General features: G+C 50.8%; 12 protein-coding genes, 3 non-coding genes and 1 pseudogene across 21 annotated transcripts; 8 read left to right on the plus strand and 8 right to left on the minus strand.

The window, feature by feature from the left end:
* Positions 1–12,366: 12,366 nt before the first annotated feature.
* On the minus strand, positions 12,367–18,066 carry Hs3st6 (heparan sulfate-glucosamine 3-sulfotransferase 6). Of its 2 annotated transcripts, none has more exons than XM_052195591.1 (2): positions 17,939–18,066; positions 12,367–13,081 (listed from the first exon to the last, which is right to left on the minus strand). In XM_052195591.1, the coding sequence occupies exons 1-2, from the start codon at positions 17,995–17,997 to the stop codon at positions 12,466–12,468; spliced, it is 675 nt and encodes a 224-aa protein (XP_052051551.1). In that variant the 5' UTR covers positions 17,998–18,066; the 3' UTR covers positions 12,367–12,465. The 2 variants fall into 2 exon arrangements, with proteins under 2 accessions (XP_052051551.1, XP_052051550.1); XM_052195590.1 differs by having other exon boundaries at positions 17,533–18,023.
* Positions 18,067–27,875: 9,809 nt separating this feature from the next.
* Msrb1 (methionine sulfoxide reductase B1) lies at positions 27,876–32,932 on the minus strand. Its single transcript, XM_052196683.1, has 5 exons — positions 32,803–32,932; positions 30,799–30,947; positions 30,230–30,344; positions 28,697–28,728; positions 27,876–28,305 (listed from the first exon to the last, which is right to left on the minus strand). The coding sequence occupies exons 1-4, from the start codon at positions 32,855–32,857 to the stop codon at positions 28,697–28,699; spliced, it is 351 nt and encodes a 116-aa protein (XP_052052643.1). The 5' UTR covers positions 32,858–32,932; the 3' UTR covers positions 27,876–28,305.
* Positions 32,933–33,422: 490 nt separating this feature from the next.
* Rpl3l (ribosomal protein L3 like) lies at positions 33,423–44,173 on the minus strand. The gene is made up of 10 exons (XM_052195986.1): positions 44,087–44,173; positions 43,557–43,749; positions 38,329–38,497; positions 37,235–37,370; positions 35,841–36,027; positions 35,591–35,751; positions 35,317–35,418; positions 34,027–34,122; positions 33,702–33,821; positions 33,423–33,545 (listed from the first exon to the last, which is right to left on the minus strand). Exons 1-10 carry the CDS (start codon positions 44,171–44,173, stop codon positions 33,489–33,491), a joined length of 1,308 nt encoding a protein of 435 aa, XP_052051946.1. The 3' UTR covers positions 33,423–33,488.
* A 1,375-nt stretch (positions 44,174–45,548) lies between these two features.
* On the plus strand, positions 45,549–46,126 carry LOC127694488 (proteasome subunit beta type-2-like; annotated as a pseudogene).
* A 2,998-nt stretch (positions 46,127–49,124) lies between these two features.
* Positions 49,125–51,305, plus strand: Ndufb10 (NADH:ubiquinone oxidoreductase subunit B10). Its single transcript, XM_052195431.1, has 4 exons — positions 49,125–49,373; positions 50,606–50,744; positions 50,872–51,011; positions 51,138–51,305. The coding sequence occupies exons 1-4, from the start codon at positions 49,226–49,228 to the stop codon at positions 51,239–51,241; spliced, it is 531 nt and encodes a 176-aa protein (XP_052051391.1). The 5' UTR covers positions 49,125–49,225; the 3' UTR covers positions 51,242–51,305.
* An 88-nt stretch (positions 51,306–51,393) lies between these two features.
* On the minus strand, positions 51,394–53,260 carry Rps2 (ribosomal protein S2). The gene is made up of 6 exons (XM_052195430.1): positions 52,950–53,260; positions 52,780–52,869; positions 52,511–52,618; positions 51,917–52,250; positions 51,610–51,701; positions 51,394–51,516 (listed from the first exon to the last, which is right to left on the minus strand). Exons 1-6 carry the CDS (start codon positions 53,124–53,126, stop codon positions 51,436–51,438), a joined length of 882 nt encoding a protein of 293 aa, XP_052051390.1. The 5' UTR covers positions 53,127–53,260; the 3' UTR covers positions 51,394–51,435.
* On the minus strand, positions 51,764–51,896 carry LOC127695675 (small nucleolar RNA SNORA64/SNORA10 family). Its single transcript, XR_007980045.1, has one exon. It is a non-coding gene; the product is annotated as a small nucleolar RNA SNORA64/SNORA10 family (small nucleolar RNA).
* Positions 52,313–52,446, minus strand: LOC127695676 (small nucleolar RNA SNORA64/SNORA10 family). The gene has a single exon (XR_007980046.1). It is a non-coding gene; the product is annotated as a small nucleolar RNA SNORA64/SNORA10 family (small nucleolar RNA).
* Positions 53,210–57,845, plus strand: Rnf151 (ring finger protein 151). The gene is made up of 5 exons (XM_052195987.1): positions 53,210–53,540; positions 53,804–53,853; positions 56,457–56,602; positions 56,837–56,933; positions 57,331–57,845. Exons 1-5 carry the CDS (start codon positions 53,210–53,212, stop codon positions 57,799–57,801), a joined length of 1,095 nt encoding a protein of 364 aa, XP_052051947.1. The 3' UTR covers positions 57,802–57,845.
* On the plus strand, positions 53,597–53,724 carry LOC127695737 (small nucleolar RNA ACA64). Its single transcript, XR_007980095.1, has one exon. It is a non-coding gene; the product is annotated as a small nucleolar RNA ACA64 (small nucleolar RNA).
* Positions 57,846–62,116: 4,271 nt separating the features above from the next.
* On the plus strand, positions 62,117–68,463 carry Tbl3 (transducin beta like 3). The gene is made up of 22 exons (XM_052196577.1): positions 62,117–62,237; positions 63,596–63,647; positions 63,728–63,823; positions 63,910–63,957; positions 64,062–64,203; positions 64,285–64,369; positions 64,462–64,632; positions 64,710–64,785; positions 64,863–64,956; positions 65,038–65,219; positions 65,309–65,450; positions 65,548–65,606; positions 65,853–65,956; positions 66,560–66,707; positions 66,804–67,034; positions 67,120–67,190; positions 67,270–67,426; positions 67,503–67,561; positions 67,736–67,839; positions 67,929–68,000; positions 68,079–68,237; positions 68,325–68,463. Exons 1-22 carry the CDS (start codon positions 62,197–62,199, stop codon positions 68,435–68,437), a joined length of 2,406 nt encoding a protein of 801 aa, XP_052052537.1. The 5' UTR covers positions 62,117–62,196; the 3' UTR covers positions 68,438–68,463.
* A 359-nt stretch (positions 68,464–68,822) lies between these two features.
* On the minus strand, positions 68,823–73,384 carry Noxo1 (NADPH oxidase organizer 1). Of its 2 annotated transcripts, none has more exons than XM_052197248.1 (9): positions 73,011–73,384; positions 71,044–71,155; positions 70,855–70,935; positions 70,592–70,667; positions 70,331–70,508; positions 70,015–70,196; positions 69,808–69,921; positions 69,457–69,574; positions 68,823–69,353 (listed from the first exon to the last, which is right to left on the minus strand). In XM_052197248.1, the coding sequence occupies exons 2-9, from the start codon at positions 71,107–71,109 to the stop codon at positions 69,119–69,121; spliced, it is 1,050 nt and encodes a 349-aa protein (XP_052053208.1). In that variant the 5' UTR covers positions 71,110–71,155; positions 73,011–73,384; the 3' UTR covers positions 68,823–69,118. The 2 variants fall into 2 exon arrangements, with proteins under 2 accessions (XP_052053208.1, XP_052053207.1); XM_052197247.1 differs by having other exon boundaries at positions 70,592–70,694.
* A 143-nt stretch (positions 73,385–73,527) lies between these two features.
* On the plus strand, positions 73,528–75,918 carry Gfer (growth factor, augmenter of liver regeneration). Of its 2 annotated transcripts, none has more exons than XM_052196962.1 (3): positions 73,528–73,841; positions 74,212–74,408; positions 75,208–75,274. In XM_052196962.1, exons 1-3 carry the CDS (start codon positions 73,605–73,607, stop codon positions 75,272–75,274), a joined length of 501 nt encoding a protein of 166 aa, XP_052052922.1. In that variant the 5' UTR covers positions 73,528–73,604. The 2 variants fall into 2 exon arrangements, with proteins under 2 accessions (XP_052052922.1, XP_052052921.1); XM_052196961.1 differs by having other exon boundaries at positions 73,538–73,841; positions 75,203–75,918.
* Positions 75,919–79,150: 3,232 nt separating this feature from the next.
* On the plus strand, positions 79,151–82,747 carry Syngr3 (synaptogyrin 3). The gene is made up of 4 exons (XM_052197059.1): positions 79,151–79,249; positions 81,540–81,777; positions 82,317–82,459; positions 82,538–82,747. Exons 1-4 carry the CDS (start codon positions 79,151–79,153, stop codon positions 82,745–82,747), a joined length of 690 nt encoding a protein of 229 aa, XP_052053019.1.
* Positions 82,748–89,059: 6,312 nt separating this feature from the next.
* Positions 89,060–101,339, minus strand: Znf598 (zinc finger protein 598, E3 ubiquitin ligase). Of its 4 annotated transcripts, none has more exons than XM_052195601.1 (12): positions 101,047–101,339; positions 94,336–94,448; positions 93,812–93,941; positions 93,397–93,608; positions 93,015–93,232; positions 92,367–92,475; positions 91,838–92,025; positions 91,631–91,715; positions 90,765–91,531; positions 90,294–90,456; positions 90,057–90,207; positions 89,060–89,973 (listed from the first exon to the last, which is right to left on the minus strand). In XM_052195601.1, the coding sequence occupies exons 1-12, from the start codon at positions 101,266–101,268 to the stop codon at positions 89,620–89,622; spliced, it is 2,712 nt and encodes a 903-aa protein (XP_052051561.1). In that variant the 5' UTR covers positions 101,269–101,339; the 3' UTR covers positions 89,060–89,619. The 4 variants fall into 4 exon arrangements, with proteins under 4 accessions (XP_052051561.1, XP_052051559.1, XP_052051560.1 ...); XM_052195599.1 differs by having other exon boundaries at positions 90,765–91,552; XM_052195600.1 differs by having other exon boundaries at positions 92,358–92,475.
* Positions 101,267–120,861, plus strand: Npw (neuropeptide W). Its single transcript, XM_052195988.1, has 3 exons — positions 101,267–101,411; positions 119,646–120,186; positions 120,677–120,861. The coding sequence occupies exons 1-3, from the start codon at positions 101,267–101,269 to the stop codon at positions 120,768–120,770; spliced, it is 780 nt and encodes a 259-aa protein (XP_052051948.1). The 3' UTR covers positions 120,771–120,861.
* The last annotated feature ends 1,035 nt before the right edge of the window (positions 120,862–121,896 follow it).

Below are 121,896 nucleotides of genomic sequence, written 5' to 3' on the forward strand. Positions count from 1 at the left end.
TGGGTGGGGGGAGGGGCAGGATAGGTGGGGGGAGGGGCGGGGTGGCGGGGGTGGCGGGGTGGGAGTCCTGTGTCAAACACAAGGTGGATGGGGGGAGGGGGAGGAGGCCAGGAAAAAGTCTCAGCAACTAAAGGTGCTGTCACCAAGCTTGGTGACCAGAGTTCTATTCCCAGAACCCACATGGAGGAGGGAGGGGATCAAAAGTTGCCCTCTGACCTCTGTGGATGTAGCCCCCCCCCTCCACACACACACAAATATACACACACCACAAAAGAAGTAAATGTAATTTTTAAAATTTAAAAAGAGCCAGGCGGTGGTGGTGCACGCCTGTAATCCCAGCACTCTGGGAGGCAGAGGCAGGTGGAATTCTGAGAGAGTGAGTTCCAGTTACAGCCAGGGCTATACAGAGAAACCCTGTCTCAAAAAAAAAAAAAAAAAAAAAAAATCCAAAAAACCAAAAAAAAAAAAAAACTTAAAAAGATAATAAGTTAGAGCAATCAGAAAACATACTTAATGTCCACTGTGACCTCGGCATGCACATATGGGCTTGTTCACCTGACATACATGTGCACTCTCAAAGAATTCCCCCCTCCCCCTAGGAACTAGAGATCAAGCCTTTTGCTTGCTTCCAACCAGTATCTTGGGAAGTCACCATAGCTTTCTTTGCTGCCCTTATTGGAACCCAAGCGGGAGCAGCAGATGCGCAGCGTCACAGACTGAACAAAAGACTGTGCAGCAAGTGACAGGCTGGCCGGGGTACTCCACGGCGCTGGGCTGATAAATGCAGATCTTTCCGTGGCCAACCGTGAAACGTACCTTCCAGTTGTGAATTTCCATCTCTACACAGGACATTGCATATCCTTTATTACTCTTAAAATAAAGCTTGTGTGTGTGCGCGCGCGCGCGTGTGCGTGTGCATGTGTGTGTGTGTCTGTGTGTGTGTGTGTGCGCGCGTGTGCATGTGTGTGTGTGTCTACGCGAGCACTCTCATAAGTGAGCACAGAGCCTGTGCTGGGTGGGAGGGAGAGGAAACACACTGAGCAAGTAGGTAAGGCACACTCTTCCAAATCGCTGCTCTCCAGCTGCTGCTGCAGCAGCTGTAAGCCCCAGGGCACCGGGCGGCATATATAATATTTGCACAGGTGAGCTCCATTTAAAAAAGGCAGTCAGCTGCCTCAGTGAAGTAAAAGGGAAAAGAGGAGCAAGCCCGCCTAGCTCCGAGCTCTGGAGAGGCCACGACAGGAAGCAGGCTGTGGCTGTCTACTTCAGCTTCCGGCCCAGATCTCCTGCCAGGGAAGGCTCAGCTCTACTGGACAGCTCTTACGGAGCTGCCCTGGCCTTGTAGGACCTACGATCATATATCCCGTGGATATCCCAAACCAAAAAGGGCCCAGAATGGCCTCACTCCCACCAACCCTCCCTAATCTGTCTCTGAGCAGCAGCAGCCAGGCAACCTTGTAGATCCAACGGGGCACGGTTCCTTCTTGTTTCTGAGCAAGGCTTCCAAAGCACTGGAACAAAGCCCTCTGGGTCCCCCTGAAATACGCAGCGGCACCTCCATGCCCGTTCGAGCCCTCTGGTCCGCAGAGAGCCACACCCCTTGGCTCTCTATGCCCTGCAGTGTCTTCTCTGGGTCAGGAGTCATGTAACTAGCAACCCTGTATACCTCGTCACCAGCACATGAACGAGAGGTGCCCGGGATGACTCTCCATGCTGCTAAATCCATCTGATAGCCAGCGGTGATTTTGTTGCTCCCTCCCGCCATGGGATATTTTGCTATGTCCGGAGGCATCTCTGGTTGTCATTTGGGGGAATTCTGCTGGTCTCTGTATGAGGAAGCTGTTAAACATCCTTCACCGCACAGGCATAGTCCCAAACATCCACGGTGCCGAGGGTGAGGCGCCCAGTGGTGCCAGCTCCCACCTTCTCCCCAGACCTTTCCCTTGGAGGCCACGCAGCAGTCCGTGTGAGTCTGTGGCTGGCTGCCCTACTCCATATCCGACTCTCAGTGAGCCCGTGGATGCTGCGTTCTCCCTTCTCCCTCTGCTCTGCACCTTCTCTCCCTTGGTTAGTGATAATAGTTCCGTGCTTTGTGGGGCTCCCAGGATTAAACGTCCAGGAAGACTTATCTCTCCTCAGTGTTCAAGGTTTGTGTGCTCCGCTCTGACTGGACACTATCTCAGATGGCTGACCAGGCTCAGTTTAACACCTGAGAATCAGCGCTGGTTCCTTCGGCCATCGTGCCCCACTTCCCTCCCCCCACCCACCCTGTCACCCTCAAAAGCACTCCCTCCTAACTCCCATCCCCAGTCCGCCCCATCTGCAGCTACCCTAATGTGGCCAACAAAGTCCTCACTTCCCAAGAAGTGCAGTGGAGACTCACATTATTTTAAACTAAGGTCGTTTATTTTATTCAGTGCTGACCTGGTTGGTTCTAAGTCCAGTTGACACAACCTCGAATCATTTGCAAAGAAGGCCTATCAACTGAAAAGATTTCCCCCACAAGATCTGCCTGTAGGCAAGTCTGTAGTGCAATTTCTTGATTAATAATGAATGGCAGAGCCGGGCAGTGGTGGCGTACGCCTGTAATCCCAGCACTCTGGGAGGCAGAGGCAGGCGGATTTCTGAGTTCGAGGCCAGCCTGGTCTACAGAGTGAGTTCCAGGACAGCCAGGGCTATACAGAGAAACCCTGTCTCGAAAAAAAAAAAAAAAAAACACAAATAATAATAATAATAATAATAAATGGCAGGGGAGGGCCCAACCCATTGTAGACAGTGCCACTCCTCGGCAGGTGACCCGGGTTGAATAAGCAGGCTCAGTAAGCCACAAAGAGCAAACCTAGACCGCACTCCTCCATGGCTTCAGCATTGGTTCCTGACTCCAGATTCCTGCTTGAGTTCCAGCTCTCAGTAAAGGTCTATGAGCTGTGAGGTGTAATAAACCTCTTCCATTGTAAGTCACTTTTGACCAGATGTTTCACAGAAAGCAAACCAGAACCTGCTTAGCGTATTCAAGGCCCTTGGCCCCTTCACCAGCAACACACGAGAAAAAGAGTGTGATGTCATACCAGGTATGTCACAGGAGTAGAAAAGTCCCCAGATTTGCAATGGTGGCATATACTTTATGCCACCCTCCAAGGATACAGCCACGCCCTCTGCCAGCCCATGGGGACATCACACCTGATCGGGTGTGCTGTCTGTGGGTTGGTTTGGTTGGTTATTTGTTGAGATAACTCAGACTAGCCTTCAACTTTACTTTTTTCTTGTGCTGGTGTCGAGGTCAGGGCCTTGCCCAGTCTAGACAAGCAGCTCTGCTATGGAGCTGCGTCCTCCGGCCCTGACCTTGGGCTCGTGACCACCAGCCTCAGCTTACGAGCACTGACATTACAAGCCTGCGCCTTCAAATCCTGCTTGGCTTCTTATCTGGAGCACTGCTTCACATCAACACCCTACCTTCCAGCAGGAGGCTTCCTGTGTGTGTGTGTGTGTGTGTGTGTGTGTGTGCCAGGGGGCCTCTGAAAGACCCTTCAGGTCTCTTTCCAGTCCACCAACCCTCATCTTAAATACTTCATGTTTACAATAGGACAGAGAAGAGACACTGGCTTCCAGCAGGAAGAAATAGTGAGCCTGTGATAATTAATAAAACCATCTTGCCCAGTCGAACGCTAGCTTTCCCAGTGTTGTGGGAGGCATTCGGGGCCCAGTGATCTGAGAGAGCTGTCCATTATTATACAGGCAAAAGCTACCGTTATGAAAGGATTCACCACCCAAGACTTTCTGGATCCCTCTCCACACCTCATTACTAAACACTTGCTTCTTTTCCCAGAACATCCTTCCTGGTTGGCTTCTCCTGTTATTTTAGTTTTCTGTGCTGCTTAACGAATGACCAGAATTTCAGCAGTTCAATACGGCACCCGTTCACTCTCCCAGGTTGCTGGGGGTCAGGAGTTCTGGATGGCTAAGCAAAGTTCTCTGCCTCAGGTTTCACAAGGCTGCAATCCAAGGTTCGGCCAGGCCTGTGACTCTGAGGCTTGCGGCTCTCTTCAAAACTCCTGCAGTGGAGGAAAAAATTTGATCCCTTGAATTATAAGCCCCGAGTCCCTTTGTATTTGATAACTGATAGTCCTGAGCCTCTTTCAGCTCTTGGGAGCTGCCTGGTGCCCCTCCCCCAGCCCTCAATCAGCTGATTGCTTCCTGCTGGGCCAGCAGATCTCTACCACCCTCTGCTCCTTTTTATTTACTTTTATACCAACAATAGTCACATTGCATAAAATTAACCACTTCGAATGGAACAACTCTGAGGCATTTAGTACAGTCACGCAAGCACTGAAGTGTGGCTACTGCATGTCCCAGAACGGAGACTCCCTCCCTCTGAAGAACACACCTCAGCATCGAGGCCTGCCCGGGAGCTGCTCCCTTATGAGGAAAGAAACTCCGAATCTGTAGGTCAACAATCAAATCGCATGAGTGACAGCCAGGAAAGGCACAACCCCCTACATCTGGAGCACAGTATTTTACAGAGGTCCTCGCAATTTTACCTCCTACTGCTGTGTCACCGAGAGCTTGGCCCAGGGGTGCTCCCTCCTGTACGTGTGCACACCGTGGGTGTATATAACCGCTTCTGGTGACATGATCCTTTCTCTCCCTCCATCTGCTCGCTGCCAACACCACCATCATCACCATCACGATTACCAACCATCACCATTATCACCACCAACATCACCATCATCACTATCTTCACCGATAAACGCCATCGCCCGCCTCCCCATAGGTTTGTCCCTTCCTCTCCTGGCTGACCCAGGGCATTCATGTCTGCTCATACCGCGAGGATCTAGTAAACTCCTTAAGATCAGAGTCTGACTTTATGTCCTTGTCCCATGTCTTCTTGCCCACCATAGTCCTAGGCCCATGGGTCCCCTCTCGGTTACCCCCAAACAGGACTAGCCAGCTATTAAAACAAGTGGGCCTCTTCTGTCACTCCTGCAGAAGCCCACCCCCCCCCTTTCCAATTCGAACCCAGACAGTGAGACCAAGGGGCCAGACAGTCTCCGGATGCTTCTCCCCCAGAACCGTTGTGGTTGGCAGAATCCCCCCCTGCTGTGCAGCCACGAGGCTCCTCAGTGAGGGACAGGCTTTCCCCGGGGCAGTCAAAGCCTTTGTCTCAGGATCAGCTTCCCATCAGATATCCTGTCCTCCCTCATAGAAGACGGAAGAGGGATGATAGGATCTGACCGAGCGAGGCTGTCAAGTCAGACCAGACCTCTCTTCCAACGAGGGGCCCTGCACAGAGCTCTGGAAGCAGAAAGACAGCGAGAACAAGATCTCTGATTGTTCTCAATCGCCTGACTGGAGGTCTCGTTTTTCCCCTTAATCAGAAGGCTCGTGTATGAGATGCTTCTGGCAACAGTTTTGCATTAACTGTTTTGGTTGACTGACTGTTTATGCACAGCTCTTCCAGCCAAAAGCACGCGCAATGTGGCTCAGATTAGGCAGTATGAAAGGAATTCTCGGCCTCGAAGCCAGGAGTTTTGGCTTTAAAGTGGAGATGGGTCCTTCCTTGCCTTATTGTCCCAGAAGCCTCTACAAGAGCCTGTGGCTGAGCCTCTCATTTAGACAGGTCTCATCGGCTCTGAAAAGCCAGTACCAAATGTCCGGTGGCAGCCGGCTCTGGAGCAGGGATGTCACCTGAGGTTTGATGCTACGTGTATCTGAGGGTCTTCACAGCCTGCTGGGCTATCACTCACAGAACCTCCCTGGTGGGTGAAATAATCCAAACTCCCCAAAGCCAGGCCTTTAGCTGTGTTCCTGGTCAGGTTCTGCCCACAGCTCATCTGGAGATGCACCGTGTGGCCAGACTCTACAGAAGGGTGGTGTCTTGTGTCTGAACTGTACAGACTGGCCAGTCTTCAGAGCCATCAAGAGCTCTGTCTCACCTTCCATCCTCAATGCACCAGGACTTTGAGCAAACCTTTTTATCCAGGCCAGCTTGTCCTGTGTCGCTGGCTCATGGATTCACTGCTGAAGGAGGCCAGACAGTTTCAGAGGTGGGGTGTGTCTGAAATAAGCCACTGCCCTTGGGGGTACCAGAGCACCCATCAGTGAAGCTAGCACCATGCTAACACAGAGCTACAACAGGCTGGGACCGGAATGAACCAGAACACAATTTGCACCTGAGACAAGTCCCCAAAACTGGGCTGTTGTCACACAGCTTCTGGAGGTGGGTCTGAGCATCAATAGGAAGGGCCTCAAGCCTCAGAAGAAAAAAAGCCTGTGCTTTGGTTCTCATGGGTTCTGTTCTTGTCTTGTTTTGGGGTTCATTTGTTCACCTGTCAAGACTGGGTCTCAAGTAGCAAAGCAAGCATCAAACTATTTACGTAGCTGAGAATGTCTTTGAACTCTTGATCTTCCTGCATACATATCCCATAGGTGAGTGCCACCATGCCTGTCCCTACATGCAAAAGCACACACACACTCACATGCACACAGGAGGACACGCACATACACCATACATAGTCATTTATCTCTCTCACATTCCTTTCTACTCTGGTCAAGATGGAATGATAAGGGTTGGAGCGATGGCTCAGCACTTAGGAGCACTGGCTGCTCTTCCAGAGGTCCTGAGTTTAATTCCCAGCAACCACATGGTGGCTCCTAACCATCTATAATGTGATCTGATGCCCTCTTCTGGCATGCAGGTGTATGGGCAGATAGAGTACTCATTCATAAAAAATAAATATGTATTTTTTAAAGATAGACTGGATCTTTCTGCTTAAAGCAAGCCAAGAGCAAAGTGAGCAAAATGGTGGAAATATCTTCCTCCTTCCTTCTCAAAAGTCTGAGTGGCGCTGGGCACGGTGGCACATGCCTTAAATCCCAGCACACAGGAGGAAGAAACAGACAGATCTCTGTGAGTTTGAGGCCAGCGAGGTGGACCTATTGAGTTCCAGGACAGCCAGGGCTATCTATGTACAGAGACCTTGTCTCATAAAAATGATATAAAAAATTCTGGAGCTGAAGATGTTTGCAATCCCATAGGAGGAACAATAATATGTACCAACCAGTACCCCCAGAGCTCCCAGGTACTAAACCACCAATCAAAGAGTACACATGGAGAGGGACCCATGGCTCCAGCTGCATATGCAGCAGAGGATGGCCTTTTCAGACATCAGTGAGAGGAGAATCCATTGGTCCTGCGAAGGTTCGATGCCCCAGTGTAGCGGAATGCCAGGTCAGGAAAGTGGGAGGGGGTTTGGTAAGCAGGGGAGGAGGATGGGATAGGGGCTTTCTGAGGGGTAAGGAGGAAAGGGAATACCATTTGAAATGTCAATAAAGCAAATATCTAATAAAATTGAAAAAAATTTTTAAAAAATTCTGAGCTGCTATCAGAAGATGTTGCCCATATCTGGGTAGATCTTTCCACATCAATTAAGGAGTGGTCCTTCCTAATGCTGCAACTCTTTAATACAGTTCCTCAAGTTGTGGTGACCCCCCAACCATAAAATCATTTTTGCTACCACTTCATAATCATAAGTTCGCTGCTATTATGAACTGTAATACAAACACCTGTGTTTTCCAATGGTCTTAGGTGACTCCTGTAACAGGGTCTTTTGACCCCCCAAAGGGGTCACGACCCATAGGTTGGGGACCACACAGAACTAAGGCAATCAGAACAGGTCTTCAGGTGAGGCTCTTTACTCCAGCGATTCTGATTTATGGAAAGTTGACATTAAAACCAACATCACAGGCCGGAGAGATGGCTCAGCAGTTAAAAGCATCAACTACTCCTCCCAGAGGTCCTGAGTTCAATTCCCAGCAACCACATGGTGGCTCACAACCATTTGTAATGGGATCTGATGCCCTCTTCTGGTGTGACTGAAGAGAGCAATGGTGTAGTCACATACATAAAATAAATAAATAAATCTTTAAAAACAAAACAAACACCACAAGTCATAGTAGTGGTGCAAACCTTTGATCCCATCACTCAGGAGGCAGAGACAGGCAGATCTCTGAGTTCAAGGCCAGCCTGAACTAGATCCAGGACAGCCAGGACTACACAGAGAAACCCTATCTCAAAACACAAACAAAACAAAACAAAACAACCCACGTATCACACTGCCCAAAGCTACACCAGGACAGTCCCTTTATCTCAACCACTAGCACTCACTTGATGTCCAATTTGTGAGGAATCTTCTAGAAATGGAGAGTCCTGTTGGTTCACTGCAGTGGCTAAGAAAAACTCCATTGTGTGCTAGGCATCCATTCTAAATTCCTAACAGGTAACTCCCTGAAACCCTTACTCCGCGCTCCCTCCCGGAACTGTAAAACTGCCTGCTCTCACCGGTAACAGGGGTTGAGAGAGACAGCTCCTCACTAGCTGAGGGAAATGAAGATGTTTCTCAGCTGCATATTCCAGAAAAACAAGCTAATTGTGGTCTCTACCTTAAAACCCTTCCTCCAGCACTTCTTTGTGCCACACTTCCAGTTTGGCTTTAAGGCTGTTGTCCTGCTCTGAGTGATAATAAATTAATTTACCTATAATTTGGATGAGCCTGTGGTCTTTCACCAGTGGTTTCAAACCCCGTAACATTCACGATGGCAGCATAGTCCCCTTACCTCCCAAGGGAGATTCAGCAACCGCACTGAAAACTTTAAGGCTGTACAAACTAAACCATGGAAGGTTTCCATGCTGCCCTGGCCCATCTGCAGCTGTACTGCAGTACTACAAAGACTCCGTGGAAACCAAAGTCGGCAGTTCCCTAAACAGAATCCAGGGCAGGCAGAGCCAGGCTTAGGGATCTTGCACAGGTAAGGAGCCACTCAGGTCCCCTGAGGATGACCTCTAGACTCAGACCTGTGGCCACTTGGAGATCAGCTGTGAGGACCACTTACAGGGCCTGTGCCCAAAGCAGAGACGCATAGGTGTCCCAGTGTAGAAGGGTTCTGCACCCACTCCCCCTTCCTTCTCCTAGCGCTGCCCTGCCCAGCGCACCCTTGCAAGAAAGCAAGCCAGAAGCTGCCTCCCTCTGATCCTCTAACTATGCCCTGACCACAGAGGCTAGCCCAACCCTATGAAGAGAGACCACCCACAACCAGAGACCTCAGGCTCATCCCACTGACAGGAAGGAGGAGGGGTCAGCAAGCAGAGCCCTGCAGAACTCAGAGAACTAACAGATGCTGTCTTGACCTTATCATCAAGACCTGGCAGACCTCTGGAATAGGTGGGATGATAGTGGCCTTTATGGGCAACTGACAGTGAGAAGAAGGGTAGGCAAGGTGTATCCTAGGATAAGTCTTCATATAAGGAAAGTATTTGCAGGCAACGGAGAGGGTAGTCCTGGGCACTGCCTTTTCTAGCCTCCCCTTGGCCTTGGGCACTCAGGCCAGAGTCTGCTCAGAGTCTCAGTACCTGCTGTAAACAAAACCACAAAGACAGGAGCAAGAACACTGACCTCACCTAGTGACCCCTGCCTAGGCCAGGTATGACCAGGAGCCTGGGGCAGGATGAGATCCTACCGGTAAAAGCAGCCTTGTCCTAGGGCTTCTCCAAGTCACCTTCCCAGACCCAGGGTGATAAGGAGGTTTGTCTGCTCCTGATCCATCCCTGTCTGAGAGCTAGAGAAAGACCCCAGGCCACTTCTCCACTGGTCAAGACAGGAAGAAGGTAATTGAATCAGCACTTCTTACTCCCTCTGGAACATTCCAACATGGGAAACCCACAGAGCAGCTGGGGAAGCAATTTAGGACTTTAATTAAAGGCTGATGACTCCCCCAAGGAGCTCCACCCCCACACAGCCTGTAAGACCCACCACATCTGCCCGCAACGTGTTCTGGGGCACAGCTGGGCACCTCGCACTGGGCGTTGGCCCTCAGGCTAAGTTTCCACTGGGCGGGTGTGAGCAGAACACACCAGTGCAGCTTTCTTCTTGCTACATACATCTAAAAGCTGCCCTTAGAGTCTGGGCCCAGGCAAACACTTGCCCTCACAGCACTACACCCAAAAAAGCTCCATGAGGGGGAAAGTACTCACCTTAAAAGGCCTCAGACAAAGAGTTCTAAACACAGGGACAGAAGCAAGGACACCAGAGCAGAGGCCCAGCTGCCCAGCTCAAGGGTGTGCCGCCTCTCATGTCCCTCTGCTTCTATCTGATCCATCTGTAGAGAAAGGCATCTTGGCAGAGAGAAAAGTATATGCAAAGCTTGTGAAGGCAGAAAAAGGCAGGGCAGATGATGGAGATGCCAAGGGTTAGGGGAGCAGAAACTTAGAGCCGAGGGGAGCGGGTCAAACTGGAGCGGTGAGCTTTTAAGGCTTCTAAGAGCTGCAGGGAGGCATCTAGTCTTCACCCTAGAAGCAATGGGGTTGGGGCTGGAAATGAGAACAGTTTGAAATAATGGCATCAGCTGGGCATGGTGGTGCATGCCTTTAATCCCAGCATTAGGGAGGCAGTGGCAGGCTGACCTCTCTGAGTTCGAGGCCAGCATGGTCTTCATCATAAATTCTGAGACAGCCAAAGCTGTAACACAAAGAAACCCTGTCTCGGCAGGGGGCGGGGGAGAGCAAAAACAAACAAAATACACTAATGGGGTCTGCTGAAGACCCCATAATTCCAGTAGAGGACAGTATCGGGGCAGGATGATATTGAAGCCCGGATACTCTCCAGGGAGAAACGAGACGTGTGTTCACTGGGCTGGTAACTGACCCAGGGGCCAAGGGCTCTCCTTCCCTCCTTCCCACCTCTGGCCCAGGGAATAAAGATAGTTACTATTAGGTACCTGACAGAGCCAGGTGTGGACTATGTCTCCCTCACCCATGTCAGAGCCTGAGGCCGGAAGAGGCTATGAATGCCTCTCATCTGCATCTGGACCAACATCTGTCTAGCACATTGCCGTAGTTGTTGTTCTGTGGGTGCTGGAAGTAAAGTGCCAGCCCGTAACCTCAGTGGCCTGGTCCAGGGCAACTCATCCTGGAGACAGCATCGGTCCCTCAGGGCAGCCCCAGATGGGAGTGTGAGCCAGAAGCCGCCCCTGGGTAAAGACAAGGTCCTGGGGCCTGTCCACATCCTTCTTCCTCTCCTGAGCCTCTTCTCCGTACAGACATGAATTGGCCCCATGTTAACACTGCTAATGGACTCAAAATGAAGCTAAGGTGACCTGTGAGACCTTTGACTCACAGCGAACCTTGACAACTAGGTGAGGTAGGTGTTGAGAGACTATCTTCCTTTACTCCCAGGATGAGGAGTAGCTCTAAGCGTCTTACAGGGGAAAAAAACACGTCACAGCCAAGGAATCCTGGATGCAAAGGCCACACATAGCCAGGTCCTTATGCAGACCTGGACACTGCAGACATGACAAGGCTTAAGTGGCCTCAGAGGTCATTATCAGGACAGCTGGAGCAGGGGAGAGTGCCTAGCCTGCCCACATCTGGCCTCTCCTGACTATGAATGGGCAGGTGGGCTGCTGATAGGCACGGGTTCCTGCTCTGTCCTGGTGGAGCTGTACAGGAGGATAGGCATGGCATTGTGAGAGCGATGCCTGGTGGGCAGGGCCAGAGGGCTGGAACCACACGGTGGCTGTTGGAAGTACCCACTTCCTGCTACCCACTGCCCACCTGCTACCTGCTGCCCACCTGCTGCCCGCTGCCCACCTGCTGCCCACTGTCCACCCGCTGCCCACTGCCCACCTGCTGCCCACCCGCTGCCCGCTGCCCACCCACTGCCCACTGCCCAGCTGCTGCCCACTGCCCACCCGCTGCCCACTGCCCACCCACTACCCGCTGCCCATGCCCACGTGCTGCCCACTGCCCAGCTGCTGCCCACTGCCCACCCACTGCCCACTGCCCACCCACTGCCCACTACCCACCCACTGCCCACTGCCCACCTGCTGCCTACTGCCCACCCACTACCCGCTGCCCATGCCCACGCGCTGCCCACTGCCCAGCTGCTGCCCACTGCCCACCCGCTGCCCACTGCCCACTCACTCACTGCCCACTGCCCACCTGCTGCCCACCGCCCACCCAGCCATTCCATTAGGCTTCCAGGTGGGACGAAGGATAAAATGAAGTGGTGGATATAACATACACAGTCGGCCAAGCCAGCTCTGTCTTGCTCCACCACTCAGGAGCATGGAGCCTGTTTTCATCCTAGACATAGGGACAACCCTGCTCAGCCTCCTAAGGCTGAAAAGACTGGACAGCCTCCGGGGACACCTGTATGTCACTGGGCTCAACCTCTCTAAGCCTTTCGTGTTCACCTGTGACATATGACCAAGGACACTGATTACCTCCCAGGACACACCTGTGTACAGTCAGTGTCTGACAGAGAGGTTTTATGATGCCACTCCTGCCCCCACCTCAAGTCAAAGTAGAAGAAGACAGATCCAGGCTTTATTTCCTACATACTGCAGTGACCAGGCAGACAGACATAAATTAAGGGTACTGGGTATCCAGGGAAAGGCTGAGCCGGGCCTTGATCAGTCCCAGCCAAAGTCCTGGCCAGTCATCTGGTAGAACTTGCGGTTGAATGGTCGGTAGAAAGCCTGCAGGCGCTGAACCACAGCCTCCGGCACTCGGGGGTGAGGCCGGCCCTTGGATTTACCTAAGCAGCGGGGGCGCCCACTCCCTTGGGCCTTTTTGAGGCAGGGGAAGCCCTTGGTGGCATTGAAGTAGAAGTGTTTGTCAGTGACAACCCGTTTGAGACCCAGAAAGTCCTGCACACGGCCCACTTCGCCAGCTGGATCACTGACCAGGCGCTCGCCGCTTACGAACAGGAAGTGGGACAGGGGGAAGTAGCGCAGCCAGTTGTCCAAGTGCTGAGCGTAGAGGCCGATGCGCACAGCGCTCCAGGCTGTGTCCACGGGACCCAGGCCATGGCGGAAGGCCAGGGCACGGAAGCTAGGCAAGCCTGGGGTCTTGGAGAGTGTCTGTGCATAATCAGAGATGGCCCGGGTCACAGGGTTCCGCACCACCACAATCAGCTTGGTATCTGGGGACATGCCATGGATTCGGCGGGGAGCCTCCTGAGTCACAAAGTAGCTGGGCGTCTTCTCCATGGTGATCTGCCCCTCCAGCGTCCGTGGCATCAGGCTCCTGTGAATGCCGGAAGGAGTAACTGAGGGATCCCAGCATACATCTCTTCCAAAGCCTTCCCAGCTAGATCAGCCCTCCGGACCAGCAACCAACCCCTCCTCCTCTGAGAAAAGTCCAGATCAAGGAAGGCTATCCTCCTCCTCTCTTAGGCTCACCCTCCTAATGGGCAGGGTGTCCAGCGTGGTGCTGCAGTTTATCCCAAAACCAAAGCCATCAGTCTGGCGCCAGGATAAAGAAAGTGACAGCCTTGAAGGACCACCTCCGTGGAGTCCTGGCAACAGCGCACCACAGACCAACCCCTTCCAAAGCTGCTACACCCAGCCTTGAGTAGGCACTCCAGCTGAGGCTGGCCAGCAGAGCCCCTGCAGCCTCTTTGCTGTAATCACTGACCATGAATTAGGTCAATTATTACTGACAAACTTAACTCCCTTCCCTAAATGTAATTACACCCCCTTTGACCTTCAGTTGTCTCTCTGGGTGCAGCTCAGAACGTCAGTCACTAGCAGAGCCCAGCACCCTTTTAAAAAAGTTAGCAATGTGGTTCTGATCTACCTAGGGCCTGTCCCGAGGTCTCTAGTAGCCCTAGGGAACCAGAAACCAGCATTTCTGAAACTACCTTCATTCTGGAGAAGAGTGCTGGCCTAATCCAAATGTTCAGAGAAAGTCAGCTGACAACAGCCAGGCCCAGAACTGAGGGGAACACACACGGACAGAGCACCTAGCCCAAGCAGGCCCAGGCACCCTGAGGTGTCCTCAGGCTGCACTTGACAGCTTGTTAGTTCACAGTGAGGCAGGGCAGGGTGGGGCCGCTCAGCTGAGCAAACAACTCCAAAGAAAAGCTAGGAACTAGGTCAACAGAGGCCTAGGCAATGGGGCTCTGAGAGAGACACCTGCCCCGCCCTTACTCCCAGGGACTCTCAGGGACACTGCTCAGCCCTTTCCGACCTACAGACCTTCATTCTCGTCTCTGTTCAGGCTCCCAAGAAAATATGGTAAATGCACAGGGACCATGCTGGAGTGCTTGTTTTGGGGTGCTGATGATGGACAGGGGATATGTGCATGCATCTCCATTAGATCAGGCAAGAGTGACATCAAGTCCAGGTGTGGTGGTTCATGTCTATAATCTCAGGACTCTGAGCACTGAGGCAGATATGATGGAGAGCTTGAAAACAGGCTAAACTACACAAGATCTTGTTGTCTCAGATGAGGGAGAAAGGGGAGAGAGAGACAGAGAGAGGGAGAGAAAGAGAAAGAGAAAGGGAGGGAGGGGGAGAGAGAGAGAGAGAGAGAGAACCCCAGCAGAATGAATGTAGAAAATTGTAGAGCAAGGCCAAGGATCCAGGCAAAACTGGTCAAAGCCCTCCTCCATCTCAGTGACACAGTGCTCCAGTTACTCCTCCCCCACTTGATAAGCAGGCATCTTAAGACTGAGAAGGAATAGGAAGTACTGAGGGGAACTGATAGGCCTCAGGCCTCCCCCTGTCCCACCTGGAAGAGGGGATTCCCCGGAGCTTGTGTTCCCAGAGCTCCTGTCCCCAATACTTTATCTTGTACAGTCAGGAAACACGTTGGAATGCCACCCAGCCATTGCCAGGGAAAGTTCACTAAAGTATAACTCCAAGGTCTGCGAACCAGACCCAGGGCCTTTGGCATCCATTGCCCTCCCTGAGCCTCGGAAGCCTTGCCCGGTGAGCTTGCGGAGAGGAGAGCTGTGCATCTGGAGGGTGTGAACAAGCAGAGCTGAGCTCTGTCAAGTAGCTCCACACGAAAGACAACAACCGTGCCTCCTGTTGCGCTCACCCCATCTGGTCTGCATTTCTCCATGGCTCCCAGCCAGCCCGAGACCACACCCCTGCTTTCCCAGCCCCTCCAGCGCACCACCACAACCTCAGTATCCTACACCTCATTTGGCCCAGATCCAGGGAGCCCAGGGGAAACTGGTTACAGATCCTATCCCAGTGTCTGAGAGTGCTAGGGAACCAAGTCCCCGGCCACAGGAGCAAAGAATATTGCCCAGCCCCTCCCCACACACACACCCTGCACACCATGACAGCCCCTCATACCGGCCAACCCATTAAACACCAGGAGCTACAGGGATTCTCCTACCTGTGCGCCTTCTTACCTCTTCTTGCTTTTCCAAAAAATACAACCTGACAGACACCCCAAACCTTAAGTGGGAAAGGTGAGTGGGCTAGTAAGTGCTGTAGGATTTTGAGAGTGGTCAGGGCCATGGCCCCCAACATGGAAGACCCTTAAAAGCCTAAAAAGCTGAGGATGCAATTCAGTTGGCATAGGATATGCCCAGCATGCCCAGGGCCTGAGTTCAAGTCCTAGGCCTGCATGAAAGCAGCCATGGACTGGGTGTGGTAGCTCACACCTCCATCTCTTTGAGTTTGAGGCTGGCCTGGTCTGCACTGCAAGTTTCAGGCCAGCTACAAAGGCAGAACTGGGAACCTGAATCAAAAAACAAAAAACAAAGTCCCTTTGGGCGGGTGGCATGGCTCAGCAAGTAAAAGCATTTGCTGTGCAAATCTGTTGACTGCGTTCAATCTCTAGACCTCACAACAGGGAGAGAGAAGACTTCTAAGAGTTAGCCTCTGAGCTCCATGCTCATGTGAGCATGTTTTCCTCCTTTCCGTCTCTGTCTCTGTCTGTCTGTCTCTCTAAATATATGTATATGAAACATATATATATATATATATATATATATATATATATGGTGTATAGGGAACATATGTGTGTATGTGTGTGTGTGTGTGTATAAAGAGAGAGACAGACAGACAGGTAGACAGACAGACAGGCAGACATAGTAGTACCTGTAATAAAGATATCTATAATCCCCTGCACTCGTGAGGCATAGCCAAGGGGATGAGAGTCCTTGGCCACATTGAAATTTTGAGGCCAACCTGAGCTACAAGAGACCCCGTCCCAAAAGCAGCAGGAACAAAGCCAAAGAAATGATGTAATGGAGAACCAGGGAGGAGAACAGTTGCACCAAGAGCAACCCAGAACCCCTCTGCTGAGTCCAGCAGACACACGGGTCACTGCCTGACCGAGACAGATCACAGCCCAATACAAGCAGTACCTCCCCGGTGGCTGCTCCTCTCCCACCCATCTCCCTCAGCCCAGGTCCTGCAACTGGAGCTATCAAGTCATAGGTGGTAGCTCTCAGAGGCTCAGTGCACGCATGTGATGTGTTGAAGGAACATTACCTGAGGCACCGTCACCAGAGAGCACAGTGACCCTCGCAGCTATAGCCAAGTGAAGACACTGGGCTGCACAGCCCAGAAGCCCAGCCAGGCCACTTAGGTTCCTCCGCACTTCTGAGCAAATCCAAAGTGGCAAGTCACAGAGGATAACCCTGAGTGATGGGGTGGAGCCAGTGGGTTTCTCCCTCCCCAGCATCCTCTGCACTACTTCCAGATGGATTCTGAAACTTGTCCTGAGCACCCCTCCTCCCATGCTGGGAACATCAGTGTTTCCAAGAACCTCCCCTCGGGTAGTGCTGACCCTTCAGAGGTCAGGAGCGTGTTCTCTCCCCAAAACCATCAGTCTTAATGCAAGGAGCAGGGTGCCCTCAGTGCCTGTGTAGCAGCAGGGGGCAGTGGGCAGGGCCTGTGTCTAGTCACACCAGCAGGGAGGGACAGGACATACTGCTATACCTGGGGTGGTGCTCCCCACATTCCACTGCTGCACCCCGAGTCTCTCCTGTATGTAGAAAGGACAGCTGCAGGAGAGTGTATTTCAGTCCCCACCCTTGGGCTGTACCAAAGAGCAGAGTCTCCCTGGTCAAAGCCCAGACCCAACTTTCTCCAGACTCCAGCAGCTATAAAGGGCTCCCCTGATGCAGGGTGGGGGAGAGATTCTTAGGGGTGGAAAGGCGCTTTCTAGAAGACTTCTGGAAACCTGGAAGCCCTTCCTAAATTACTTGATTAGTGGTCGGATAATTACCTGTACTTACCCAGAGTTATAGCAGGGAATGGACAGACACGAAGGGGTGATAAAGTGTCTGAGCCCCAAGTATCTCTAAGGCTCCCAAGTAGTTCCACCGGTATTATATTAATATAAACCATAATAATATATGGGTATATATTAGTAGCTTAGGTGGATGCTTGTTTTGTACATACGAGGTTTCAGGTTCAATCACCAGTACCTGACCCTCTGAAAAGGAAAGTTATCTCACTGGCTTGAAACTACTTTCAAGATAGGATTACACCTCGCTGAGTCCCTAGGCCACCCAACAGGAGAACAGAGTTTTCCCTGAGATTTTCTAATTCCTGTGACTCTTGGCTATAAATGACTTATCCTTCCAGTGCCGCTGTGCCCAGGAGATCAAGTCTATTTCCCTAACAGGCTTGTTTCAGACCCAGTGCCCAGGATTCTACCCTACTCGTCCTGGGTGTCCAAAGCATACACCGACGCCGAAGGCGCGGACCAGCAGGGGCGCTCACCGGTACCAGGCGAGGCCGCGATCATAGCACCTGTCGAAGAAGTGGGATTCAGAGCCAAGTGCTCGGACGTCGGGGTGCAACCGCAGGAACTCCAGCAACGCGCGCGTGCCGCCTTTCTTCACGCCCACGATGAGCGCCTGCGGGAAGCGCCGGCGCCCCGGGCCGCTGGCCACCGGCAGGCCGGGCGCTTCCAGACGGCGGGAGACGTGGGGCGGCTCGGCGGGTGCGGGAACCGGAGCAGGGGCGCGGGCTGCGGGTGGACAGCGGCCGGGGAGGGCAAAGAGGCAGTAGGCGCTTAGCAACAGAACTACTAGCGCCAGCGGAGCACGGGAAACACGCAGTGCAGTCCCCTGGCCCGTCCCCACGCCCTGGAAGTCCCCGGCCCCGCCGCCCAGGCCACCGCTACCTGCCATGGGGACGCTTAACGCCCAGGCCCGGGAGCGGGAACCGCAGACAGGCGCGCATCCCGGCTACAGCTAGTCGCACGCTCAGCCCCAGGACGCCGGGCTTCTGGGTTGAGCTCCACAGCTTTGCAACCCGGGAGCCCGAAAGGGGCGGGAGGTTGGGCGGGGCCGAGACGCCACTCCCTGCCCGGAGCCCAGACTTCGCTTGGGACTCGCGACTCCCGTTAACTTCGACCAAGAGCGATCCCAGCTACCCCAACACTCCTCCTGAGCTGGTCTCCAGCTCGCTTGGCTCCCAAGTCTTCGCTCTTACACTATGGGAATGCGGTGGCACTCAGGGACACAAGACTGCGCGAGTGCCCCTACTCTGTCCATCTATGTATGTCTATGTCTATCTATGCCTCTTTGGGACAGGTGTGCGTCCTCAGCCCTTGATTCCCAGAGCCAGAGCCTCATCACTGGGGGACTCAGCAGACACCGGATCCAGGAATCCGCCTGTGCAGGAAGAATGAAACCAGGCACGCATGCCGCGCAGACGGGGGTCCCCGTGTATCTTTGAGCCTGAGACAGGAGTGCTCATTGCATCCCTTGCCAACAGTCCACCGAGTCATTCACTAGGGTGGGAGCCATGCATGCTCCGTGGAGAGAGCTTGTCCGATGGTCGGGCCACCATTTTAGAGTCCGTGTATTAATACGGCTGGCCTCCCCAAGATGTCAGTGACCCCTTCAGGAAATTGCAAAGCGGTTCTCCCAGAGGAGTGGAGAGCCCTGTGTTAGGAGGCAGGGTAAGCAGGTTGTCTGTGGAACTTCCTCTGAGCATAGTGAGGTTCCCAGGGCCCTCGCATGTGTGAAACCTGCCACACACGGCAAAAACTTCTCACCCACCCACCCTCTGCCTCCGTGTCCTGGTCCAGGCTCACCATGTCCACAGAACTGCTTGCTAGGAAGGTAGAGGAGGAAAAACTCTAGGATGATGAATAAGCTGCCCAGACCCAGGGAAAGGTAACTGTGCCTAGGTCTTCTGTCTGCCTGGGTCTGATTTTCCTGGCTGCCCAGTCCAGTCGCTGCCCCAGGACAGTTGCTTAGCCTCTGCCCTCGGGTCTGTTTATTAATCGGCAGTTCGTGAGTCTCACAGCATCTGAACAAGTCTCAGACTGCAGGCTGCCTCTGAGGGACACCAATGACCCACAGACACTAGTTCCCACCCCAAGGGCAGCTAGGTCCAAGGAGGACATGCACCACCCAAAATCAGTCCCAGACACCAGAGCTACATTTGCTTGTCAGGGCAAGCTGGTGCCAGCAGCCCTGTGGGCGGGTTTTTAGCCCAGCACTGTCTGGGAAGCATGCTAGTACATGCAGGGATCCAGGAAGTTCTTCTTCAGATCTAGCTGTAAATGGGATTTGTTGAAGACATGCTGGTTCTCCTCTGAGCACTACCAGGGAGGCCCCACCCTATCCTATTGAACCTTCAGAGTCTGAGGTGTCACCACTTGAGACTCCAAATCCCTCCACTTAGTCCCAAATACATTCCCTAGTAACTCTCTGGCTCCTCAGCCCTGGTTAAGTCCCACCTCCCTCCCTCTGCAGGGTGCCTTTTCCACCGGACTGAAGACTCTCTGGGAGACACTGGCCCAGAACAGCAAGGTGAGCAGAGAGTCTGGAAGCTGACTCTCTGCCTCTACCTTCCTTCTGGCCCTCTTGGTGGAAAAGGGAGATCCAGGAATATCTAAGATAACATGCATTCCCAAGGTCTCCCAAGCACCTAACACAGTAGCATGTGGTGTGCTCAGTACATACTGATTAGAGATTAGGGAAGGCTTTCTGGAGGTGATGGCCAGACAAGAAGGGAGGGGCAATAGCTGTTCTGCAGAACCCAACAGCCAGGGAGATTGAAATGGGGATGCCAGTTCATCTTGCAAGGAGATAGGATAGGAGAGGGGCTTATTAAAGTCCCTTTCTCTGGCCCATGGCCACAGGCTCTGGCCACCACCAAGTCTTTGGAGGTAACAGCTTGCTTGAGGTACAGCTCACATACTATCCAACGCTAGACGTCATTGACTTCCAGAATATTCAACAGGCTGTGCAATTATGGCTAGCATCGACTTAAATCTTTATTTTAGATTTTATTTCATTATTTATGTGTAGGACTGTTTTGCCTGCCACGTATGTATACATACCCACAAATGCCTGGTGTGTGAGGATGTCAGAAGAGCGTGTCTGGTCCTCTGGGACTGGAGTTAAGGACAGTTGTGAGATTCCATGTGAGTGCCAGGAATTGAATTCAAGTCCTCTGGGAAAGCAGCCAGTGCTCTAACCACTGATACATGCGGCTCCGTGCTCCCTGCTAGATTCCTGTCCTGGGAAAGGTGCCACACTTCCCACTTAGGAAACTTAACCTGTGGTCAAGTAGCTACCATCTCAGGTTGGTGCCTGCGTGCCGGGGACTCTGAACCTGCTCAACCGTACCAAGTTTCCTGGCATGATCCACTGTCCCACAAATTTCCACTTCCCGGTTATAATTACTAGTGCTACAAGGAACCTCTATGTACATGGTTTTGTGTGGTTGTGTTTCACTGTTCTTGGGATTGTTCTTAGAAGGGGAATGTCTGGGTCTTAAGGCAGCTCCGTTTAATACTTTAGGAAGAGTCTCTTACAGAGGCATTGTACTCCTCTGGAGCTGAAGTTAAAGGCTGTTGTGAGCCACCTGACATGGGTGTTAGGACCTGAATTCAGGTCCTAATCTGCAAAAACAGTTATACACTCTAAGCCAATGAGTCATCTCTCCAGCCCTAAAGAGCCTCTTTTTTGAAAAACTTTATTTATGCCAGTGTCCCGACCCACAGGACAGTCAATGGGGTTCCCTGGACCACCTAGGGGAGAATGGGGGACAAGAGATGCAAGAGACAGACAACAAAACAGTATTCTGATCAAGGTGTCAAATTTTATTATTTTACACACGGCAATATAAAGGAAAGCAAGCAAGGTATAGGGAGGGGGTAAAGGGGGCAAGACATTGCCTTTAGGGAACAATCTCCAGGGGCAAGCATTGTCTCTAAACAGTGTCTCTAGGGAGTAGTCTCTCAGAATTGTCTCTCAGAATGTCATGGGAAAGCTGGCTGGATTTCAAGGAAGCTGGCTAGCTAAAATGATCATGAGGAGGTGAAGTGGAAAGAGATTGCTATAGTAACCTAACTGCAGGTGAGCTCTGTATGTTCTGACCACCTTGCTACTTGGCTAACCTGAGAGCTAGTATTTTTCCTTCTAAAAGCAGGCTTGAGCATGTCAGATGGCTGAAAGGAGGAGGTTTTTGAGATCTATGTGAGAATGGTTCCTGGCATGTCAGGGGGTGATGGCACACACATTCAATTCCAGCACTTAGGAAGCAGAAGCAGGCAGATCTCTGAGTTCAAAGCCAGTCTGATCTACAGAGTTCCAAGACAGCCAGGGCTACACAGAGAAACCCTGTCTCAAAGAAGAAGAAAGAAGAAGGAGAAGGAAAAGGAGAAGAGGAGAAGAAGAAGAAGAAGAAGAAGAAGAAGAAGAAGAAGAAGAAGAAGAAGAAGAAGAAGAAGAAGAGGAAGAGGAAGAGGAAGAGGAAGAGGAAGAGGAAGAGGAAGAGGAGGAGGAAGAGGAGGAGGAGGAGGAGGAAGAAGAAGAAGAAAGAAGAAAGGAGGAAAGAGAAAGGAAAGGAGGAAAGAGAAAAAGGAAGAAAGAAAGAAAGAAAGAAAGAAAGAAAGAAAGAAAGAAAGAAAGAAAGAAAGAAAGAAAGAAAGAGAAAGGAAGGAAGGAAGGAAGGAAGGAAGGAAGGAAGGAAGGAAGGAAGGAAGGAAGGAAGGGAGGGAGGGAGGGAGAGAGGGAGAGCTTTATTATTGTTGTGTGTGTGTGCCTGTTGGATTGTGTGGGCACACATACCACTGTGCACACACGGAAGCCAAAGGACAAAGACATCATTTCTCTCAGCCTTGAGGGTCCCTGGGATTGAACTCAGGCCATTAGGCTTGCACAGCAAGCAGCTTCACCCCCTGAGCCACCTTGCCAGCCAGAAATGCCTCTTCAAAGGTAAATTTTGATGCTAAATAATAAATGTCCTCTGTATGTCTCAAAAACCCAACTCCCTCTTCCTTGGGATGTCCAGGCTGCTCTCTACCTGGGTCCTGGGTCCTGGGTCCTGGCCGGCTCGTCTGGCAGAACCCAGCTTCAGGCCCTGCCAGCTTTTTCCTGTGTGACCTAGGGATGGTGGATCCCCATCTCTGAGCCCTAGAGTCCTGGGAAGGTCACTTGCTTCCTGCTGCCTGGTTCTGCTTCTCCTGCTCAGAAACAAACATGGGATGGGATCCTCATCTTAAGTGTCTCACACAAAAATCTCAGCACTTAGGAGACAGGTATAGCAGGATCAAGAGTCCCAGGCCTACCTCCAGAAAACAAGGAGGGAGCGGGTGTGCAGCTAAGTTGGTTAACTAGCGTGCCCAAAGCCCTGGGTTCTATCCCAGTACACACAGATGGGACATAGTTGTGCATACCTATACAAATAAAGTAAAAAACGGGCATTGGCAGTCAAGGTCATCCTCAGGCACATAACAAATTTGAAGCTAGCCTGAGACCGTCTCAAAAATAGATAGATAGATAGATAGATAGATAGATAGATAGATAGATAGATAGATAAACAAATATGAAACAAAAGGCTCAAGGAGTGGGGTGGATAAGGGGTAGAGATCCTAGACAGCCCAAGCTGGACTGAATCCATGTTTCGCTGGATTTGTCTAGGCAAGACAGCCAGGCACATGGTAGGTAATCTCTGAGACAGGGGCCTGCCAGCTTGTGTGTAGTTAAGCTTGGTGTAGTGGATGGAGGGGAGAACCCCAGGGTGCAGAAGCGTGGACATGCCCCTTGGGAAGAAAGCCGAGCAGCGCAGGCATGGACGGATGGAAATACCAGCCACCTAGCTCTGCCTAAGTCCCCAGCAGAGACTAACTAGTTCTTCCTGTGTGACATGTTTTCCAGAGCTAGGCATGGGCTTTGCCCAGTTAACTGTGTTCACTGAACTACTGCGATCATGGTGACCCCGTTTTCATAGGTAATTTTGACCTCACCATCTAAAGAAGCAAGAATGAGGTTAATATGGACTCCTTTGGGGACTCCATACCTAAAAATGGTGAACACTAGTGAGTTCACTAGTTAGTGTGACAGTGTGGATCTGTCTGTCCGAGTCTGGTTTTTCTGTCTCTTTTTCAGTCTGTCTGTTCTTCACAGCGGGTTACCCCCAGCCCGGGCCTCCACAGCGGCAGAGCAGGCATACACAGGGCTGTCCCTCTCTGGAAGATGATTAATAACACTGTTCCGTTCCTCCCTCTGTGGGGGATTAAACATATGTGAGAGCCCTAAGAACCCCTCCCCCAAAGCCACGCCCTTCACCCCCAGACCCACTCCTGCAGCCTGCAGAACCCAAGCCTGGGAAGGGAATGATGGAGTGGGGCTATGGCCACAGGGTGGGCCCAGATGTCCTTGATTTGTATGGGGTTTTTCCACTTTGGAGGCCGGATATAGCTCCATCCCGGGGAGGGGCTCTTAGGAGAGACCTGCTCCATCCACCCAGCCCCAGAAAGTTCTGTTGAGTTCACCGTGACAGGAAAGAATGCCAGACAAGAGCCCACTCTGGAGGCAGAGTGGGACAATGCTGTTAGCTAAAGGGCTTCCCCTGCCCCTTCCCTACCCTTGACAGCATCCAGCTCCCTGAACCTCTCTACTTTATTAAAAGAGATCCCGGGCTGGAGAGATGGCTCAGCGGTCAAGAGCACTGACTGCTCTTTCAGAGGTCCTGAGTTCAAATCCCAGCAACCATATGGTTGCTCACAACCATCTGTAATGGGACCTGATGCCCTCTTCTGGTGTGTCTGAAGACAGTGACAATATACTTACATATAACAATAAATAAATCTTTAAGAGAGAGAGAGAGAGAAGCCACTTGGCTTCTGGCAATAAGAGGACAGATGACGGCAGTGACAAGCATCTACCATGGACTTCACATTCACAAAGGTGAATGGCTTCTGTATCCCCAACAGCCAGAGACTGGGGTCTCATTCCTGGTGCCTGGGGGACACTGCACTGTAATAAAGACAGGTCATGGGGCAGATCAAGTCAGGATAGGAGACAAGCGAAAGTTCTCTTGGGTAGAAATAGTTACAAGCATGGTCCCAGGACAGTCAGTACGGAGCCTGCCTGTGCCTGCAAGGATTGCCAGGGCATCCAAACCCTGTCGTGAAGTGATACCTTCCAGCCACCCCCAGTTTTCTCCTGCAGCTTCCTGAAGGACTAGCCCAGAAGGCCGTTGGCTACTGTGTCTGCTTCATCAAGGCCTGGAGCCAGGTTCCCAGGATCCGTAACTGGGAACGTCATTGCTTCCTACAAAGTGTCCCAGATCATCTTGGCTTTGTGGCTGCTGTTGTTTTTGAGACAAGGTCTCACTGTGCAGCCCTGGGTGGTCTGGAATGCCCCGAACTCAGAGATCTGCCTGCTTCCCAAGTGTTGGGATTAGAGGTCTGTGCTACCACATCTGGCCCAGTTCAACTCCTAACTGTGTAGCTCGGCTTCCAGGCTTGCAGCAGCAGCTCAGAGAGGAAATACTAGCGATCTCTAGATCGCTAGGTTAGGGTTAAAGTGGGCAGATGCGAAGAAGATCCCACAAAAAAGGCTTCTCCTTGCCTTCTCCAGTTTCTTAGCTCCAACATGTCTGTAGGCATGGATATCCTTCTGCACCATGGGGGGGAGGGGGGGGGGGAGACTGAGCATATCCAAAGGGCTACACAGCAGACCACTCTGTGGCCCCGTCTACCCAGCTATTCCCCCAACGACATCCTCAAAGAGTGGCAGATGACAGCCAAGAACAGGAACAAAAGATCTAGATTCAGGCTCAGGCAACCATGCTCTAAGGACGACGTGATGTTTCCAATTCACTGGCTTGAGTACTTTTGCTCTAAGGGTATAGAAATGGACAGAAATTATGAGAAATCAGCCAGCCAGCTCTCCAGGGGCGGAGCTGTTGTCACTCAGCAGTTGACAGCTGTATAGTGTGAACTCGTAGCGCCATCTAGTGTTACCTTGTGGTTAGGCCTCGGGAAGCTGTGATTCCTAGTCCAGGGCTCCTCTGCCCTTGACTGTAATCAGCGTTACAGCCCGTAAGCCTGGGGGTCTGAAATCCACGGCCTCAGGCTTAGCTTTCTCCAACTCCTCCTTCAGTTTCTTTTGTCTAGCTCTTTACAACCTCTATCCTTCAGCCTTCAAGTATTGCCCTATCATGTGGTACAGAAATCCCCACTCCAGCCCCGTATAGTTCCTGAATAAAAGACACAGAAACTTTTTTTATTATTTTATGTATGTATGTATTATTATATATGTTAATACATACATAAATGTGTGTGTGTGTGTGTGTGTGTGTGTGTTAACAAGCTGCAAGCCTAAATTGGGCTACTTGCTCCTCCTCCCTCTCTTTACTCTCCGCTCTCCCACCTATTCTCACCTCTCTGCCCCTTGGGCTCTCCTCCCTCCCCCTCTCCACGTGGTCATGGCCAGCCTCCACTCCACTTCTCTACTCTCTCTCTCTCTCTCTCTGCCTCTCTCTACCACTAACTCCCATCCCCTGCTCTGAATAAACTCTACTCTATACCATGCCTGTGTGTGTGTGTGGTCCCTCAGGGAGAAGAGGTGCCTGGACAGGGGCCTAGCCTGGGCACCCCCCTCCCCCATGCCGCCGTGCCACACTCCCTTAACCCCCAATCCTCTCCTTTTTAAGCCCCCTCACCCCTCCCTCCTGCTGTCAGCAGCCTTGGCCCCTCTGCTTCTACAGCTTGGGCTGCCACTCTGCCCTCTGCCTTTGCGCCACTATTGTGGCCACTTGGTCTTCCTGTGGCCAGCTCGGTCTGCACTGCTGAGCAAGACAAAGGACAGCCTTTTCTTGGGCCGGATGTAGCCAGGCTTAGGCAACCCACACAGGGAGTGTAAATGTTCGTACCAATCACGGCATACCATGCAAATGACAATGGTTTCTGCACCAATCACAGCCTGTTTTTCTCTTTTTAAATTTTTGTTTTGTTTTGTTTTGTTTTTGGGATTTGGGATTTGGTTTTTTCGAGACAGGGTTTCTCTGTGTAGCCCTGGCTGTCCTGGAACTCACTCTGTAGACCAGGCTGGCCTCGAACTCAGAAATAGAGTGCTGGGATTACAGGCTTGCGCTACCACCGCCCGGCTACAGCCTGTTTTTCTCTTGTTTTGTTTCGAGACTTGGTTTCTCTATATAGCCCTGGCTGTCATGGAACTCACTCTGTAGACCAGGCTGGCCTCAAATTCAAGAGATCTGCCGGCCTCTGTGTTCTGGGTGCTGGGATTAAAGACCTGGCTACCACCTGATTTTTGTTGTTGTTGTTTTGTTTTGTTTTGTTTTGTTTTTAACAGCCAGTAGATCAGTTCTTCTGCTAGGCCAATAAAAATGTGCTCCTTCTCTGGCATGGGTAAAGATGGTTGCAGGATCATCTAGAATTCAGAAAAAAAAAAATCTGATATTAACTGTTTCAAACCGCCTCCACTGAAGCTGTGCCTTCTGGAGCCTGGAGCAGTCTGCTCCTATCGTCCGTCGTGTAGTTTGCTCCAACATCCACAGAATGTTCAAGCCAGCGTTCAGGGTAGTCTGGCTGGCTATTCATCTGGCCTCTTCCTCAAGGCAGCCAGGGTGACAAGCAAGAGTCCAACAGCTGCCCTTCAGGGAGTCGTTTAGGACCCTCATGGGAGCATGAACACTACGTGCTTAGAATAAGGACTCGTTGTTAACACTAATGGTGATTTTTTTTAAAAAACAGATTTTAACAGTACTTGACACCTGCCCGGTGTCCAGGAGAGGAGCATCTGTGTATGTAGTCAGTTTGCTGGTGGTTAAAGAGGGGTCCAGGGGGGTTCTGCAGCCAAGGTTCGCTTACTTTTCCCTCAACATAGAAATCCCAGAGCATGAATCCCCCCCCCCCCCACACACACACACACAATCAAGACTGGGACCACTGAGGTCATCCGGAGTGGCAGCCCCTGTGGGGTTCAGCCTGTTGCTATGTATTGTAATGCTAAACACTGGCCCCAAGGTCTAACTGCCCCAGGGGCTAGAGAATCCTCACTTACTCCAAGTAGTGCTATGTGACCTTGCTCCTTAATTTAAAATTATTGGTTGGAATAAAGATGACTACAGCCTATAGCTGGGCAGAAGAGAGGTAGGTTGGGTTTCAGTTCCTGAGCACTGGGTGTGAAGCAGAGACCGCAAGGAAGGAAGAGAGGAGGAGGCACTGTGGCTAGCTACCCCATGAACCGTGAAAAAAAGGCCGGCCGTGAGGGCTGGCCAATTGGAATGGGAGTGGTCCAAGCAGAACATGGCAAATTGTAATTTGAGGTTATTGACAGGGAAGAAAACATAATAGCATAGAGGGCTGATATCTATCCAGCTTTGGTGCTATTAAGGCTTATGTCTTTTATCGGGAAACTGAATGATCAAAGGTGGGGTAGTAACCCCCTATTAGTATTAATTTATTACCACACCAAGCCCCAGCTGATCAGCAGGCAGTATCGCCAGAGAAGGCCCCACCTCCCTTCCTTCCTGAGGGACGACTCACCAGTGGGACAGGTACAGCCAGTCTTATTCACAAGAAGGCCTTGAGCCTAGAGAGTCTCCAGGCAGATGTTTCAAACTCCTGCAGTCCCGGCCCCTGCCTGGCTCTTCCAAGCTTCAAGACTGTCAAACCTACACCCTCTTCCTCCTGGCTTTGAGCCGGTTGAAGGGAGACAAACCTCCCCCTAGGGCTCTAGCAGATGCTGGGCATTGTTTAAACACTGTTAAAATCAAGTCAAATATGGTGGCGCTTAGAAACCTAGTTCAGTCCCTAGTACTGAAACAAACAGACAGCAACTGGCTCAGGCTTGCTGTTTATTGATGCCTACCTGATCACGCCAGTGAGGAATCAAGGGGGGTGGGTCTCAACGCCACCCACTCTCCCTGATGTCAAGAGCTGCCAAGCACACACAATAAGGGACAGTGGCTTTCTCTTGGGAGGGACACGGAGTGGTGAGAGCAGGGTCCCCACCACGCCCCTGGCCAGCTCATGGGCAACAGTCGCTTCCCCAAGCCAGAGTGAGGCCAGAGAAGCCTGCAGACTGTGAAATGGAGTTTGTTTCCTCTGCCAGAAGACAAGGATCCAAGAGACCCCTGCATCAGCCCGCTCCCCTCCTCGAAGGTCACAGGTTATCACCACCCTGGCTGGCATGGAAGGATTTAACCAGAGCAGATCATACGGTGACTGAGGCTGGAACGGCTGGCCAGGGCAGTTCATCCACAGTCCATCTCCTGCAGAGCCCAGAGGAGACAGGCACAAGCTTTAGTGAGGGCCAGGGCACATCCCCAGAACGGAGCGCCACGGGGGTAAGTGTGACAGCAAAGGAGATTGGGGGCAGAGTGAGGGTCGTTCGGAGACGACCTGAACCGAGTCTCCTACAGGCTCAAAACAGTCCATGTCTTAGCCCTGTCTCCAGGCTCATCACGGTGGAACAGTGGAGACTTAACAAAAATTGTCTCCTCTAAATTGGTTCCGTCTAGAGACAAGGAAGCGACGGGAGCCTTTCTGGTGCTTCAAACGCTTCCTCCCAGCCCCCCAGGACTGAATGCCCAGGGTTCTGACAGTATCGCGGGGCTGCCGGATGGGCAGTAGCATGCTCATCTGGCAGAGAAAACCGCTCACCTAGTGGCCCTGGGAGGCAGGAGCTTCTTTGCCTGGAAAAGGAGGGGAGAGAGAACACATCAAGGTTAAGTCATGCTTCCGCTGGGCGCGACGGCTTGTATCTGTGAGCCCAGCTGAGGCTGAGGCAGGGGATTCGAGAGGAGTGGTCAGAAAGTGCTATATAAGGTCCAGGCCACTCTGAGCTAGAGAAGAGACCCAATCTCAAAAGTACTAAAGCCTATTAGGAGGCAGAGGCAGGTAAATCTCCTTGAGTTCAAGGACAGCCAGGGCTATATAGGAAGACCTTGCACTCTGGAGACAGAGGCAGGAGGAATCTCTGAGTTGGAGGCCAGCCTGGTCTACAGAACTAGTTCCAGGACAGCCAGGGCTACACAGAGAAACCCTGTCTCAAAAACAAAAACAAAATGGAAAAACAAACAGATGAACAAACAAAAAAAACCTAAAAAGCTAAACGCAGGAATTGCAAGATGTCTCTGCGAGTAAAAGGCTCACGGCAGCCACGCCTAGCGACCTGAGTCTGGTCCCTGGGACTTGCAGTGGAGGCCAAGAACCGATTCCCACACACGGTCCTCCGACTTTCACCACAGGCAGCACCGTGCACGCACTCACACATACACTAAGTAAACTAAAATGCACTCTGGGGGGTGGGGGGCTGGGAAGTCAGTCGGGCTGCTCTTCCACACGGCCAGTGTCATCCCCAGCACCCACATGGTGGCTCACAACCATCTGTAACTCCAGTACTGATGCCTTCTTCTGGCTCTGTGGACACTGCATGCACCCATGTGGTGCACAAGAAACACACGCAGTCAAAACACCCACATACAGTGAACAAAAATAAAGAGTGGGAAAAAAGGAATGTTTCTGAAAAAGTGTTAAAAGAGAACAAATATCATGATTCAGACTCCAGGCCACCAGAAAGACCCAGGGACCCAGGTCAAAGCCCTCTGCCTCCTGCTCATTTCATGACATCTACAGGGGAACCCGGTCTCTCCTCCACCAGCCACAGAGAAAATCCCAGGCCATTCCAGACTGTTTATCCACCCCACCTAAGGCAACTGGCAGCAGCTGTTTCTTGAAGGCTCTATTTTGCAGATCCTAGGGCCACAGCCCTTGGCCACTACTAAAAACATTGATTAAAACGTTTTATTGAGTTGTTACTTTGTGCTAGGCCCCAGGGGCCCACATTCAGTTGTCCTCTGCCACTGTGTGATAGAAAATAGGCTGCCATACCCACTATAACAAGGAATGACAGGTGCTCGGGGTCATGGCAGATCCTCAGCCTTGACTTACCCTACATCCCACCGATTCCAGCCACACAGAAAGGCCAGGCCTACAGAGAAAACCCCTCACATGCCCTCCCCGAGACGTTCCCCTATGAGACACCCCCTGGTCCTATCCTTCAGCTGGCTTTTCCGGTGCCACTGCCAGGTGGGTTTATCTTGCGCTGGCCGGCAGACAAGCATACACAGCCTGCCTGCTTGTTCCACCTTCCCTGGTTACAACAGGCTGGCTCCAGCTGCTACAGGTGCTCACCTTTAGGGATGAACTTCAGGGAGCTGCTGAATATTCAGAACCGCGATTGTCCCCGTTTGGGGCCGTCATTCAGGAACTCGTGGCCCAAACCATTGCCACACTTGCCACAGGACACCTGGGAAATCGCACACACGGTCAGTCTCCTGCCTGCCGCAGATAGAACGTGCTCCCACCACCTGCCCATTTCCCACGGGGTGGGGCCTGTGCAGGGAAGCTGTCCGGCAGCTCATGATCCCTCAGAATACCAGCACTCTCACACTCTCGGGTGCAGCTGGGTGTGGTAATCCATGTCTTTAATCCCAGCACTCGGGAGGCAGAGCCAGGAGGATCTCAGAATTAAAGTCCAGCCTGCCCTACAAAATGAATTCCAGGACAGCCTGGGCTACACAGAGAAAACAACAACAACAACAACATGGAGTGCCACCGCCCCAGCTGAAGATGGAGATCTGGGGTAACCTCAGAAGGGAGCAAAGGAAGAAAGGTGTGACTAGCTCCAAGAACCCCCCACCCCCGCCACCCCCACCCTCACCCTCACCCCCGCCAGCACTCACCAGGGCTACCACACCCACCTTTAAAGCTTCCGGCCGGTTCTTCTCGGGGCACTTGGCCACACTGTCTGCGTGGATGGTCTCGGTGAATGCTGGCCACGGGGAGGAATGTGCGTACTTCGAGCGACTGGAGAACAACTCGTAGCCGCACTTGGCGCACACGTAGACACCTGTAGCCGAGGATGAGCCAAAGCAGAGAGGCACTGACCCGCTCTGTCTAGAGTAAGCTTCCTTGACCTCGGACCCGGAAATGGCACTGCCAGCACGGAGCCCACTGTGGTGGGAGACCATTCACCACCCACGCATCCCGCCCCGCCCCCCAGCCCATCGATTGGCTCTGGCGTAGACGGCCCCCAGCAAGGCCTGGCTGAGTTACCAGAGACCAAAAGTCACTCTTTCGGCCCATTTCAGCTGCTCTCAGTGGCCCCCGGGGCATTTTCTTGGTTAATGATTGATGTGGGAGGACCCAGCTCACTGAGGCGGTGCCACCCTGAGCAAGTGATCTAGGCTGTAAAAAAAAGGTAGCCAAGCGAGCCAGTAAACGGTCTCTGTTGAGTCCCCGCCGCCTCCAGGTTCCCACCTTGCTTTCCCTCAGTGGTGGACAGTGACTTGAAAACTGAAACGAACCCCTTCCTCCTCAGATGGTTTTTGATCAGTGTTTTATCACAACAGAGAAGCAAACTAGGCCAAGTCTTCCAGCGTAGCCCAGGCTAGCCTGAAACTATGTAATCCAGGCTGACCTCAAATTTAAGGCGATCCTTCTGCCTGAGCCTCCTATATCCTGGGATTACAAGTGTGGACCACCACACGCGGCTAACATTTCCACTTACAGACGGTGGAAAGTTTGGTGCTGCAGTTTGTGGCCAAGAGAAAACCCTAGAAATCTGACTATAGCCTCCTTTTACCCCTGGACAAGCTCCACACAGCAGGGCCCCTGACTGCCAGAGTAACCATTTGGTCCTCTCTCTCAAGTGGGCATCTCTGCTAGTCAACGGTCTTGGATCCCCATGGATCCTCAGTCGTGGGCCTGCGCTCTGAGCAGGCATAGACTGGCCCTAGGGAACAGTGTCCCAAGCCAAATAGGGAACCCCAGAAAAACAACGGCTAGGAAGAAAGGTTTCAATCTGTCCCCAGAAGATCACATGAGTGGAAGGTGTAAGTATGCTTGCAAAACTGAATTACATAACTGCTTGAAAGACTTCAAAAATGGGAACCTGTGGGGTACTGAATCATCCTGTCACCCACCACCTGAGGACAGACACCCTGGAGTGTGACCTGTTCATTCAGCCTGTGTCGGGAACTGGAGAGGAAGCAAAACCGAGTGGAGTGTCTCACTTTCCAGGGCTGCCTGAAGGCAACTGGAGTGCTACAGCCAAGAGGAAATCAAAGGAGGCCCCTTCCCAGCAGCCCCATATCACAACTGGCTTACACAGGTGCCCAGTGTCACAGCCCAGTCCTCTAGAGGACTGACATCCAACAGATCCCGCCCCAAGGACGCCAGTGCCATACTTTTTACCAAATTAGTCCAGATCAGCACAACCCAGCAAGAAGGGGACCAAGCATCGTCTCTCACAGTACTGGCCAAACTTCATTTATGCTGGCAAGAACCCACTGACAACCACCCCAGAGGGCGGAGAGACACCTGGGACAGCACATTCAGGGGCTGAACGGAAAGTGCAGAGCTTGCCCGCTCCCAACGCTGACCTTGGACCACACACCACCATCATTCCGCTCCAAAGCTCCGACCACTCTGAAACCACCCGCTGGCACCATCCCCAAGCATCTGGCCCAGAGAATCCCCCCCCCCCGAGAGATCTGCAATGAAGTTCAAGCCCTGTCCCCCTCGAGAACAAAGACTACGGAATGTCCCTTCTCCTCTCAAGTCCTCCGGCTCCAGGATGCCCTGGCCAGCCAGCTGTCTTTCCCAAGCTCGCTTCTCCGCGGCAACCGCTCTAGCCCAGTTCTGGTTCCGGAACTCCACAGCCCCTCAGGAGGCGATGTCTGCTTTAAAGACACAGGGTGTACCTGGCTCGAAGTGATTCTGGAAAACCTCGCCACCGAAGAAGCTGCAGAACGACATGGTTGCGACGGGACAGGCAAAGGCTCCCCCGCCAGGACCCGTATTGCCCTGAGATCTAGACTCAAACCTCAATCACCAATCGCTTTCCGGTTCGCCATAAGCCCCGCCCCTAGAGAAGACCAGTCACTCCAGGATTCCCCATAGCCGCCTCTTGGCAGTCCCGCCCTCAACAAGTCTCTCCTCCCCTAGGCCCTAAACTCCACCCATCCAGCCAAGCTTACCCAGGGACCAGGTCCTCACTTCCGCCTCCGGAAGGTCCGGGAGAGCCACTCCCAGGAAGCTTAGCTCTTCAGATGGAGGCTAGACCTATGCGAAGCTCCCGTAGAGCGGCTAGGCTGCGAGCACAGTGGTACTATCCCAATGGTCATAGCTACTGCTAATGCCCTTGTGCAACTGGAGTGGAGGCACATCCACCCAACTCTCTCTCTAGTCCTCTCTAATCCAGCGCTAAACCTTGCGCCCGCGTTTTGGATCTCCCAACCCTCTGATCCAGGCTTAAGAACTACATCAGGCCTCCCAGGGAATGTGGAAGAGAGACAGACAGAGAGGGTTGTTCAAGGCTTTATTGAACAAAAAGGACAGGACAGACAGCAAGAGCACTCCATCCCGGGTATGCGCCATTCCAGGCATCTTAGATGTTTCCCGAGGTCTCTGGTTTCTCTTTCTCCAGATGTTTCTTTTGGGGACCCTGGTTACGGTGAGAAGACAGGATGAGCGTTAGGAGAGTCAGTCAAGAAATACTACTACCTATGACCAGCGTCAGGGCTACCCAGGGCCTGCTCTACTAGTCTGCTAAAAAGCCCCTTTCTTCTTGTTCCTCTCGCGAACAAGTCGACTAGCTCACCATGAAGGCCCTCTTCTCCTGAGCTGTCTGGAAACATCCGTGGCCAAACTTAGATGTGGTGTCGATAAACTTGAGCTCAATGTTCTCCAAGGCCCTGCGGCTGTGGTGCACCAGGAGGGACTGGGTATCGGAGAGAGAAAAGATGTCGAGGACAGAGGCTCCCCCACACACACACTCCTCCTGTGACCTCCAGGTCACACCAGGGAGGGCTCAGTCCATCACTTTCTCTTGCCAGACCCCTTCCTTTACTCTCCCACTGGCCGGCACAACCCACCACAGAGCAGGCTACTGGAGTCCACTCCCCTGCTTGCCACGTGGCACTGACCTTCCTCAGCGTGATCACGCGCTTCTTGGTACCAGCAATGCAGCCCTTTAACATGACGAAGTCATTGTTCACATCTCCATAGTGGGGGAAGCCACCCTACAGGGAGACAGACCGCACCAAGACAGAAACAGGGCAGCTGAGTTAGGAGGTTGTGGTGGAAAGGAGCCCTACACGCTGCAGACCCCAGGGTGCAGGGACAGTGCGCTCACACTGGATCGCTTGCTGGAGGGCAGCAACATCTCAGCTGCATACTAAGTATTTTTCCTGTGTCACCTCATTTAACAATATGCCTTTTTGTGGGGACACCCATGCTCAGAAGTTTGGGATTGCTGAGTATGGCCGTATACACTTGTAAATCCAGCACTTGAGAGGGTGACATGAGATCACTTTGAGTTGAAGGCCAGCTCGGGTACCAGTGAGCCCCTGACTCAGTTTGACAAATTCTAGACCAGCAAGCATGAGTCCCTGTGTTCCATCCTGAGTACTACATTAAAAAACAGTTTTAGCCGGGCGGTGGTGGCGCACGCCTTTAATCTCAGCACTTGGGAGGCAGAGGGAGGAGGATCGTTTGAGTTTGAGGCCGCCCTGGTTTACAAAGCAAGTTCCAGGACAGCCAGTGCTACACATAAAAACAACAAAACAGGATACAAGCTCTCAGCACCCAGATGGTAGAAAAAGGAGGTTCAGAGGCTAGAGAGATGACTCAGAGGTTAAGAGCACTGACTCCTGAGATCAATTCTCAGCAACCACATGGTGGCTCATAACCATCTATACTGTCATCTGGTGGCCTCCTCTCGCCTGCAGGCATGCTTGCAGGCAGAACACTGTATACATAATAAATCTTTATTTTTCAAAGAAGGAAAGGAAAAGGAGGTTTTTAAGGTCATCCTCAGCCATATATGGAGCTGCAGGCCAACCTGGGCTACATGAAAAGCTGTATATTTAAAAAAAAAAAAAAAAAAAGGCAGACTCGTGCTTCCAGTTCCACGGCTATTCCCTTCTGGCTCGGGGCTGCTTCCTGGGCCTCCATACTCCATGGCCACAGAGTACAAGCTCCTCACGGGTTATGAGGAACAAGCGAAGACTGAGGCTTCCAAGTGTGTGCTCGCTGGCATATCAGGCCTCCCAGCACTCCCTCCTGCCGGGACCCGCGGCCTAGTCTGTGTGTGGGGTGACATCCAGGTGTATAAAACACATGGAGCTCTTCAGGTACGGTAGCACCCAAAGGGAGCTAGCGCCTGTCCCCTGGTCCCCATCAGATGCCATTTGGCAGGCTGGCCAGGTTCTCACCAGGGGTGTGATAGACTTGTCGGTTACGTCATAGCTGGTAGATGCGTTGTTTCTGACCATCTTCCCATCTTCCATGTGCAGCCCCCGGCCAATGCGGTAGATCTGGCAGGAAAACAGCACAGTATGGACCGGAGGTAGGTTCTGGGGCTAGCAACATGGCCAGTCACACGCTCAGCCCACAGGCTCAGACTCTGGAAGTAGTAATATTTCATGAACCCAATCCGTGCTTGAGTCACGCTGTGCCACTAGAGAGCCCTCAGAGTTATGGGCTCACCTTTTTGTTCAGCTCCGTACGGTGGTGGTAACCCTTCTGCCCAGCCCGGGCGATGGAGCAGCCTACTCGGGCAGGGTGCCAGGCACCAATGCAGGCCACCTTGCGCAGGCCTTTGTGGGTCTTCCTCGGAAGCTTCTTGGTGTGCCAACGACTGGTGACCCCTGCAAGTGGGAAGGGCTAGAGGCTAAGAGGCAACTGCGGCCCCCACTAATCAGTCTTCCTGAAAGCCGCTGTCTCTACCAGGCCCTACCTTTAACACCCCGGCCCTTGGTGACAGCGATGACATCAATAACCTCACTCTGGCTGAACACACTGTGCACAGGGACCTGCTTCTCTAGCCGTGCCTGAGCCCACGCCACCTTCTCAGCCACAGTGCCACCATTCAGCTGAATCTCCATGATGTGGGCCTTCTTCTGCCGAAAGGGCAGCAGCCTCATCTGTGAGACACAGAAGGAAGGTCAGTCCGCAGTCCCCACACACCTACCGATGGCTAGCCCACTAGAAACCTGTGTTTATCCACAGACATTACTGCATTCCTGACATGCGCTGGGTGCTGAACATGCAGCATAGATGGGCGCAGACAGCATCCCGCATCTCAGGGAGTCTCGCCGTCTACACCAGCTACTACCAGATAAAAGCCAAGTAATCTCTTGGGGTAGGGGCTCAGTGTTCTGATGGGCTACGGGCAGCACTTCCGGTGGAGTGGTCGGGGGAGGACTCTCGATGAAGTGACCAATGACGGCAACAAACTCACTAGGCAGAGATCCGAGTGAGTTTACGCAAGCAGCGTGTGAAAAGGCCCTGTGTCGGGGAAGACTTTGGTGGGACAGAGAAGAGACCGGTCTGACCAGGTGGGAACTGGAAGATGTCCAAGTCAGGTAGATACTGGAATGGGCTCCAACATCTTTCCAAGTGTGGGTTGCTAACTAGACCATCCAACAGGGCTCTGGCTCCTGTGAGCACACAAGCTAAGAGGGCATACGGGTGGAAACAGACCAGTTAGACCACAGCATAGTGTCCAGCAAGTGTTTATAGAGTTCCCGCTGTATGTTAGGCTTGTGGTAAGTCCTGAGGCCCACCGGGAATTAGACGAGTGCGACCCCTGCCTCTACGGCCTCTGAAGGTCACACTGAAGAACGTCACGCACTGACTTGCTCACCCTTAAGCATCAAGTGACAGTAACAAGCCTGTGTTCTGAGGGCAGCGGGAGGTGCCAGAGGGGAGTGGGGATGGGGTTTGTTGTTACAGTGCCTGGGGAACACTTCCCCAAAGACAAGATTCCTAAGAATATTCCAGAATGAGTGTTCTGGCTACAGTCCAGTCGACATCAAGCTGGACCCTGGGTACGGCCAGTTCTCCATGCTGGACTTGCGGCTGGAGACTCAAGCCTTTCAGGACATCTGGGGGTCTGAGTGGTCCATGGGGCACTGTAGCTGTTGACGTCACTGAAGTATAACATCGCAGGCCAGTGACCTCTCAACTCTGGGTCAAGAATGGCCTGTGAGGTGGCTAGCCACATCTTGATCCTGTTCCCAGGGCTGGTGCTATTTTTAAGCTGACATTTGTTGGGCACTTGGTTTAGGGGGTGGAGGATGGGGAAAGTGCCCGACGGTGGAACGGGCTGAAGTTGGGGGCTGGGCTGACCTGGGTGTGGACGATGACCCTAATGACCTTGCAGTACTTCTTCATGGCAGCAAAGTCTTTCTGCAGCTGCTTCTTGCCGTCAGCGTCTCGCCACCTCTTGCAGGCTTTGGTAAAGGCTTTCTTCTTACTCTTGTGCCTGAGCAACACACACAGAATGCTCAAGACCCAGCCAGGAAGCTCCCTGCGCTATTCTGCCTGCTTTTCCCCATCCGCAGCCCACCAAGCAAGAGCCCTGGCCTAGGACCCCCACCCTAGCCCTAGCCAGGGCTTCTTCCCATGACCCTCCCTGATCATTTCTCCCCCTCTCTTCCTTACCCGTCTGTCCCTTTCCCCCCTCTTTCTATGTGTGTGGATGTGGGTGTGTTTCAAGAGGGTCCCAATATGTCACGGAGGCTGGGCTAATACTCCAGATTCCTCTCAAGCGTTGGGATTACAGGAATGCATGCGCCCAGCAGTGATCGAGCCTCTGGAGTCTCCCTTACGCCATGAGCAGGTGCCGTGCCTCCAGCTAAGCAGACTCCCTTCCCAGCCCTTACCTGAGCTCTAGAAGGTAAATGAGACGCATCCTAGAGATGGAGAAGCCAAAGTCTGGGATAAACGGCCCACTCATGACACAAACAATAAAAGCTCTGGAGTGAGCAGAGGTCCTGAGTTCAATTCCCAGCAACCACATGATGGCTCACAACCATCTATACAGCTACATTGTACTCATATACATAAAGTAAATAAACAAATCTTTTTTAAAAATCCTAATGACTTTAAGTTTTTACACTTATTTATATATGGTGTGTATACTTGTGTACAAATACCACAGTGCACAAATGGTCAGAGGACAACACAAGAGACAGTTCTCTCCTCTCACCCTGTCCTGGGGAATCTCACACAGGTTAGCAGCAAACACCTTGAGTCATCTCACCAGCCCAACCCTGAAGATGTGTATATCTTTTTCCTCCTCTTTCTGGATCCCAGTGTCCTCTCCCGCTCTCTAATGCATACTCCTTCCTGTCCTGCTGAATTGAAGGCACCACACACACTATCTGCCTGGGCAAGTCTCCCTATCCTTCCACCACTCCCGCACAGGGCTGGGATCTCACCAGTCCTTGTAGAAACGCCGTCGGCACTCATCGCTGAGGTGTTCGGCAAAGATGGTCTTGAAGCTCCTCAGGCCTCTCGGAGTGGCCACATAGCCCACCACACCCACCACCACCAGCGGTGGCGTCTCCACAATTGTCACAGCTTCTACCTCCTCTCGCTTAGAAATTTCTGTTTAGACCAAGGGACAGGATTTGTGGAGAACCTTCTCAGCCAATGGGGAAGGAAGCAAGTAGGCCACCACCTAAGCAAGGCAGCCCAAGCGACACAGCTGTTTCCTGAATGGCTGTAGTTAGGCCACCACATAAGCTTTGGGGTTTACTTTACTAAATATAGTTTCATAAGCTCCAGGAAAACCTAGAAACCCATCATTTCATGAATAGTCTTAGGCTGCATGGCTTTCATCATGGGGTTTTGTTTACTTGGTATGTTGTCTGGGGTTTTGGCTTGGTTTGGTTTAGGCTGACTTTGAACTTGCTATGTAGCTGAGGACAGTCTTGAATTTCTGATGCTCCTGTCTCCACCTCCCAAGTGTTGGGATTATGGGGGTCAGTCACCGTGCTCAACTGAAGTGTATGTTCTCAAAATGAAAGGAAGGAAAGAGCCGGGCGGTGGTGGCACACGCTGTAATCCCAGCACTCGGGAGGCAGAGGCAGGAAGATTTCTGAGTTCGAGGCCAGCCTGGTCTACAGAGTGAGTTCCAGGACAGCCAGGGCTATACAGAGGAACCCTGTCTCGAAAAACCAAATCCAAAAAAAAAAAAGGAAGGAAAGAAGGAAACTGGCAGAAAGGGAGGCAAAAAGGCAAAAAGGAGAGAGGAAGAAGGAAAAGAAGCAATGAGAGAAAGGGAGAAGAGAAGGAGATAAATCAGAAAGGGGTACAGACATGGGAGAAGGAAGGAAAGAAGGGAGGGAGACGGGACGGGGGAGCAAGATGGAAGGGAGTGAAAGAGGAAGAGAGAACGAGAGGAAGGGAGACCCAAGACAGAGGGAAGGAAACAAGCACAGTGGGAAAGAATGGAGAAAGCAAAGGTGGCCAGGCTTCTACCACAATGAAAGAGGGAAGACAGGCCCTCCACAGCAAGAGAGAACAGAATGTGCATTGCCAAGGGGCTGGAGACGGCCAGAGTGCAGGATGCTATCTAAGGACATTGTATAGCATAGTTATACGATACATAACATAGTTTCCTCCTGGCACCATGGCTGACACCTTCCTAAAGCTGTGACCTGTAATAAGTTCCTCCTGTTGTGCTGACCCCCAACCATAAAATTATTTTTGTTGCTACTTCATAACTATAATTTTGCTACTGTTATGTAAATATCTGTGTGTTCTGGTGATCTTAGGCAACCCCTGTGAAAGGGTCATTCAACCCCCAAAGGTGGACCCACAAGATGAGAACCACTGTCCTAGATTAAAGCCATCCATTTTGGGAGCTGGGTGGGGTGGTATATGACTTTAGTTCCAGTATTCAGAGGCAGGCTGATCTCTGAGTTCAAGATCAGCCTGGTCTACAGAGTGATTACAAGAACATCTAGGACCACACAGAGAAAACTGTCTCAAAAACAAAAACCCGGCCGGGCGGTGGTGGTGCACGCCTGTAATCCCAGCACTCTGGGAGGCAGAGGCAGGCGGATTTCTGAGTTCGAGGCCAGCCTGGTCTACTGAGTGAGTTCCAGGATAGCCAGGGCAATACAGAGAAACCCTGTCTCCAAAACAAAAAACAAAAAACAAAAAACAAAAAACAAAAAAACAAAAAAAAAAAAACAACAACAACAACAAAAAAAAAAAAACCCTTCCATTTTAAAGGGAAACATTTTTTCAGGATTTTTTTAAAAAATATTTATTTATTTTTATGTACATTGGTGTCTTGCCTGCATGTTCCAGGACTTTCCTGGAACAGAAGTTATAGACACTTGTGAGCTGCCATGTAGGTGTTGGGAATTGAACTTGAGTCCTCTGGAAGAGCAGCTAGTGCTCTTAACTGCTGAGCTATGTCTCCAGCCCCTCAGTTTTTGAAGGGGTGGGTTTTAAGAGTTTCTCTGTGTAGCCCTGGCTCTCCTGGACCTCCTTCTGTAGACCAGGCTGGCCTGAAATTCACAGAGATCAGCCTGTCTCTACCTCCCAAGTATGGAATTAAAGCCAATGCACAACCATGCTAGGTTAAGAATCTACTTTGCGGCTGAAGGCTCATTGGTTAAGAGCATTGATTGCTCTTCCAGAGCAGAGTTCAATTCCCAGCAAACATGGAATTGGCTCACAACCTTCTGTATTGGGATCCAATGCTTTCTTCTGGTGTGTCTAAAGACACCCACCATGTACTTACAGACATTAAATAAATAAAAAAAAAATTTGTTTTTGTTTTTTGTTTTTGTTTTTGTTTTTTATTTGGTTTGTTTGAGACAGGGTTTCTCTCTGTAGCCCTGGCTGTCCTGGAACTCACTCTGTAGACCAGGCTGGCCTCAAACTCAGAAATCCACCTGCCTCTGCCTCCCAGAGTGCTGGGATTACAGGTGTGCGAATAAATCTTTTTTTAAAAAAATCTATTTTCGGGCTGGTGAGATGGCTCAGAGAGTAAGGGCACTGACTGCTCTTCAGGTCCTGAGTTCAAATCCCAGCAACCACATGGTGGCTCACTACCACCCATAATGAGATCTGACGCCCTCTTCTGGTGTGTGTAAAGACAGCTACAGTGTACTTACATATAATGAATAAATAAATCTTTGTTAAAAATATATTTTCAGCCGGGTGGTGGTGGCGCACACCTGTAATCCCAGCACTCTGGGAGGCAGAGGCAGGCAAATTTCTGAGTTCAAGGCCAGCCTGGTCTACAGAGTGAGCTCCAGGACAGCCAGGGCTATACAGAGAAACCCTGTCTTGAAAAAACCAAAAATATTTTTTTTCGATAAAATTGGGGAAAGCATGGGGGTCTAGAAAAGGGGAACTCATTTGAAATGTAAATAAAAAATTATATCGAATAAAAAAAATGGGGGAAAGCTGTTTACGGGGGCGGGGGGGATCAAACAACAGAACATTCTAAGATACTGAAAGGAAGAAAATAAAAACAGTAAGTAAACAACTTACTTCTGGAAGACTCTCAAACTGAACCGATTTCCTAGCATCCTCCCTCCATTAAAGACTGCTGTGCATCACACTGAGACAAGACAAAGTGCAAAACAAACTCTCAGACAAGCCCCGCCAACTGGAAGAAGCAGAGGCCAACCCAAAAGCCTAGTAGACACAGAGAGCAGCCGATCTGCCTAGAAGAGGCTCAAACTGACTGAGCAGCCTCGGAAGGCCACTCTCAGACCCACTGGGCTTCACGGGCTGCAGTGTGCTCTGCCTTCCCAGCCTCGGTGAGCCGTCACCCACGCTGGTTGGGGGCCTTGGTAAAGTTACAGCTGTCTTTGAGCTCCTGTAAGTCACCCCTCACCCACATTCCCGTAATAACCCCAGGAAAACTTAATCCCAGCACTCAGGACGCAGGCAGAAAGACGACCTGTGCGTCGGAGACGAAGCCTGGCCGTGATGACAGCACACATCGCGTATCCCAGGACTCTGGAAGCCGAGGCATTCAGATCTCTCTCCGAGTTAGAGGGAGCCTGGTTCCAGGCCAGCCAAGGCCTTATTTGGGGCTGGAGTGTACAGAGGACTCAGGTTCGATTCCCAGCACCCTCGTGGTGGGTCACAACCATCCATAACTCCAGTTCTAGGAGCAATGCCCTCTTCTGAACGCTGAGAACACCAACCATGCACAGATACACATGCAAGCCAAACACAAATCTAAAACATAAAAATAAGTAAAGAACAAGCTAACTGGTTAGGGAGACGATGGCTCAGTGGTTAAGAACACGCAGTGCTCTCTCATAGGTCCCAAGTCTGCTTCCTAGCACACTCGTTGGTTGACTTAGTGGTTTTGAGAGCCCAAAGTTACTTGGACTCTCTCTCCATCTTGGAACCAGCCTCTATCTTTATAAAAGAAAGAAAGAAAGAAAGAAAGAAAGAAAGGAAGGAAGGAAGGAAGGAAGGAAGGAAGGAAGGAAGGAAGAAAGAAAGAAAGAAGAAAAGGCCTAAAAAATTTAACCCACAGCTGAACCCAAGCTACACCCAAGTACCATGGTCAAGGCTCTGGCCTTGACCATAGTTATTCCTTAGGTACTTTATAACAACATTAGTCAGATGCCTCCGATCGTTTCAGACATACTTTCAGACCTTTCCTGACTATGTCAGGGTTTGCTTTGGAGCACTCTCCTGTTGGCTTACAATAGACGTTCAGTTAAATACTTTCCATGCTTGAGACCCCTTCACTTGCTTCTGTTTTCCTATAAAACCTTGCCCCTATGAGAGCTTAGGGCTGCTTCACCAAACCGTCCTATGGGTTTACAGTGAGTAAGTCCAAACTACAGTTTGTAACAAAGACTCTAGTGTGGTTACATTGAAAACAGCTCCTTAGCCGGGCAGTGGTGGCGCACACCTTTAATCCCAGCACTTGGGAGGCAAAAGCAGGTAGATTTCTGAGTTCGAGGCCAGCCTGGTCTACAGAGTGAATTCCAGGACAGCCAGGGCTACACAGAGAAACCCTGTCTCGAAAAAGAACCAAAAAGAAAAAAGAAAAATAAAAAAGAAAAGAAAGAAAGGAAGGAAGGAAGGAAGGAAGGAAGGAAGGAAGGAAGGAAGGAAGGAAGGAAGAAAACAGCTCCTTGGTAATCTTTTGAGGTTCACAAACACTTCCTGACACAACATTTTCTGTTGCTGTTAATAAAACATCATGATCAACAAGGCAGTGGTGGCGCACATCTTTAGTTCCAGCACTTGGGGAGGCAGAGGCAGGCAGATTTCTGAGTTAGAGGCCAGCCTGGTCTACAGAGTGAATTCCAGGACAGCCAGGGCTATACAGAGAAACCCTGTCTCAAAAACAAAGCAACAACAACAAAAAAGAAAGATATAAACATCATGACCAAATAAACTTATGGAAGAAAGGGTTTTTTGTTGTTGTGGATTACTTCCAATGCTATTTGTGTTAATTCGGCTCCCAAAATCACAGAGAAATCTGCACGTCCAGACACTGAGGGTCACTGCCTGTCCTGGGGGCAACACCTCTGGACAAAACATCATCTTTTCTGGGACCACAGCTCTACTTGAACGACCAGAGCACTTTCCGACTCCTAGAACCCTGACGATTCTAGTCCCAGCTCTGCCGTGTGTCCCCCGCCCCCACCCCTCAGCGACTCACTGAGTCCGGGTCGGTGCACTTCACGAAGGGTGTGGGTCATGCCGGCCTTGTAGCCCAGGAAGGCTGTGAGGTGCACAGGCTGGCTGGGGTCATCCCGAGGCCAGCTCTTCACCTTGCCCCGGTGCCGCCGGCTCCTCTTGTGGGGCAGGAAGCCCAGGTGTCCATGTCGAGGGGCAGAGAACTTCCGGTGGGACTAGGGATAGGAGGAAAGTTCTTTACTGAAATCTCCCTAGGGGTGGCTTCAGGTTGAGTCAGGATACTCAACACCCCCATGCCCCACCCCACCTACGATTCAGGCTAGAGGCCTGAGGGAGAGGTCCAGGCAGTCCTCGGTGCTACCTCCTCCATACACAAAGAAGAGACAGAAGATAATGGAGATTTAGGGTCTGGGTCTCTAAACCATGGGCTTCCTGCCCCTGTGTACCTAACCTGGCAAGACCTGCAAGGGTCCTCAGGCAGTAAGATAGAGCAGCAGCTGTGACCTATCCATCTCTTGCCCCAAGTCCTGGCACTTGGCTGCCTCTTCAAACCCATTCCTCACAGTTCCAAGACTGTCCCTGCCCCCTGCCCCCGGAACGCCAGTTCTGTTCAGGGTGTAGCCCCAGCCCACTAACCATGGCCGATCCCTGCAGGTTAGGAAGGGGCCTCCCCACCAGGCACCAGAGGTCAAATGACAGAGCTAGAGCACTCAGCAGCCAGATCCCAGATTTAGCACCTGGCAGGCTCCTTGGCCAGCTCCTGTAGCCAACATAGCTTTTGGTGCCAGCAAAAAACCTGGGAGGGGCATTAGATAGGCAGCTCACAGTGGTGAGAACACCTGGGACCAGGGATAGCATCCCCCCCACCCCCATGGTCCTGGGGAACTGGGTGATGACTCTCCAAAGACAAGGACCACTGTGACCTGATGAGGGATCCTGTTCTTAGCCCACAGCCAGAAGGAAAATCTTAAGACTCATAAATCTTAGTCTCCTGGCCTGAGAGTTGTAGGCTATAATTCTCCATTGCTGCAATAAAGACCCCGTGATTGATTCTGGAGAGACAGCTCAGCAGTTAAGAGAACTATCTGTTTTTCCTATGGACCCAAGTTTAATTACCAGCACCCACATGATGGCTCACAATGTAATTCCAGTCTCTGGGGATCCAAAGTCTTCTTGCGGCCTTTATGGGCACTGCATGCATGTGGGGCAAAGACATACATGCAGGCAAAACATTCCTACATAAAAAATAAAAAATATTAAAAAATACAAAAAAATTAAAGGCATCATAATGAAAAGCACCTTGGGGAGGAAAGCGTTTATTTGGCTTACACATGTTGATCACAGTCTACCATTGAGATAAGCCAAGGCAAAACTCAAGTCAAAAACTTGAAGAAACTGAAGTAGAAACGGGGTGGTAGTGGCACATGTCTTTAATCCCAGCACTGAGGACACAGAGGCAGGCAAATGTTTCCAAGTTCCAGGACAGCCAAAGTGTTTCTAGACAAAGAAACACTGTCTAGAAAGAAAGAAAGAAAGGAAGGAAGAAAGAAAGAAAGAAAGAAAGAAAGAAAGAAAGAAAGAAAGAAAGAAAGAAAGAAAGAAAGAAAGAGAGAGAGAGAGAGAGAGAGAGAGAGAGAGAGAAAGAAAGAAAGAAAGAAAGAAAGAAAGAAAGAAAGAAAGAAAGAAAGAAAGAAAGAAAGAAAGAAAGTCGTGGGTGGTGGCACCTGTAATCCCAGCACTTGGGAGGCAGAGGCTGGTGGATTTCTGAGTTCAAGGCCAGCCTGGTCTACAGAGTGAGTTCCAGGACAGCCAGGGCTACACAGAGAAACCCTGTCTCGAAAAAACCAAAAAAAAAAAAAAAAAAAAAAAAAAAAAAAAAAAAAGGAAAGAAAGAAAGAAAAAAAGGAAGGAAGGAGAGAGAGAGAGAGAGAGAGAGAGAGAGAAAGGCATGTACACGTATGAGGAAAGTCTCTGTCTGTGGACGCTGCAGCCTCCTGCTTCACTTCCCGGCACCATGGAGTACCTCTCATCGGCATCCAGGGCCCAGATGGCCACCAGCAATATTATCCAGATGAAGGATGATCATGACAAGATGTTTAAGATGAGTGAAAAAAATCTTACTTCCATGTGTTGGAGAGGCTGGAGACGCTGTACAGTTTGCAGAATGTATCCAGAAAAACATTCAGCATTGTGAAGTGCGGAATGGATATGAACTGTCCCCCACAGCAGCAGCTAATTTCATACACCGAAACCTGGCTGACGGTCTTCGGAGTCAGACCCCATATCATGTGAACCTCCTCCTGGCTGGCTGTGGCGAGATGAAGGGCCAGCACCTTACTACACGGACTGCCCAGCAGCCTTGACCAAGGCTCCTTCTGCAGCTCAAGGCTATGGTGCCTTTCTGACTCAGCATCCTTGACGGATACTACACACCGACTATCTCTCAAGAGAGGGCAGTGGAACTTCTTAGGAAGTGTCTGGAGGAGCTCCAGAAGCGTTCGTCTTGAATCTGCCTGCCCCAGTGTTCAGGTCACTGACAAAGATGGTGTCCACAATCTGGAGGACATTACCATCTCTAAGCGGAGCTCCTAACATCACTTCCTTCCCTCCCACTTACCAGGGAACTTTTTTTGATGGGCTCCTTATATTTTTTTTCTACTCTTTTGATGTTCACTCTTGATAGATGGTTAATTCAAAACAATGCTGAATACAGCTAAATTGAAAAAAAGGAAGGAGAGAAGGAAGAAGGAAGAAGGAAGGAAGCAGGGCTAAGAGTGTGACTCAGTTAACAGAATCCTTGCCTGGTGTGCACAAGGCCCTGGCTATGATCCACAGACAGAGTTCCTGTATGAATATGTTTCAGCGTCCACAGACAGAGGGACTTTCCTCATACGTGTACACGCCTTTCTCTCCCTCTCTCTCTCTCTCCTTTCTCTCTTTCTTTCTCTCCTTTCTTTCTTTCAACTACAATTCCAACACTTGCACTCGAGATGTGGAGGCAGGAAGATCAGAAATTCAAGACCATTCTCAGCTATACACTAAGTCACAGGCCAGCCTATGTGACATAAGACCCTGACACAAACAAAGAAACATAAGAACATATTCATGGGCTGGAGAGATAGCTCAGTGGTTAAGAGCACTGACTGCTCTGCCGAAGGTCCTGAGTTCAAATCCCAGCAACCACATGGTGGTTCACAACCATCTGTAACGAGATGTGACTCCCTCTTCTGGTGTGTCTAAAGACAGCTACAGTGTGCTTACATATAATAAATAAATAAATCTTTAAAAAAAAAAAAAAGAGCTGGGCAGTGGTGGCGCACGCCTGTAATCCCAGCACCTGGGAGGCAGAGGCAGGCGGATTTCTGAGTTCGAAGCCAGCCTGGTCTACAGAGTGAGTTCCAGGACAGCTAGGGCTATACAGGGAAACCCTGTCTCAAAAAAACCAAACCAAACCAAAACAAAACAACAACAACAAAAAAAGAGCCGGTCGGTGGTGGCGCACACATGTAATCCCAGCACTCTGAGAGGCAGAGGCAGGCAGATTTCTGAGTTCGAGGCCAGCCTGGTCTACAGAGTGAGTTCCAGGACAGCCAGGGCTATACAGAGAAACCCTGTCTCGAAAAAACCAAATCCAAAAAACAAAAAACAAAAAACAAACAAACAAACAAAAGAACATATTCATACAGGAACCTGTTCTGCCAAGTTATTTTGTTGTTGTTGTTGCTGTTGTTTGGTTTTTTGTTTTTGTTTTTGTCAGAACAGAAACCTTGACAGAAGAAAAACCAGGGTCATTTGGGAAGAAGAACCACAATTGAGAAAACAAGTAAGCCTGTAGTACATTTTCTTGATTAATGACTGCTATGGGGGTGGGACCAGGTTCAGTAAGAAAGCAGGCTGAATCCGGCCTGAAAAGCACACCAGCATCCCTCCATGGCCTCTGCTTCACTATCAACCTGTTTCATTGGTTGTTTGTTTCTTTGTTTTTGAGACAGGGTTTCTTTGTGTAGCCTTGGCTGTCTTGGAAGTGTAGACCAGACAGACTGGCCTCAAACTCACAGAGATCTGCCTGGCTCTGCTTCCCACGTGCTGGGATTAAAGGCAGGTACCACCACCATTGGACTTTTCCCTTTTTTTTTAAATTAAATATTTTATTTTATTTATGTGTATGGGTGTTTTGCCTGCATATACGTCTGTGTACCGCTTGTGTGCCTAGTGTTCTTGAAGGCCAGAAGAAGACATCAGATTCCATGGAACTGGAGTTGCAGACAATTATGAAGCACTATATGAGCAGTGGGCATCAAACCCAGGTCCTCTGGAAGACCGCTTAACTGCTAAACCATCTTTCCAACCCCTTTTTTTTCTTTTGAGAAAAGGTCTCACATTATAGCCCATCTGTTCACGGCAGTCCTGCCCTTGGCCACCGAAATGCCAGGCTTCTGAGCCTGAAATCACATATCTGGCCCCCCAAGCTGGTCGTGAGCTCCTGGATTCCAACGATCGTCCCAGTTCAGCCCCTTGTGCAGTTCCAAAAACAGATTTGTACCACTGTGCCCATGTATGTGCCTTTTCAGGTCTTTGTTTTTGTTTTGTTGAGACAGTGTTTCCCAGTGTAGCCTTGGCTGTCCTGAAACTCATTGTACAGACCAGGCTGTACTGGAACTCAGAGATCCACCTGCCTCTGCTCCCAAATACTGGGATTAAAGGCTCGAATGTTATTTATTACATAATCAAGATTCTGTAGTTAGAAAATCACTGAGCCCATCAGGCTTAAGATCTTCCTGGGGCCAGGCGGTGCTGGCGCATGCCTGTAATCCCAGCACTCTGGGAGGCAGAGGCAAGCGGATTTCTGAGTTTGAGGCCAGTCTGGTCAACAGAATGAGTTCCAGGACAGCCAGGGCTAAACAGAGAAACCCTGTCTCAAAAAAAAAAAAATGTTCCTTGGGGATAATGTTTTTACATTACATGCTAAGATTCTATGCTACCAAAATGACAAGATTTGTGGGTCTGACTTCTGTGTCATAAACTGGTGTTTATAGTATTCTAGACTATGGGAAATCTCTACAGCTAATAGCTCTATTTCTTAGTCCCTAACTCTGGCAGGAGGTGACCAGCACCTAGATGACACATAAGTGAGGATTTCCACTTCCCAGACTGCAAAACCAGGTCTCAAGAGTCTGGGCAGTGCAGTCCTGGAGAGTAGACAACTCGGGGCACAAGCGCTCAGGACCAGAAGCAGGGCGAAGCACTCTGTGCCTAGGGTGGTAGACCCTTTTCCCCATAGACACAAGAGGACAAGCCTTGCCCCTTCAGAGAAGTCCCGAAGTTCACTGGGACCCACCGGCCCCCAAGGACCTGAGCAGAGTCTAGAGCAGTTGCTGACTTGTGTGTGTACTCTTGCCAAGCCATGTTCACCGTATTCTCTGCTATCTTAGCTGGTAAGTCAGGGCAAAGTATTTCCAACCATTTATTTGGTGATCTCTGTCCAATTAAACTAGGGTGCCATAGTGCACTGCGAACCACAAGGGGGTGCCCGAGAGGCGAACCACAATCCCATGGTGCCTCGCGGCTGCCCACTACGCAGGCGCAACTGCTACCTTTCTGCGCAGGCGTAGAGGTCCCGCGTCCTTAGCCGGCCGAGCGGATCCAGACGCGGGACGAGTGGAAGGTCGGTGGGGAGGGTTTGCTTAAACCATGCCAGACTCTTGGGACAAGGATGTGTACCCGGAGCCCCCGCGCCGCACGCCTGCGCCCTCGCCGCAGACCTCGCTCCCCAACCCCATCACCTTCTTGATGAAGGCCTACGACCTCGTCGTGGACCGGCCCGTGACCCTCGTGAGAGGTACAGGGTCTAGAATTCCGCCCGCTTAGTGGAGATCCCGGTACCCCACAGATCCCACATTCAGTTTCCGCCCCCTGGAACCACCACCCTCTGCATGCCGCTGTCCCGCACCCAGAGTCCAGATCGTCTCATCTCCCCCGTGCACCTAGGACACTCTGCCTTATATCCGAGACACCTTTGAAACGCCCGGAGCTGTCACCCCAGGCCACTTCCCAGGACCATCCCACCACTCACCCTCGGTCTACCCTGACGCAGTAGGCTAGCCCACTTCTTCCTGGGACTAGCCTGTCTATAATTCTTTCTGCCCTCAGCAGAACCCCGACTGATCTTAAACCTCGACCCCGGTCGCTCTTTTAAGTGGTGGTGGTTGGAATCGGGAGGTTGTGGTGCATGCCTTTAATCCCAGCACTGAGGAGGCAGAGGCAGGTGAATCTCTGGGTTTGAGATCAACCTGGTACAAAAGTACCAAAAAAAAAAAAAAGCGGTCGGGAGTCTAACCCACCTGCAAGGCGCTTTCCTTGGTGTACACAAGAAAGCCGCTCAATAAGTCCTTGTTGAAATGGACAATTTGTATCCATCTGCATGGTCAGGATGGTTATTTTTGTTCTCTTCCGGCCACAGTTCACCTGTGCACAGTTGTGTTTTCAGTGGCTATGCTCTCTATCCCTCAACCTGTTTGCCAGAATGGTGGGCAGCCACTGGATCACGCTGGACTTAAGCAGCTCATTTATCCAGCGTTAGAGGTGCGCAGCATGCTTAGGGGGGTTCTTTTCCTTAAGTGTTGAGGATCCGATTGCGGTGACTTGTGAGACAGCATCTTCAATGTTATACAGGACAGCATAGCCTGTATCTTTGTCAGCTGCTCAGTAGCTTGGATTAGAGACACTTGTCACAGACTGCCCCTGGCTTACAAGTGATCCTTGGGTTAGGGAGATAGTTCTCAACCCAGTCCCAAGTGCATTACTACAGTAAGGTCAACTACATTTTTTGGTAGCACCCTAGAAATGTCTGTGACTCCGCTGTGTAGCTTTCCATGGGATCCTGCCTCAAGGTTCCTATAGTGCTTAACTCCACCCCACCACCATGGTAGGCCCAAAGATGTTCTCATGTAACTGAGGGTGGTAACCACTGTTGCCAGCCCTTCATAGACCCTGGTTCTGTAAAAGCTCGGAACTTTAGCCCCGAGCTGCTTAAGCTGACTGGCCATCGAGTTCAAGGTGTTCTCTTCGCAGAGTTTATTGAGCAGCAGCACGCCAAGAACCGAACCTACTATTACCACCGACAGTACCGTCGAGTGCCAGACATCACAGAATGCAAAGAGGGTGATGTCCTGTGTATCTATGAGGCAGAGATGCAGTGGAGAAGGGACTTGTAAGTGAGCAGCTGGGCACCACCATAACCCCCAGCCCTCCTGAAATGGACCCAGCTTCCCAGGCTGAGGTAGGTAGGCCTCTATCTTTTCAAAATCCTGATAGACACTGCTATCCTGCTCTTTCAGTAAAGTTGACCAGGAAATCATGAACATCATCCAGCAGAGACTTAAGGCTTGTCAGCAGAGGGAAGGAGAGAACGCACAGCAGAACTGTGCCAAGGAACTGGAGCAGTTCACCCAAGTGTCTAAAGCCTACCAGGACCGCTGTGAGTGGCCCAGCTTATTCCAAACCTGGCTTTCCCCTCCTAGTCAGCTGATGTGTAGCTGTGGGTCAGCTTTTGGGTTATTTTCTCAGCCACTAAAACCTTGCCATGCCCCTCATCTCTCTCCAGACCTTGACCTGGGAGCCTATTATTCTGCCAGAAAGTGCCTGGCCAAGCAGAAGCAGAGGATGCTGGAAGAGAGGAAGGCTGCCAAGCAGACTGCTGCTGCCTAAGATGCCCTCAATGACAAGAGCTCTTGTTCATTCCGCTGAAATAAAAGTGACGGGTTTAGACACAGCCTGTGTTTCTGGTGTCTATTAGTTCTGGGCCAGCCAGAGCTATGTAGGTAGTACCATGTATGAAGAAGACAGACGGACAAAAGACAGATAGCAGACTTAATTCATTTATTGGTCTTGTATAAAAACCCCTATGTGGTAGCCACAGCTGGAGCCTGGGTCCTCTGAACAGAGACTCTGGTGTGGGTTTTCACAAGATGATCAGTAAACTCCTAAAAAGAGAAGTAGAACATTAGTATTCAGCGATACCCACCTGAGGTTGAGAAAGCTAAAGGCAGCCGAACACAACACCAACTGAATCATACCTGATAAGGAGACTTGGTGAACACAGTCTCTTTCCAGAGGTCGGGGGTCAGGTAGCTGTAGGTCTTTGAGATGGCATCAAAGGTGGCCTTGGCTGTAATACAGTAAAAGGGGTTGGTGGCTTGACTTAAGATTAAAGAGTCCTGCCCACCAAAGTGCTGTTGCACTCCTAGGAACAGAGAAGCCACTTTGGGGCAGGTCTGCCGTGCATTAGGAGGGCCTTCCTCTCTCTCCCTTAAAGAGGCCAACCACACACTGGGCCTGTGTGATCCAGCCGAGCTGAGAGAGGCCAAGTCGCGAGCTACCTACCAAAGTTGCCCAGGGTGGCAGTGCAGCCCCTGGCTGATGTGTAGCAGTCATCTATACCGGCCATCATCAGGAGCTTCTTGGGCACAGGAGCAGAGACAATGCCAGTGCCTCTGGGGGCAGGGATGAGACGCACCAGCACAGAGCCACAGCGGCCTGTCACCTTACACGGAACCGTGTGGGGCTTGCCAATCTTGTTTCCCCAATAGCCTCTCCGCACAGGGACGATGGAGAGCTTGGCCAAGATGATGGCCCCTCGGATGGCAGTGGCAACCTCCTTGGAGCATTTAACACCAAGACCAACGTGACCATTGTAGTCCCCAATAGCGACGAATGCCTATGAGAAGACTTAGGTGAAATGCCCGGAGATGGCTTACAGCACCAGCACATCCCCAACAGACCTGTGGTGCTCCTCCAGTCAAGAGAGGCCACTGTGAGGCCACTCCAAAGTCCTGGAGAAACTCATTTTCTCTCTCTCCCCGTACGAAAGTCACACGGGTAAAAACTAGTGTAACCATGCAGAATGAGAGAGTTTTGCTCAGCCCAACTAGTCTAACAACTCCCCCCTCCCCCCGACAAAAAACAAACTTAATTAACCTTGAACCTGGTCCTCTGGCCAGCCCGAGTCTGCTTCTGCACTGGCATTATTTTCAGAACCTCATCCTTTAGGGATGCGCCCAGGAAAAAGTCAATGATCTCAGACTCCTACAAAAGAGATTTTTGTGGAAAACATGTCAACCTCGCTCTCTACCAATAGACAATAGGAAAGGCTATTATTCCAATTCTTTGCATAACAAGTGGCAGCTCACTAAAAACCATCTAGAGAATGCTCCCGCCCAGGTCTTTATACCGAGGTGTCTTTATACCTTAATGGGCAGGGAGAACAGGTAGATCTCCTCCAAGGACTTGATCTTCATGTCCTTAACCAGGCGGCCCAACTTGGTGACGGGGATCCACTGAAAGGAAGACATCAATCAGAGGGCTGCCTCTCCGTGCAGGGGGCGAGAAGCCCGCCCCAGCAGCGGCCCAGACCTACCTCCTTGTCTTCAGCTTTACCTCCACGAGCCCCGCGGCCTCGACCACGGCCACGGCCTCGACCACGGCCCCTGCCCCTAAGACCGCTGCCGAATCCTCCGCGGAAGCCGCCGCGGCCTCCTAATCCTGGGCCCCCGGGTCCTCCGGGCCCTCCCGCTGCACCGGCGTCATCCGCCATTTGCTAGTTCCAGAAAAAAAAGAGGAAAAGCAACTCAGCAGGATTCTAGGCTCTGTGGTCCTGCCAAAGCAGTGTCCGTCCGGATGTCCACGGATCCCACAGCGCAGGCCGCAAAGCCAGGTCCCAGCAGCATAGACTCACGTGTTTTCCCGAAGAAGAAGAAGAGGGAGGCGGTGCGGAAGGGACTTTTTATAGGGCGCCAAGACCCGCGAGATCTTGACTGTCTATGTGGAAGCACTCGCAGGCTGTCATTGGCTGCGTCTTGTCCCCACCCCGCCGGGTTCTGCCTGCGCCTGCGCACTTTGCCTCGTCGAAGCCGCGACCTACACCAGCCGGAAGGGCGTATAAATGCTCGCGCCGGCGCTGTGCGGCTCCTTAGTGTCCGTGAATTCGTGGAGCTGGTCGCGTGTTCAGGTAGGTCGCTCCTCACGGGCTTCTCGAGGCGTACGCAGTTGACCCTGTAAATGGGCGTTCGTTGAAAATCATCCTCGGCTTTGCCCTGTGGCCCGGGATGAGATTCGGCGCCCAGAGCCACAGAGGCCTCAGCTCACCGCCCGCTGCCCCAGTGTGGGCGGGTGAAACCCAGGCCCCTACATTCCAGACCGACTCGCGGCTCCCGCGGTCCGCCTGGTGGCCACGGGAGCCGAGTGGTCCTGACCACGTCATTTATTCCGCAGGTTCCCCTGGATCTGGACGTTGCCGCCGCCTCTCCCGCAAGAATGGCAGGGTTTGTGTGTCCTCTTCTCTTAAATAAAGTGATCTAACTTAACTTACTGTGTGTTAATGTTTCAGAGGGCCCCTGTAAGTCTAGGTGGAAAGAGCATTCGTAACCTGTGTGTTGGTGCCAGCAGTCAGCATCTGGGTAGCAAAGGCAGGCGGTTTCTTGGGAGTTCTGGTGTGCTTTATTTTGCTTACATGTCTGTGCACCACGTGGTGTAACTGATGCCCACAGCCGTAAGAACGGTTTTGAACCGTTTTTTTGCTTTTTGGTTTTTTTTTGGTGAGACTGGCTCTTGCTGTGTACTATAAAAAGGCCTGGAATTTAGTAATCCTACTTAAGGCTTCCAAATGTTGGGATTACACTGATTTGAGCCTGGGTGTGGTTGCCTGTACTGGAAAGGTAGGCTTGCTCTACATAAAGAGTTAGAAGCCAGCCATGGTGACACTGAGACCGTCATTGTAAAGGTAGATCACAGAGGCTAGAGATTAGAAATGGCCCAGATGTAACTCCAGCTCTGGTCTCCAAGGTCACCCACACTCAAATGCACAGACTCATGTGCAGACAAGTCATACCTACACATGGATACATTTTTATTGAAATATCTTATTTATAATAGCACACTGTAGCTGTCTTCATACACACCAGAAGAGGACATGGGATCCCATTACAGATGGTTGGGAGCCACCATGTGGTTCCTGGGAATTAATCTCAGGACTAATAGAAGAGCAATCAGTGCTCTTAACCACTGAGTAATCTCTCCAGCCTGGGATACATTTTTTAAAAAGATGGCCACCTAGGCTAAAATAAACTTGCAAGAATGTGTTGGCATCTTTCTTCAAATAGGGTACCAGTGGTGACCACTGAAGCTCTCCTTAGTGAAGCAATAAACTTTTAAAATAAATTTTGAGCATGTGTGGGCCCGCAACAAAGTCCCACCTGTCAGATTATGATCTGGAGTGGCCTTCGTGTGTACGGTTGTAGCTCCCAAGAGGGCCTTCACCTGAAGGAGGCTTGGGGTCAGGAGTTAGGAAACTGCATCTCACCAGCAGTGGTGGCGCACGCCTTCAATCCCAGCACTTGGGAGGCAGGCGGATTTCTGAGTTCAAGGCCAGCCTGGTCTACAAAGCCAGGACAGCCAGGGCTACACAGAGAAACCCTGTCGGGGGGGTGGGGAATGAAACAGCATTTCTGTGTAGCTCTGGCTGTCCTGGAACTCACTTTAGATCAAACTTGCCTCAGACTCAGAGATGCATCTGCTTCCTCTGTTGATTAAAGGGTTGTGCCACTACCATGACCTGGCTAAAAGGAAGACTTTCAGTGAATTGTCAGCAGCTCTGCTACTGTTGCCTAAGGCCTTACTTACATCCTTACTTGCTATGATTATCTGGCCAATGTGGCCTTGGTATCAACTTGGAGGCCATGTTATACCCAAAGGGGAAAAGGCTACATACAATATATATGTGTGTGTATACACACACACGACTCCATTTTCTACCCAAAGCCTTTCAATTTATAGTTGAATTTATAGTTGAAAAGGCTTTTCCACAGTTTTTGTTTTTTTTTTTTTAAGATTTAATTATTTATTATATGTAAGTACACTGTAGCTATCTTTAGACACAATAAAGGTATCCAGTCTCATTGCAGATGGTTGTGAGCCACCATGTGGTTGCTGGGATTTGAACTCAGGACCTCTGGAAGAGCAGTTGGTGCTCCTAACCACTGAGCCATCTCTCCAGCCTAGAACTTAGTTTTTTTTCTTTCTTTTTTTTTTTTTTTAAGATTTATTTATTATATGTAAGTACACTGTAGCTGTCTTCAGACACTCCAGAAGAGTGTCAAATCTTGTTACGGATGGTTGTGAGCAACCATGTGGTTGCTGGGATTTGAACTCAGGACCTTCGGAGGAGTAGTCAGTTCTCTTAACCACTGAGCCAGCTCTCCAGCCCGGAGCTTAGTTCTTGATTTGGGATGTCAGTGGAGGACTTGCTGTGATCTTGCTGGCTCAGGGACCCATCCTTCAGAAGCTTGCTTCTTCTTAGGCAGCAGTTGTCAGCCACAACCAAGACAACACAGTGAATCCCAGACTACTGAGTTGAGGCCGCTCACCTTCAGAGGGAAGAGCCAAGGGCAGGTGGCCATGAGGTAGGTCCCAGTGGGCTCTGGACCAGAGCTGTGATTGGCTCACACTGGACAATGCCACTGTGATGTCAGTCCACACATGCTGTCAAATGGAGGCTCCTGAACCCTTCATCTCAGTGGAGCTGCCGTCCAGATACAGATCATGGTGAGCCCCTGGTCTCTTTACCAGCTCTGAGATTTGTACTCAATTCCAGACAGATGTCCAGCAGTGTAGAAATATTCTATCTCCCTCTGAGAATGGATGACAGTCCTTTTATGGGACAAAGCTTTCAAAAGGCTCTTAAGTCCTAGAAACATTACAGCTTCAGACAGGAGTTGGCAATCTTGGGAGTTAGCCTCCCCCTAGGCTCTCTTAAGTTTCTTTGTATAACTGTCCTCCCTACCAAAAGATTGCTGGGTTCTCTTGCTGGTGTGAGTGCTTGTGGGAGGGGCTTGGAGCCTTGGCCTTAACACTGCCCTGGCCTTTGCAGAGTGGTGGGTACGATCTCAACCTCTTTGCCAGCCCTCCTGACTGCAACTTCCTGTGTTCCGTCTGCCATGGGGTTCTCAAGAGGCCAATGAGGTTGCCGTGCAGTCACATCTTCTGCAAAAAGTGCATCTTCCAGTGGCTAGCCAGGTGTGTTGGGAGTATGGGCACGTGAGGCTGGGTTCCAATGACTATGACACTAAGCATGCGTGTGCCCTCGCTCTGTGTGTCTGAAGTCCCCAGCCTCAGCTTGGGAGTGGAAACCTCACTGTAATAGCCACTATATGCCTACAGACAGAACGGAGGGACTAGCTGGGGTTCCCCCATGAAGGCTTGCTCTGGCAAGCATATGACTTCCAACTTCCTATTCATGCCTCCCTCCAGACAAAACACCTGTCCGTGCTGTAGAAAAGAGGTGAAAAGGAGAAAGATGGTCCAAGTGAATAAACTCCGAAAAACCATAGGCCGCCTACAAGTCAAGGTAGCTCTGAGCATCTACTCCCCTCCTGGGGGGGGAGGAGGGGGAAGGTCGAGGGTCAGGGGGAGGGGGGAACAGCCAGAAGAGGTGGAAAGAGCCAAGAGTAGGCCAAAGGTCATAGGCATGGCAGAAGAGTATGAATCATGGGGCTACCACTTGCTGTGTGGGTCCCTTAAAACTCCCAGGGAATCATGGGGATTGTGAGTCTCAGGGTGAAGTGCCATTACTCTTCAGCCCCCTAACTTTACAAAATGAAGCTTGGAATCACAAGAGCTTAGGAGGCTCCAGAGTCACTTGTCTCATAGTCTGTGGATTATCATAGATTAGGAATTACTTGAGAGCCCCAGCTAGCGGTGACTAACTTAGTTTAATACATACTGATCTTTCCCATACTCCCTAGTGCAAGAACGCTGCAGCTGGCTGCTTGGTGACATGCCCTCTGGCTCACCGCAAGGGGCATCAGGACTCATGCCCCTTCGAGCTGATGGCCTGCCCCAATGAGGGTTGCACTGCGCAGGTTCTGCGTGGGGTCCTAGATGAACATCGCCAGCATTGCCAGCAGAATGGGCAGCAGCGCTGCCCCCTGGGCTGTGGAGCCACCCTGGCTGCCCTGGAGGGTGAGAACCACAACTGCTACCGCGAGCTCCGTGATGCTTGGGTCCAACGCCATGAGCGCAACCGGACCCTGCTGCTGAGCCTGCTGGGGCGTGTGCGCCGGGTGCACCGCACCACCAACCTCATCCGCCGGCAGCTGGCACAGCTGAGCAACTTCCTGGAGGATGACACCCTGCTCCTGAATGCCCGGGTGCAAGAGACTGAGGTTGTCCCGGAGGCTGAGATGTGGGGTGCGCAGGGCCAAGGTGTCTTATAGAGGAGTTAAATAAATGCTGAGCCCAGGCCTGGCCCACCTCACACCTCAAGTCCTCCGTGCCTTCTGTCTGTGTGTTGTCCTTGTCACCCCTGCAAACCTTCCATATCAGACACTGCCCTTTCTTCCCTAGATTGTTCTCCCGGACTTTTTTCCCCCACTGAGACAGGATTTCTCTGTAGCCCTGACTGTGCCACCACCACCCACCATCTCCCAGATACTAAGTTCTTTCTCCGGTTGGATCTATCACTGAGTATTCCCCATCCTGCAAAGTTGTTCCTTCTTCATTAACCCACCTCTTCTCTCCATGGCTTTTCTGCACTTTCCTACCAGACTAATAGCTCCCTAGCTGGTAATACAAATAACTTAAAACCCTAATGAAGAATAGAAGTCAAAGAGACCTATTTTCTCTTGTATTCAGTCTCCTCTGCATTCCTCACAGCCGCCAGCTCTCAGCCTGAAGCCCCATGATGCACAAACCACAGGCCTCCCAGCTTCACAACCTCAGTGGCTCAGGCTGACTGCTCAGTGAAGCCACTTTACCACCTCACTCAAAAGGGTCCCTCCTGCCCTCTGCCCAACCTAGCTAAATCTGCATTCACACACACACACACACACACACACACACACACACACACACACACACACACACACACTTAGCTACTGTGAGTTCTCTCCTCCCTGGAAACCCTACTTGGTCTATTGAAAAATGAGCTATGGCCAGGCTGTAGTGGTGCATGCCTTTAATCCTAGCGCTTAGGAGGTGGAGGCAGGCTGATCTCTGAGTTCGAGGCCAGCCTGGACTACAGAGTGAGTTCCAAGACAGCCAGGGCTACACAGAGAAACCCTGTCTCAAAACAAAGAAACAACAAACAAAAAAAAAGATCACTGACCACTCTAAAGGAGGACTCAGTTTTCTTAATCGCACCACCTACATGGTGGCTAACACCCAGCTGTTACTCCAGTCCCATGAGATCTGATCCTCTCTTACAGCTTCTGAGGCAGGAGGCACACAAGTGATACCCATACATACATACAAAACAATAAAAGATGTCTGTTTTCTTCCCTGCTGTTGTCCAAGTGCCCAAAGCAATGCCTCATAGGCAGAAAGTGTGTATTCAACAGGTAGTCTTTGGGTTTTTTTTGTTTTTGTTTTTGTTTTTTCGAGACAGGGTTTCTCTGTGTAGCCCTGGCTGTCCTGGAACTCACTCTGTAGACCAGGCTGACCTCGAACTCAGAAATCCGCCTGCCTCTGCCTCCCAAGTGCTGGGATTAAAAGCAAATGCCCCCACAGCTCGACTGTAGTCTTTGATTTTTAAGACAGGGTCTCATTATACTCTGACTGCCTGGAACTCTATGTAGACCAGGCTAACCTCCAAATTCAGAGATACACCCACTTCTGCTTCCCAAGCGCTAGGATTGAAGGCATGCCTTATCACACCCAGCCTTAACTCCTTACCAAACTCGGGATCACAATCTATGTTCCAAATTATACTGGGTTACTTATATTCAGTGAACCTATTTCCAAAGCTAAATGTGGAAAGCAGAAAAATATTCAATATTGTAGCTCTTTGTAAAATGTTTTTGTTGTTCTTTAATTCTTTCTTTTATATTCCTAGAGCTACTTTGTTGTTCTCTGTGGGTTCTCCTTTTCTCTGGCTCTGAGGATATCATCTCTGGCTTGGCTCAGCCTCTGGCTCAGCTGCCACCCACGGTCCCCTGTCGGCTAGCCCAACTCGCTTTCAACTGCCCCTCATTTTCAGTCTACTCAATCTCTTCTCTTCTCCGGCCCCACCCCAATCTTCTTTCTTCCTGCATCGTCTTCTCACACCCTACTCTTCTGTCTCCTGGACCGTCCTGCCTTCTCAATCCTCAAACTTCCTGACTCTCAAAGAGAAGCTGACTGTCTTCTGAGTGCCTCTTCTGCATCATGGAGGGTCTTTATACCTGCTGTGTGTATGACAGCTGCTTGTTCTGTTTGCCATCTTTGAGAGTTCTCTGCTGCCACCTGTTACACTTGAGTTTCTTTCCTCTGCCTTCTAATTCTTTTATTAGCAGAGAAAGTGAGTCTGATCAGGACCCTTGGATGGTTACATCTGCCAGGACTGTTACATACTGACCATACCTGCTGAGGGGCAAATGTATCCATTTCCAGAAGCTTTTAATAAAAGAAGATGGTTTATTTGAGACAGGTTTTCACTACAGAGCCTTGGTTCACTTGATAGTAAGTAGACCAAGCCAGTCTTGAATTCACAGGTCTGTTTGCCTCTGCCTCCTGAGTACTGGGATTAAAGGCATCTCCTACCATGCCCAGGCCAAAGGACTTAAAAAAAAAAAAAAGTTAATACAAAAGGCCTGGAAGCAGGGTGGTGATGGTACACGCCTTTAATTCCAGCACTCATGATTCGGAGTCAGGGGGATCTCTCTGAATTCAAAGCAAGCCTGGGCTATTATTGTTTCAAGCCAACCAGAGCTACATAAAGACCATGTTGCTTGTTTTCAGAAGTAAACACACAAACTGGGACAGAGAGATGTCTCACTGAATAACTGCCAGGCCTGATAATCAGAGTTTCATTCCTGGGATCTACATAGTAGAAGAAAAGCTACTTCCATGTCCTCTATCTCTATACATACACTGTGCGGAGCAGGTAGACATGTGGCACACACATACACACTAAATGATAACTTGAGGGTATCTGAGAGGCTGAGACAAAGTGCTTGAGCCTGAAACCAGTCTAGATTATCACGCAATTCCAGACCAGTCTAAAACTAACTAGATACACAACCAGACTCCTCCTTAATCATTTTTTCTCTGAGACAGGGTTTTTCTGTGTTGAACAGGGCTGTTTTGAAACTCATGCTATAGACAAGGCTGATCCTGAACTCAGAGATCCACCTGCTTCTGCTTACTGAGTGAAATTTTTTTTTAAGGATTTATTTATGTATCCAGTGTCCTGCTTGCATAAATGCCTGCTGGCCAGAAGAGGGCACCAGAGCTCATTATAGATGATTGTGAGCCACCTTGTGTTTGCTAGAAATTGAAGTCGGGATATCTGAAGAAGCAGTCAGCACTCTTTTTTTTTGTTGTTGTTTTGTTTTTTGGATTTTTTGGTTTTTTTCGAGACAGGGTTTCTCTGTATAGCACTGGCTGTCCTGGAACTCATTCTGTAGACCAGGCTGGCCTCGAACTCAGAAATCCGCCTGCCTCTGCCTCCCAGAGTGCTGGGATTAAAGGCGTGCGCCACCACCGCCCGGCAGCAGTCAGCACTCTTAACCGCTGAGCCATCATCTCTCCAGCCTGCAAGTTAATTTTTTAAAAGATTTATTTACTTTATGTATATAAGTGCTCTATCTGCATGTACAGCCGCATTCCAGAAAAGGGCATCAGATCACATTATAAATGGTTGACAGTCACCATGTAGTTGCTGGGAATTGATCTCAGAACCTCTGGAAGAGCGGCCAGCGTTCTTAACCGCGGAGCCAACTCTCCAGCCCCTGCAAATTAATTTTTAATGAAAAGAAAACAAGCCGGAAAGGAACACCTTTAATTCCAACAGTGTGAAGTAGAAGTAGGCGGATCTTCTACGGAACGAGTTCCAGGGGGCTGGAGAGATGGCTCAGCGGTTAAGAGCACCGACTGCTCTTCCAGAGGTCCTGAATTCAAATCCCAGCAACCACATGGTGGCTCACAACCACCCGTAACGAGATCTGATGCCCTCTTCTGGTGTGTCTTGAAGACAACTACGGAGTACTTATATATAATAAATAAATAAATCTTTAAAAAAAAAGGGGGGGGGCGGGCAGTAGCGGCGCACGCCTTTAATTCCAGCACTTAGAGGAGGCAGAGGCAGGCAGACTTCTGAGTTCGAGGCTAGCCTGGTCTACAGAGTGAGTTCCAGGACATCCAGGGCTACACAGAGAAACCCTGTCTCGAAAAACCAAAACCAAACCAACCAAACAAAAAAAAGACAGAAAGAGAGGGGGTAAGGGGAGGGAGGAAGAGAGAGCGAGACAGAAAGACAGAGACAGGTGGGGGAGCAGAGAAGCAAAAGTCGTTCTGGGCTAGGTCACAGAAGCACGTGAGAGGGGAAGCTTTAAGCACTGCTCTAAAAGGCACCTTGTCTCGCAAAACCAAAAGAAAAGAAAACCAGACCTAATAAAATAGTAAATAAGACGTTCAACAAGGTAGCCACTGCAACTTCCGCGCTAGAAACGCCTTCAGCTCCCACTGAAGTCGGTTCCCACAGTAAAGAGGACTCCCGGCGCGCAAGCTGATGGCGTCAAAGAAGTTGCGACTCGTGACGTCATCACAGCGTGCCTTGAAGTACAGAGTAGCGCACTGCTTGTTTCACGCGGGGGAAAGGCTGCTGAGCTTGGAGGGGAAAGCTTCCCTGGGACATGGCCGAGACTGCAGCGGGATTGTGCCGCTTCAAAGCCAAGTAAGTCCTCGGAGGAGGCGCCGACCGCGAAGGGAAATGGGGAGGAACTGGAAGAGGGATCCAGGAGTTTAGGAGAGGCATTCATAGTGATATCAAGGGCTCTGTCTGAATCCTGTGCTCCGTGAGTTCCTCTGCGAACAGCTGCTGTTTAGTGCTAGGATAGGAAGGGGCTTTGCCTTTATCTATAATGTGTAGTTTTCAGATAAATAATTTACATCTGTTACCGAGTGGATTAGATTATGGCAAGCAAGCTCTAGAAAGAAAAGCCTTGGTGCCGACAGCATCTCTCTATTGGTGGGTTAACTGGTTGCAGAGCCTCGGAGACTGGCTTTATTTTGGTGGACAGACTTCCACGGACTGGACTTAGGGGCTTGGAGGGCAGGACATATGCATTTGGGAAGAAAGGGTAGAGGCAGATGACCTGTTATAGGTCCTGGCGTAGGAACAGCGGCGCTGTGGTGTTGACCATTAAGATAGGCAAAGCCGGGCGGTGGTGTGGCGCACGCCTGTAATCCCAGCACTCTGGGAGGCAGAGGCAGTCGGATTTCTGAGTTCGAGGCCAGCCTGGTCTACAGAGTGAGTTCCAGGACAGCCAAGGCTACACAGAGAAACCCTGTCTCGATAAAAAAACAAATTCAAAACAACAACAACAAAAAAAAAGATAGGTAAAAGTCCTTCTGGGCAAGGCCGGGTAATGTCACAGAAGCATGTGAGGTGTGAGAAGTTTAAGCACTGCAGAGACACCCCTCAGTTGTTCTAGAAGGCACAAGACAATAGAGATGAAAGCGTAGGTAAGAAACCCAGTGAGGAGACTGGAATGGCCACCACCATTACCTCCCAGGAAACTTCATCCACTTGGTTTGGACTAAAGCAGTAGAGAGAGTGGGAAAGAGGGCAGCGTCAGTCAGAGCCCAGAAATCACAGCTAGTCAAGGAGAACCAAATGAGGCTGAGGCTGGAGAAGTGTGGAGGCATGCTGGGCCTCACTGGTCAAGACTTGGAAAGTATGTTACCTTTTCCTGGCCTCCCACAGCTAGTAGAGAGCTCCCAAAAGACCTCTATGCTGAAGCCTAGGCTGTTGGGCTTCCTTCACCTGACTGAAGCCCATCTCTTCAACCTGTCTGATGACCCCATGAGGGCCACTTCGGACATGCTCGCCAACTAGCTCTGGGTCTCTGCCTCTCTGTAATGTGAAGAAGCATCCTCCCACGGAATTGCTTGTTTTACCACTGAGTTCCTGCTGCTGCCTGGGCACTCTGCAAGGGCAAGGGTTTGGCTCATCTCTAGGCTAGCACCCCAGGTGCCAGGCACTAGGGCACTGGTGTTAGGCCGCCTCTCAGCATCCTGTTCTCCTTCCAGCTATGCTGTTGAGCGGAAGATCGAACCTTTCTACAAGGGTGGGAAAGCACAGGTAACCATCCCCAGGGCCAGTTGGGATGGAGGGATAGGGAGTACTGAGTAGTTCCTTGGCTGAGCCCCTTTTGTCCCTAGCTGGACCAGACTGGCAGTTACCTCTTTTGCGTCTGTGGTACCAAAGTCAACGTCCTGGATGTGGCCTCGGGGGCTTTGCTTCAGAGCCTGGAGCAGGTGAGGGTAGACTGGGGCAGATGTGAAAGCCCCGAGGGGAGGGCAGCACATTCTTATGGTGTTCTATGCGCCCATTCTTTCCTTAGGAGGACCAAGAGGACATTACTGCCTTTGACCTCAGTCCCGATGATGAAGTATGATGGGTAGGGGTGGTGGGTAAGCTCTGGTACCTCCCTTCCACCCTGAATTGGCAAGCATGTGTCATCTGCCATCTTTACTAGCCCACACACTCCCCCAGGTACTGGTAACAGCCAGCCGGGCACTGCTGCTGGCTCAGTGGGCCTGGCGAGAAGGCACTGTCAGTCGCCTGTGGAAGGCGATACACACAGCTCCTGTGGCCTCCATGGCTTTTGATGCCACCTCTACACTGTTAGCCACAGGTAGGACCCCAGCTAGATGGGTGTGCTGGGGGAACACTAGAAGGCTTTCCTACAACCTTAACCTTAAACACTTCCCTGCAGGTGGCTGTGACGGGGCTGTACGTGTCTGGGACATTGTGCGACATTATGGGACGCACCAGTTCCGAGGCTCGCCCGGTGTCGTACAGTGAGTTAGGGTGGTGGAGGAAGGATGGGCAGAGGCACGGCTCTTGGAAGTCCAGCTCATCTGTCTGTCCATCTGTCTGTCCCTGCTTTCAGTTTAGTAGCCTTCCATCCAGACCCCACTCGTCTGCTGCTCTTCTCCTCAGCTGTGGACAGCGCTATCCGCGTGTGGTCACTGCAGGACCGCTCGTGTCTGGCTGTCCTGACTGCACACTATAGTGCTGTCACTTCTCTGTCCTTTAGTGAGGATGGCCACACTATGCTCAGGTCAGTGTCTGGCTACTGGGAGGCGGGAAGGGGAGACCAAGGCTGAAACTGGAACAGAGAGATCTGTTTCTCCTCAGCTCTGGCCGTGACAAGATCTGCATAGTTTGGGACCTTCAGAGCTACCAGACCACAAGGACAGTGCCAGTGTTTGAGGTATGGGTGCCTGCAGGCCAGGGCCAGGGATGGGATGCTTGGCTGTACAGGCTCTGATTTGTCTTGCTCGTCCACAGAGTGTGGAAGCCTCTGTGCTATTGCCCAAGGAGCCGGCACCTGCACTGGGTGTGAAGAACTCAGGCCTACACTTCTTAACAGCTGGTGACCAAGGTGTGGGGGACTGGCCACATGTGGACCAGGGGCTGGGGGAGCCTGTGGACCTCATCCTTCAACAGCCCTGTTCTCCTACAGGGATCCTTCGTGTGTGGGAAGCAGCTTCTGGGCAGTGTGTATACACCCAGCCACAAACGCCAGGTCTAAGGCAGGAGCTCACCCACTGTACCCTGGCCCGTGCTGCTGGCCTGTTTCTCACTGTCACTGCCGATCACAACCTGCTACTGTATGAGGCGCACTCCTTACAGTTGCAGAAACAGGTAAGCACTTGATCCTGCCCGGTGCGGGCCTTGGGCGTTAGGCTTCTTTCTGTGCAGGCCCTCACTCATGACCTTCCCGTCTCCCACAGTTTGCTGGCTATAGCGAGGAGGTGTTGGATGTTCGGTTCCTGGGGCCCAATGACTCCCACATCATCGTGGCTTCTAACAGCCCTTGCCTGAAGGTCTTTGAGCTACAGACTTTGGCCTGTCAGATCCTCCATGGTCACACAGGCAAGTCTCAGCCTAGAGTTAATAGTTCCCCTTCCCTGTTTCCTTGATAGACTTGTTCTCTGACCACTCCTTCCCTCTCCCCCCCCATCTCCCCCAGACATTGTCCTGGCCCTGGATGTGTTCCGGAAGGGGTGGCTCTTTGCCAGCTGTGCCAAGGTGAGACCCCAGAAGAGATATGATGGCAGCTAGGCGGTGATAGCATACACCTTTAATCCCAGCACTTGGGTGGGGTGGGCAGAGGCAGGTAGATCTTTGTGAATTCGAGGCCAGCTAGGGCTACATAGGGAAACCTTGTCTTGAAAAACTGAGGGGGAGGGCAGGGGAAGGCCCAGACCTCCCAAGTGAGAACCAAGGCAAGAAAACAGTGACTCATCATCTCTCTCCAACCCCTACTTTCCGCAGGATCAGAGCGTACGCATCTGGAAGATGAACAAGGCTGGCCAGGTGGCCTGTGTAGCTCAGGGTTCCGGCCACACACACAGCGTGGGCACCGTCTGCTGTTCTAGGTAGTGGATCTAGACTGGGCCCAGGGGCATCCAAGGAGAGAGAGGCCCAAGTTACTGGGCTCTAACCCAGGGTAGAGAATGAATGTGCTCATCTGGCCACGCTTGGGGGGCTTTAGCAAAGATGTGGAACAGAGAAGAGGCCCAGGGTGCCTGTGGAAGGTGGACACAGTGGGAAGGGCGTGAGTGGGGAGAATGACAAAGGTCCTGCTGGAGAAGGGGACCCTTCATTAAGAGCTTGATCTGTAGCCTGGCGGTGGTGGCGCACACCTGTAATCCCAGCACTCTGGGAGGCAGAGGCAGGCGGATTTCTGAGTTCGAGGCCAGCCTGGTCTACTGAGTGAGTTCCAGGACAGCCAGGGCTACACAGAGAAACCTTGTCTCGGGGGGAAAAAAAATCCAAAAAAAGAGCTTGATCTGTGCATGGCACCAGTTTCTGGGTACTGAGGGTGGATGGCATAGGCAGAGGCATTTGGGGGTGATGTTGGCCAGTCTACATGCTGAGGTGATCCTTCTGGTCCTGATCATGGTACAGAGGGCAGAGCTTGGTGCACTGCAGCCAGTGACCTCTGGCCTGAGCAGTGTCTCCTTTCTTGTTGGATACAGGCTAAAAGAGTCTTTCCTGGTGACAGGAAGTCAGGACTGTACTGTGAAGCTCTGGCCCCTCCCCGAGGCTCTGCTCTCCAAGAACACAGCTGCGGACAGTGGCCCCATGCTCCTACAGGCCCAAACCACTCAGCGCTGCCACGACAAAGTAGCCAGCCACGCATGGCCTGTGGGGTGGGGTGGGGTGTGGCTGAGCCTTTGCCGAGGTGGATGTCTAAGTTTGGCTACCTGCTTTCATCACCAGGACATCAACAGCGTGGCTATCTCTCCCAATGACAAGCTGTTAGCAACAGGCTCACAGGATCGTACAGCTAAGCTCTGGGCCTTGCCTCAGTGCCAACTGTTAGGTGTTTTTACAGGCCACCGGCGTGGCCTCTGGAATGTCCAGTTCTCCCCCATGGACCAGGTGCTGGCCACAGCTTCTGCCGACGGCACCATCAAGCTGTGGGCACTGCAGGACTTCAGTTGTCTCAAGGTAAGTATTTCCCCTAGCCCCATCCCCTGTAGTAATATACCCTCTCATACCCATAACACTTGGGTCCTCTGTCTCTCCCCTGCAGACATTTGAGGGACATGATGCTTCTGTGCTGAAGGTGGCCTTTGTGAGTCGTGGCTCACAGCTGCTGTCTAGGTGAGTGGGCTGGGAGCTGGCTGGGGGTGCATGGTGGGGAACATGCCCCTACACTGACTCCTTCCATTCTCTACCTCAGTGGCTCTGACGGGCTCCTGAAGCTGTGGACCATTAAGAGCAACGAGTGTGTGCGGACCTTGGATGCTCACGAGGACAAGGTCTGGGGGCTACACTGCAGCCGACTGGATGATCATGCCATCACGGGTGGCGGTGACTCCCGAATCATTCTCTGGAAGGTTTGAACCCTGGGGCATGGGGTGAAGCAGGGCAAAGGATGCACTGGGGCTTGTGTGACCCTGATTTGATCCCAAGGATGTGACAGAAGCTGAGCAGGCAGAAGAGCAGGCCAAACGGGAAGAGCAGGTGATCAAGTGAGTCTGGGCTGGGTAGACCCCGCCCACCGCATCCCCTTGCACATCCTAGCAGGACCAGCTCCTGCATCCAGCCCCCCTCCCCCCCGCCCCCCGCCATGTTCCCTGCTGTGCAGCATAGGAAGTGGCTCAGGCCCAGCGAGAGTTGGAGTGACCATGTCCTCTGTCCACCAGGCAGCAAGAGCTGGACAACCTGCTCCACGAGAAGCGCTATCTCCGGGCACTAGGCCTCGCCATCTCTCTGGACCGTCCCCACACCGTGCTGACTGTGATCCAGGGTCTGTGCCTGCCCCAGGAGGAGGCTGGGGTGGGGGAGGCTCCAGGGATCCAGGAGCCCTTTCCTCAAGCACAGTCTTCCCTCTCATAGCCATCCGGAGGGATCCTGAGGCCTGTGAGAAGCTGGAAGCCACCATACTCCGACTGCGAAGAGACCAGAAAGGTCGGGGCAGGCTCAAGAGAGAGGGGTGGCCTGGTGGGCAGAACGGGGTTAGTAACCCCGTTCATCCATTTCCTCCAGAGGCCCTGCTGCGCTTCTGTGTCACGTGGAACACAAATTCCAGACATTGCCACGAAGCCCAGGCTGTGCTTAGTGTGCTGCTGCGACATGAGGCTCCTGAGGAGCTGCTGGCTTATGAGGGTGTGCGTGGCACGCTGGAGGCCTTGCTGCCCTACACTGGTATGTGACGGGGCCCCAGGGCCGGGGATGCTCCTGGTGGGCTCACAGAGCCCCCACCCAGCCTGAACCTCCTCTGTGTTCCTCTAGAGCGGCACTTTCAGCGGCTTAGCAGGACACTGCAAGCAGCCACCTTCTTGGACTTCCTGTGGCACAACATGAAGCTGTCCCCACTCCCTGCTGCAGCCCCCCCAGCCCTGTGAAACACATAAAAGTTACACTTTTCTAACTTGGCTTCTCATGTGAATCTGATCAATCTCTCCCAAAATCCTTGGCCACACTTAGCCGACTGAAGCATCATCTATAAAAATTGAAGCCTAAGCCGGGCGGTGGTGGCGCACGCCTGTAATCCCAGCACTTGGAAGGCAGAGGCAGGCGGATTTCTGAGTTCGAGGCCAGCCTGGTCTACAGAGTGAGTTCCAGGACAGCCAGGGCTATACAGAGAAACCTTGTCTCGAAAAACCAAAACCAAAAAACCAAAAAAAAAAATTGAAGCCTATCCCTGCCCCAGTGCCTCAGTGCACATTAATTTGGGTGAAATTATTCCAGTCTTTTTTTAAAGATTTATTTATTATTTTTATATGTAAGTACACTGTAACTGTCTATAGACACATCAGAAAAGGGCATCAGAACTCATTACAGATGATTGTGAGCCACCATGTGGTTGCTGGGACTTGAACTCAGGACCTTCAGAAGAGAAGTCAGTGCTCTTACCCACTAAGCCATCTCACCAGCCCATGGCAGTTTTATTTAGAGGCGATAGAAAGTTGGTCCTGCCAGCCATAGAGCCCCACCCTCACCCTGCTTCCTTGGTGAGGTCCAGGACCCTGCTTTGCCAGAGTTTGCCTTTGACAGTACAGTCTTTCTGCGGGGCAATACAATCCTCAAGGGGGAACCCGGGTCCCTTGTTCCTGTCCCAGTGCCCTGCGAGTTACAGAGCAGCATCGGCCCTGGATGGCACTAATACAGGGGCGAGTCGGTACTGCAGGGGGAACGGTCCTGTCCTCGGCCACCTTGTCTGCCCCACCACTGTCTGGGAGCCCTGACCTGCTCAGGAGGGAGCCCAGCCCTTCAGGTTGCAGCAACACTGAGGGCAGCAGGCCTGTCCGGCCATTATACCTGCAAGAAAGCAGGGCTTGGTTAGGGACTTACCTATGTTCCCATCCTGCCAGGCAGGGCCTGCCACTGCTCCACCACACAGGGACACACACACTCACTGTACCTGCATAGCCACCAGCCTCGGTCTGAGGTTTCCAGCACACTTACACGTGCCCCTGAGGGCACCGTTAGCTCGTCAGGGCGACTGCCCTCATAGGCCTGGGTAGCACAGAGCTGCCTCCCTAGGATAGGTATTTGGGGATCACTGTGGAGCTGCAAGGCCAGAGTCCTCATCTTTCTCTGGGTGCCTCTAGGCACCCTGGACTGCTCTGAAACCCACTTGGGCTTTCTCCTGGCTCTACGCAGCACCCACATGCCTAGTGCCCCATTACTACCTCCCTCCTGGGCGTGGTCTTGCCCTTGCCAAAGGTCCCTTCACAGTGGTGAGTTTATCTATGTAGGGATGGGCTCATACCACTTCCTTGCAAAGCCAGGCCTGACTCCTGGCCTAGGCCTGTTGCTACCTCCTCCAGGTAGGGAGCTGGAAACCAGGCTGTCTGCTGATCCTTGTTCTCCACCAGCCACCAGCCTGGCTCAGAGGACAGGAAAGGGTTCAGATGCCTAGGTCTGTGTCCATTTTGATCAGAGGGGAAAACCCCGGGGTTTAATGGTGTGGCCTTACCTGAAGGATGTCGTAGTAATACGTCCAGGATTTCTTGGGCCTGAGTGTGGAAAGGTCTGTCTCTTGTGTCAAGAGTGTGGAAAGGCTGCACACAGTGCATGCTCTGAGCCTCCAGGCTGTGAATGGTAAGGCTGCCTGTGGGCTGGCATAAGGGCTCCTCTGGTGTGGGCAGGATCACCAGGCTGGGCAGGGCAGCCAGCACATGTAAGAAATAAGTAGGAAGGATGGGAATACCCCACATATATAGGTTAGCCCAGCCTTCTCACCTGCCCTGCCAAAGAGTACATGGGCTGGGAGCAGGGAGAAGGTTAGTTACCTGCCAGGAGGCAGCATGGGCTCCAGATCCAGAGGTTTGGGTGCAAAGAAGCCACTGAGTGCTGAGCTCCTCAATATGTGCTCTGAGGTTGCCAGCAATGCCCGTACATAGGTGTCCAGCAGCCGCAAACGTACCAGGCCTCGGCCAGTGTGCCCGCGACGTGTCAACAATGGAGAATCTGCCCGAGTATCACAAGTGCAGACTGTGGGACCCCACTCACCCACACTCACCTTACCATCCCGTGACCCTTACAGGCCTGACCAGGAAGCTTGGGAAGAACTCGTTCAGATTTCCGGAGCAGGCCTGCCTCCACTGGGAAGGTTTTCTTAAGGGTCTTCTGATGGGGAGAAGCATGTGTCAGTCTCTGAAAGTAGAGAGAATCCCCCAGGGAGGGAAGGGTCCCTAGAGGAACTCCTACAGGCAGGAAGGGAGGTCCTTGGACTGGGGTCATCCACAGACTGAGTATCTAGAGGACTCTGGGCTGGGGTAGATACCCACTGGAGAATAGTCCCAGTGTTACTTACCTGGAGCTGCCTAAACTCATCCCAGCTCCTGCGAGCAAACGTGTCACTGTTGTCTGACCAGCACACGGAGAAAGCAAACGTCTGGGTGAAAGAAAGGTAGAGGTGACATCTTCAGACTTTGCCAGCTCCCCTTTGGCATCCTCGAAGGCCATCGGTGCAGGGGTGAGGGACCGGGGCAGTCCCGTCTACCTGGAGTCGGTCCATCTGCACCAGGGCTACAGCACGGGCTGATACTGGGTGTCTCGGACTTGCCATGCCTATGGATGACCTCACGCAGGGTGCTCGAAGGAGCTCTGAGCATCTGGAAGAAGTGAGGTGGAATTCCCCAACACTGCTCTAACACACTCCAGGAAACGATTCAGTTTCCTGGTTCTTCAAGCAAAAAAAAAAAAAAAAAAAAAAAAAACTCCTGGACAGGATTCATCATAGGAAGACTGTGCTGGGGGAGGGGCAAGTCTGGGCAGGTGGAAGGGAAAACAACAAGTCCTTTGTACAAGACTGTTCTGAAACAGAACCCAGGGCTCCTTTCCTTAGTCCAGGCAAGAAAAGCTTCCAGCAACAAAGTACCACCTCAACTTCACCTGCCCCCTCTGCCTCTTCTCCACCCTGCTGTGCCGACCTCCTTGGGGTGTGTCTAACTGCTTGCTCTTTGAATCCACCCTGGGCGACAGAACAGTACATTACAATCTGAATCAGCCACTGGGTCCTTTTTTGGTTGCTTCGTTTTATTTTTTGTTTTGTTGTTTCTGTTGTTTGTTTTTGTCTTGTTTTGTTTTGAGACAGGGTTTTTGCTAAATTGTCAAAGTTGGGATATTACTGCCTTAGGCCCCTGAGTAGCTAGGGCTCAGGCTCCTGTCACTCCTTGACATTGCCTTTAACACCTTACATACTGGCCTTTTCAGGAATGTTGGAAGCGAGGAAAGGGGGTGAGGACCTCCTAGGGACCTAGAGGAATTGTGAGCCCCTCTCACCACCCAATTGACAGCCTGTCTACCCCTCCCAACCTCAGATGCTCTCCACTCTACCTAGCCACTCCTCTCAGATGCACACTGAGGAGCCCCCAACTCTGGGGCTAGAAAGAGATTCCTCCCTCTCTTTAAAAATCTGCTCTTGGGGCTGATGAGATAGCTCAGCGGGTAAGAGCACTGACTGCTCTTCCGAAGGTCCTGAGTTCAAATCCTAGCAACCACATGGTGGCTCACAGCCATCTGTAATGAGATCTAACTCCCTCTTCTGGTGTGTCTGAAGATAGCTACAGTGTAGTTACATATAATAATAAATAAATTTAAAAAAAAAAAAATCTGCTCTCCGAGCTGGTGAGATGGCTCAGTGGGTAAGAGCACTGACTGCTCTTCTGAAGGTCCTGAGTTCAAATCCCAGCAACCACATGGTGACTCACAACCATCCATAATAAGATCTGATGCCCTCTTGGTGTGTCCAAAGACAGCTACAATGCACTTACATATAATATGTCTTTTTAAGAAAAAAAGAATCTGCTTTCAGTGGGGTGAAAACAAAACTGTCCCAAATTGCCCAACATCTCTCTCACTGTTTTTAGGGGGAAATGCCAATTCCTAGTATGGTCTTAAATAGGCCCTTGCCCAGCTCTGGATCTGCCTCTATTGACCTCCCTAAAATCATTTCTGCAAAATGTCAAAGAGTTTGAGCTGATTTTTTATTCCAAAGGTCTATGCTCAAGGGTCTCCACATCCTCTACACAGCTTTCCTCAGTTTTGTAAGATTCTCTTTTATGGTGACTGGGTTTTCCCCATTTTCACCACGGATTAAGGGTTAAAGAGGGAGGCTTGTTCCTTGTTCTGCTCAGTGGGGGAAAGAGCACCTGGAGCAGAGTAGCCACTGTACAAATATTTGCAGAATGACTGAATGAACACATGGAGGCTGGGGAAAGAAATTCTTCCTGTGATGGTACAGGCAGTTAACTCAAACACTTGAGGAGGTGGTGTGGTGGCAAAATATTCAGGAATTCACATCTTCACTTGGCTACATACAGAGTTCAAAGTTAAGCCAAGTTACATGAGACCGTGTCTCAAAATTTAAAAAAAAAAATTTCCTGAGGCTGTTACTGAAATAGGCATAATAATCTTTATCCAAGCTAGAGATTGAGGATACCTCCCCAATCTGTGGGGGACAGTTACCAGGGTACAGGTCGCCTCTGGCCACTAGTACTGTCAGGTCTCTGTGAGGCCACGCCCCGTCGCGCGTTGCCAAGGCACCAAGAAGCGTGTAGGTGGGCACGTCGTAAGGCATGCAAGACCCCAAATTTTGCCGCTGGTAAGGGTCTGAGCCAAGCGATGGGGGTGATGCGAGAAGCATCTCGGAACTCATCTCAGCCCAAGATCTCAGCACAGCCGCAGCGCGCCTTCCACGACACACTTCACTTCTTCTGGAGGAAGCCTGAACCCCACCATGGACCACGCACGCCGGGCTCGCGGCGGGCAACCAGGCGCAAGAGCACCCGCAGAGCCCGAGCCGCAGCCACCTGTGCCTCCCCGGCCGGGGCCCCCGGCTCCGCCGCCTCCCGCCCCGAGGCCTCCCACTCCTCCGCGCCCCGGGCCGCCGCCTCGACCCCCAGCCCCGCCCCGCCGCCAGGCCCCGCCTCCTGCCCCGGCCTGAGCCCAGCCCCGGGCTGCCTTTCCCGCTGCTGCCGCTGCGCGCTGGCGGTGGCGTGCGCGCTCGTCTGGCCCGTCTCCGGCACGCCCTCTTGGCCTCGCTGCCCGCACGCCAGCAAGATGGCGGCGCCCAGCGAGCCCGCGGGCTTCCCTCGCGGCAGTCGCTTCTCCTTCCTGCCGGGCGGCGCGCGCTCCGAGATGACCGACGACCTGGTGACTGACGCGCGGGGCCGCGGCACAAGGCAGAGAGACGACACCGCCCCTGCCGCGGCCCCGGCGCCGCCAGGTTTGGAGCACGGGAAGCTGCCGTGCCGGGCCTGCGTGGACTTCAAATCGTGGATGCGGACCCAGCAGAAGGTGCAGATGCCCCTCTTGGTCGCCCGGTCCCGGTCCCCCGCCCCACACCTGGTTCCCTGGGGGCCGTTCAGCCTCCGCAGGGCCCAAGCCCCCAGGGTTGGCTATGCCTAAGCCTGTCTACCCCTCCCTCACACACACCGTTAGGCTCAAACTTTTGAGCTTTCAGCCACTGGCTGGTCGGATCGAATTAGTAGGCTGTCAACTGAAAAAGTTCCTTTATTATTATTATTTTTTTATTTTTTGGTGATACTGGGAATCCGAACCGAAGGCCCCTGGCGTACAACGCAAGCAATCTGCCACTGGGTTGGAATTTTATGGGCTTTCTGGTTGGGTAAGAGTGAACTGACCTTTAGTCGGCCTACTTCTGCAGCGGGACATCAAGTTTAGGGAGGACTGTCCACAGGATCGGGAGGAATTGGGTCGCCACACCTGGGCTTTCCTCCATACGCTGGCCGCCTATTACCCGGACATGCCCACGCCAGAACAACAGCAAGATATGGCCCAGTTCATACATATATTTTCCAAGTTTTACCCCTGCGAGGAATGTGCGGAAGACATAAGGAAAAGGTAAGTTGTGGCTGTAGCTCTGTCAATAAGGTCCTTAAAGGGGGCCTAGCTGATGATGTCATAGAGAGGGGCCTAGGAAGGTTGATTCAGAAGTGACAGGTTCCTAGGAGAGGGAACCCAAATGTTGGGTTATAGGGGCCTTATCCTTTCTCAAAAGCCCAGTTCTTTGGGCTTTTGTTAATCTTAAAGCTCTCAGGAAGGGCTTTCCTTACTTATTCGTCATAGACAGAGTAGCCAGTAGACACAGTAACTCAATTTGGTTGCTCCCGTTAATCCCTCAGCTTAGTTACGGACTTTAAAAATTGGACTGAAATAAACTTCTATCACTCTCAGTGGCCTAACCTGTCCTCGATAGGTGTTTCTAAATTGGACCGATGGGTGCAGTTGCAATGCTATTTGGAGCCTGGGTAGTTAGGAATGAGAGGGAGCTCTGCTGCACTGTGCCCCTGGTGCTGACAAAGAGCCCCTTGTGCCAGGCCCCACCTGACTAAAGACTGCCTAGGGCTAGAGACCATGGGGTGTGGCCCGATTGTTACAAGGTTGTAAACTTGCCGGCTTTTATATCTTGCTCTGGCCTCTTGCCAAATCTGGTGAGTGTGGTGTGAGGAACAGCCCTGGAGTGTCAAAGTTCGGGAAACTCTAGATTAACTCCCGGTCTTGGCCCTCCGGCCCCCATGGAAGGGGGAGGTATCCCCAAGTTTGAGTCATAACAGTGCCCCAGCTCCCCATCCCCAGACACTGGCAGGGACAGAGGAGCCAGCATCTCCTTACATCCTTCTGTGCTTCTCTCAAAGGATAGGCAGGAACCAGCCCGACACGAGCACTCGCGTCTCCTTCAGCCAGTGGCTGTGCCGCCTGCACAATGAGGTGAATCGTAAGCTGGGCAAGCCTGACTTTGACTGCTCAAGAGTAGATGAGCGTTGGCGTGACGGCTGGAAGGACGGCTCCTGTGACTAGAGGATTACCAGCAGGGCGTGTGGGGCATCTAGCCGGGTTCTATGGGCAACAGCCTGATTGACGATTAAAGTGCATCTGGGCCAACGCTTGTTTCTGTGGTGGGGGAGGGCTCCCTAGAACACTGCCTCTGGGAACCCTGCCGCAGGATAAAGAAATGGAGGTGCCTACTACAGACACTTGGGTGGCCCCCTCAGCTAAAGCCCCATGGGACCGAAGGTGATCGGCAGGAGTGGTCCAGGGTGCCCCGCACCTTTCATAGTACCCATTATACATTTGGGACATAGTTGCCCCAAAGGAAGATGGGGTAGACTGTTGCCTTCCTACTACATAGCCTGGCTGCCCACGAGAACTGCAACCCTGGCAACTCAGTCATTTCAGAATTAAAGCAGGGCTCCCCAGCTGTGCCAGGGTTTTTCTCTTAAGGTGTACCAACCATGGTGCCCACTGTCAGCCTGGCACATGGTCTTGTGCAGCTACGACAAGCATTTCAATTGAGGATCCTGAGAACAGCTTCCTTGAGAGTTTGAGACCAAAATAAAATGAAGTGACTTAGGGTCCGGTTTCTGTGTGCTTTGTACTTTGGGTTTACAGTGATGGACGGGCCTGTTTTTGCCTTTCTGTGATTAGTTGGGACCTCTTGTCTAGAGTTCTGGCAGAAGTCACCATGGAGCAGCTGAGACAGACACATTTCAGGAAGTGTCAGAATTTCCTGGGAGAGAAGCCAAAGAAGACTCGGGGTCTGTGGGGTACAAATGGGGAGTGGTCAGAGCGGTGGCAGCTGGGATTGTGTCTCGGTGAAACAGAACTGCTGAGTCTAAACCCTGCAGCTGTCGGGCATCTCCGGATCTGCTCAGCTGCACCGATCCTTAGGCTAGACTCCCAACCACAGCATTCCAGCAGCACGTGTGCCCCAGTCCTATGGCATAGAGATGGCATGACTTCCTTGTGCCTCTAGTAGGGCATCCCCACCTAAGGAGGCCCGTAGGTGTGCTGGCTTCTGTAGAGGATACTCAGAGGTCCAACAACAAAAAGGATACAGGAGCCAGCTGGCCAGCAGAGAAGTTGCCCCTTTTCCAGAACTTGCTGATGAGGCTTAATGCAGCCATACTGTGGAGCCAGGGTTTCCTGTCCATTCTGTGATCATCTCAGACATCCTGCTTGTCTGCTGGCTGTCGCTGCTCCTCCCCCCCTCACATCCCCTTTCCTTGGCTTTCCCTGAATTCAGCACACATACACCAGCCTCCTATTCATACTTAGGAGCACTGGCTGCTCTTCCATCACCCATGTTCCCCAACAGTAACTCCAGTCCCAGGGGATCCAATACCCTCTTCTGGCCTCTGTGACTACCAGGTACAAAAGCCCAAACAGAAATACATGAAGGCAAAACACATCTTTTGTCTTCATGTATACGTTTGTTGCCATGTCATCTCCCCAAACATCCCCAGGGTTTCTCTGTGTAGCCCTGGTAGGCTTGGAACTCAAAACCTGCAGAAGACCAGGTTGGCCTGGAAATTCACAGACATCCCCCTGCCTCTGCCTCCTGAGTGCTGGGATTGAAGGCTTGCGCCACCATGGCTTTGTTCAAAACACATTAAATTTCCCCACCCCCAAAAGGCTAGGTATGATGACACACATGCCTTTACCTTTAACCCCAGCGCGTCGGGGGCAGAGGCAGATATTTGAAGTGTGAGGCCAACTTGTTACAGGTTAGCCAGGGTTACATAGATCTTGTCTAAAAAAGAGGGAAAACCAACAACTCAATAAATTTATTTTTAGAAAGTAAATCAAGAGCTTCATTTTGTCCCTGTTTACAGAGCATCCAGGTCAAGACGAGCAGAACTTGTGTGAAGGAAGGTTGTGGTTTGTTTGAGCTGACATTTGAGAGCTGTCAGCACAGACAGTGAGGCAACTCAAAGGGATAAGTGCTCAGCAGTGAAAAGGGGGCTCTGAGGTAAACATTGGAAGTGTACGCTTATGGATGCACCGGAAGCAAATGATTCCGGGATGGCAGGTGGAGGGGCCTGGCCAGATGCAGGGTTAGGGGCTTGGTTATACTGGGTTTTGAGGGAAAGGAGGAAGGAGAAAGAGAAATAGGTAACAGCTTGAATTTACTGCTAAGGGGAGCAATTAGAAGTATGACCATGAATTGTTTGTTTTGGTGATCGTTGGGAATTTTTTTTATAATTATTGCTTTTTTCCCATTACTTTAAGATTTATTTATTTTACATATGTGAGTACACTGTAGCTATCTTCAGACATGCTGGAAGAGGGCATCAGATCTCATTACAGATGGTTGTGAGCCACCATGTGGGTCCTGGGAATTGAACTCAGGTCCTCTGGAAGAGCAGCCAGTGCTCTTAACCACTGAGCCATCTCTTCAGGGCCCCCCCCCCCCATCGTTGGGAATTTAAGACCCTATACATGCCAGGCAGGCGGTCTAGCCACTGAGCTCAATACTCAACCCAAGAACCGTGTCTTTCAATGGATGTGCTGCATTGTTTGGGTGCTGATGAAAATGATGAGAAGGGTGAAATGGCCATCACACAGATCTTCTGTTCACAGCTTAGACAGGAGGGGATGCTCACCTGTGTCCAACTAGACTCAAATGAGATTCAGATCAGAACCAGTGCCTTTCCCAGGGACTAGACTAGGTTCCTCCAGCTGCACTTCCGTCTGAAGAATGAACAACAGGTCACACAAAATAAAATGTGTAGGCTCCATGCGTGTGGCCTTATACCTACCTGGCTCTGGTCCCAAGAAGACAGGGGTAACTGAGGCCTTACCCATGATCTCTACCTACACCCTAGCTTCTGTGACCCTGAAGGTGAAGCCATCTCCTACCAGCCTTAGCACTGAAAGAGCATCAAGTGGGCCTGTTAGTCCCACGGGTCAAGGGAATCCCAGCAGAGGCCAGCATAACTAGGCAACAACTGGGACAAGATCTTGTCTCTGGTACTTCTCCCCTCCCTGAACTCCGGATTAATTAGCTACAGATCAACCCAGACCAGAGATAGAAAAAGCTTCTGGAAAAAAAATGACCTGCCCAGAGGAGAATAGACATGCTCAACCTTAGCTCCTGCTGGCCACAGTTGACTCTGCTTCCCAGACAGTCCCCCTGAAAGTAACCACCACTCTTCCCACCTGATCCTGTTAGGAAGGTACAACGTATGAAGAAGCCAGAATACAGGTGGATGTGAGACACGGGCAACACAAGTGTGCACCACATCTCTAAGCTGAGATTTTCTTGATTCAAGGGCTAATGAGAAAGGTCCCCAGCGATTTACCTCTGGTCTTCTGAGGCTGGGGGCTCGTTCTCTCTCCCTGAATGTAAAGGTCAAGATGCCGGGCCTCAGTGTCCTCTTACATACTCACCCAAAGGCTCTCTCTCCTTCCCGATCAGAGAAGCAGGGTGATGCACTTGTCCTTCTGTCGATGCTCTTGGCCATGGCAAAATCTGAGTTTATCTTCTCTTGCCCGCCTCTAAACCCCATAAAGACTTAGTTCTGTGTTTCCTGAGAACGTCCCCATCTCCGACTTCTTCATACGGGGGAGAGGGGGAGAGTGAGTGGGAAGGATCGAGGGCAGGGCTCAGACCCCGGCGCGTGGACCTAGTCGGGGGCGCTGGCTCGGCCCCGCCCCGCGCGCCCCCGCCGCAGCCGACGCGCGCTCCCGGGAGGCGGCGGCAGAGGCAGCATCCACAGCATCAGCAGCCTCAGCATCAGCCTCGGGCGGTCTCCGGCAGGGCAGGCCGGTGGGACAAACGGACAGAAGGCACAGGTCCCGCAATGGAGGGAGCATCCTTTGGCGCGGGCCGTGCGGGAGCTGCCTTTGATCCCGTGAGCTTTGCGCGGCGGCCCCAGACCCTGTTGCGGGTCGTGTCCTGGGTGAGTGGCCCCTAAGCTGGCCCCTTCCCTGTCCCCCGCCTCTCTTAGCATCCCTTATCCCCCACCCTCACCCACCCCCTACCCATCGCCCCTCACCCTCCTCCACCGGTCCCTCCCCCCTCCCCACCCGCAGGTTGGGGTGACGTCACATGGCTAGGCGCGCCCACCTGCGGGCGGGGGAAGGGACGGCTGTTACCAATAGACCTTGAGAGGTCACCGCTGGTCTCCCCCTGCCCTCAATTCCTCTTTAGGTCTAATCCAGTCCCCTTCCTCAGTCTTCTTTTCATTTTTCCGGTTCCCACGACCTGGAAGCGGGCACAGAGTTGCGGATGTGATTCTCCCAGTGAATCAGGGACTGAATTCCAGATGGAAGACGGGGTATAGGAGCCAAGGGGAATGCGCAGTTTCCTCCCTTTGCCTGATCACAAAACCGCCAGGCTCATTTGAAGGGAGTGGTTCTTCCCAGACCCCTCAGGTCCAGCTGTGAGTTAAAGGTGGATAAGGAGGCTCCCGGCTGGTGTAGCTAGAAGGGGCTCATCCGGGAGGGCTTCCTGGAAATGGCATGGAAGTACAGATCGGAGTAATCTATCCCGTTGGCATACGTCTTCCCTGTCCTAGGCATTTAGGAGGTGGGTGCTAAGTTCTGGATTTTGGATTTTGTCCATCTGGCAGTTCTCTAATCTCCATGCCTGTCTTGGAAGAGGGCGGTTCCCAGGGTGGAGCGCTCCCCCCCCCCCCCCCGACCTCGTGTACTGAAGGAGGAACAGTCTTCTGGTCCTGACTTGTGGATTGCTCTCAGGAAACATGAACATGCTGTGGCACTTTTCATGACTACATTATCAAGCAGTTTAGGTGAGAAGAGTGCAGCGATGCAGGTTGAGACCAGAGGACGTTTCTCAGCAACGCAGGACGGCCTCGATGTCTGCACTAAAGTGACTGTGGTTTGCTTCTGTCCTTCCTTGGAGAACTAACTGGTGGGCAGAAGGTACTGAGGTTGGATCAAACGTTAGAAGTCAGTGGTCACCTTTAGAGCCCCAATGATCTTGACTGGTTTTATTTTCATTATTTATTTATTTATTTGGTTTCTCAAGACAGGGTTTCTCTGTGTAGCCCTGACTGTCCTGGAACTCACTCTGTAGACCAGGCTGGCCTCGAACTCAGAAATCCGCCTGCCTCTGCCTCCCAAGTGCTGGGATTTCTTGACTGATTTTATGATAACTGATTACTCACGGGAATTAATTCTGAAATGCCCACTATTGCTGGTGGATGTTCTTGGACCCAGCATTCCAAGCGAGGCTACTTTACACCATGTGGGACTCTGAGGAGCACACACACAGGTCCTGTGCTCAGAGGTCAGGTTCAAAAAGGGAAAGGCTTGCATATTTCTCTAGAGCTGCCCCTTGACTTCACCCTGTACAGTGCACTGGTCCACCACAACCCTGGAAGTCATTGACGTAGGTGAAGGCTCCTGTTTCCACGCTTCAAGTAAACTCTGGGAGGCCATGAGGAGTGGCTGCTCTTAGCAGTCATGTGACCCTGAGAAGTACAATGTGAACCCTAATATACTCTCTTATAAAGGGACTGAGAGGGGCACCTCTGATATTTTTGTTTATACGTGTTTTGATCGCATATATGTCATGTGCACTATGTGTGTCTGGTACCAGCAGAGGCCAGAGAGGGCAGTGGATCCCTTGTAACTGAGTTACAGTCTGCAGCTGCCATGTGGGTGCTGAGACTTGAACACAGGTCCTATAGAAGAACAGCTAATGCTCTTAACCGATGAGCCATGTTATCAGCCCTGTATTTATTATTATTATTTATTATTATTATTATTATTATTTTGGTTTTTTGGAGACAGGGTTTCTCTGTGTAGCCCTGGCTGTCCTGGAACTCACTCTGTAGACCAAGCTGGCCTCGAACTCAGAAATCTGCCTGCCTCTGCCTCCCAGAGTGCTGGGATTACAGGCATGCGCCACCACCGCCCGGCTTGCCCTGTATTATTGTTAGAGTCTCGTGTAGCCAAGGCTGTCTTCCTCTGATCCTTCTTACTCCACATCCCGATCATTGAGATTACAGGCATGCAGCACCTCCATGCAAACATAATGTAAATAGCAGTTTTAATTACTCCTTAAATGCTCCTTTATTTTCAAAAATTGGGCAGTACACGAGGGAGTAGGAAATGGGTTCGGTGCTGCAGAGACACTCTGGGGCAGGGATGGAAACCTGGACTCTTGACAGGGGGAACAGATGCCTCAGGCAGTGGCATGAGGCTCCGCTTGCTGCTCTGCAGGTGTTTTCTATTGCGGTGTTCGGGCCGATTGTCAACGAGGGCTACGTGAACTCGGACAGCGGTCCAGAACTGCGCTGCGTCTTCAACGGAAACGCGGGAGCCTGCCGCTTCGGCGTCGTCCTAGGTCTAGGGGCCTTCATCGCCTGCGTGGCCTTCCTGGTGCTGGACGTGCGCTTTCAGCAGATCAGCAGCGTCCGAGACCGCCGCCGCGCAGTGCTACTGGACCTGGGCTTCTCAGGTGGGCGGGGCCGGCGGTGAGAGGCGGGGCCTAATGTAGGGTGCGGTGCTGGGGCGGGACCTAATGTGTGAGCGAGGGGGGCGTGGCCGGTCTAGAAGAGCTAGAACCTGATACATTGGGGGGACCTTAGGATCTTTGTGGTGACGTGACTGGGCCTCTAAGAAACAAGACTAGGCGCGGAGACTACCGCAGAACTTCTTCCCGGACTGTGGCAGGCTGAGAAATGATCCTCAGGGTTTTGAGCCGGTAGGACTCAGCCACAAGAGGGCTTGACCTAGAGATACAAGGTCGGAGTCCAGTTGAAAGCACCTAGGGGTCTCTTTAGGGCACTTGGCCAGCCTAGAGAAAGAGGTGGCTGATGGACCGAGTAAGGCTGGGCTTCGAAGGGGGCGAGGCTTTGGAGGTCATGTGAATGGCAATTTGCTGATGATGAACCTAAGGGACACTGCACCGTCTCTGAATGCGCGAGGTTCTGTGGTTCAACTAGAGCACGGATCCTGGTGGCAGAGCAGCATCTGATCACCAGCCCCCATCTGCAGGGGTCTGGTCCTTCCTGTGGTTCGTAGGCTTCTGTTTCCTCACCAATCAGTGGCAACGAACAGCGCCAGGGCCAGGCACCGCGCAGGCTGGAGATGCAGCGCGTGCCGCCATCGCTTTCAGCTTCTTCTCCATCCTCAGCTGGGTGAGTGAGGGTCCCGTGGGTGTCAGGGTTGGGGGTGACTCCAGGTTTTCCCCAGCTGACCCTGGTTCCCTCATCCAGGTGGCGCTCACCGTGAAGGCCCTGCAGCGGTTCCGCCTAGGCACCGATATGTCTCTCTTTGCCACAGATCAGCTAGGTACTGGGGCTGCTCAGGCCTACCCAGGCTACCCAGTGGGGAGTGGTGTGGAGGCTACAGAAACATACCAGAGCCCGCCTTTCACTGAGACCCTGGACACCAGCCCAAAAGGGTACCAGGTACCTGCCTATTAGTAGGTGTTAGGCTCTGGCCGGGGCTGGAAGGCCACCTCACCACCGTAGGCCTCAAGGCCTCCTAAGACCTTTTCTGGGTCCTGCCGTGCCAAGGACAGAGAAGGTGGCCACTGTGGGCCTCTGGGACCAAGGGGAGTAGCCTCCCTGGGGTGCCTGGACTGTCCCCACAAAGTTCCCCCTAGCCAGAGATCTCAGTCTTAAGGCCCTGAGAAGAAAACAGTACTTCCTGGAGTGGACTGGCCTGGAAGGCATGCCTGTCATGCGCCAGCCAACCAGGAGGAGCTCACCTGTCCACTCTAGCGTCTGAAGTCCAGCTGCCTTCCAGGGCAGGGTGCAAGGGCTTCTGGGGACCAGGGAGAGGGAGACTAATTGTACCCTTAGGCGGGGATTATGACCCTTGTTCCCAGTCCCTTGTCCCTGTGAGTGGCAGTGACTGCCCTGGCTCCTATCATGGTGGCCCGCCCTGTCCAGAGGCTCCTCCCCTGCCCTCCTCTTGCAGGATCCCTAGAGCAGCTCAGCCCTGTTGGTGTTGTGATTGTGATTAAGTCTTAAGGTCTCATCTCATAGTGCCCCCATAAGCTGCCCCTCTCTGTGTGGCTCCTGCCCAGGTGCTTCTGGCCAGGAAGGTATAGACAGCTATGGGCCTGGGCACCCGCCCTTCCATAAGACATTCCCTAGGGATCTGACAGCTGGGTACCTGGGTGCCAGGCAAGACAAGACTCTTACAAGGAGAGGACTAACGGTCTCATCTGCCCAGGGTGTCGCAGGAGAGAGTCGTTCCTGTAAATGGCTTAACCTTGGCTTCCTGAACCAGTCCCTCCCTAGTCTATCTTCTATTCCCTTTTAAGGCCCAGACCAGGTGTGGGTCCTTGTGCTTAGCAGACTACTCATGCATTGCTTGAAGCTGGCTTTTCACATCAAGTCAAAACCAAACGCGTTGCCATATCTCATTCTTCCAGACAAAATGCCCCCCTGTGAAGTTGCAGTTGAATGACAACCCTGTACGTTGTAGCATAGACCAATCATGTGGATATTTAAGTGAACATGTTTACAATTTTTGTATATATGGATCTATTCCTCTTTCTTCTGAAAGAACAATCCGTGATTGTGTATTTTCAGTGTCCCCTGTTACAACTGCAACTTCTTTACAATAAAGACTGTAAGTGCATTGACCATGACTAAGGTTCTCCTAGAATCATTTTTTTGTCCCTTTCCTCAGACCCTCTGCTTTTATCCTTTTTCTTCCTTTTTTCTTTTTTTTGATGTAGTCTTGGATTTGTTTTGTTTTCTAGACAGGTTTTTTCAATATAGCTGTTTGTTCTGGAACATGGGATGAAAGATGTGTTTGGCTGTACTCCCCACCCCACCCCTTTTAAGGATTTTTTTTAGAAAAGATTTATTTATTTATTTATTTATTTATTTATTTATTATATGTAAGTACACTGTAGTTGTCTTCAGACACCCCAGAAGAGGGCATCAGATCTCTTTACAATGTTTGTGAGCCACCATGTTGTTGCTGGGATTTGAACTCAGGACCCTCAGAAGAAGAGTCAGTGCTCTTAACCACTGAACCATCTCTCCAACCCAAGGATTTTTTTTTTTAATGTGCATGTGTCTATGTGAATGTATGCCACATTTGTGCTGGTCTGTGGAGACCAGAAGAGGGCTCTGGACTTCCTGGAAGTGGAGTTACAAACATTGTGAGCTGCTTGCTGTGGGTCCAGGGTAGTGAACCTGAGTTCTCTGTAAGAGCAGCATCAGCTCTAATCACTAAGCAATCTCTCTAGCCTCCACCCCTCTTTTGAGTCAAGGTCTGTCCATATAGCCCTGGCTGTCCAGGATCTTGCTATGTAAACCAGACTGGTCTAAAACTTACAGAGCTCTACCTGTGTCTCCTAGAATTAATGCTGTTTACCACCACACCCATGATAACCTCTAATTTATGATTTATGATCATGTTTACGTCTATATGAATGGAATCATACAGTCTTGAGCAGGGCAGTGGTGGCACACACCTTTAATCCCAGCACTTCGGAGGCAGAGGCAGACGGATTTCTGAGTTCAAGGCCAGCCTGGTCTACAGAGTGAGTTCCAGGACAGCCAGGGGTACACAGAGAAACCCTGTCTCAAAAGAAAACCAAAACAACAACAAAAAAAGAAAACAACAAAATTTGTCTTGAGATCAGCAAGGACTCCTTAGAGAGTCCCGGGATGACTTAGAACTTGATGTGTAGACCAGGCTAGCCTCAAACATGCAGTGATCCTCTTGTTTCAGATTGTCAACTGCTTGGATTACAAGTTTATATCAATGTTTTATTGGTTTTAGAGATTGAACCCAGGGTTTTGTTCAGATCCTCTCCTCATTGAGTCTACCCTCAATAAATACCTTTTATTTCTTTTTGTTTTTTGAGACAGGGTTTCTCTGTGTAGCCCTGACTGTCTTGGAACTCATTCTTTATCAGGTTAGCCTTCAACTCAGAAATCTACTTGCCTCTGCCTCCTGGGATTAAAGGCGTGCACCAGCCAAGGCCCAGTTTGTCAGGTCTTATTATTGTTACAGAGCTGTTCAGACCTGGTCTATGTGAACTCTAGTGTTTACTCTGAGACTAGATTGATGGCAAAGTCTATAGGATATATGGGCACCTAGGGGATGAGCCTGGGCCTCATTACTTTATAGGGGTCACTGTCATAGGCTCCTGACTCTATCGGATCTCTGTAGCATTTCCCAGTTCCCTAGGGCTCCCTCCTCAGTCCTCTGTTAAGAAAGTTAGACAGAAGCCAGGAGAGGTGGCGCATGCCTGTAATCCTAGCATTTGGGAGGCAGAGGCAGACAGATTTCTGAGTTCAAGGACAGCCTGGTCTACAGAGTGAGTTCCAGGACAGCCAGGGCTACATAGAGAATCCCTGTCTCAAACAAACAAACAAACAAAAACAAAAGGCTGGAGAGATGGCTAATTAACTAAATAAATCTTAAAAAAAAAAAAAGAAAGAAAGCTAGACAGGCTGGGCAGTGGTGGCACACACTTTTAATCCCAGCACTCAGGAGGCAGAAGCAGATGGATCTCTGTGAGTTAAAGGTTAACCTGGTCTACAAAACAAAACAAAACAACAACAACAACAACAACAAAAAAAAAACCGGAAAGAAAAAAGCTAGACTTTGTCCTTAGCCTTATTATTTCAAACACATCTTGGAAGGTAAGCAGGGTTGGGTCTGATTAGTTTTTTGGGTTTTTTTTTTGTTTGTTTGTTTGTTTGTTTTTTGAGACAGGGTTTCTCTGTATAGCCCTAGCTGTGCTGGAGCTCACTCTGTAGACCAGGCTGGCCTCGAACTCAGAAATCTGCCTGCCTCTGCCTCCCAAGTGCTGGGATTACAGGCATGTGCCACTACCACCCACCTGATTAGTTCTTAGACAGGAGAAAGCTAGGCCTCTGTTCACCCGGTATTCAAACTGTGATTACGGGGGCTGGAGAGATGGCTCAGTGGTTAAGAGCATTGACTGTTCTTCCGAAGGTCCTGAGTTCAATTCCCAGCAACCACATGGTGGCTCACAACCATCTGTAATGAGATCCAATGCCCTCTGGTGTGTCTGAAGACATCTACAGTGTACTTACATATAATAAATAAATAAATAAATAAATAAGAAAGAAAGAAAGAAAAAAACGTGATTACCCTATGACAGCTCCATCCGGGAGAGAGGAAGAGTCCCTTTCTTTCAGATGTATAGACATTACCAGGCCTCTGGCACTCTCCTGTTCCTACCAGAATAATTTCCTGCTTAATTTTTTTTTTTTTAATCTTGCCCAGCAATGGTGGTGCACGCCTTTAATTCCAGCATTCAGGAGGCAGAGGCAGGCAGATCTCTCAGTTCAAGGCCAGCCTAGTCTTCAGAGCCAGTTCCAGAACAGCAAAGGCTACATAGAGAAACCCTGTCTTGAAAAGCAAAACTAAAAATAAATAAGAAAACTTTTATAGACTTAATTTTACTTTTTCTTTTGTATGTTTGCCCTAATGTATGTATCTATGTGAACCAGGTGCATACGCATGTCTGTCTGGTACCTATAGATGCCAGAAGAAGGTGTCAGATCCCCTGGGATGACAGACAGTAGTGAGCTACCATGAAGGTCCTGAGAACCAGACAGGTCCTCTGCAACAGCAGCTCTTTAAAGCTTTGAGATTCTACTTCTCCCTTTCCTTTCCTACCTCAGACCCTCTCATATGCTCCTCCCCGATCTCCCTCAAATTCATGGCCTCTTCTTCTCACTGTTTTTATTTATTTATTTATTTATTTATTTATTTATTTATTGTTTTTTTTTGAGAGAGACAGGGTTTCTCTGTGTAGCCCTGGCTGTCCTGGAACTCACTCTGTAGACCAGGCTGGCCTCGAACTCAGAAATCCACCTGCCTCTGCCTCCCAAGTGCTGGGATTACAGGTGTGCGCCACTACCGCCCAGCTTTTTCGCTAATTGTTATTGTACACATATATATTCACGTATGTATTCCTAAATCTGACCTGTTCAGGCCATAAAATATTACTTAGGCTTCAGGGCCAACCATTCGGCCAACTTCATCTGCTTTGGCACGTCCATTGCTGTGAGCTTTGTTCAGTAACCAGTGCTCTTACCTGCTGTGCCGCGTCTCAGAGGTACTTTACAAAGGCAGATTGCATTCCTAAGGATGAAGCCCATGTCCTCCGGGCTCTACACAAACACACCCAAAACCTTGTGCACACACACATGCATTAAGGGGTTGGGGAAGGGCACTCACTGGAGAGATGGTTTTTGCGGTTGAGAGTATTTGCTGCTCTTGTAGAGGACTGGGCCTTGATTTTCAGCATCCACACAATGGCTTACAAACAACTCAAACTCCAGTGCTCACACCTCCGGTTCAAAGTGATCCAGTGTTATCTTTTGGCTTCCTTGGACACCACACACACACACACACACACACACACACACACACAATAAATACATATGCAGGCAAAACAGTCATACATGTAAAATAAAAATAAATTGGGGTTGGGGGTGGGTGGGTGGCTGGAGGGATGACTCAGCAATTTTAAGAGCAGCACTGGCTGCTCTTCCCCAAGACCCAGGTCAGTTCCCAGCTCACAGCCATCTCTAACTCCAGTCCCAGGGGCTCCAGCTGCCTCTTTAACCGTTTGCCAGCACCAGGTACATTCCTCTTGTCCTTTTTTTTTTTTTTTTTTTTTTTTTTTGGTATTTTTCGAGACAGGGTTTCTCTGTGTAGCCCTAGCTGTCCTGGAACTCACTGTGTAGACCAGGCTGGCCTCGAACTCAGAAATCCGCCTGCCTCTGCCTCCCAAGTGCTGGGATTACAGGCGTACGCCACCACTGCCCGACACTAGCCGTCTTTAGACTACAGTTCTGAGCCTCTTGTACTATGACCCTATTTCTTCCTTTAAAATTTTTACTGTAGGAGAGTGGGAGGGGAAAAGTTTTTACTATAATTTTTTTCTTTTTTAAGTTTGGGGCGAGGCATAGTGATATCTTTTTTAATTTTAGATGTATTTATTTATTTATATGGGTGCACTGAAGACACACCAGAAGAGGGCACCAAATCCCATTACAGATGGCTGTGAGCCACCGTGTGGTTGCTGGGAAGTGAACTCAGGACCTTTGGAAGAGCAGTTTGTGCTCTTAACTGCTGAGCTATCTTTCCAGCCACCATGACACATCTTTAGTCCCAGCACTTGGGAGGCAGGTGGATCTCTTAGTTTGAGGCCAGCCTGGTCAACAAAGCAAGTTCTTTCTTTTTTTTCTTTTTTTATTGAATATCATCTTCATTTACATTGCCAACAATGCAAGTTCTAAGACAACCAGAATTATGTAGAGACCCTGTCTCAAAGATAAAACAAAAATTCAAAACACTGTACTTATGTATGAATGTATGTATGTGGGCATGCATGCGTGTCTAGGCTTGAGGAAAACCTGCAGGAGTCACTTCTCTCTCTCTCTCCATTGTGTGGGTTTCAGAGATCAAACTAAAATTGTCAAGCATGGCCGCAAGTACTTTTATCTACTGAGCCACCTTGCTGGCCCTGTACCCCCATTTTGAAAGACAGTTTCATGGGTTCTCAACTGTTAGTTCTGTTCTGGGAAGCAGCGCAGTGCCAGAGTTCCATGCGGGGCTGAGGCAGGCAGTGTCTTCCTGTGAACAAAGCCCTGCTCAGCCAGCCCTTCAGGCCTCTGCACTGTGTGCCCCGTCCCATGGCATATGTTAAGTATGTACCCAGGCTTCCTGATACACTCAGAAGCAGAGATACTCAGAACATACTCAGAACACCAGCCATGTGCAGTACTGCAAAATAAATTTATTTGAAGATAAACTGTCTTTTATAAAATGTCAGAGGCAATTTGAGATCTTAGATTTAACTTGTCTTGTAAAAAGATTGAACTTCAAGTAGCACAATTTTGTGTCTGTTTTTAATCTGGAACATTCTCTATGAAACAGCCAATTGTTTTACACAACACACTTGACATCTGACTCCAGCACCAGTGGACCCGAGGCTGTCAGCTCTGGCTGGGACTTAGGCTTGACTCAGGAGAGCTCTCCTCAGGCCACTGAGACCTCTGGCTCAGGCCCCAACATCCTAGCCTTCCCCTCCCGGGGCACATTCCAAAATCACAAGATCACAAACCAAGACTGACCCTCAGCCAAGCATGGGGCAGAACTTATGAGTGATGGTGCACAGGGTAGACCTTTCCGGATGTCCCCCTGGCAGGCCTGGCTAACCAGGAGGCCTGAACCTCAGCCTTCCCAGGGCCCTACCTAGCTGCCAAGCAGCTGGTAAGAGGAAGGACGGAGAAAGGAGGTGCTAGGGTGTGACAGCTCTTGCCCTCGCCAGCAGGAGCTACGTAATGATCCTGGCGATGGCTTGAAGGGAGGGGAAGTCATCGTCCCGGGCAGCGTGCAGTGCCTGGTGGCTGCTGACATCGCCGTGTGCCAGGACCTGCTGGCAGGTGGGGCACACGCAACAGTCCAGGCCCAACTGCTGGGTGCTGGCCTGCCACACGGTCTTCTTGTTCTTTTTAGATTTGGAGCTGGGAGGCTTCTCCCGGCTGCAGAAGTCAGTGTGTGCAGACAGCAGCTCCTGCTGTTTGGCTGTGTCCGGTAGGAGTGCCAGCAGCTCACTGAAGATCTTCTGAAAGTTCTCTCCAAGCAGGTCCCTGCAGCTCTTGTAGTACTGAGCCGCAGAGATCATCCCCTGCCACCCAGAAGCACAGCCAGTCATTTTCACCCTGGGAAGGGAGGCCAGCCTCCTGCCCTCCGCTCCCACCCGCTCCTCACCTGTCTGAACTCTCCCGAATGGCTCTTAAACTTGCTGAAGCAGGCCTCATCGCTTTGCAGAAAGTCCTTGATAGACTGGATGAGCTGTAGGTTTCTCTCCCGGAAATTCTCAGGAACTAAGTAGGCTCGTGGTGTGGGTGCTAGCCGGGGTCTGAGGTCAGAGGAGCCTTGAGTCTTTAGGGTGGCTTAGGTTGCACCCTCCCGCTGGTAAAAGGCCAGGCAGCCCACCCCACTTACGCTTTCATGGTGGTGGTGGTGGTGGGACTAGGAACACAGGTTGAATGGGAGTTGGGCAGGAAACTAGAGAAGCCAGGGGGTGGTTTGCTGATCGGAGGCGCCAGGCCAGGTGGGGGTGGGGGTGGGGGTGGTGTGCCCTTCAAGAGCACCACGGTGCTGAAGCCTGCAGCATGACACAAGAGCCCCGTTATTCTTCATGTCCAGCCCCAATGGCTGGCCAATCCACATCGAGCCTCACAGCAGGCCCAGGGCTGAGCTTGATGTGGTGGGCCCGCTATGGGGAGTTAAAGTACTAAGCAGTTAAAGTACTATAAAGTAGCTAACTGTGGCAGCTCAGGGTGGCATCTGCATCCAGACTGTCCTCTGATACGAGGACCGGGCATCTCACCCCACGGGTGCGGGCTTCAGCCTGACACCACGACTCCATCACTTCTCAGCAGCTTAAGGAACCCCGGCACGAGGCACACATACCTGGGGGTGGAGGCATCCTGGGTGGACAAGGGCCTCCGAGAGCTGGAAAGTCTTCCTGTGGTATGGGGCAGGGGAGGGGCCCTAGGGGCCTTGGCAGCCCTGGAGGTTCCTTCGGGGTACTCCGCGCCAGGGCTGAGCCCTCCGAATGTCCGTTCACAATGATGCTTACTGGCCCTTCAGCTTTGCTCAGAGGGGCTTCAGGGACCTGCTCAGCCCCAGAGGGCTTTGTGGTGTGATCATGGGACAACAGTGGGGATGATGTGGCCCCAGGCTTCTCAGAGCCCACCTTCTTCTTCTTGCCAACCTTGGCTGAACTCTGGTTGGCAGCTGGTGCCAGCAAGGAGGACACAGCCACTGTGGTGGGCACACTCCGCAGGTCCTGCACAGTGAGGCCGCCACCATCCTCCTCAGCCACTGGGCCTGGGCCACCCTTCCTGCCACCCCTGCTCCCCTTTCCTGCCTTCCGGGGAGGCTGGCCGCCACCAACCCCAGCCTGGGCCCCTGGGGTGGGTGGGTTCCCTTTCTTGCTGCAGCCGCTATTCCAAGCTGAGATGAGGCTGGAGGGGGCACTGCTGGGCTTGGGAGCAGAGGAAACCAGGGCAGGAAAGTCCTCTTCCTGGAAGGTGTTCTTGCCCCTGGGAGGACCAGGATAAGCCAGTGCCAGGCCTACAGGGCCTGGGGTAACCGCTGTGCAGCAGGAGGAGGTGGAGGCACAGAGACTGGGAAAGTCTTCGTCCTTGAGCTTGGGGTTGGGCGGTGGGAGGGTACTGGGTCCAAGGAGGGAAGAACTGGTTAGAGGTTCATCATCAGGCCTTGGCCAGACCAACCCCTGTCTATCACACACCCTTCCCAGTTCCCACACATACTTTGAGGGGACAACCCCGGGGCCCGGGCCTGCGGCTGGGAAGGCTTCTTGGCTTACAGGACCATTTGTTGAGGCTTCCTTGGAGCCTACAGACATAAGATGAGTCCAGGTAAGGCTATGATGGTTGGCTTGGGAATGTGAACTACTGACTACGAGTTAGCAACTTTCCCCAAGCCCAGGCAGAGCACCATTAGGTGGGACTGGTTACCCGAGCCTTCGCCCTGAGTCCGGGGCAGACGCCGGTGGCCACGGGACTCCTCAGGCGCCCTGGCTGCTGCTTCCTCTTTCTTGGGCCTGCTGCCCTCCTCTCGGTCCTCCACCCTCTGCGTCTCCTCTTGCTGTTGTGCAGCCACAGAGGCCCGGATGGCGGCTGCCACTTCTCTGTCTTCTTCTTCCCTGGGATGGAACAGAGGAGGAAAGAGCTCAGCCTGGGCCAGACCCGAAGACACGGCCTGAGACGGGCAGTGTCTGAGCTCAGCCTGCAGTCTGGGCACCGCTGTGCCCTGCTCTCAGGGCCATTCCTCCCCCCAGACTCTGTTGTCTCTCACTAGCAAGAGGTAAGGAAGAGAACATTCTACTTGCTGAGCCAACACTGTGGCCACCCTCAGGACCCTAGGCACTCTGCTGGAGCCCGCTGACCTCATGCCTACTCCCAGCTTGACTGCCGGCAGCTGCCACCCTGTGGAGGTGGAGCCAGGAGAATGTCAGTGGTATGCAAATCCTCCCACCTCTTGTACCTCCAGCTTCCCCGGCGGTTCTGCTGGGCTCCACGCCCGCTGGCCCGGCCAGCTCGGCCCTGGCGGTTGTACCTGTCCACCTCCTCGTAGTCCTCACCACTGACGACTCCTGTGGTCAGTACATAGCCTGTCACGGTCCCAGGCCAACCAACAGGACAAAAGAACTGCTGTCCAGACCACACTGAGGCCAGTGCTCCTGTCTGGAAGGCAGAGGCTTCCCCACCCCCAACAGCTTATGACCCACAAGAATAGACCCAGACACCGCAGAATGCAAACCAGCTGTGACCGCTAGAAATTAGTACCCAACTGGTATAAGGACAGAGGCCTCAGCCCCACCTTTGGAGATGGAATATATGGGCTTCAGTGACAGTCTCCTGAGGCAGACAAGTACCCCAAGGACTCCAGAGCCCAAAATGCAAAGCACTGGAGAGGGTTGTGAGCAGGCAGGCAAGGAGCTCCCCAACTATCACTAGGCTCAGGTGCTCAGAGCAAGGAATGGTGAGGAGACAGGCCGGGTGGGGGCCTCCTGTGTCTTAGGTAGGTCGGAGTCTAACTGGGACCTAGGTCTGAAGTCTGAAGCTGGGAAGCAGATACTCACAGAAGGCCCCAGTACCTAAGCCTGGCTGAGCCTGTGGCCACCTAGCTCACCCTCACTCCGGCGTGAGTGCCGTGGTGCAAAGCTAAACTGAAGGTCAATCTGACGGTTCTGGCGTGCCTCGGCCCGGCTGCGGCTGTGGCAAGCTGTTTTATGAGCCTTGAGGTCGATCTCAGTGCGGAAGGCATGGGTGAACTGCTCAGTGCTGCAACGGCCCTCCTCACATAGGAAGTGCTTCTCCCGGAAGTGCTCACGCAGGTATGCATAATCACTGGCAGACAGAGTCAGCAGAAGCCAGATCATCTACTGTACAACCAGATAACTCCCAGAAAGTCCTAGGAGAGAGTCACCTCTACACTCCCTGCAGCATCCCGGGTCTGCCCACCTACAGTACTTCCAGGCCCCACTCCCTGAAGCAGCCCCAGCCACGCCCACCTATAGTAGTCCTGGGCCCCGTCGGAGTCACAGAAGTGGCAGAAGTAGTGGTCACGGCGCAGGTGCTTGAGCAGCTCATCATTATCCAGGTAGCGCTCGTCACAGAACTTACAGAGTGGATGTCCCCGATGGGATGTATCATCAGGGTCACCTTGCATACGGTGTCGAGCCAGGTCCTTGCGTGAGTACCACTTGCGCTCATAGGTGAAGATCTGCAGAGAACACGGGGCTGGACACAGAGTTGGGGCTCCCGACCTCCTGACTTCACAGTGGAACATTATGGGCAGCGAGTGGACCCTGGTGCTACCAGCTCTGCCCTAGAGCCCACTGGAGGCTGGAGGACCCCATGTCCATTTAAGCACCTAAGGCTCTGTGGGGGCCTGGTGGTTTCAGGGGTTCCCCAGGGCAGGCGAACCTTGAGGTGCTTGAGGCACAGCTTGCAGCAGAAGAGCTCGTGCTGCTTCCGCATGTGCTGCTCCAAGTCCCCGAAGAGGCTGAAGGGCGGCAGGTGTGGGCACCGCGGGCACTCGTGCTGCAGCAGCTGCCTGCGGAGAGACCACAGCCGCCCACAGGGCTGGCTCTGAGTGCTGTCCAGAGCACAGCCACATGGCAGGGCCCCGCTCGGGGATACAGCAACTGTATGCACAAGGCACGGGGTCCTGGTCTGTGGTCCCAGCCCTCAGCCATGAGGAGAGAGAGAACCCATGATAACCATATCTTTCCTGGGCTTTTACGGACCCTGAGTTAAATGTTTGCATATTCTTGTGTCCCTCAAAAGGCTAAAACAGCCAATATACCCCCTCCTTCCCACTGCCACCTAGTGGAGAGCCAGGAGTGCCCTACCTCACAAGAGGAAACAGGTCACCAGCACCATGCATGGACTCCCCCAGCCCTGGTTCTGAGGGGGCAGCGGCAGCCTCTCCAGCTGAGAACCCTCACCTGTACAATGCAAACACCTTCCCATCTGCAAAATAGATGTCATATTTCTTCTCATGTTGGAGCTGGTGGATGGGGATCGTGGCAAAGGCAGGGAGTTTCTTCCCAAAAACCACCTGGAGAGACACAGTGGTGAACAAGGCCTACATGAGACGGCCGAGGACCAAGCAGAGACAGAAGAGGCGTCCTCAACAATCCGAGGCTGGCAGCAGCCAATGGATCCCCAGACAGCTTCCGCCTCCTCTCATTCCAAGTTACCCACAAGAACTACAGATGTGATACCCAGGCTCTCCACCAGGAGGCAGTCATGCTTCCTGTAGTCCTGGTACTCACCCACAGCAACACCCTAAAGCTGCAGGAGCTCAGGGCAGAACAACTTTCAGAGTGGTGTGGGTTTGAAAGGCATGGGTTCTCCACAGCAGCTAGAGAAGCAGCAAATGGTGCCTAGCAGCTGTCAGGTGCATCAACACCTGGCTACCCCATCCTGAACCACCTTAGCATGTTTCCATGACGCCATAGGAGAAAGGGACTCCTCCAAGATTGGTATCTGGGCCTGGTCACAGCCTTCTGATTTCTGCTTATTGTGCCTAAACCACAGGTATGAGCCATAGACATACTGCAGCCACTAGAGAAGAAGGAGCCTTAGAAGGTACAGGGCAAGACTTGGAGCACACTGGGTACCCTGAGACAGGATCTGGACATGGGTTGGTGACTTACAATGACAACTCCACAGTGACTCTCTCCCAGCTGCCTCTGCTACTGCCCCACAGCTCGCCCTGACCACATGCTTTAGCTCAGTCCTGAAAGCAGTTGAGGCCTTTCCAATACATCCCTACCTTAGGGAAGGTCACACCAAGGTCATCAGTTGGGTCTAGGCTTAGCCCAGGAGGTAATTTTGAACCAAAATATACAAGAGTTTGGGGCAGCTCAGGAGTGACCGGGAGAATGGGCCTACTCACAATCATAACCCCCCCGCACAAGGCCCCAAACAACGAAATAACAAAAGCTGGTTCAATGAAGGACCTGAGGGTGAGGCCAGTTCCACTTTGACATACCATACTTAAAAATCGCACATGGCCCACAGTCTGCTCCTCTATCAGGAGCCCAAGGGGGCTGCTCCGTGACTCAAGCACACCACTCTTAGGGATGGGAACAGGTCAGGAGTGCCCTAATAAGTACTATCTGGTAAGGCTGAACAAGATGAACTCTTCCTGTCTTGTGCTCTGTCTGGCTCAAGTACAACTGCACCCCAGACATCATCTTTATTTAGTTTTTCAATCTTTTTTTTTTTTAAAAAAAAAAAAGGTCACGCAGGCGAGTCTACATAGAGACAGCCAAGACTACATAGAGAAATCCCGTCTTAAAAAACCAAAAAAACGGCCCCTGGTTCCAAAGTGTCCAAATTACAAGTATGTGCTACTGGTGCTATCCCTAAAAGCCAGCCAATGAAGGCTCCTGCGGGGGACTCCTTCCAGGGGCTGTACTGCCCTCTATAGGGCAGCTTCTTGTTCCCAGGAAACTCTTTTCTAGGTCCCAAGTGTGGACAGCCTCCTTAAACTCCATGCTGGTTCCTTTGCCAGGACGCTGGGGGTGAGCTATGCTTTCTAGCAGTCCCCAAGGTTTCCTCTAGCCTAGATCCACAAGGAACTCAGGAGCATGAACCCTGCAGAGTGCCAACAGGATACAGAGCCTGAAAACTCCTGAACACAAACAAACTCCAGGGCCCCCCAGCACCAGACACAGCCACGCCTGACTGAGCTCCTCCAAGGCAGGCACAAGAGCAGTCTGAGGAAATCCCCCAAGCTGCCAAAAAGCAACTAAGCCCAACAGACATAGCGGAGGATCAGCTTCCTTCCCTAGAGGAGGCTGTGCCAGGGACGCCCCCGTCACTGCCACTGCTCCAGGGACCTTTTTTAGCTGTGCACTTGGATCTCCTCTGCATGGCTTCTCAGGCTATCATGGAAGACGTTCCTCTACCTCTGGGCTTTGGGCACAGCTGCTAAACACCTTTGCTAGGCTGCTAGTGCCAGGGCTTGCTGAGTAGGGCGTTTGTCTGTGCCACTTCTTGTCTTGTGATCCATGCCCTAAACATGCTGGCTTGTTCACCCACAAAACATCACTGGAAACAGCCTGAGATTAAGAGCAGCTATGCCTAGGAGAGGGAGGGAAACAGCACTCGGCCCGCAAGGAGTAAGACCAGAAACTAAAGCCTGACTGGTGACCAGAGGAATGGGATGGGCGTTCGGGAGAGCCAAACCTATTTTACCGTATGCCACAGATGCTAAGAACCCAGAAGCACAATCATCTGACTGCAGGGCAGAGGTGGTGTCAGGGCCACTGAGCCAAGTCTGAATAGGAGTGGAGTGAGGATGTCCCAGGCAGAAACAGGCCAGCAGGACCCAGGCCTACCAGGCTGATGGAGGCAGCCTAAGCTGCACATACCTGGGTCAGGCTGAGGGGTGGGAAGGAAGACACAGGTTGGCTCAAGAACAGAAAAGAGTGCAGAAAAGGCTTAGGGAGGGGACCATGGGCAGTGAAGGGCAAAGGCTAGGGATGTTGGGTCTGAAGCCTGCAGGCCTGGAGCAATAGGCAAAAAAAGCTGCCTCTTCAGGCAGGGAGAGCAGGACTGCCGTCTCACTGCCTGGGTAGGTGCTGGAAGAACAGGGTGGCCAGGAGGCTCCCCGTACACCCAGAGGGTAAGGCAGAAGCTCAACCAGGAGCACCCTCTCTTCCTGGAGATATTTCTGTGAGGCTAGGAGGGACAAAGGGACATGGAAGTGGGGGGGATCATCTGCCTGGGCTGTAAGGGGACAAAAACAAGGAGTTAGTGAGGAGCCCTAGGTGGGCTGGGCAGCACATGATCAGAGGTCAGGCAGCGATGCTTCTGAATCAAGCGGGTGGGATCTGTAACCCAGTTCCAGAGATGACTGAGGGGGTGGGAAGCCGGCTCAGCTGGTTTCTGCCCGAGGGCCTTGCTGCTCCTCACCTCCAGCGTGCAACATGTGCTCAACAAAGACCAGATAAAAGACAGGTGGGGTATCATGCATCAAAGTGTACAGGGGGCTGGAAAGATGGCTCAGTGGTTAAGAGTGCTTCCTTCTTTCCCCAAGAACCTGGGTTTGGTGCATACCACACACACACACAGAGGCTTACAACCATCTACAACTCCAGTTCCAGGAGAATTCAACATCATCTTCTGAAAGAACATGCATACATACACATATAAAAAAAAAGCAGCCGGATGTGGTGGCACACACCTTTAATCCCAACATACTGGAGATAAAGGCAAGTGGATTTCTGTTGAGTTCAAGACCACCCTGGTATACAGAGTGAATTCCACAACAGCCAAGGCTTCAAAGAGAAACCCCATCTCAAAATGATAATGACAATAAAACATTTAATTAAGAAAGGAATTATTGCGGGTGGTGGTGGTGCACGCCTTTAATCCCAGCACTTGGGAGGCAGAGGCAGGTGAATTTCTGAGTTTGAGACCAGCCTGGTCTACAGAGTGAGTTCCAGGACAGCCAGGGCTACACAGAGAAATCCTGTCTCGAGAAAAAAACAAAAAAAACCAAACAAACAAAAAAAAAAACAAAAAGAGAGAGAGAGAAAGAGAGAGAAAGGAATTATTGTTTTATGCATATATATTCTTGCGTGTATGCCTAGGCACAACACTAATGTTAGGTGCTCCCAGGTGCTAGAAACAGGAGTGGTGGGAGTCTAATTAGGGGCAGGAGCAGAGATAGCTTTTGGAAAGGCAAGAAATCTAAGCACTCAAGGAGGCCGAGACAGGTGAGTTCCAGCCAATCTGTGCATAGTGAGACTGACAGTCTCAGAGAAAGGAAAGAGTGGGAGGGGCCACAGATGACAGGCATTCGCAACAGAAAAATATCATTGAGTCATCAGGTACAGCCTGCTGACCTGGGCCTTGGATAATCCCGGGAAGGCCTTCAGCATTCCCCTCCCACTTCCTGCTTGTGGGTGGGGATGTGGCCTGTCCAGAGACGTGACAACAGGATGAGAAAATGGCTCTAGAGAGATGTGTCCAGAGGAACCAAAGAAGCTCCTAAAGAAAAGCTCCTAAAGAAAGACTGAACACAAACCTCTCCACCACTCAGCCTGGAATCAATCCTGTCATCACCTGCACAGCCTCACTCTCGGCAGATGGCAGCCCACTCAAGCTGCCACACTGAGAAGTCCGGATGCCCAGTTCTTTACCAGACCAGCAGCTTCAGACGTGTGCACCCTGTCTCCCTGTCATGCCCAGACCGCCACCCTCCTAGGAAGCCTGTACGAGGTATCACCCACAGACAAAGCTGGCCCGTTCAACATATCATTTGTTCTGTTTGTTTTAAGGCAGGGTTTCTGTGTAGACCAGGCTTGGCCTTGAACTCAGAAATCTGCCTGTCTGTGCTGCAGAATGCTGGAATTAAAGGTGTGTGCCACCCCATCTAGCTTCATATGACATCTTAACACACATCCCTCCTAATTTTTACTTAGTCTCATGAAGGGACTAAGGGTCACTGTGGAATTCTGGGTGTGAATACAGGACATACTCAGAGGGTAATGCAGGACTCGGTAAGGGACAAGGTAGGGCTGAGGGTGACGCTGCTAGGTTTCCAGTGGAGGAAAAGCAGGATAAATGGAGAGGCTGAGCTGGACAGGTACCATCCTACCCCACTTCCCAAGAACTCCTGCTGCTCACCGTGGTGGTGGCAAGTCAAAGAGGAAGCCCGGGCTTCGCCAGAGGCACATAGTGCCAAACCACAACCAACCCTGCCAGGGCAAGCTGAAAGCCCAGGACAACAGTCCCTGCCACAGAGCCTTACAGGGCAAGGCTCAGAAAGAATGAGTGAGGGCTGACATATGTGTATGTGTTCTCTCACTTTCTCAGTGAGACCCAGAGCCCAGGCTAAGACTACATGCATAAAGACCTACAATATGTCTTCCTTCCTAGAAGGAAGCTACAGGTGTGCTGAAAACCCTTTGCCAGATCTTTCCATCAGCGTTTGCAAGGCCAGCAAAGCAAGCTCCAGCAAGACCCTCCGAGTAGGCACCCAGGCAAAAGCTTGTGGAGATGTTTCTGAACCCCAGATCCACCACACTACTGTCCAAGGTCTTTTAGTCCCTCTTCCCCAGTACGACATAGATGCTTAGGGAATGTTCCAGGTTTCCAGCTGACTATTTTGACATAAATAAGAAAAGCTAGGTGTGTCAGGCGGTGGTGGCACACGCCTGTAATCCCAGCACTCTGGGAGGCAGAGGCAGGCCTATTTCTGAGTTCGAGGCCAGCCTGGTCTACAGAGTGAGTTCCAGGACAGCCAGGGCTATACAGAGAAACCCTGTCTCAAAAAAACCAAATCCAGGGCTGGAGAGATGGCTCAGTGGTTAAGAGCACCGACTGCTCTTCTGAAGGTCCTGAGTTCAAATCCCAGAAACCACATAGTGGTTCACAACCATCCCTAATGAGATCTGATGCCCTCTTCTGGAGTGTCTGAAGACAGCTACAGTGTATTTACATATAATAAACAAATAAATCTTAAAAAAAAGAAAAAAGAAAAGCTGGGTGTGTTGGGCATGGTGGGGAATGACCTAGCCCTCAGGAGGTAGAGGCAAGTAGATCTCTGTGAGTTCAAGACCCTGTAGAATGAGTTCCAGGACTGCCAGAGCTACAGAATAAGAAGGCCCTGCCTCATATATGGGACAGGGTGGCACACTGCCCTTAACCTCAGCAATCAGAAGGCAGATACTGGTAGACCTCTGGGTTTGATCCCACCATGTTCTACATAACAAGTTCCAGGCCAGCAAGGACTACATAGTGAGAACCTGTCTCAAAGAGAAAGAAAAAGGTGAGAACGAAAAAGACCAATTTTTCAGCATTATTTCTATCTCTGCATCACTTCTAAGAACAGGAAAGGGTGATTCCCTGGCAGAAGCCACTAGCCAAAACCTTCCATGAACCAAGGTAATTTCACAATTCTGAAAGCAAACAGATCTCTAAGGGCAGCAAACCAAAGGAGTTCAGCTAGATAGTCCCCACCAACAGCTGGCATCGCCGGAGTGTGAATGTCCGCTCCATGAGCCCTCTGACTCCCCTCAGGGATTTCCAAGTCTAGACAACCAGAAACATCCTCTTCCCATCACTCTGGAAGGAAACAGCTAAGCTAGAACTAGTAACGAGGAGGAAACTTCCTAAAATTGTGGACCACCAAGTACCAAGGAATCAGGTCCTGGTAACACTTCCACTCTACAAATGGAAACGATGTCTCAGTAGCTAAGGGTCACCGGTGGGGCCCAGAAGACCAACTAGTCTGGAAACGTCCAGTTTAACCCATTTTTTCCAGAGCAGTCAGCTTCCAGGATAGATAGTGACTGGAGGTTCTCCCTGGCTGTCTGCTCCACCTCAGTGACGATCCCGAAAAAATTAAGATTTACAGACAGGAGGGCTCTCGACCTGACCTTGCCCTTCCCGCAGCCAGGTCATAGGGAAAAGTCCCCAGGCTTAGAGTTCCCACAGGCATCGCTCCTCCTATCCCGGCCCAGCCGCCTCTGCCTTCTCTCAGACCCAGGAGGCCCGGTGATCGCATGGCGCCCGGACCGACCACCCGGCCTCCGGAGGGAGCAGGCGCGGCCAGGCCGCAGCCGGACACCGAGCAGTCAAAGCCATCAGCAGTCCGCCCTGCCCGCGCCCCGTCGCGCGCCCCGCTGGCGCACCTGGCGCAGCTCCTCGCGGCACACGGCGCAGTAGCGCTGTTCGCACAGCACCCGCATCTTGGTAGAGCACCGGTAGCACACCGGGTGATCGCAGCGGCCCAGCGCCGTAGCCTCCAGGTCACCGCAGCACAGCACACAGCTCCCGCCGCCCCGCTCCGGTGCTGCCACCGCCTCCAGAGCCGCGCGCCGCCCCTCGGCGCCTACCGCCGCCGCCGCCGCCATGGCCGGGCTCCGGCCCCCTCCCGGCCGGCGCGGCACGGCGCGGCCTGGCTCCCGGCGGACCCGCCCCTTCCGCCGACGTCACTGCTCCTCCAGGCAACCGCCCCGCCTGGCGGAAGTGCGCACAGCGACTTCCGCCCGGCCTGGTGAGGTACTTCGCTGCCCTTCGCTCACGTCGTTCTACCCTGACTGGTGCTCAAGCCTTCCCAGTCATGTTAATGCGGAGTCTCTCCGCCTTCTCCGACGCCAGCTCTAGAGACGCCGGAGGAAGCACACAGCATCCAGCATTTCCGATAAACCACGAACAGTGTTAAGCTAAGTATCACACAAACATTCCTGGGCCATACTTGGACGTATTATATTTATATCTTAAATGCAAATTTCACTGGATGTCCTGGGAATATAGCACAGTGACAAAGACTTGCCTACCATGCCTGGGTTCCATTCCCAGCACAAAATACATATATAAGCAATTAAGTAAGCTAGTAAGGACTGAATCCAGCAAACTTTTTAGGAACCTACCTTTCTATAGCCCTGCACCTCCCTTGTGTTTGGAACATAAGCGTCTGACACCAGAGTATCCAGACATTCTTACCCAATACCACTAGAGAAGGGACCTCGTGTTCTCGTGGTTGTAAGACAACACATCCTGCCAGACATAGTATCTAGAAAGGGAAGCACCCAGAGGTGCTTGAGTGGATAGTAGTGAACCTGAGACTTCAAGTCTCTGAATCTGTTGGGTGATCTCTGGATTTCTGATGTAGCGAAATGGGTCCAAATCTGAACCCTTCTAGAAAGAGGCAGTATATTGTGTGTGTGACCCAAGAGTGCTTATAGCTAGCTGGAATCAGAGAAACGACTTAAAGCTCTAATTCTGGTACTTACATTCTTGTGAACTAGGTTGCCCCACTGAAGCCCTATAACCCCCTTTGTAAAACTGGGGTCGCCATACCATACCAATTATGTAAAGTAGACTGGGCTACATTTGTCATCTTCAGACAGATAAGGGGGCCCAGTTAAATACTGTTAAAATGACAGGGTATGGTCACACACCTTTAATCCTAGCACTCAGGTGCAGACTTTATAAGTTTTGATGTCAGCCTGGTCAACAGAGAGTTTCAGGCCAGCCATAGCTATGTAGTAGTGAGACGCTGTCTCAAAAACAAACAAACAAACACAAAAAAACCTGATAAATAGAAAGCTGGAGAGATGGCTCAACAGTTAAGAGCACTAGCTTTTCTTGCAGAGGTCCTAGGTTCAATTCCCAGCACCGCATGAAGGTTCACAACCATCTGTAACTTCAGTTCCGGGGGTTTACTATTTTCTGGTCTCTGGGGGCACCAGCACCCAGGTGGTACACAAACATACGTGAAGACAAAACACATCCATATAAAATAAAAATAAATTTTTAGAAATGAAAACATTTCTGGAGCCAGGCAGTGGTGGCACATGCCTTTAACCCCAGCAATTGGGAGGCGGAGGCAGGTGGATTTCTGAGTTCAAGGCCAGCCTGGGCTTTTGGCCTTACCCTTGCTGCTCTGATGCTTTGTTTTTGTTTTTTGAGACTGGGTTTCAAAAGACCTGTTTTTGAGTCAGGGTATAGACCTGACTGTCCTGGAACTTACTCTGTAGACCAGGCTGCCCCCCCCCCCACCTGCCTCTGCCTCCCAAGGGCCAGGATTAAAGACATGCACCACCACTGCCCAGCTACTCCTATGCTTTTAACAAAGCAACTGATAGTCAACCATCCAGCCAGACTCCCCATCTGCCACCATTTTGAACACTCCTTAGACTACTTGAGAAAACAACACAATGAACAGAGTGGACTATCCCTTCTCCTAAAGGCACAGCCTCAATCAGGGAGCTGTTTGAAACAGTTTACACCAGACATTTTTTAAAACCACACACCTGAGCCGGGCGGTGGTAGCACAAGCCTGTAATCCCAGCACTCTGGGAGGCAGAGGCAGGTAGATTTCTGAGTTTGAGGCCAGCATGGTCTACAGAGTGAGTTCCAGGACAGCCAGGACTACACAGAGAAACCCTGCCTCAAAAAACCAAATCCATAATACCAAATAAATAAATAAACAAACAAACCACTCTAGATGGTCCTGTAGTCATCTCAGGCCAGAATGAGGGACTATTTCCCAAGATGGGCCAGCAGGGGGCCTACTGTTCCTGAGCAGACAAGGCTGTGATTGGCTGTGATCTACCATGGAAGCAGACTGACTGTTCCAGCTCACTGGGAAATGAGTCACTGGGAAGCTCTCCTCTCCTACCTCTGGGATTGCCACTTCAGTGTTAGTGAAGGGCTTCTCTACAGGGTCTTTTCTTGCCTGTTTTTAGTAGAGCTGCCTGACTTGGTAGCATGAAGAAAGAGCAGATGAGTAGCTGTGGCGCCGTGACAGCAGAACAGCCCAGCACACTGGGGCAGGCACAGCCATGCAGCCCACGGTGTGGCAGGTAAGAGGGGAGCTGCGTGCAAACATTTGCTTCACAGATCCATAGAGAGAGCCTGTAGGATAAAAGACAATTGGATGCAGATGGTGGTGGCAGGCAGATCTCTGAGCTGGGGGCCAGCCTGGTCTATAGAGAGAGTTCCAGGACAGCCAGGGCTACACAGAGAAACCCTGTGTCTCAAAAACAAAACAAAACCAAAAAGACAGATGAGCCAGGCTTGGTCTACATGAGCTCTTGGGAAGCCAGAGTCATGAAGAGAGATCTGTGTAAAAACAAAACCTACAAACAAACATCCCAAAAGAGACAAACAAAAAAACCCGAACAACAACAACAACACAACCCACAACTGTAAAAGAAACTGAAAGAGCCAAAGGAAGCAGGACGTACTCCTTAGATGACAGCAGCAATCTCAAAACAGTCAACCAAGAAGGGAACCCCCTCTTGGAGGGGTTAGGAACTAGAGTAGTTCATAAAGTGTTTGCTGTGTAACACTCCCCACCACAGGAACAGTAGACTAAGCCTCTGAAACTGTAAGCAAGGGCCAATTAAGCCTGTCCTTTGGGGGGCTGCAGAGAGAGGGCTCAGCAGTTAAGACCTCTTCCAGAGGTCCTGAGTTCAATTCCCAGCAACCACATGGTGGCTCACAACCATCTGTAATGGGATCTGATGCCCTCTTCTGGCATGAAGGTGTACATGCAGATAGAGTACTCATTTAAAATAAATTAACTAAAAAGAAACTCTTTTGTAAGAGTTGCTGTGGTCATAGTATTTCTTCACAGCAATGGGGCACTAAGACACTGAGTACTGTGTGGGGCTGGTGTGACAGCTCAGCAGGACAAGTCTGAAGAACTAAGTCCAGTCCTTGGAACCGATGAAGAACTGACTCTGCTGCTATGTGCACAGCGCTTCTTACTCCTCTAAGTGTTAAGACAGTGAGACCACTCAGGGTCAGCAGAGGGCAGTGTCTCTCTGTCTCTCTGTGTCTCTATCTCTGTCTGTCTCTCTATCTGTCTCTCTCTGTCTGTCTCTCTCTCTGCTTTTTTGAGACAGGGTTTCTGTGTGTAACAGCTGTCCTGGAACTCACTTTGAAGACCAGGCTGATCTTTAACTCATAGAGATCCTCCTGCCTCTGTGCCCCAGTTTGTGCAGGCATACTTTCATATACCTCTCTTTTCCAGAATTCCTACCCTGAGTGTAGGTCCTAGGAGCCACCGTTAGGTTTGGTTATTTTCTTTCCTGTTAGTTTCTTTTGGCTCTGGCCAGAGCCTAAATACATTTTCAGGACCCCTAACTAACACTTTAGGTTTCCTTGATACTTTTCTAAAGGTCTCCGTTCCCCATCCCATGGCTGGCCCTGATGTCCATGTGTGGCCCCCATTCTCCCCAGTCTGTGACATTTACAGCTTGCCTGCCCTAAAGTTTTTCTCTTAATTATGAGTAAACTGTGCACAGGTTTTATTTGAGTCTTTGACCTTCTGTTTCCATTCATGTCCACACTTCAATTATTTTATTAATGAGATTAACAACACCCAAGTGGGGGGGCATGATTTTCTCCTTATCATATGGCAGGACTTCCCAAGATTTCCAGTAGGACTGACTTTCTTTCTTTCTTTCTTTCTTTCTTTCTTTCTTTCTATTTTTTTTGAGACAGTCTCTCTGTGTGGCCCTGGCTGTCCTTGAACTCCCTGTGTAGTAGCCTCAAAGTCACAGAAATCTGCCTGCCTCTGGTATCTGAGTGCTGGGACTAAAGGTATGTGCCTGCCCCCTTCTCCTGTGTTTTTTTTTTTTTTTTAAGATTTATTTATTTTATGTATGTGAATACACTGTTGCTGTCTTCAGACACACCAGAAGAGGGCGTCAGATCTCATTACAGATGGTTGTGAGCCACCATGTGGTTGACTGGGAATTGAACTCAGGACCTCTAAGAGAGCAGTCTGTGTTCTTAATCTCTGAGCCATCTCTCCAGCCCTTTTTTTTTCCTCCTGTGTTTTAAGTCTTTAATTAGTAGACAAAAGAACCCATCCCTGTGTCCCTCCCATGATGGAATGGAAAACCAGCTCCTCCAACCTTCACAAACCTGTCTATCCTAACACACACAACCCATTACACACACACACACACACACACACAGACAGACGACGACGACGACGACGACGACGACGACGACGACGACGACGACGATGAGGAGGAGATGAGGAGGAAGCAGTAGCAGCAGCAGCAGCAGCAGCAGCAGCAGCCACCATGGAGTATCTTGTAATCCCAGTGCTGAGTAGGTAGAGACAGGAGCACCCAGAAGCCTTCAGGCTACCCAGCCTGGCACATACAGTGTTGAATAATGAAGAGATTCTGTCTCAAACGAGGTGGGAGGAGACGTGACCCAACAGTGAGGTTTTCCTCAGCACCCACATTGTGGCTCACAACCATCCATACCCTCTGTACCCTCTAGATCTGGCATCTGCTTCTGACCCCAAAAGGCAACAGACGTGGACATAGTTCACTTACATATGCACAGGCAAGCACAAATATAACATAAGTAGACTTTGTTTAAAAAGACATGAGAGGAAGAAGTGTTACTGAAAATCTTGTGAGGCCCCAGCAGAACTATCATAAGGTACAGGAGAGACCCAATTCCTGTGGGTTGTCCTCTACCACATGCACCTGGACACATACATGAAACGCAGCACTGGAGAGATGCGGTGGTTGAAAAACACTCGCTGCTCCTGCAAAGGACCTGGGTTGGCTTCTCAGCAGCCCATGTGGTGGCTCATAACCATTGCTCCTGGTTCAGGGGATCTGACACCATCTTCTGACCTCTGTGGGCACCAGCCATGCATGTGAGTACATATATGAAGGGAAAACACTCGACATATAAAGTAAAAACAAAGAATTAAAGAGGGAGGGGCCTAGAGTCAGAATAGGGGCCTGTGGGATGGCTCAGTAGGTAAAGCTACCTGTCACCTAACAAACTGGGCCCTGCATGGTGGAGGAAAAGAACAGACGACTTCAGGTTGTCTGCTGGCTTCTGTTCACATATCATGGCATGCACACCATACATGCACACGTGTGCACACAAAATACATTATAAAGTAACAACATTTAAATAATCAAAATAACAAGCTCGGGAGTGTACCTTGTACTAGAATGCCTGCCTGCTTACCATGCTGAAGACTCTTGGTCCAAATCCCAGAACCACCAAGAAGAAAAAACTCAGAATGACACCAGTAGACTTGTGAACCGAGAACACTGGGAGCTAGAACCCCGCAGATCCCATAGGACTTGCTTCTCCAAAGACGAGGAAACAGAAAACCCAGGGTCCAGAAGCCATGATTCCAAGCTGAGCTGAAACCAGGGCCAATGCAGGGGCTTCAGGCGTGGAGGCCTCAGCCAGAGCCAGCAGCCACCCACTCCCTGAGGAAAGCACCAGAGGCTCTTGAGTGGAGCCGCGAAACGGGGCACTTCAAGTATAGACACTGAGAAAGGTCACTGCAAGAAAGATCCTCAGTGACAGGAGTATTTAGGAAAGATACCAAAAGTAGGGTATGGGAAAACAAAGAAACTACTGTAGCTTTCAGGAAGAGAGGAAATGTAAGTAGTATAGGGCTTAAGGCCTGGAGAGATGGCTCAGCAGCTGAGAGTGCTGACTGATCTTCCAGGGGACTTGAGTTTGGTTCCAGCACTCGCGACAGGCAGCTCACAGCTGTTTGTAATTCCAGATCTAGGGGATCTGAAGACCTCAGGCATGCACATGGAGCACAGGCCTACATGCAGACAAAATAACCATATACAATTAACTAATTAATTAATTAATTAAAAGCCTAAAGACTGGGCTGGAGAGATGGCTTAGAGGTTAAGAGCATTGACTGCTCTTCCAAAGGTCATGAGTTCAAATCCCAGCACCATGAGTTCAACTACATGGTGACTCACAACCATCTGTAATCAGATCTGATGCCCTCTTCTGGTGTATCTGAAGATAGCTACAGTGTACTCATATACATAAAATAAATAAGTCTTGGGGGCTAGAGAGATGGCTCAGTGGTTAAGAGCACTGACTGCTTTTCCAAAGGTCCTGTGTTCAAATCCCAGCAACCACATGGTGGCTCACAATTATCCATAATGAGATCTGATGCCCTCTTATGCCCCTCCCCAAGTAAATAAATGTAACAATCTAATTTTTTTACACATTATCACTCCTCCTGGGCGGGGGGGGGGGGGGGGGAGCATTTAGTGCCTTAAAGACTGAGAATATGTCCGGCGGTGGTGGTGCACGCCTTCAATCCCAGCACTTGGAAGGCAGAGGCAGGTGGATTTCTGAGTTTGAGGCCAGCCTCCAGTCAGGAATTCTAGGCCAGCCAAGGCTACATTGTAATGTAAAACATTGTCTCAGAGAGAGAGAGAGAGAGAGAGAGAGAGAGAGAGAGAGAGAGAGAGAGAGAGAGAGAGAGAGAGAGAGAGGAAGGAGGAGGAGGAGGAGACTGGATAGGTGAGAGGACCTGGCACAGTCTCCAGAAGCATATTCTGCCTCTTCAGAAGGATCACAGGAGTTGTCCAGGCATGGTGGTGCAGGCCTATAACCCCAGCATGAAGGGCCTGAGACAGGAGGGTTACAAAGAAGCTAAGCTGAGCTCCACAGCAACGTTCTGTCTCAAGTCAAAAAACAAAAAACAAACAAAAAAAAAAAACAAAGAAAGAAAGAAAGAGAAAAGAAAAGGAAGGAAGGAAGGGGAAAAAAAAGGATGGGAAGGCAAGGAGGTGTCAGAGAGTCAAATAGCAGCCGTGGTGCCTGGGGACTCAAGTCTCACAACCTGAGTTCAATCTTCAGGACCCACAGGATTGAAGGAGAGAGCTGATTCTTTAATGTTGTCTAATGCATTTGTGTGTGTATGTGTGTGTTTAAAGATATATTTATTTATTTTATGTATATGAATACACTGTTGCTGTCTTCAGATACACCAGAAGAGGGCATCAGACTCCATTATAATGGTTGTGAGCCACCATGTGGTTGCTGGGAATTGAACTCAGGACCTCTGGAAGAACAGTCAGTGCTCTTAACTGCTGAGCCATCTCTCCAGCCTGTATGTGTGTGTTTAAATACTTGTAACTGTAGCCGCCAGCAGCTACATGTAAACCGGGTTACCTGTTGAGAGAATTTTGGGGTCATAGGGAAGAGCGGCGAAAAGAAAGTACGGCTAAGTCAATGTTCACTGATCAAAGCCGTAAACTTTAATGGCGCCGGACCTTTTAACAGTTCGGGCAAACCCTTCCCCCCAGACTCCAGGCTGAGTTCCGGTGGAAGTTGTCTAGCTTCTCTTGGAGGTCTTCGTCTTGACTGCTCTGGCAGCTGGGTGGGTCACCTGTTTAATTCAGGAATCCCTATACCAGGAAGAACAATGAGCTTGACCTTTACTACGTGCACTCCACCCTAGGTGGAGCAGGATCCTGGCATTCTGGGAGAAGTTAACCTTGACCAAAGTCAAACTCTGACCAAGTGCAAGACTGCCCCAATATGGCTCTGTACATGTCCTCCCTTTTTTTATTAATTTGAACACGAGGAGGTAGAAAACAAGTGGATAAATATCCTTCATAAGAAGGCGGGCCTTAACCAGGAGGGGAAGCATTGACCGTAATTCCTCTTAAATATTGTATAACGTCTTTTTCAGAGGAGGGGTAATAGGCTCCCTTATTATTTTAAGGACAGCCTCTCGACGTTAACCCCTATGCAATTAGGTGTACTTCCTGGGGACTCAGAAGCAGAAATTCACCTCCCCATGCAGTGCTTTGCCTCGCACGTCTCGCTGGTACCCATGTTTGTTCAAAAACAAACACACATAGATCTGAGTTCTATGTGGCTCCCTCTTTGGAGATCCACTTGTGTAAGTTTTGAAGCCAGGGGGGTCTGCAAGTGTCTTTAACAGACATGTAATCTCTCCATCCAGGTGAGCCTGGGTGGAGACAGCCAGTCTGCTTAACAGACAAGGTCAAGAGTTAAAGGTGGAATAGGATTAACTTGTCCCAGAAGTATCCAATTCAGTTGTAAATTAACAACTTTAAGGATCCAAAGCTTGGCCTCTGAGGTGGGAGAGGTAGCCTTGTGAATCAAGAATTAAGCTGTTACTTCTCAGGAAAAGTGGAGACTATATGTTAAATTAACACAGCTGGCTGAAGATTGTTAGCCATCTTCAAAATTGGAATCTTCAATATTGGGATTATTTCTAGACTAGTCTATGGTTAAGTCAGCTGAACACAATAAGGAGAAGAGTCATTTTAACTCTTCTTTAGATTAATTTTTCCTAAGCTAGCATAACAGTCTCCATGTTCTGTCCCACAAGGTCTAAAAGCTTGAAGCTAGGCAATTTATCTAACCTGGGACATTTAACAATTGAGGTAAGTCAAGAACATATATCCAATATAGCTCTTATGTTACCATGGTCTGGGCATTCAGCAAGCACAGTCAGCATATCTTCTGCAGCATTCTGTGGAAAAAACAGAGGACATGCCTTCTCCCCCAATATTAAATCAGGATCATGGCATATGTTAGTAAGTGAATTCCTTCATTTCACCTAGACATCAATATGTCTAATTACAAGATGTCATATACATTTAGCAAGGAGTTTCTTGGCATCCAATTTTTAAAATTTTTTTTTAAAAACATGCAAGCATAATTTAAATTATATGCACAGGGACACAATTTCCCCTCTCTTCTTTCTTCCAAGAAGATATTGTTTTATTAATTTAAGTTGGAACACAAAGTATAACCCATAACATAGGCAATAACTATGTAATTATATAAAATATAGTTGCTTTTTCTGTTAGAGCAGTTGCAACTAGACAGCCTAAAAATGAATCATTAGTCACATGTACATATTTTTTTTTTAATCTTTTAAATTAGAAATATGAATATCATTTATCTGTAATAACTAAGTCCTCTAGGATTAACACCATTACCTGATAGAGGTAGAAATTGAGGACATCAAGAACAAATCTTTATAATTTGATGTGCACAAAATATAAAATTATTTCAAATACCTAAAGGACAGTCATTTAGAGAACATATCCTTTGTTCTTAGAAATTTGAATCACATTTGTATAAACTGTAGAAATTAAGAATTAGCAGTATTAAAAATGGACCAATTTTAAGCAATTATAAACCATGAGCTATGTATATATCTACTATTATTAAAAGCTTGACATTTAACATCTTAAAAATAGCTGCTATAGCACCCAATTCAGGTATCTGTGTTGAAGCAGGGAGAAACTTAAAGGAATAAACATGTGATCTGATAGTACAAATTATCTTTTGGATAACAATTATTAATTTTGCCTAAAAATGCTTACCATGTAATAGACCAACCATTAATAATAAATTTGATTGTTGCTTGAAGCAAGGAACAAACGTTTCCTACCTTGAAAACAGAGGTTTAAGACCTTCTGTGGCAAGCTTAAAATGAGGTAAATAAGATAAAGCCAATTAATATATCCTAACAACCTTTGAAAGCCATTTACCTAAAAATTCTAAAAGTCTATAGGAGCAAGGGCCTGTAACAAACATTCTATGAACATTATACACTGAAAATTTTAAGATCTTAACTTCTAGTATTGAAACAGAGACAAAACACTTTTTCTCACAAGACATAAGGCGGTTAGCCATTCCCTGAGGCAAAACTTTCTAATGAAATTGTTTTGTTGTCTCTTTAAAATTAGAAGCAAATGCTTTTATAATTATCAGAATGTAAAGCAAAAAACCAACCCTTTAAATTTACAATAATTTTGTAGGGAGTAGACAGGCCAAATGTTAATGCTTTTATAGCCTCCTTGACCTTTCATAGATTTGAACTGCATTTTAACCCACACCTGGATAAGTCAAAAACTTTTTTTTTTTTTTTTTTTTTTTTTTTAAGCCAAACACTCCCTAGGTGGGGCCTGTAAGGCAGAAACAATTTCTCAAAACTTCCTCACTAGCTTCCCCTGAGGCAGCTCTAAGCTTTGCATTAACTCAAATGTAAATTTTTTTATCTGCCCTAGGATCCACCTTGAGTCCTTGGCAAGGACATGGTATGAGATTCCTCAAATGTAAATATCTTCTAATCTGAGCCTTTTATCTAAGACCAGACCCAAACCTACAAGGACAATTTAAGGATTAAACAAAAGAAACCTGTAATTTCATGGTCAAGGGAACCTACTTGATATCAAATACATTTCCACTGAGATCTCCTTTTTAATCTTGGAGGGTTAAATTTTGCTCCTACCATTGTAGCCTATAAACTTGTGGAAAAGAGGCAATGGGCCTCTAAAACCCATAGCTGTATCACTCTCAAAATTATCTTAATTACAAAATGTTAAGAATTATGAGCCTGTAAACTGAAAACTGTAGCCAATGACACACTGATTTTTATTGTAACTCAATGTTTTCTTGCAATATTAGAGCACAATTGCAATTTTGGAAGCAAATCCCAATTTTAAACAATCTATTTTCTTTAAAATTAATGGCAAACACATATTTACAGCACAAGGTTTGTATGCCAGTTCTTATGTTCAAGTGTATAACAGTGTAACTTATTAAAGAGACAATATTTTAAATCTTAATCTTCATTAAGTCTAATCTCCAGGCCAAGATTCACATATAACACCATGCCAATTTAGGAGCGTCCCAAAGGCCTGTATTTCCTGGATTGCGTCATGCCACGTGGTGTTCAAAATGGCGACTACCCTAAACTACCAGCCTTAATCGTCATGCCACGTGTTCAAAATGGCGACTACCCTAGACTACCAGCCTTAATCGTCATGCCACGTGTTCAAAATGGCGACTACCCTAGACTACCAGCCTTAACCATCATGCCACGTGTTCAAAATGGCGACTACCCTAAACTACCAGCCTTAACCATCATGCCACGTGTTCAAAATGGCGACTACCCTAAACTACCAGCCTTAACCTAACTTTTGTTAATAACATTATACCTTTTAAATCATGTGCAGTGACTTAAGCCAATACTCTATAGTCAAGACATGCAAAATATACCTTTAAATCCAATTATAAACAAGAACAAAGCATGAGTGGCGTTAGGCCACGTGTAGTTAGTTAAGATAGCTCTAACACTGAATCACCAGTTTTAAACTAACCTTTTCTTAATAACACTATACCTTTTACATAATAACCAATTAATTTATAACTCTTTAGTCAAGAAATGTAAAGCCTTATATCATTAAAACCAATTAGAAACATGTATAAAGCGACTACATGAATTTCACAAGCCAAACCAAAGTCTTCCCAAATCTCGAGGTTTCTGGGCTTTTAAGAGCGGCTTTTTCCCCAGCCATGCTTGCCTCTTGGGTGAGTGAGCTACGCTGCTGCAGCGTGGCTTTGAATCAATCCCCACACAAACTGTGGCTAGCTCAAGAGGTTACCAGCAGATGTAATCTTTACCAATTTTTCCTTTTTAACATGAAACAGTCATTCACACAAAGACACAGAGAGGACATAAACATACACATAGACAGTCGGTGCACCGGGACAAACACGGAAAGATACACAGAAAGTTAAGCGTGCTTGTTAAGCAATTGCATCCATTTTCCTCTTTAAACAGCTTAGAAGCTGTGGACATATGCCTATTTTTAAAAACCCCTTTCTTTTCGCCGAAATCAGCTCTTACGAGCTTTGGGCAAATGCCTACCAAATTCCTTCCCCATATTTCCCTATCTTATCAACCCAAGCAGTCCTGCGCTGGGTCCACGCAGTATGCTTGAAAAACTGTATCCATTCCTGCACTCACAACCATAGACACGAATTCACTAGCGCTAGTTTTGCCCTCTATGTTGCTTACCGTGCGGACACCATTAATTTTCACCTTTTCCACGAAGCTTCGCTGGATAGGGCTACCTCAAGAAATTCTCTCGTGCCAGGTCTTCCCACGTTCAGGCGCCACTATGTAGCCGCCAGCAGCTACATGTAAACCGGGTTACCTGTTGAGAGAATTTTGGGGTCATAGGGAAGAGCGGCGAAAAGAAAGTACGGCTAAGTCAATGTTCACTGATCAAAGCCGTAAACTTTAATGGCGCCGGACCTTTTAACAGTTCGGGCAAACCCTTCCCCCCAGACTCCAGGCTGAGTTCCGGTGGAAGTTGTCTAGCTTCTCTTGGAGGTCTTCGTCTTGACTGCTCCGGCAGCTGGGTGGGTCACCTGTTTAATTCAGGAATCCCTATACCAGGAAGAACAATGAGCTTGACCTTTACTACGTGCACTCCACCCTAGGTGGAGCAGGATCCTGGCATTCTGGGAGAAGTTAACCTTGACCAAAGTCAAACTCTGACCAAGTGCAAGACTGCCCCAATATGGCTCTGTACATGTAACTAGCTGGGCGGTGGTGGCGCACGCCTTTAATCCCAGCACTTGGGAGGCAGAGACAGGCAGATTTCTGAGTTCAAGATCATCCTGGTCTACAGAGTGAGTTCCAGGACTATACAGAGAAACCCTGTCTCAAAACAAAAACAAAAACAAAACAAAACAAAAAACAATACCAGCTGACAGAGATGGAAGCTGTATCGGGCCCTTGCCTTCTAATCAAATGGCATTTTGCACTTTGTTTCCAGACCTCTAGTGAGAGGTAGAATCCTTTGTTGCTGGGTCCTGGGCAGAAAGAGGGAGCAGGACAGAGAGGTGCCCTCTGCATCCTGATCTTTAGGATAATTCTCTTCCCTGATCCTCTAGCCCCAGCTTGGGTTGCTTCTATCAGCTGCTGTGCACCTCCAGCCCAGGCCCAGGCCCTTCGTCTTCCTTTGCGCGCTGATTTGGGTCTCTTCACCACCTTGGACCACAGACATTAGCAAGCCCGAGGTGACTGGCGTTCAGGCTCCAGGAAGCACAGCGTGCAGAGCCATCTGTAAACTACTTTTGGTGCACTTTCATAATTGGGCCACGCCCTGTTTCAATTATATTTCTGTTTTCTTTTTGTTATCTACTTATTTCTGTGCATGTGTGCATACTTGCCTGTGTGCCATGACAGGAGTGTGGTTGACAGAGGACAATTGCAGAAGTTCCTTCCCCTTCCACCTGTGGGTCTCAGAAAGTGAATTTGAGTCAATACGCTTGGTGACTTCACCTTATCTGCTTAGACATCTCTTTGGGACCTCCTTCCTCCTTCCCTTCTTCAGAGTTGAACATAAGGACATACATGCTAAAGAAGTTCTCCATCACAGATTTTTTTTTTTTCAGGACAGGGTTTCTCCGTGTAGCCCTGGCTGTCCTGGAACTTGCTCTGTAGACCAGGCTGGCTTCAAACTCACAGAGATCTTCCTGCCTCTGCCTCCCAAGTGCTGGGATAAAGGTGTGCACCACTACGCCCAGCTTTAAAAGTATTTAGAAGGTAGAGGCTGGGAGGAGAGGAAGGAGGGGAATCTGTGGCCAGGATGTAAGAGAGATGGATGGATAATAAAATGGTATTTTAAAGATTTTATTTTTACTTTATGTGTATGAGTGTTTGGCTACATATATGGACGTGTACCATATGCATACCTGGTGCCCATGGATGTTGGATTCCCTGGAAGTAGAATTGCAAAAGATTGTGAACCGCCATGTGGGTTCTGGGAACCAACCCTGATCCTCTCAAGCTCAGCAAGTGCTTCTAACCATTGAGCCACCTCCCGAGCATCCGACCCGTTTTTAGCTTTTTAATTTCAGACAATGTCTTCCTAAGTCAGCCATGCTGGCAACTTTCTGTCCTACCCCATCCTACCTTGTACTTGGAAATACAGACCTGTTCCACCAAGCTTTTCCAGGTGCTAATCCCAGGATGGACCAAGCATATGGATCTGCGTTTCCTGGGCTACCCCCAGGGGGCTCCCCACACCTTCTCCATTTCATTGCTATTCCCCGAGGTCCCTGATTTAGAGTGAGCAGCAGCCCTGGGGACCTGAGTGGCCTGGCAGTGGACTGTGTCGTGCCGAGCCTCCCACCCACTGCACTCTCCAGGAAGCTCTCTCCAAGACTAGGGCTCCCATAGGAGCAGGTGGTTGGTTGATGGGGGCGGCTTTCGCTGACGCTTGCCTGGTCCCGCAGGTCCTCATGCCTAAGAGCTCACCTCCTCTATGTCCTCCGCCTACCCCTTGGAAGCTGGCTCCTGGACTGTGGAAACAGCAGTAATAGAAAATCCCCACAACCACTGAGTGCCTACTGTGCGTCAGATGTGGTGCCAGGATGTGTGCCATGCAGATGTGTGTGCCATGCAGATGTGTGTGCATTTTTTATATTTGTATGATATGAAGATCTGGCTAGCTTCAAATATAAACCAGGTCCTAACCGTGTAACTCAGGCAGGCCGGGAACTCGCTGTCTCCCTGCCCCAGCCTCCTAAGTGTGTGGGCGGCAGGCAAACTTGTCATTACTTGTCTTTTAACACAACGAGATGAAGTGGTCACTATCACCATTCCCTCTTCCCCACCCCCTACCCTTGGGACAGGGTTTCTCTGTGTAGCTCTAGCTGTCCTGGAACTCACTCTGTAGATCAGGCTGGCCTTGAACTCAGAAATCTGCCTGCCTCTGACTCCCAAATACTGGGATTAAAGGCATGCCCCACCACAGCCCAGCCCATTCCCTCATTTTAAGGAAGGAAACTGAGGCAGAGAAAACTCTAGCACTTACTGACCCTCTCTACCCTCATCAGTATCAAGTCTGTGGCATATTTGAACCCAGCCGCCCAGATCCAGATGAGAAGGGACCTGTTGGAACCCCTGGGGTGGTTCTACCTCTGGAATAGGTGACTCCTCTGTCCCCCTCCCTTCCTTGTTAAAAACCCAACATTTTCTTATTATTTTATATATGTATTTTACCTGCATGTATGTCTCCGGACTACATTCATGCCTGGTGCCTGAAGAGGCCAGAAAAGGAACCAGAGGTACAGACATGTGAGCCACCATATAGGTGCTGAGAATCAAACCTGGGTCCCCTGGGAGGGCAGCCACTCCTAACTGCTGCCCCCCCCCCCACTGATTTGGAGTGAGCAGCAGCCCTGGGGACCTGAGTGGCCTGCCAGTGGACAGTGTCCGCTGAGCCTCCAGACCGCTGCACTCCCCGGACCGCTCTCTCTAAGACTAAGGCTCCCATAGGAGCAGGCAGTTCCTTTGCTCTGAAGATCAAAATAGAGTATTTCAAGTTGGGAATGGTAGCCTGAATCTAATCCTAGCAGGTAGAAACAGGAGGATCAGAAGTTCAAAGTTATTCTTAGCTGCATAGCACACTCTAGGCTAGTCCGGGCTATATGAGAACTTCTTAACTAGGGGCCTGGGGTGTCTCGGTGGGAAAGAGCTCAGAATAGCTTCAAAATTATTGTAATCCTCCTGCCTCAGTCACCTGAATGTTGGGATTAAGAGCACACACCACCATGCCTGAACAACAGCTATGTTTTATATATATATATATATTTTCAAGACAGGGTTTCTCTGTGTAGCCCTGGCTGTCTTGGAACTCACTCTGTAGACCAGGCTGGCCTTGAGCTCAGAAATTCACCTGCCTCTGCCTCCTAAATACTGGGATTAAAGGCGTGCACCACCACCGCCTGGTTAAAAATATTTTTAAAAACTTATTTATTGTTATTTTATGTGCTTTGGTGTTTTGCCTTCATATATGTCTGCGTGAGAATGTCAGATCTTGGAGTTACAGACATGGAGCTGTGACTACCATGTGGTTGCTGAGATTTGAACTTGGATCCTCCGGAAGAGCAGTCAGTGCCCTTAACTGTTGAGGCATCTCTTCAGCTCAACAGCTATGTTTTTAATGGGTGATCTTTCTGAAGAGGTATAATACACTTTTAGTGACTGTGCCCATCTCACCTTAGGGGTATCCAACTCCTGTGGCGGCGCCTACTCTCAAATAGACACACAGTTAAAAAATAAAAATGTAAAGGTTTATCTTTATTTTTTCAAGCTATATGTAGGTGTGTGTGCGTTTGGGTGCACACACGTGAGTGCAGGCGCTCACTGAAGAGCAGAAGGAGCAAAGCCCTGGCCGCAGTTACAGGGGCTATGAGCTGCTCGATGTGGGCTCGATGTGAACCTCGATGTGGGCGCGGGAGCCAAGCTCGGGTCCTCCTGGAAAGTGAGGAACAGCAAGTGCTGTTAGCAGCAAGCCATCTCTCCAGACCCGAACACTCACTGCTCTTCTAGAAGACCTTGGGCCAATTCACAGTACCCAGATGGTGGCTCACCACTGTCTGCAACTCCAGTTCCAGTGAATCTGACACCTCACGCACACATCCATGCAGGCCAAACAACCATGCATGTAGAATAAAAATAAATCATTAAAAAAAGATACCTTATAAAAAAATAAGTTGGTCTCTGTGAGTTTGAAGCCAGCCTGGTCTACATAATGAGTTCTAGGACAGCCAGAGGTACATAGTTGAGATCCCATCTGAAGACAACCAAAAACAAACAAGCCAGGCATTGCCACTTGGTGGTGGTAAATGCCTTTGATTCCAGGATTTAAACTTGGGAAGCAGAAACAGTTCAAGGCCACCCTGGTCTACAGAGTGAGTTCCAGGACAGCCTTGGCTATACAGAGAAACCCAATCTCAAAAAAACTCAAAAAAAAATCCCCCCCCCCAAAAAAAACTGAGGGAGCCAGAGAGACACTAGTTGGGTAATTGTGTTTTGTTTTTTGTTTTTTAAGATTTATTTATTTTAGGTGTATAAGTACACTGAGGCTGTCTTCAGACACACCAGAAGAGGGCATCAGATTCTATTACAGATGGCTGTGAGCCACCATGTGGGTGCCGGCATTTGAACTCAGGACCTCTGGAAGAGCAGTCAGTGCTCTTAACCGCTGAGCCACCTCTCCAGCCCCAAGAGTAATTGTTGTTGCTCTTGCAAAGGACCCAGGTCTGGTTCTCAGCAGCCACATAGTGGTTCACAGGCATCTGCGACTCCAGTATGAGGAGATCCAGTGCCCTCTTCTGGGATTGGGGCTGGAAGGATGGGTTTGAGCGGTCAGGAAAGACTACGGTAGAGTCTTTGAATGTGCTAGAGGAGTGAGCTAAAGGACTGTTCTAACCAAAGCCATTTTAGTGGAGTCCTGAAGTTTATAGGAGTTTGCTGGGAAGACACATAAGGGAAGAATATTCTTATACACAGGTGAGCAAGTCACCTGCTGTGGGACTAAGACCTTCCCCTAAATTGAATTTGGCTGGGAAGGAGGTCATGTGTAGAGGCATCATTACGGAGGAGGCTCTGGAGTTTGGTAGGGATCAGTCTCGAGGCTGAGAGTTCCAGGAGGGGCTGTCTCTTAACATTCTAGCTCTCCAGAAACCACAGGGATGGCTTCATGTGGCCAAACTGCCCTGCCTGCCTGCCTTCCTAGCTGCCCCTCCCCCAATCTCCTTTATTTCTGTCTTCTTCCTAGAGCTAGGGTCACATAATCAGGCTGATGTGAACTCAGGATCCATGCTGGGAGTATAGGAATGTGTCCCCACGCCTCAGCTCCAAAGTCAGGGATTCCAAGCCTGCAGTGCGGAGTGGTTTGGGTGGGAACTCAAGAGCTGTACTAGGCAGGAAGAGGGACAGCCCTCAAGGAAGAGTGGCCCCACTCAAAACTCCCCTATGTTAGCCCACCAGAACTCTGCTGTCTCCACTCTGTAAGTGCTCCACTGTAGCAACTCCTACCAAGAGGGCATCCCCTTGCCCCTGGCAGCCCATTCTAGTATTCTGAGACCATGGTACCAGAGCTCCCTCCCTGACAGTTCCCTTCTGAGGGGGGTGGGGGGGTGGCGAGGAAAGGATAAGCAAGGAGATCCCCCACTAGAGCTTCAAGCACAGTCCAGCTTGCGACCTACTCATTGAGAGGCTTCTAGCTGCCTGGGTTCCCTCTTCTCCCTCCCTCTCCATCATCCTCTCCCTTGGGTGAGTGCCGCATGTGCCGCGGGGGCGAGGCGGGGCGGGGCCACTGAGAAGCTATAGTCACCAACCGACTGGTCTCCTCCATCCTCGGGAGCTCCGACGTTCTCGGAGACAGAAACCCTGTTCTTGTCCTAACCTGCCAAGGGGCCATCAACGTGAGCACGCTGGCGTCGAGCAGAGAAGTGCGGGGCCCTGGGCCCGGGGCTCTCGGGCCCCTGCTGCCGCTGCTGCTACTTCTGCTCTTGCTACCGCTGCCCGCCAGCGCCTGGTACAAGCATGTGGCGAGTCCCCGCTATCACACAGTGGGTCGTGCCTCGGGGCTGCTCATGGGGCTGCGCCGCTCGCCCTACCTGTGGCGCCGTGCCCTGGCCGGGGCCGCTGGACCACTCGCCCGGCTCCCAGGACCGGTCGCCGCCCGCAGCGCTCTCCTGCTTCCTTCACCCGGGCAGGAGCCGTGGGAGGTGCGAAGCAGGACCTCACGGGCAGGGCTTCCCGTCCATGCACCCCGGAGTCCGCCGGACCTGGAGGGAGTCCGCCAACCAGAGCAGTCGCTAAGCCTTCATTCCTGGATCTCAGAGGAGTCCGCTGCTAGGTAAGTAGGAAAGAGAGGAGGCGGGCGGCGTAGCATCGGGCAAGGGGATTTCCAGGGGTCTTAGACCACACAAGACCACATAGTGGGTACTGGTGGGTTGGGTTTTTTTTTTTTTTCTTCTTCTTCTTCTTTTTTTCCTTGTAGCTCCTGATCCTTCTCCCACCTACCAAGTGGTAGGATTATGTGTGTGCACCACCACACCCGGTTTCCGTGGTACTAGAAATGGAACCCAGGACCTCACACAGGCTTAGCAAGCACTATGCTCACTGAGTTGTATCCTGTATTCCAGCCCCCTCACCCCCTTTTCTGATATAATGCCCCCCCTCCTGGTTTCTGATTTTACAGGTGTGGCCACCTCGACCCCCACCCTCCCTACCTATTCTGTTTCCCATTACGTTAGGAGAATTTCCCAGAGTTCCTCCCACATCATCCTGAGGACAGAATGGAGAGCCTTGCCCCTGTCTCTAGAGTCCTGCTTTGTTCTTTCTAGAGCCTTCGGAGAGACGCTTCGTGCCCAGCCATGGTCCCTGCAGCAAATTGTGTTTGCCGATCCTGTCAGGCCCGACGACCAGCCCAAGAACTGATGGCACCCCCACGCTTGACCTAGGCAGGAGCACAGCTTGTAGCTCCAGTCAGGCCTGTGGTCTGGTCAATAAAACCAACCTGATTCCTGCACCCCCGCGTGTGACCCTTTTCCTCTGTTGTGTACTTAGCGGCTAGCTTCAGGGCGCACATAGCGGCGCGCCTACGCCCTGGCAAATGTCAAGAACCCCCTCCCTGACCAGACCAGCTCATCAATCTGTCCTTAGGGACACAGTCGGGGGAGCAAGGCTGAGATGCTTCCGGGCCCTTGGGTTGCTTCCTCCATATGTTCCCTTCCCTGTTCATGAGTGTTCCTGTCCCGAATATGGTGACCGGCCCCCCAAACTCCTACTGGGATTGGAGCAAGACACCTCTGGGTCTGGCCAGACCACTGAAGCATACAGGAGGGAGAACCCGGGAGGGAGTGGCGTGTCCAGGTGGCCCTCACGCCCTCTGTCCTGATTGCACGGTGAGCGTAGCCTCTGGCTCAGGTAGCATGCCAGGGCTTTTGCCCACTACATTGAATTTCTGTCCCTCAGCATCTGGAGAGTAAGCAGAAGGCTCGGACTTCCTTTATAGCCACGTTTCCACTCTAGGAAGGAAACCCTGCAGCCCCACTCCCCACTTCTCGTGCTCCTCTGCATTTCCAGTCTTTTGCTCTGGTCCCACATGATCAAGCTGTGGATTGTGGCACAGGTCTGTAATTCTAGTACTTGAGAGACTGAGGCAGGATGGTTGCTATGAATTTGAGACCAGAATAAGTTATGTAGTAATTTCCAGACTAGCTCGGAACAGAGTGCCCACACACACACACACACACACACTCACACACATATCACACACACATCACACGCTCATGCATGCACATCTTTGGGCTCCCTCCAGTTTCACACAACTGGCACCCTTCACCCTCTGCTGCATCTCCAAACCTCGCATCTGTCTTTTCTCAGATCTGAGTGCGGGGATTCCTCAAACCTCCCTCCCTCCCTCTGCTGTTTACTCAGCTATGAACATGTGCGAAGATCTTTCCTAGACCATTTCCTAAAGGCTAAGAGCAGGTGGACTCCACTCAGGTCACTCCTCACCCACTAGGTCTCCTACCAGCTGGGAGTCCTCCTCCCTATAGGT

This window comes from Apodemus sylvaticus, chromosome 10 (assembly GCF_947179515.1).
Source record: "Apodemus sylvaticus chromosome 10, mApoSyl1.1, whole genome shotgun sequence".
NCBI lineage: Eukaryota > Metazoa > Chordata > Mammalia > Rodentia > Muridae > Apodemus > Apodemus sylvaticus.

Coding starts and splice junctions, on each gene's coding strand:
- Rps2 (XM_052195430.1), bottom strand. CDS start 53,126: ATGGCGGATGACGCCGGTGCAGCGGGAGGGCCCGGAGGACCCGGGGGC. Junction 52,870..52,949: donor GTAAAGCTGAAGACAAGGAG/GTAGGTCTGGGC, acceptor TCTTCCTTTCAG/TGGATCCCCGTCACCAAGTT. Junction 51,517..51,609: donor TCACCAAGTCTCCTTATCAG/GTATGATTCAGT, acceptor TTCTCTTTTTAG/GAGTTTACTGATCATCTTGT.
- Noxo1 (XM_052197247.1), bottom strand. CDS start 71,109: ATGGCAAGTCCGAGACACCCAGTATCAGCCCGTGCTGTAGCCCTGGTG. Junction 70,936..71,043: donor TGCAGATGGACCGACTCCAG/GTAGACGGGACT, acceptor TCTTTCACCCAG/ACGTTTGCTTTCTCCGTGTG. Junction 69,922..70,014: donor ATTACTACGACATCCTTCAG/GTAAGGCCACAC, acceptor CCTCTGAGCCAG/GCTGGTGGCTGGTGGAGAAC.
- Syngr3 (XM_052197059.1), top strand. CDS start 79,151: ATGGAGGGAGCATCCTTTGGCGCGGGCCGTGCGGGAGCTGCCTTTGAT. Junction 79,250..81,539: donor TGTTGCGGGTCGTGTCCTGG/GTGAGTGGCCCC, acceptor GCTGCTCTGCAG/GTGTTTTCTATTGCGGTGTT. Junction 81,778..82,316: donor ACTGGACCTGGGCTTCTCAG/GTGGGCGGGGCC, acceptor CCCCATCTGCAG/GGGTCTGGTCCTTCCTGTGG.
- Rpl3l (XM_052195986.1), bottom strand. CDS start 44,173: ATGGTTAGTGGGCTGGGGCTACACCCTGAACAGAACTGGCGTTCCGGG. Junction 38,498..43,556: donor AGTGCACCGACCCGGACTCA/GTGAGTCGCTGA, acceptor TGGTCTAAACAG/AAATTTCTAAGCGAGAGGAG. Junction 36,028..37,234: donor GGGTCATCGTCCACACCCAG/GTCAGCCCAGCC, acceptor TGTGTCTCACAG/ATGAGGCTGCTGCCCTTTCG.
- Ndufb10 (XM_052195431.1), top strand. CDS start 49,226: ATGCCAGACTCTTGGGACAAGGATGTGTACCCGGAGCCCCCGCGCCGC. Junction 49,374..50,605: donor GCCCGTGACCCTCGTGAGAG/GTACAGGGTCTA, acceptor TTCTCTTCGCAG/AGTTTATTGAGCAGCAGCAC. Junction 51,012..51,137: donor TAAAGCCTACCAGGACCGCT/GTGAGTGGCCCA, acceptor ATCTCTCTCCAG/ACCTTGACCTGGGAGCCTAT.
- Tbl3 (XM_052196577.1), top strand. CDS start 62,197: ATGGCCGAGACTGCAGCGGGATTGTGCCGCTTCAAAGCCAA. Junction 67,191..67,269: donor GGCTCACAGCTGCTGTCTAG/GTGAGTGGGCTG, acceptor TCTCTACCTCAG/TGGCTCTGACGGGCTCCTGA. Junction 67,840..67,928: donor CGTGCTGACTGTGATCCAGG/GTCTGTGCCTGC, acceptor TCCCTCTCATAG/CCATCCGGAGGGATCCTGAG.
- Rnf151 (XM_052195987.1), top strand. CDS start 53,210: ATGTCCACGGATCCCACAGCGCAGGCCGCAAAGCCAGGTCCCAGCAGC. Junction 53,541..53,803: donor GGAGCTGGTCGCGTGTTCAG/GTAGGTCGCTCC, acceptor TTTATTCCGCAG/GTTCCCCTGGATCTGGACGT. Junction 53,854..56,456: donor TCTCCCGCAAGAATGGCAGG/GTTTGTGTGTCC, acceptor TGGCCTTTGCAG/AGTGGTGGGTACGATCTCAA.
- Znf598 (XM_052195598.1), bottom strand. CDS start 101,268: ATGGCGGCGGCGGCGGCGGTAGGCGCCGAGGGGCGGCGCGCGGCTCTG. Junction 93,233..93,396: donor GGGGCCCAGGACTACTATAG/GTGGGCGTGGCT, acceptor TCTGTCTGCCAG/TGATTATGCATACCTGCGTG. Junction 92,026..92,357: donor GGAAGCTGGAGGTACAAGAG/GTGGGAGGATTT, acceptor GTTCCATCCCAG/GGAAGAAGAAGACAGAGAAG.
- Npw (XM_052195988.1), top strand. CDS start 101,267: ATGGCCGGGCTCCGGCCCCCTCCCGGCCGGCGCGGCACGGCGCGGCCT. Junction 101,412..119,645: donor AGCGACTTCCGCCCGGCCTG/GTGAGGTACTTC, acceptor GGGGCCACTGAG/AAGCTATAGTCACCAACCGA. Junction 120,187..120,676: donor TCAGAGGAGTCCGCTGCTAG/GTAAGTAGGAAA, acceptor TGTTCTTTCTAG/AGCCTTCGGAGAGACGCTTC.
- Hs3st6 (XM_052195590.1), bottom strand. CDS start 17,945: ATGGCAGGTAGCGGTGGCCTGGGCGGCGGGGCCGGGGACTTCCAGGGC. Junction 13,082..17,532: donor CGCGGCCTCGCCTGGTACCG/GTGAGCGCCCCT, acceptor CGGCATTCACAG/GAGCCTGATGCCACGGACGC.
- Gfer (XM_052196961.1), top strand. CDS start 73,605: ATGGCGGCGCCCAGCGAGCCCGCGGGCTTCCCTCGCGGCAGTCGCTTC. Junction 73,842..74,211: donor GGATGCGGACCCAGCAGAAG/GTGCAGATGCCC, acceptor CTACTTCTGCAG/CGGGACATCAAGTTTAGGGA. Junction 74,409..75,202: donor GCGGAAGACATAAGGAAAAG/GTAAGTTGTGGC, acceptor CTTCTCTCAAAG/GATAGGCAGGAACCAGCCCG.